The sequence below is a fragment of the Lithobates pipiens genome, unplaced genomic scaffold (assembly GCF_037356315.1).
Source record: "Lithobates pipiens isolate NorthernLeopardFrog02 unplaced genomic scaffold, aLitPip1_a1.2 Scaffold_3, whole genome shotgun sequence".
Lineage (NCBI taxonomy): Eukaryota > Metazoa > Chordata > Amphibia > Anura > Ranidae > Lithobates > Lithobates pipiens.
In genome coordinates, this window is record NW_027507790.1 from 108,567,964 (window position 1) to 108,699,951 (window position 131,988).

Sequence of the window (131,988 nt, forward strand, 5' to 3'; positions counted from 1 at the left end):
CCTGTGGCTGAAATCAGCATCTGTGTGCAGATAGCTGCGGTCACCGAGCCTGTACAGTGCCAATGTCAGGCTGTCAGCAGCCGCAGCTATCCATTGCTATTCGCACAGCCAGTGATTGCCTATGGTTATTCTGGTTGGATGCACACAAAGTGTTAAGCCCCATACACACGGGCCGAATGTCGGACGGCATCGGGTGCTTCAATAGAAACCGGCTGTCATTCAGCCGGTTCAACAGAAGCCGACCGTTTGTCCGGATCCTGTCAAAGGGCATGATAGCAAAAGGTCTGCTGACAGGCTTCCTGCCAGCACTCTCAGCCAATGGCTGAGAGCACTGACTGGAGTGTTCTGGCGAGGAAGGGAGAACAGCAAGGGAGCTCGCTGTACTAACATAATATTGTTAGTACAGCAGCTCTGACCTTGGCTGTCCGTTTTAAACTGACTGGCTAAAACTAGCAGTGTGTACCAGGCTTTAATCTCAGTATACAGAAGTCAGTAAATTCTTGCCACTGGAATTCACAGCATAGCAAAACGCCCATGATAATGTAGCCTTATTGCTCAGGGCACTGCAGTTTACAGATAATATGTCCCAACTTACCATTTTTCTAGAAGGGAGTAGTGAGCTATGTACTTTAGCTACAAAAAAACCCCACCACCCCCTAGGGCCCTTGTAAAGTACAGCCAGAACAAGGTTTTTGTATTGTATTTGTATCACACGAGAAAGAAGACATATTATCATCAATTGGAGCTTGATGCAATCTCAGTCTCTGTGGTTCCCTGATCAAAATGTTTCTCAGCAAAAGATTCCTAACAAAACTGTTAATGTCCAGAATGGTGGATAGGACATCAAATTGGCAAAGGATAAACCTTTTGACAATAAAGAAAGTTCACTGTCAGTCAGTGTAACAACAGATGACAAATTCAGCACATTTAAACTGTACCTACTTCTTAGATTTCCCCATTCTGTTGGGATACTTTCTGTTGCCAGATTTTTCTGCTTGTCCTCCCACTGCAGCCAGCCAAAGAGGGGAGAGAACGCAATTGTCTCCGCCGTAAGCGGCGGAGACCACCAGAGTGTGGCGGGAGGGGGGCTCCTCTTCCGCCCACGATAAAAGTGATCTTGCGGCAAATCCGCCGCAGAGACCACGTTTATCTGAAAGCGGACCTCCCATTGAAGGAGAGGATACCAGGGTTATGGCAGCTATCTGCTGCCATAACAACGGTAGTCCTCTTCAAACAGCTGACGTATAACAATGGTGGGCGGTCGTAAGTGGATAAATATCATCTTGCATGCTATAGTTGTTATAAGAGGGAGTTACGGTAGCTCACATAAGTGAGTACACCCCTCACATTTTTGTAAATATTTTTATTATATCTTTTCATGTGACAACACTGAAGAAATGACACTTTGTGGTATATGCTGACACTTCACTCAAATGGATTTCAATGTTTGTAAGCTTTCTTACTGTCTGTGAGGTCAGCAATATAAATGAATATTAGTTTTCACAAAAAAAATGGTGATTTCTTAACATCCTCTGTAGAGCTGAGGAAAGGTGTCCAATCCCCTGGGATACTACACTAGCGAAACTGCCATACAGTGGTTTAACAGGACAGGTTCCACTCAGAACAGACCTTGACATGGTCGACCAAAGAAGTTGAGTGCATGTGCTCAGCGTCAAATCCAGAGGTAGTGACATATGAGTGCTGCCAGCATTGCTGCAGAGGTTGAAGGGGTAGGGGGGGGTCAGCCTGTCAGTGCTCAGACCATACGCGACACACTACATCAAATTGGTCTGTTGTCCCAGAAGGAAGCCTCTTCTAAATATGATGCACAAGAAAGCCCACAAACAGTTTGCTGAAGACAAGCAGACTAAGGACATGGATTACTGGAACCATGTCCTGTGGTCTGATGAGACCAAGATAAATATTTGGTTCAGATACTGTCAAGCGTGTGTCTGCAACCAGGTGAGCAGTACAAAGACAAGTCTTGCCTACAGCATGGTGGTGGGAGGGTCATGGACTGGGGCTGCATGAGTGCTGCTGACACTGGGGAGCTACAGTTCATTGTGGAAACCATGAATGCCAACATGTACTGTGACATACTGAAGCAGAGCATAATCCCCCTCCCTTTGGAGACTGGGCCGCTGGGCAGTATTCCAACATGAAAAAGACCCAAAACACACCTCAAAGATGACCACTGCCTTGCTAAAGAAGCTAAGGGTAAAGGTGATGGACTGACCATGCATGTCTCCAGAACTAAACCCTATTGAGTATTTGTGGGGCATCCTCGAACAGTAGGTGGAGGAGCGCAAGGTCTCTAACATCCACCAGCTCTGTGATGTCATCATGGAGAAGTGGAAGAAGACTCCAGTGGCAGCCTGTGAAGCTCTGGTGAACTCCATGCTCCAGAGGGTTAAAGCAGTGCTGGAAAATAATGGAGGCTACACAAAACATTGACATTTTGACATTTTGGGGCCCAAATTGGACATTTTCACTTTTGTTGCCAGCAGATTAGATATTCCTGGCTGTGTGTTGAGTATTTTTGAGGAGACAGCAAATTTACACTGTTATACAAGCTGTACACTCACTACTTTACATTGTAGCAAAGTGTAATTTGTTCAGTATCGTCACATGAAAAGATATAATATAATATTTACAAAAATGTGAGAGATGTACTCACTTTTGTGAGATACTGTATGAATTTCTGTGCATGGCCATAGAATTCCTGTTAAAATACAACTATTTCATGTTTGACTTTAAATACTATTTACAGTGCCGTGGTGCCTTGATGGGCTCAAAATTCTCCCCTTCTCTGGCAAATTTGTATATGGATTGGTGTGAGGAGATTTTTCTCTTCTCCCAAGATAACCCATATGGAGAATTAATTGATTGGTATTGTCGCTTTATAGATGATTTGATCTTCATATGGAGGGGGCCCAGCCCATGTATTGGATTTATTTTTGCTTATCTCAATGCCAATCATTTGAATTTGGAGTTCACCCACACTTCAGATCCGGTCAGCATTGATTACTTGGATTTGACTTTGTTGGGTTGTGTGGATAGTGGAGTGGTCTCTACTAAAACCTACAGGAAAAAATGTGCAGGTAACTCACTTCTGATAGCATCGAGTTGTCACCCAGCCCATACGGTACGGGCATTGCCAACAGGTGAATTCATCAGAGCAAGGAGAAATTGTTCCTCTTATGAGGATTTTGCCAAGGAATGCAACATTGTTCCCAGTAGGTTGAGAGAACGGGGATATAGTGATAGATAGAGGCAGAAGGTTGGCAGAAAATAGAGATTGTAGTGATCTGATTGGGAACTCCTCTGCCACTAGTAAGAGGACATGGTCCTGTGGGAGGGGAGGTATTCACTTTGTGACTACTTACTCACAACAATATAACCAGATTGTTTCAACTAAACACTGCCTCCCTGTCTAATATGCGGACAAAACTCTGCATGATATTTTATGACAGGGATGCAATCTCTAGTAAGAAAGCTCCTAATCTAGGTACAATGCTTCCCCCCTCTTTGTTCTGCTCCACCCCCCCACCTTCCATTTCATGGTTAGGGACAGTGAGTTCTTATCCCTGTGGTTACAACACCTGTAGACAGTGTAAAAGACACAAAAAAAAGCAAGTCTGTTTTATTTTTCAACAGGTAGAACATATCCAGTTAAAAGTTATATATATTGTAACTCTCAGATGATTGTTTATTTAATTGATTGCAGTACTTAGAGAGTTTAAAATGTGGGATGCACTATTCCCTATCTACATATTAAAATATTACACATATAACACAATGACCCTCTCAATAGTAACGCAAAAAATATTTCAAATGTGTCTAAACACTTTAGAACAGTTCATGGTGGTGATCTGGAGTCTTTTTCTTTTTGCATGCTGGAACAGGTAATAAGATCTGTGGGGGGGGGTGGGGTACACAAACAAAGAAATACATATATATACTTTTCTATCTGTGTACTAGGGCTAGTAGCATAAATATTATAATATATATATATATATATATATATATAAAATAATTAACGTTGATTGAGAGAATTAAATTCTGCTTTAAATAGCTCTTGCGGAACTAGTCGTGCATTGTGCCCATAGGCTTAAAGCTTACCTCCAGGTTTGATTTAGCTCCAAATAGTTCATTTGGACCAAACAGTTCATACAGCACTCAATGTAGTGAAGGTCCACTTTAAGGGAAAATGTTATTCCAGGTAATCCTAGTGCAGTTCATGTGACTAAAAACCTAGGTGTTGTCATATGATTACTAGTGAAAGGGAAGATCAGTCTGTTTGAACTTTGATCCTCTACTTCACCATAGCTTATATGTCCAAATACCTAGATATGTAAATATGTAAGTGGCACAGGAGGAAACTAGAAACAACGTTTTACTCCAAGATGAGAACTTTAACCATGCCAAGCAACTATTTTGTGTTAACATTTGAATGTAGGTCTATTAAAATAAAAATGCCTCTTGAAAGGCTCTTCTATGCCCTCTCAACCACCCCACTTTTACCCTACCCTACCAATTTACTCAAAAATAAAAACAAAAAAACCCTTCCTAAGGTCCTTTGAACTTACCTCAGTCTGCCATCATGTGACTCCTTGTGGCATCCTGTTGTTGAGTGAGGATGTCCATTCACTGCTAAAGTTCAGGCCTGCCACCAATTACAACCCTACCACTAGAGTCTTTAGAACCCTGTGAAGACCCCACCAATGGGTCCACCTTACCAGGCAGTGATATTGGCACCTGAAGAAGGACCTTTTCACTCTGCAGTCCACAGGAGACAAGGCCTAAAGTGCTATTATACCCCATAACAAAAATGTAATTGCAGCTTACCTTAATGTTGTGGATGCATTTGTTTAGTTTTTTTCTTTATTTTCATCTGTTGATCTGGCCAGTATCACACTTCCTGGGTGTCCCCACTGTGGATGGAGGAGCAACAGCGACACCTTTGAGCAATATTGTCATTCTGGGCAGAGGGTAGTGTTAAATGCTCTAGCTCAGTGATATGCAATTAGCGGACCTCCAGCTGTTGCAAAACTACAAGTCCCATCATGCTCTGGCTCTGGGTGTCATGTTTGTGGCTGTCAGAGTCTTGCTATGGCTCATGGGACTTCTAGTTCTGCAACAGCTGGAGGTCCGCTAATTGAATATCCCTGCTCTAGCTGATTTAGACGGGCTTGACTAACAAAATAAAACTGAACATCAAGCTTCAACTTTTTGAGCAGTTACAGCAATAGTTTTTTTTTTCCTTTTGGGATAAAAATTTTACATAAATAAAAGCTGATCATTGTAAGTGCCCCGGTCAGTTTTGTTTCAAGCCTCTGGCCCCTTTCACACTACCACAACTTCAAAGTTTCATGATTTTTCTGCAATTTTGACATGATTATGACCCAATTTCAGGAAATGCCTGTATAAACTTGTGTCAACTCACATCAAAGTCAGACCAAAGTAGTAGACGGACTACTTTGAAGTTGCAGAGATATGAATGATACTCATTGGAAATCATGTGGTATGACTTTTCATGCGTCTTTGCCGTCCCAAGTCGCAGGACGAGTCGCACAAGTGTGAAAGGGGCCTCTAACTGCTTTTATGCTGGACAGTTTGGTCTATTAATGAACTGAGAACAGACTAATTGGCCAGAACACCAGAAGAAATAAAAGAAAATAAGGTTGAAAAAAGAAAACCAATGCAGTCATCACATTTACAAGAGTATGGGATTAGAAAAAAAACCAAACCCATATACTCACCTATATGGATGCAGCATTGATCGGATGCTGCAGCTGTTCCCTGCTACCTCCTAGGGCCATGATCTGAGAAATCAAAAACCAAAGTACATTCCATTCTCGCTCTTCAGAGAGCTGGTGACTGTCAATAACCGTCTCTCTGCTCTGCCCCTCCAGCACTCACTGGAGCACCAGGCTGTGGGGGGGGGTCAGGAGCGGCTGGCTCAGGCACCTAGCGTTACGTCAGGATCCCTGCAGAGCTGTGACGTCAGTCCACTGTCAGCTGAATCTGGGTCACAGGAGTGCCGAAATAAGTGCACTCCTGTGACCCAGAGAAGAAGTATGGCCAAAAGAGCCTTCGTCATACTTCTCCTTTAAGGATTGTTGAGGTGCAATATAATTCATTTTTAATTTCAGAGTTTAATACCTCTTTAAAGAAGAATTGAAGGTATGGAGATGTTTTTACCTATTTACATGTAGCCATGCATATACTATGTCTGTGGGATTCCAGTGGAAGCTGGAAATTGCTGTAGTAAGGCTACTCCAGCCTAGCTTCTGTGTCTTGCCTCGAGTGGTTGCCCTGCTGCATTCTGAACACAGAAGATCAGCTACTATGCAATGGAGAGAATGCTTTGCATTTTCTCAATGAATGGAAAGCATTCTTTGATTGGACAAGGAGGTGGTTGTGACATCACCACTCTGCCTCTCCACCTTGCCTACTTCCACCTTCAAAGTATATATGTAAAAAGTATCCATATCTGGAATTCTTCAGAATGTCACTTGATCAGAGATTTAGTTACATATTTGGCCATATTTGTAGAAATAAGTTCCCTTGCCAGACTTTAACCCTAAACAAGCATTTAGGAAGATTAAGCACATATTTATAAAAGTTTGTGAAATTGGTCTGATAAAGTTTGCTTACGCCCACTGGGATTTAACAAGCTTGTTTATTGGTTAATTACAAGTTCATAATGTCAGCATGCTGTATGTTCTTTAGCCCATTATTATCAATCATCTTCCATTTTGTGATGTGCATGTCGTGATTTTCCTCTGAGACCTAGCTAGCTATTGTAATGTGTTTTATGGTGGTATTGAGGCCAAAACCAAAAATTGTATTATATTGCAGCTTACCATTTGATAAATATGGTGGCTGCACTAGTTTTTCATTTTTTTGTCTTTTTTTTCATCTGTTTTCACATGGTGATCTGGCCAGTAACACATCTTAGAAGAGTATTAGAGTGCCTCAACTCTGGATGAAGTAGCACAGGGGCACATTTGGACAGCAACATTGTCAGTCAGGGGGGAGGAGGCGAGTATTAGCTGAACTATCAGATTTAAATACACTAACAAATTGAAGCCAAACTCCAACTCATAATAATGATAATAATAATAAGCAGGTACAGCAGCGTTTTTTTTGTTTTGTTTTTCCTTTTTGGATAAAGGTTTTACATAAATAAATAAAACAGACATTGTAAGTACCCCTGACAGTGTTAAATTGTTTGTTTCATCCCTGTAACTGATACATCTTCAAGAGAGCTTCTTGTTTTAAAAAGCAACAGACTTATTGGCAAGACCACCAGGTGAACATAGAAGAAAGAGCCTGAAAAAGAAAACATATGCAACTATCACATATAAGAATTGGTAAGCTGCACACAATACATACAGTATTTATCGGCGTATAACACGCACCCCCCCACCCTAAAATCAGGGGAAAATCATGTGTGCATGTTATACGCTGATATAGGGCTGCCATGGAGGGGAAGGAGGGGATGAGCGCCGCCAAAATAGACAGAGCCGGATCTCCTGTGTACTCATCTCAGCTCGCAGTCACGTCCAGTCTCTCCCCCTGGATGGCTCTCGCATTGGACAGGCGTTATGTCCATCATAGGATCCGGGCCAAGGGGCGGATTGGGCGTAACGCCAAGCCGAGAACACAGTGGATCCGACTGTCTATTCCTGCAAGGCTGCAGATGGACACTGATCAGGCTGCAGATGGGCACTGATCAGGCTGCAATTTTGGGCAAGGCTGCAAATGGGCACTGATTAGGCTGCAATGATGGGCAAGGCTGCAGATGGGCACTGATTAGGCTGCAGTGATGGGCAATGGCAAGGCTAAAGATGGGCACTGATTAGGCTGCAGTGATGGGCAATGGCAAGGCTAAAGATGGGCACTGATTAGGCCGCAGTGATGGGCAATGGTGAGGCTGCAGCTGGGCACTGATCAGGCGGCAGTGATGAGCAAGCGAGTCTGCAGATGGACAATGATGGGGAATGGTGAGGCTGCAGGTGGACACTGATCAGGCTTCATTAATGGGCAATGGCGAGGCTGCAGATGGGCACTGATAAGGCTGGATTGAATGGGCATTGACCCTTTTTTTGCTTCAAAATTCTTTATTTAAAATTTACATTTTTTTCCTGAAACTTCTATCTTAAAATTAAGGTGCGTGTTTTACGCCAATAAATACAGTATTTGCTTTTGGGTTTAATACCCCTTTAACTTGTTGGAGATGTTGGCTTTATTAAGTTCTGTACAGCAGTCGTGGGTAAACGCTTTACCAATCTACAAATGCTGACTGCCCATGAGTACTGCCAATGTAGGAGAACTACTATCACCCAACACAGCAGTTAAAAACAGAATACACACCACACCTGCACATTTACCTGCCACTTCTGGAAATAGTTTACATGTGTCCTGAATATATTTAGAACAGCAGCCAGTGTTTTCTCATACCTCATAATGGGAATATTAATCAAATTAGATATAGCTCTTTCTTCAACTGTGAAACCTACTTTGGGAGTGTTTCCAATAGAGTGAGCGATGAGCTGCATTTTGCATTTAAAGTTCATTAGTCATTGCAAATCATCAACCTTTAGCAAATAACTGAAATGGAACTCCAGAGAAAACTTGTTTATAGTTTTAAAAACGGCACGGCGGGGAAGGGTTTGAAATCCTATGAGATTTTTGTTTCTGCTTATGACCTGATTGTGCAGTTTCCCTTACTTCCTCTCCCAGACACAGAATAAAAGAGAGAGGAATATCACCAAAACAGGTGGTTCCCTTGGTGGCTAGGTTCACACTGTTGCTATCCAAATTTGATCTGATTTTCAGTTCGATTATGTAGTATACATTGGACACAACTATGATGTGGTTTGCACATTCTATGGGGCCACAATCACACTGAAATCACACCAAAGTAGTACAGAAACCTTTTCCAAAATACTGAGATGCATTGATGTGAACGGGCACTGTTGAAAACAATGTGATTTCTATTGACATGCAATTATTTGCAGCACAAGTCGCCTCTGAAATTGCATTATTGGGAACAGATTTAACTTGCCCTAATGCCGCGTACACACGATCGGAATTCTCGTCGGAAAAAGCTCTGATGGTTTTCCCGACGGAATTCCAAAGGAATTCGGCTCAAGCTGTCTTGCCTACACATGGGCACATCAAATTCCGATCATTTATAACGTGGTGACGTACAACACATATGACGTGACTAGAAAAAGGAAGTTCAATAGCCAGTAGCCAATAGCTTCTGTCTCGTAGTTGAATCTGAGCATGCGTGATTTTTGGCGTGTCGGAATTGCATACACACAATCGGAATTACCGATAGAAAGTTTTTCCGTCGGGAAAATTGAGAACATGCTATCAATTTTTGGCTTGCGGAAATTTGGACCGCTAAATTCCGATGGAGCATACACATGGTCGCATTTTCCGATGAAAAGCTCTCATTGGTCTTTTTCTGGCCGGAATTCCGATCGTGTGTACGCGGCATAAGGCAGGCTATAGATGGGGCATTTTTGATTTGATTGCCCCATCAGTATTGATTGTGAATCCCTCCCATAGACCTATAGATAGGGGAGAGTTCCCCGCCATCAAAATACAACCATCAGCATTAACGGCTATAGCCGACTGCACTGATCATGCTAAAAAAAAAACAGGCTGGATGTACAGAAGTGAATCAAGAGATCAACTTCTGTACAACCAGCCCGCCCATAGATGGATTGAAATTAAGTCAGTACCTGCTGATCCATCTATGGCCAGCTTAACTTTCCATCCTAGTAACTCTACCTATCAGGGACATAGGCTGTCCCTCAAGCTTAGAAGTTTTTTTTTTTTACTTCTTTAGAAGGTTTCTCTTGCACCAAGCCATGGCAGCATATATGTGGTGGTAGTCACACCTACTTCTGCTGCAGAACCAGTGCAAAACTATAAAGAGTTGACACCCACACAACAGCCCATTCCCTTTTTTTGTCCGTATGCATCTCACAGCCAGTATGAAGAGAAAAACCCCTTAACTGCCACTTTCGATGTTTTTCTGCGCAGGTTCAGCCTCTCCTGCAGTATCGTCCCTGAACTTGGGATGTTAAGGCTTTGGAAGGTAGGAACCCCCTCTGTAGTCCCACATGCAGCAGTGCAGCCTGGACTATGTTCCTCAAAATTGTTCGAGTTGTCTGGAGACTGCCTCCCAAGAAGTGAGTAGATCTGTAGAACTGTGACACTACATTTCTAAGACAAGTATATTTTAAAATTTTTGGGAATTTAACTGTGAATGTCCTCATAAGTTGTGCACTACACCTCCTCTTGGGTGACCCACAAGCGTACATTCTAGTGGCCATTGTGGAAGAAAAAGCTAAGTGTCTACATTCAAGCAAATGGTGCATAATGCTGATTAGGTGAAGTGGCTTGATCTCACATGGGGGCCAAATTAAGTTTGGGCAGCACTGGCTCCATGGCCATCTTGGAGTTGGACAAAACCGCCTGGAAGCCATCTCAGAAATGTGTGAAGTGATAAAATTGCCAGGAGTTTGAGGCAGGCAGAAGAGTAGATGCAAATGGTTTAACGGACCAGTGGCTTAAAGATAGGGTGTCCATGGGCTAGGATTGCATGACAGCACACCCATAGGAATTGTCACTATGTAAAGTTTGCAGCTGTTTCCAGCAGATGGATACACCCTTACTCATGTATCCATGTTGCATAATTATTATATAATTATTATACCTGACTAAATTAGGCTAAAGAGCCCAGTCTGTCCCACTAACAGGAATATCCTGTGAGAGAAGCATTAGAAATCCAGTTTAAGGTATAAAAAAATCCTCTCACAGACTGCAAATCTCAGCACTCACGCCTAAAGTGTGTGTCAGGACTACCTTAAAGTGATTGTAAACCTCAGACATGAAATATGAACAAAGCATATCCTTTTATAGTGTGTACTTGTTTTAATTAAGAACACTAAGTGTAATTTCTGTCTGCTGCTTTGTTCCTCTGCTATCAGCATGAATCATTTTTGAACAATTTTCCTGACACTGAGATAAAAAAAGATGACGGGAGGGATCTCCAGTTGATTTACGGCCTCAGCTCTCTTCCTGTGTGCTGTGGGAAGAGGGTGTGTCCCTACCTTCCAATCAGCGGTCAGAGCTCTCATCACTGAGCTCTACAGAACATAACTTCAGCTCTCCGGCCTTTTTTTTTTTTTTTTTTAATCAGACCTCAGACCAGCTTTATACATTGTGGACTTTGAACAGCTGTGGAGAAGAGAAGGTTGTAGATAAACATGTACAACTTGCAGGAGGCTGTGTTTTATCTCTGTGTATCACCTGACACCTGTCTCTTCACTGGGTGTATGGAAGGGTTTACGACTATTTTAAAAAGGCAGACAGAAGCTCTCCTGTCCACTATGTTTAGCCAAAAAGAATTGCCTAAAACCCTGAGTGAAGATGCCTATACAAGATATACAAGATAAATAGTCTGTCAAGTTTGCCTTAAAGAGGTAGACAGAAGCTCTTTTGCTCACTATTCATTGCCTTAAAGATTTGCTTTGAGCCCTGGTTGAAGTTACTATAGCCAAGTTATTGCAAATAACTCAAGCTGCATTACAATACTGTTGCTACCAACTGCATAAAGCATCCCACAGCAGAGAACAAGCCAGCTTCTGCTGGCAAGGAAGAGCAGAAAAAATACACTAGTATATTATGTTCAGCCTAAGGCTTTGCCACTGCTAGGCCATTTTTCTTTAAGTCGGGTAAGTTTATCATGAGTGGAGAAGAAACCGAGGGCTAGGTAAGAAACATGCTACAGCATTTCCTCGGTCAGGACTAGCCTGCATGGCCTTCCAGGTACAGTGTCTGTGAGATAGCCCAGGACAACAGCATTACAGATGCTGCTGAGGTTGAACACCTGACATTTCCTGCAGCTTCGAGTACAGTTTGCAAGGTCTTTTTTTACATCTAATTTTTAAGAAGTGTCTTTTCTCTACTCGTGGCCTCTGCATATTCTCTGAAAGTTACCGGGTCAGGGTGTTTTGCAACAGTTGTGGTGGCAAACAGTTCATTGTTCTAAAGCCCATGGTGTGCGTTACCTGTTCTGCATCTTGAATTTCTAAGGGATGGGGTTCAGATGCAAGTTTCCCATAGAAATATACAAAAAGTGCATTGCTTCTCATCATTTACATAGTTACATAGAGTTACATAGTAGGTGAGGTTGAAAAAAGACACTTAAGTCTAACCTATGTGTGTGATTATGTGTCAGTATTACATTGTATATCTCTGTATGTTACGGTCGTTTAGGTGCTTATTAGTGATGGACGAACTTCCGACGGGACGTTTCGCGAACGCGGCCGATAGTTCGCGAACCGGAACGTTCGCGGCGGGCCCCATTGACTTCAATGGGAGGCGAACTTCGCAAACCTACAGGTCAAATTTGCAGCCACAAAATAATTAATAGCTGTGCAAACATAGTCCCACCACATGGCCAATGACATAACACATGTATGAGGTAAATCTGGGATCGACAACTACAGGCATTCTTTTTTTATATGGGAAATTGTTGTGACAATTCAGGACTGTGGAGCACATGAAGGCAATGGAGGAGAGGGAAGGTTAGGGACCAGGGTAGGCAAAGAAGAGGGTGCAGGAGATGATCACCAGCAGCGTGACATACAGCAATGACACCTGCACCGTGATAGAGTCATCTGACAGCAGCACCGTGATAGAGAACACTGACATCAGCAGCGTGACAAACAGCAATGACACCTGCACCGTGATAGAGTGATCTGACAACAGCACCATGATAGAGAGCACTGACATCAGCAGCGTGACATAAAGCACTCACACCAGCACTGTGATATACAGCACTGACAGCAGCACCGTGATAGAGAGCACTGACATCAGCAGCGTGACATAAAGCACTCACAGCAGCACCGTGATAGAGAGCACTGACAGCAGCACCGTGATAGAGAGCACTGACATCAGCAGCGTGACATAAAGCACTCACACCAGCACCGTGATATACAGCACTGACAGCAGCACCGTGATAGAGAGCACTGACATCAGCAGCGTGACATAAAGCACTCACACCAGCACCGTGATATACAGCACTGACAGCAGCACCGTGACAGAGAGCACTGACATCAGCACTGTGATATACAGCACTGACACCTGCACCGTAAGCAGCCCCAGGAGGAAGTCAGCATAGCACAGGGATGGTGGGAGCCCCTCATAATGAGCATAGCACAGGGATGGTGGGAGCCCCTCATAATAAGCAGCCCCAGGAGGATGTCAGCATAGCACAGGGATGGTGGGAGCCCCTCATAATAAGCAGCCCCAGGAGTAAGTCAGCACAGCACAGGGATGGTGGGAGCCCCTCATAATGAGCATAGCACAGGGATGATGGGAGCACCTCAAAATATGCACAGCAGAGGTACAGCCCCAGGAGGATGTCAGCACAGCACAGGGATGGTGGGAGCCCCTCATAATAAGCAGCCCCAGTATAAATATGACACCGCTCAACCTCTTCAAAGAGGAGGGTACGGGCATATAGTACGGTGTGCTTTTTTTGGACAAGGAAGTGAGCCAAATGAAGAAAGAAGGTCTCTGTGCTCGATTAAAAAAATTGTTTATAGACATATACATGGTCTACTGGTCACATGTGTTGAATTCCTCCGAGATCCATGCCTCATTCATTTTTAGAAATGTGAGGTAGTTAACACTGTCGTGAGCTAGGCGAGTACGCTTATCGGTCACGATCCCCCCTGCTGCGCTGAACGTCCTTTCGGACAGGACACTGGATGAGGGGCAAGCCAACAGTGTAACGATATCACGTCTGAGCCAGGATATATTGTAACTAGTTGCCATTTTGTGTGGAAAGCAGCCATGACAGTTTGGCTGACCTTAGAATAAATTTACAGAATAATCTAAACTCCCCCCTCCCTTGTCTTAGGAATTCCAAAAGCTCTTAAAATCTTCAAAGGGAAGAAAGGTTATCTTAGCAGAGAAAACAAGGCTCAAGTTGCCTGGCAGATATTCCGGCCTGTCGTAAAACTGTCACTTTCTCCATGCAGACAACCAACAGATACCCGTTGTAAATACTTCCAACCAGATAGCGTGCAAACAGATTAGTAAAGTGTTGAAACGTTAACATTTTTTATAACTTTCAAAGCCATCATAGCACAGCCATAATATGGATATATTTAGTTTCCTTGGATAATTTCTAACATTTCAAGTCCAAACACCCCTATGTCAGGTCATATGGGAAGCCCCTGGGACCCCTTACTCCTCCTAGTTAACCCTGAAATGGCAAACCTGTCATGTGTGGACTCGTTTTGAAGCAAATATCATGCTGATCACTAAAATGGATATCTGCAGTCTATAAACAATAGAGAGACAGAGATATGAATATGTATTATAAAGTGTACCTGGGACAGGGTCATGAGTGTAGACACCTCCCAGCAACCAACCCCTAAACAAGATGACCAGACGATTGGTCACTGGTCGCTGTCAACACCCCCTTTGATTTGACAGAAAAGAGGAGAGGCCAAGGCAATAGGAGTTCTCCTTTTACCATCCAAGCAGGAACATCTGCCAAGTTTGAGAACCGATTACCTTTGCTCATCGATTGAACTCTGATCAACTCTTGGACATTAATTGCAAGTATACTTCCTTCCCAATTCTACCTTATTTCTTTGTGGCTGTATATTGTCTTTATTTTTTGAAACATCCTTTTTCTGTAAATGTTTTATTCGCACCAACCTTGACCTTTTCATAATAAATCCTTTATGTTGAAAAGTGTTAACCTTGTCTTTAAAGCTCTTGATGCAAACTATAAACGAACCTGTCTCTTAAAAGGGCGCTACTGTGATAGAGTAAGGCGCTGAGCAGACCTGTCTGTGGTGGCAGTGTGTGTTGCAGGCGCTTATTCTAATTGGTGTTGCTTAAATTACGAGTCCCCCCGGCTCTGTCTTTAAACGGGGGTGGTGGCAGTTAAAGGGTTAATTGTGTAATTAGCCCAGTGACAATCACTCTCAGGCTGCCCGCACCTAGATTGTGGTCCCGCAAGCTGGAAAATCTTTGTGCTGGGTGCAGCTGAGTGTGGCATTGTTACGTAAGTGACAGCGTGGTGTGAGGTTGGCCGGTCCTTTGTCGCCAGTTAGCGAGGAGGGCAGGGATCTGACACCAGCGTTCGTCACATATTGGCTGGCAGCGTAGCGGGATAGTTTCGCATTAAGAGCATTCAGTGCATTGTTAGGAATTAGCTCTGCACTGAAGGATTGTAACGTTTGTGGAAACAGTCCTTAGAGACAAGCTGGTGCACATTATTTTTTTTGTTTACTTTTTTTTTAAAAAGAGATATACAGCAACAGCTCCTTTCTACACCTTCTTCCTATCTCTGCTTTCTGTTCTATCTTTTCTGCTTGCAACATGTCTGGGGTATCAGCATATAAAAAGATGAGCAAAAATGAACTGACTGCTGAGTGCACAGAAAGAGGAATTGATGTCGGTGGCAAAAACCGTGATGGCTTGATACATGCCCTACATGAGTTTGATATCCGTGCAGACCAGAACCTGGGGGAAACTGGACCAGAAAGGGTTTCCGCTACTCCAGAGCCCAGTGGTTCAGAGGCGGCCTCACCAGATGGGCATGCAGAGACTGACACTGGACTACCACGGATTGTTACCTCCAAGTCATCGCCAGAGCAGGCCAGCATCAGATTGCCTGGAACCAGAATAGACTGTCCTCAAATGCAGGAAACACTACAACACCTCAGGGAGACGGATCCTGTGGCGTACCTGCAGTTTCTCGAGCGCCAGGCTGAGAGAGAGGAACGCAGGGCTGAGAGAGAGGCTGCGGAACGCCGGGCTGAGAGAGAGGCTGATCGTCGGCACGAACTGGAGATGGCTAGGCTCCAGCAGCAGCGACAGGTTCAGAACCTCGGATCCCTAGAGCACAGGGATGACTCTCTGCCAGTGACCCCAGCAGCCAAATTTCCAGTTATGGAAAAGGACAGTGACATTGACGTGTATCTACTGTCGTTTGAAAAAACTTGCCGTCAGTACCATCTGCCCCCAGCACAATGGGCCCGGTACCTGACGCCAGGGCTACGAGGCAAGGCCCTGGATGCTTATGTTGAACTGTCAGAAGAGCAAGGCGGTGATTATGAGGCTCTAAAGGCTGCAATCATCCAAAAGTTTCAGCTAACCCCGGAAGTGTACCGGAAGCGTTTTAGGTCCTTGCAAAAGGGGCCTGGGGACTCATACCTGGATGTGGTAAGTCGCTTACGCACCACATTCCGGCAGTGGACTAAAGGCTTGAAAGCCGATTCTTTTGAGTCCTTGGAAGATCTTATGATTGAAGATCAACTTTTGCACATCTGTCCTACAGACGTCAGACAGTTTGTGCTGGAGCGAAAGCCAACCTCTGCCAAAGCAGCAGCAGAACTGGCAGATACCTATATCCACTCTCGGGTATCTGACCATCGCAAGGCTCCTCCAAATGGCTGGAAAGGAGGGAAATCACACATGGCAACCCCTCCTCTACCTACCAACCAAGTTCCTCAGCGGCCGGAACCTGCAGCTCCTGGGGCCCAAGCCTTTGTGACTGACAACCGCAAATGCTATAACTGTGGGAAAAGCGGACATCTCCGGACACAGTGCCCTGAGCAGAAGAAGACGACAACCCCTGGCCATCCGGCCAGCAACCCTTCTGCTGTGCTGCTCGTCGGTGGAAAACCTCCAGGAACCAATGCCAACTTGCAGCCAGTCATTGTAGGCCAACGAACTGTAACAGGCTTTCGTGACACTGGAGCCGAAGTCACTTTGGTCAGACCAGAGGTGATAGAAAAAACAGACATCATCCCAGAGAAGTACCTTTCCCTGACTGGAGTTGGGGGAACCTGTTCCCATGTACCTCGTGCCTATGTTTTCCTGGATTGGGGTGCCGGAAGTGGGATGAGAGAGGTGGGTGTCTCTGAGGAGATCCCCACTGCTGTGTTGTTGGGTTCTGATTTAGGTACCCTTGTTTCTTACTATGCCCCTGCTAAGAGCACCCAGGATGCTCCCACGGAACCTTCTGGACCTACCAAGGTACTGTTTACAGATGTTGGGGTAATATCTGGGCAACCTGTGGATGGACAGAGGGAGGGGGAGGGTGGAGTTGAAGTGCAAGGTCCTCCTTCAGAGACAGGAGAGGAGATCCCCTTGCTAGTGAAGGTACCTGATGTATGTTCCAATGTTGCTGAACTGATAAAGGTTAAATGTGATGATGATGACAATGATGACGATAATGATGATGATGATGATGATGTATTGCCAGTCTTGGTGGTCACTCGCAGTGCTGCAAAGGCAGCCGAGGTGCAGGCACTGATCGCAGAACAGCAGGAGGAGGTCTCGGGGCCCTCTCCCTGTTCTGACCCAGTGGACTCCACCTCTGTTGAGCCTCAGCAGCCGTCCTCATTTGCCACAGGACTGCTGGCTGAGAGTTGTGGTCCTGCCTTTGAAACAGCACTGCAGACAGACCAAACACTAGCACAGCTCAGAAGTCTAGCTGATCGCCCCCCTGCAGAGAATGACAAACAAAAGGTCTACTGGGACAAAGGGAAACTGTATAGAGAAAGTTTGCTTGCAGAGGGGAATGAGGCTGACATAGGTGACAGACAGCTGGTGGTACCCAGTCAATTTAGGGGACAGCTGCTAAAAGTGGCCCATGAGATTCCCCTTGCAGGGCACTTGGGGATCACTAAGACCCGAGGGCGGTTGGTACATAACTTTTATTGGCCCAGGATGCTTGCTGACATAGCTGACTACTGTCGGTCCTGTGTTACCTGCCAGCGAGTTGGCAAGGTAGGGGATGTCCACAGGGCTCCACTAAAACCTTTGCCTGTGATTGACGAACCTTTTAAGAGGGTGGCAGTGGATATCGTTGGGCCTTTGGCCATCCCTAGCAGTTCAGGCAAACGTTATATCCTTATAGTTGTCAACTATGCCACGCGTTATCCAGAGGCGGTGGTTCTCTCCTGCCTCCGGACAGACAAGGTCGCTGATGCTCTGCTGGGAATCTTCACAAGAGTGGAATTCCCAGCCAAGCTCATTAGCGATCAAGGCCCTCAGTTTGTGTCTGACTTGATGCAAGCTCTCTGTCAGAAAATACAGATGACGCATATCAGGGCCAGTCCTTATCACCCACAAACCAACGGCTTGTGCGAGAGCTTCAATGGCCCTTTAAAACAAATGTTGCGCACCTTTGTGCACTCTCAGGGCAAGGACTGGAAACGATATCCGCCTCGTCTGCTGTTTGCTTACAGAGAGGTGCCTCCGGAGTCCACAGGCTTTTCGCCATTTGAACTTCTGTGCGGACGGAGGGTAAGAGGGCCCCTGAATCTAATCTGCGAGAACTGGGAGGGCAAGATTGCCGACCCAGAGGTCTCTGATGTAGATTACGTCCTAACGTTCAGGGATAAAATGGAGACGCTGCTGGAAATTGTGCGGAAAGAACACCTGGTGCACCTGTCACAGGTCCTGGACCAACTGACAGCTGCCAATCTGACCGTCAAACCCAGTAAGTGTCAGATTGCCATGACAGATGTGCAGTACTTGGGACACCGGGTAGGAAGAGGCACCCTGAAACCCGAGACAGGGAAGGTTGATGCCATCCTGGCATGGCCTACCCCCCAAACCAAAAAGCAGGTTATGTCTTTCTTGGGGACCGCTGGCTACTATAGGAAGTTTGTATGTAACTATAGTAGCCTGGCTAAACCTCTGACTGACCTAACCAAAAAGAAACTGCCCAAGGTGGTGTCTTGGACACCAGAATGTGAGCAGGCATTTCAGGCCTTGAAGGAGGCGCTGGCCCGTGCTCCTGTGCTACAGGCTCCAGACTTCACCCGCCGTTTCCTAGTGCAGACTGATGCCTCTGCCTATGGATTGGGTGCAGTCCTGAGCCAGGTGGATGATGCCGGAGAGGAGCATCCCATCCTCTACCTGAGCCAAAAGCTGCTTCCCAGGGAAGTAGCATACGCCACGATTGAACAGGAGTGTCTTGCGATCGTGTGGGCTCTCCAGAAGTTACAAACGTACCTTTATGGACGGCACTTCACTGTGATCACAGATCACAATCCCTTGAGCTGGCTAAATCGTGTGGCTGGGGAGAATGGCAAACTACTTCGGTGGAGCTTAATTCTTCAGCAATACGATTTCACCATCCAGCATAAGAAAGGCAGCACCCATGGCAATGCTGATGGGCTGTCGCGACAAGCCGAGCCTGCAAGAGTCGGTTGCGTCAGGAGGGAAATTGTAGTTCCCTCCCATGCAACCACCTAAGGAGGGAGGTGTAACGATATCACGTCTGAGCCAGGATATATTGTAACTAGTTGCCATTTTGTGTGGAAAGCAGCCATGACAGTTTGGCTGACCTTAGAATAAATTTACAGAATAATCTAAACTCCCCCCTCCCTTGTCTTAGGAATTCCAAAAGCTCTTAAAATCTTCAAAGGGAAGAAAGGTTATCTTAGCAGAGAAAACAAGGCTCAAGTTGCCTGGCAGATATTCCGGCCTGTCGTAAAACTGTCACTTTCTCCATGCAGACAACCAACAGATACCCGTCGTAAATACTTCCAACCAGATAGCGTGCAAACAGATTAGTAAAGTGTTGAAACGTTAACATTTTTTATAACTTTCAAAGCCATCATAGCACAGCCATAATATGGATATATTTAGTTTCCTTGGATAATTTCTAACATTTCAAGTCCAAACACCCCTATGTCAGGTCATATGGGAAGCCCCTGGGACCCCTTACTCCTCCTAGTTAACCCTGAAATGGCAAACCTGTCATGTGTGGACTCGTTTTGAAGCAAATATCATGCTGATCACTAAAATGGATATCTGCAGTCTATAAACAATAGAGAGGCAGAGATATGAATATGTATTATAAAGTGTACCTGGGACAGGGTCATGAGTGTAGACACCTCCCAGCAACCAACCCCTAAACAAGATGACCAGACGATTGGTCACTGGTCGCTGTCAACACCCCCTTTGATTTGACAGAAAAGAGGAGAGGCCAAGGCAATAGGAGTTCTCCTTTTACCATCCAAGCAGGAACATCTGCCAAGTTTGAGAACCGATTACCTTTGCTCATCGATTGAACTCTGATCAACTCTTGGACATTAATTGCAAGTATACTTCCTTCCCAATTCTACCTTATTTCTTTGTGGCTGTATATTGTCTTTATTTTTTGAAACATCCTTTTTCTGTAAATGTTTTATTCGCACCAACCTTGACCTTTTCATAATAAATCCTTTATGTTGAAAAGTGTTAACCTTGTCTTTAAAGCTCTTGATGCAAACTATAAACGAACCTGTCTCTTAAAAGGGCGCTACTGTGATAGAGTAAGGCGCTGAGCAGACCTGTCTGTGGTGGCAGTGTGTGTTGCAGGCGCTTATTCTAATTGGTGTTGCTTAAATTACGAGTCCCCCCGGCTCTGTCTTTAAACGGGGGTGGTGGCAGTTAAAGGGTTAATTGTGTAATTAGCCCAGTGACAATCACTCTCAGGCTGCCCGCACCTAGATTGTGGTCCCGCAAGCTGGAAAATCTTTGTGCTGGGTGCAGCTGAGTGTGGCATTGTTACGTAAGTGACAGCGTGGTGTGAGGTTGGCCGGTCCTTTGTCGCCAGTTAGCGAGGAGGGCAGGGATCTGACACCAGCGTTCGTCACAAACAGTTCGATTGCAAATTGGGCAAGCTCTGGCCAGAGGTCAAGCCTGCCCACCCAGTAGTCCAGGGGTTCATCACTCCTCAGAGCGTCCACATCGGCAGTTAACCCAATGTAGTCGGACACCTGACGGTCTAGGCGTTCCCTGATGCTGGATCCGGATGACACCTGTCGATGGGTCGGCTGAAAGAATGACCTCATATCCGAAGTCACCAACACATCTTCAAACTGGCCTCTTCTTGCAGGCGCTGTTGGATTGGTACCCGCAACTCCTTCTCTGGTAGTGGGAATTGCTCCTCTGCCAGCGCACGCAAAAGCAGAATGCAGCATTTCTCGAAGCAAGGCCTGGAAGTGCTGCATTCTGACAGCCGTCTGTGACGGCGGTAACATTTCCGCCATTTTGTGTTTGTACCGGGGGTCTAAGTACGTTGCCACCCAGTACTGGTCCTTGACCCTTATGCTTTTTATACGGGGGTCCCTATTAAAACACTGGAGCATGAAGGCCCCCATTTGCACTAAAGTGGAAGCGGTGTGGTGGCCTGGCTCCTGCTCATCATCCAGGATAATGTCATCCTCTTCATTCTCCTCTCCCCATCCACGCACAACAGGGATCCCAGAAAGGTTTAAAGCATGCTCTTCTTGCTCCTCCTCATACGCCCCGGCACCATCCTCCTCTGACTCCTCTTCAGACTCCTGTTGTTGACTTGTCTCAGATAGAGTAGCCCCCCCTGGGAATTCATCCAGCATTGCGACTTCCTCATCTTCCCGCTCCAGCTCCTCCACAGCTTGATCAATGACACGACGCAATGCACGCTCCATAAAGAAGGCATAAGGTACCATGTCACTGATGGCGCCATGGCTGCAACTGACCAGTTTGGTGATCTCCTCAAATGGGCGCAGAAGTCTGCATGCGTCGCGCATGAGCAGCCACTGGTGCGGTGAAAAAAACCCCAGCTCCCCAGAACCGGTTCTGCCGCAGCTTTCATACAGGTAGACGTTAACTGCACAGTTCTGCTGGAGCAGCCTATCAAGCATATAGAAGGTTGAGTTCCATTGCATCGGGCAATCGCAAATAAGACGTCTGACCGGCAGATTGTGTCGCCGCTGAATGTCAGCAAGGCGAGCCATGGCCGTGTAAGATCTTCTGAAATGGGCCGAGATTTTCCTTGCCTGCCGCAAGATGTCCTGGACCCCAGGGTAATTGACAAGGAATCGCTGCACGACCAAGTTTAAGACGTGTGCCATGCATGGCACGTGCGTGATTTTGCCCTGTTTCAATGCGCTAAGCAGATTGGCACCGTTGTCACACACCACTTTACCAACTGTCAAATTGAGCGGTGTTCGCCACTGATCTGCCTGTGAACGCAAAGCTGAAAGGAGTGCCGGGCCCGTGTGGCTCTTGGCTTCCAGGCACAACAGACGCAGCACGGCATGGCAACGTCTCACCTGGCATGTCGAATAGGTTCTGGGGAGCTTGGGCGGCGCAGTGGAAGAGACGCTAGCAGCGGAAAAAGAGGAGTCAGCTGAGGAGGAGAGGGAGGGGGATGGAGTAGGAGGAGGAGGAGAAGAAGAGTCAGCCCTGCATGCAATCCGTGGCGGTAAAACCAAATCTACACGGGTGCCACGGGTTACATGCTTGACGGCCGTCAGAAGGTTCACCCAGTGGGCAGTAAAAGTGATATACCTTCCCTGCCCGTGTTTGCTAGACCACGTGTCTGTGGTCAGATGTATCTTGGCACCGACACTGTGTGCCAGAGATACATTCACTTGCCGCTGAACATGGCCATATAGCTCTGGGATGCCCTTCTCTGAGAAATACTTCCTTCCTGGGACCTTCCATTGTGGTGTTCCAATGGCCACAAATTTGCGAAAGGCCTCCGAGTCCACCAGTTTATATGGCAGTAGTTGGCGGGCTATGAGTTCTGACAAGCCAGCCGTCAACCGTTGGGCAAGAGGGTTAATCCAGCGTCATCATTTTTTTACGCTCGAACATTAGGCCCACGGAAGCCTGCCTTTTTGCAGAAAAACGTGAGCTTGGCGTGATGGAATGTGGAGTGGAGGACAATTGTGAGGGGAGAGGAGAAGGAAAAGTAGAAGACGAGGCTGGACAGTGAGAGCCTGCAGTGTGGCTTTGTGTGTTCCGTTGCTCCCACTCGGCTTGGTGATGGCTGCTCATGTGCCTTCTTAAGGCGGTCGTCCCTAGGTGAGTGTTGGGCTTACCGCGACTAATGCATTGACTGCAAAGATTGCAGATGGCAATGCTATTTTCAGCAGCGGACACGTTAAAAAAAGCCCACACTGCGGAGCCATGTGCCGGTGTCCTGGGAGCGCCAGATGTGACCGTACATGGTCGATGACTCGCTCCTGATACATTTGCAGTATGCTTTGTCCCTCCTGTGCAATGTAAGTTATTCCTGCTTCTCCTCCCTATCTGCTGGTCCATATCTCCCTCTGAACTCCCCTCCTCTTCCTCTCTTGTGGGCACCCACGTGACATCACTAGACACGTCATCATCAACGTCACCTTCCCCACCGCTATAAGTAGAGATCTCGCAGTAGGCAGCAACACCGGGGACCAACCTCCTCCTTGGGCTGATCTGGGTACTGTCGTCAGACTGCTGAGTAGCGATTGTTGCTGCCTCCTCTTCCTGATCCAATACCAAGAGTGGCTGCGCATCAGAAATGTCTTGATATGTGACTCAAGCGGAAGGTATGTGGTGGTGGTGGTGGTGGTGGTGTTGTTGGTGGTAGTGTCTTTGGGGGTGCACATAGCAGAGAGTGAAGAAGAGGGTGCAGATCGAGAGGATGAGGAGGGTGCAGAAGAGTAAGGCTGAGCGAGCCACTCAACCAAGTCTGGTGCGTCCTTTAAAGTAAAAGAACGCACCTTCTGCAACTTCCCACTTTGGCTCAAGCCTGTTGCTCCTGCCCTACCCCTACCACCCCTGCGAAAGGGCCTGCCTCTTCCTCTGCCTGTCATTTTTTAAATGACCCTGTGACAAAACTATCAGTCCCTATACCGATGAAGGACTGCTGCAGTATAGGGCAGCGGTCAGCAGTAGTGCACCTCAACCCTATGTATTGTGGACCGATGCCAGTCCTTATAGAATGGCAGACTGTACCTCACTCAACCCTATGTACTGTAGTACCCTATACCTTACCAGTCCTTATAAGGACCTTTGTGGACCAAGTAGGTTGTGTGTGAGTGATTAACAGACTGTACGTCAGTCCCTATACCGATGAAGGACTGCTGCAGTATAGGGCAGCGGTCAGCAGTAGTGCACCTCAACCCTATGTATTGTGGACCTATACCAGTCCTTATAGAATGGCAGACTGTACCTCACTCAACCCTATGTACTGTAGCACCCTAGACAGACCAAGTTACCAGTCCTTATAAGGACTTTTGTGGACCAAGTAGGTTGTGTGTGAGTGATTAGCAGACTGTACGTCAGTCCCTATACCGATGAAGGACTGCTGCAGTATAGGGCAGCGGTCAGCAGTAGTGCACCTCAACCCTATGTACTGTGGACCTATACCAGTCCTTATAGAATGGCAGACTGTACCTCACTCAACCCTATGTACTGTAGCACCCTAGACAGACCAAGTTACCAGTCCTTATAAGGAGCTTTGTGGAACAAGTGGGTTGTGAATGATTAGCAGACTGCAGCAGAAGGGCAGCAGTCAAGTATAATATTCTTTCTATATTTGGAAGAAAGAATATTATATGTGTACAAGCCTATTACCATACCACTGATACCAGTCCTGAAAAGAAACTTTGTGGAACTAATAGTAACAGCTACTGATTAAACTGACCCTCACTGCCTCACACACTGCTTCCTGCCTGTCCCTATATAAACTGAAAAAACAGAGGCTACTGGAACAATAATTGAAATAGCACTTTTGTGGACCTGATAGTAACAGCTAATGACTAAACTGGCTGTCCCTGCAGCACACACCGTCCTGTCCCTTTCTCTAAACTGACAAAAGACACTCAGGCTGCTGCAACAATCAGTAGCACAGCACTGCCTATCCTGAACTACACCTAACACCTATACCAGTCCTGAAAAGAACTTTTGTGTACCAAATAGCTAGCGATTTGGGTCACTGTAATCTCTCCCTGCTCCACACAGCAACCTCTCCCTATAGTGACAGAAGAAAGAATGTAAAATGGCCGCCGGATCGGGTGTATTTATAAGTTAGGGGGAATGTCCAAGTGTCCATGTGTGTAATGTCTCAATTGGCTGTCCAAAGTTCTTTTACACAGTAAACACGGAAGTCCGCCGGGTGAACGGTGCCAATAGTCCGCCGAACGGGCGGACCGCGAACAGCCGAAATTCGCCGCGAAACGACCGCCGGGCGAACCGTTCGGCCATCACTAGTGCTTATCTAATAGTCTTTTGAAACTATCGATGCCCCCCCCCCCCCCAGCTGAAATCACCGCCTGTGGAAGGGAATTCCACATCCTTGCCGCTTTTACAGTAAAGAACCCTCTACGCAGTTTAAAGTTAAACATTTTCTTCTAATTTTAGTGAGTGGCCATGTGTCTTATTAAACTCAACCCATCCACAAAATTTTTTTATCCCTATTGTGGGGTCATCAGTATGGTATTTATAAATTTAAATCATATCCCCTCTTAATCGCCTCTTCTCCAGAGAGGATAAGTTCAGTGTTTGCAACTTTTCTTCATAATTAATATCCTCCAGACCCTTTATTAGCTTTGTTGCCCTTCTTTGTACTCGCTCCATTTCCAGTAAATCCTTTCTAAGGACTGGTGCCCAGAACTGGACAGCATACTCAAGGTGAGGATGGACCAAAGTGTTGTAGAGTGGGAGAATTATCGCTTTATCCCTGGAATTAATCCCCCTTTTAATGCATGCCAATATTCTGTTTACTTTGTTAGCAGCAGCTTGGCATTGCATGCTATTGCTGAACCTATCATCTACTAGGACCCCCAGGTCTTTTTCCTTCGTAGATTCCCCCAGAGGTTCACCACCTAGTGAGTAGATTGCATTCATATTTTTGCCACCCAAATGCATTATTTTAAATTTTTCTACATTAAACCTCATTTGCCATGTAGTTTGCTCACCCCATTAAATTGTTCAGATAATCTTGAAAGGTTTCCACATCCTGCGGAGAATTTATTGCCCTGCTTAGCTTAGTGTCGTCTGCAAATACAGAGATTAAGCTGTTTACCCCATCCTCCAGGTCGTTTATGAACAAATTAAACAGGGTTGGTCCCAACACAGATCCATGATCCCTGAGGGACTTCCCATCCCTAACCATTTTGAGTATTCCCCATTTATCACCACCTTCTGAACTTGCCCTTGTAGCCAGTTTTCAACCCATGTACTCACCCTATGGTCCATGCCAACGGACCTTACTTTGTACAGTAAATGTTTATGGGGAACTGTGTCAAATGCTTTTGCAAAATCCAGATACACCATGTCTATGGGCCTTCCTTTGCCTAGATGGCAGCTCTCCTCCTCATAAACGGTTAATAGATTGGTTTAGCAAGAAGGATTCTTCATGAATCCATGCTGATTACTGCTATGATACCGTTTTCATTACCAAAATCTTGTATATAGGCCCTTATAATCCCCTCCAAGAGCTTGCATACTATTGATGTTAGGCTAACTGGTCTGTAATTCCCAGGGATGTATTTTGGCCGTTTTTTAAATATTGGTGCTACATTGGTTTTTCTCCAATCAGCTGGTACCATTCCAGTCAGTAGACTGTCAGTAAAAATTAGGAACAATGGTCTGGCAATTACTTGACTGAGTTCCCTAAGTACTCTTGGGTGCAAGCCATCTGGTCGCAGTGATTTATTAATGTTACGTTTCCCAAATCTATTTCTAATTCTGTCCTCTGTTAGCCATGAGGGTGCTTCCTGTGATGTGTCATGAGGACAAACACTGCAGTTTTGGTTACTGAAGCCCCCCGATTCCCTTATGAAGACTGAGGAGAGGAATAAATTCAATACCTTTGCCATCTCCCCATCCTTTGTTAGCAGATGTCCTTCCTCATTCTTTATGGGGCCAATATGGTCTGTCCTCCCTTTTTTACTGTTTATATACTTAAAGAATTTTTTTTTATTTTTTTTTGCTGTCCTCTGCTATGTGTCTTTTGTGTTCTATCTTAGCCGCCCTAATTGCACCCTTACATATCTTGTTGAATTCATTGTAAAGTCTGAATGCTGGTGATGATCCCTCAACCTTGTAGTTTTTGAAGGCCTTTTCCTTTGCTTTTATATGCATTTTTACATTAGAGTTAAGCCATCCAGGACTTTTGTTCGCTCTATTATATTTATTATTCCTAATGGGATGCACTGGCTAATGCCCTTATTTATTATGCTTTTAAAGCAAACCCATCTCTCCTCCATGTTCTTTGTTTCTAAGATTATATCCCAATTTATATCTTCTAGCAAGATTAATAGTTTAGGGAAGTTGGCTCTTTTTTTAAATTCAGTGTTTTTGTGTTCCCCTTGTGTTTCCTATTTGTGTGATTTATACTGAAGCCAATTGACCTGTGATTGCTGTTTCCTAAATTGCCCCTTATTTCCACATCCGTGATCAGGTCTGTATTGTTGGTAATCAGTAGATCTAGTAATGCCTTGATTTTAGTTTTTGCATCTACCATGTGACCCATGAATTTGCCCAGCAAGACATTTAGGAAGTCGCAAGTCTTAGCCCTTGTACACACGGTCGGAGAATCTGTCGGAATGAGTCTTATCGGACCGTGTCGTCAGATTATCCGACTGTGTGTGGTATGCATCGGACTGATTCCGTCCGAATCTCCGTCCGACCCAATTTTCCAACATGTTGGAAATATTTCCCGACCAACTGGGCCAGACGGACCTAATCCGATTATGTGTAGAGCATTTTGATCGGACCAAGTGCCACGCATGCTCAGATCAAATTCCTACATCAAAGCTATTGGCTACTAGCCTGAATGTAGTCCCATTGTAACAAAATTACGTCATCACGCTCTGAAAGATCGGATTTTTCGCCAACTTGGCCCAACCGTGTGTATGTAACAGTTTCGGACACAATCCGTCGGACACAATCCGTCGGAATAAATTCGACGGGCAAAATCCGATGGATTTGGTTGGCAAAATCTCCGACCATGTGTACGTGGGCTTAGACGAATGTGTGGTTCCCTCCTCCCAGTCTATGTCTGGATAATTAAAATCCCCCATTATGATAACACTTCCCATCCTTACTGCTAATCCAAATTGTGATAGGAAGTCTGCCTCCCCCTCCTCCCTCAGGGGCCTATAGCATACTTCCAGTATTATTTTCGCCTTAGCTTCATCCCTTTGGAGTTCTACCCATAAGGATTCCACCTCCTCGTTAGCTCCCTTATTGATGTCATATCGCACATTCACGTGTACATTATTCTTGATATATAGGCATACCCCTCCCCCTTTTTTACCCTCTAGCCCTGCGATAAAGGGAATACCCTTGAATGGTTGCCAGACAATCATGAGAGCTGTTGAACCAGGTCTCTGAAATTCCCACTAAATTGAAATCCTCCTCGTTCAACTGTACCTCTAGTTCATCCATCTTGTCCGCCAGGCTCCTGGCATTGGTGAACATGCCATGTAATTTAGACTGGTCGCATAATGTCCTCTTATTGGGTGTTCCAAGATTGCAAATAGGACTTGTTACTATACTTACCTCGGATTTATGTGGTTTAGTCAACCTACCACTAATGCCCTCAATATTACCCTCTGAAATATGTTAATTGCTGACTATCTCTACTTCTGGACCCTCCCCTCGTCGCTTGGTTTAAAAACATTTGAATGACTTTCTGGCCTTTGTGAGCAACAAAGATAACTAATGTACTCTTCCTTTCAGCAATTTTTGTGCCTTGCCATAGAGCCCAAGCACTAGCAATCTGGCATCCTACCCCTCATCCTAGTGTACTAGGATGCTGGACCCAGTACTGGCCGTATTGCCTTCCTGAAATATGGCTCTCCACTTTTGAGAGGCTAGAACTGAGGGTAGCCCCGTTTGAGGCAGTTAATTTGGCTTTGTTTTACCCCAGGTCTTTAAAGGCCTTTGTTCTTTAGGAGACAGGCTGATTTGGTCTTTGGACAGGTGATTTGCCTATTGCTAAGGCTCACGAGTCTGGCTCTGGAGCGAGGGAGTCCTGCCCTCCTGTTTAAGGCATCCCCATGTTGGATACTAGACATTCAGTCTGGGAAGGAGACCTGGGCACCCTTGATTACAAAGGGCTTGGGTGGCATTGGTGTTTCAGTCCAGATTCAATCAGGCAAAGTCTTGAAGTTGGCATACATCAATTGTCAGGTGGATTCAGAATTTTGCAATTTCAAAAAGCTAGATTGGTATGCCAGGCTCCAGCCTAGTCACGCATGAGCATTCCAGGTATACGCAGGCAGACTGCATCGAACAGCAGTGCCTAAACCTGCGAGAGTGATTACTACCCCTAGAGCTATTCCTGGAGTTGTCACGGATAAGCAACTTCAGAGGTTGACTACCTGACCCCCAGGTCAAACTAAAGGCTAGGCAGTTTTTTCTCAGACAAAGTGGTCCTCTAGTCTATTCCTTCTCTCCTTTGTCTCACATGTTCAGGATGGAAGGCATTCCAGTGTTCCTCACTGTTCCAGGCTGACCCAGGCAGATGTGGTACACCCACCTAAAGGGACGCCGTACAGTTGCTAATAGGGATCTACTGAATCAGGATCATCTGTTCACAAATAATATTTTTTTGTCATCCAGCTTCAAGCTGCCTTTTAACAGATTGATGATTGAAGCTGAAGTTCTGAGAAAGAAGGCATAATGGAGTCTAGGAATCCCTCGATGCTAAGCTGAGAGGTCTTGTTAAATCTTACGCTGGAAATGCGATGCAAATGCTGACATAGCCACAGCTGCAGGAGAGGACTTGTACTACAAAGAAAGTCCTGAGGCTTACACCAAGATAAGTGTAAGCCTCAGGATGGTGGTGTCAGATGGTGTAAGCCTCAGGACTTTCTTTGTAGGACAAGTCCTCTCCTGCAGCTGTGGCTACATCAGCATTTGGCTCTATTAGGGCTCTCAGTGTTGCTGCCCTTATGACTCTGTGGGATTGGAAGTAATTCACTCGTATACTTTGCTTAGTTAGGCAAGTGTTATGACTGGTGGCCTTGTTTGGCATGGAACCCTTCACAGGTTTTGCATGAGACAAGGTTGTTGAGACCCAGTTCTTGATCTTGCTTGTGGTAGTTTCTATCTGTCTCCCCAAGCAGGACAGCCTTATCCAGTTCTTCAGTCTGCTTCTAGATTACCCAAAGGAAGTTTCCTTCTATTGGTTGGATGTGATCAGGAAAGAGAGTCTGTCTCTCAGCCTCTACCTTTCTCTTGTTTTTCAAGCCCCTGTACTTTTGCTCCAATTTCCACTACGCTTGTTGAGTTGACTCAGTAGACCATCATCCAAACCCATGGGTCTAGGGTTTAGGTTCCATCTGTTCCTGAAAGGATACACTTTACAAAATTTATGAGTGCTTCCTGAGCTTTGGCTGCAGACGACTGCTTCTCAGATCTGCAGTGTGGCCACCTAGGCTTCTATTCTCACTTTCCCTATGTTCTACCAGGGGTTTGAGGTGATTATATTCATATTAGTGCACTTGCAACAGGACTAGTTGGGTGCTATATGTGGTATCTGGGTTTTCAGGGGTGTGCCCCCTCAAAGGAAGGGGTGGGCCCTGGGGATTTTGTTTGTGAAGATGGGGAGGGTATTGCAGATGTAGGGGTGCTCAATTGTTTTTCTACCAGGTGGGCATTTGGCCTCAACTGATGCCAGCTTCTGGTATAAGAACACTTGTAAGAGGCAAATGGTATAAAGAGTGCAAGTGCTCTTAAAGCAACAGTGTAGTGCTATTCCACTTCAGTTCACTCCATGTACTCTGTGCCCTAACCCCAGACTCACCAAATGTAGTTGACCTTTTATGGCTTGTGCCAAAAGGGATGAAAAGAAAGCTTTCCACAGCTCTGCTGTGTGTGGGTAGGTGTCCTTAATGCTGTTTCTTTTTACACAGACCAGTTGGAGCTTAACATGTGTATAAAGCAGAAAGGGGTATCACTGCGCAAAAGTCTTTATTAAAAACACATCAACACATAATAAAAAACGACTCACATTGTTAAGTGCCTGCCCGGCACCCTGGGTTCATCTGCCTGTAACAATTAAAACTTCTGCTGGCCGCCACTCTAGGGGCGGAAGCCGATGCTATCAGTGTATGTATTTGGAGAGCCGAGAGAGCCGATCGCCCAAGTCCATACACGTCAATCAATTTTTTTTTCAAAGAAAACTTTGCACTTGCTTATCACAATGGACTTTCTTGTTTGAATCTTTAATAAATATTATTTTCTTTTCAAATATTTTTATTTGGTTGAACATATAACAACATTTTTTCCCTAGTGTAAACATAATAAACAATGACGAACACTTATGAGTAGAAAGCTATCATGGTTAAGCAGTTATATTTCATGGTGTATATATTATTTTATCTGTTCTAGTAATCGTTTGAGTCATGGGTTTCTTCCAGGGAAAGGAGCTGCCCCAGTTTCCCTAGCACCCGCATTGGGAACTAACTGTGCCCAGGGAAGTAGGCCAGCTCCCCTTCCTATGTCATTAAGGCTTGTACCTATGACTCTTAATAAGATTAGCAATAATACTGCTCAAATATTGTTAATTCTATGAGAGAGTTGAACAATAATGCTAGTAAACATAGCAGACATAGACAAAGAGAGAATAGAAATAAAAAGAAACCTTAATAACATGTACCATAATGTTATATGAGTGATCAGAATTTTGATAAATTTTTTCCTTCAGGGATCTTTCAATCGGCAACCGGGTAGCGTTCTACCCATGAGTTCCATGCTAGGTTAAATTTAGGTAGATTGTGTAATTTCATAGCAAAATGTTTTTGGTAGGTTTGTTTTGTTTGTAATATTTGTATCACCTCAGAAATGTTGGGGGCTTTTGTGGATTTCCATTTGGAGGTAATAATAATAAATATTATTTTCATTGAGTCACGGATTGCACTTTAATTCAGGCCCTGGCACTTTTTGGCACATTTTACTTGAATGATATGTGTATCAAACATTTTTATTATTTAATGCCTTTATTACTTATTTAGGTTCTTTTGTTTTTTTTATATATCCAGCACATTTAGATGTAAAAGAAGAGTAGCACACTTTATACCATTTGTCTCTTACAAATCGATGTGTTTTCATTGACAAAGTGCAGCTGCCCTCAGCTTTTTGCTAATTAACATTGCACAGCTGTTAATATTAGCTTGAAGAGAACTCTTGGGCAGGTTCTTTGAGACTCTGTCAGTTCATATTGTTGCTATTGCACCAGGAGCCTGTGGCCATTTTTCTGCCTATCCCACAGCTTTGACCAGCCTTGGGTTAAGTACTTCTTCAACATATTCAGATTGAAGATAGAAAACTTACAAACAACAGTTATTTAGGTAGCTTGGAAGCTGGTGATTTAAAAATTTTGTCTATGTTTTATACCTTGAGTTTGATTATTTCAACTGTGTTTATGTATAAAACTAATTTGCTAAAATGTAGGTCTACTGCACTATGTCCTGGATAGAACTTTTGAGTTTGTGGTTCCTAAGAAGAAAGGGTTAACACTGCTGGTCGGGTTTTCCCACTCTTTTCAGGAAGGGTACCACCCCTTTAGGTCATATCATATATATGGGGGGCCTTTAGTGCCCTGGGGAGGTTGCCTAGGGGAAAGACTGCAAAATGTTGCTGTTATGCTATCGGTCTGTACCACTCTTTAGAGGGAGCCCAGTTGGGGTTCTCAATGGGGTCTGGAGCCTGTGGATTCATAAGGACTTGTGGTACCTTAACTGGACCCTGCTTATGGATTATTGCTACCTCATATGGATTTATTATAGACTCTTTATGGGGGGGGACTTTTTATGGACTTGCTGACTAATTCTGGTTCACCTCATGTGGCACTATTGAGAACTTTGCATAGGAAAGTGTGTGGAAAATGTCTTTCAGAACAGTGACGATCACTGTTATAAGCGATTATTTTTATGAATGGCATCTATTCATTGTATACTACTGTGAAAGCTATGATTGGCCACAGCTATCACATGGTACAGATGCACTGTTTTTACCATGTGATCACTGTGACCAATTACAGAGATCAACACAATAGTACACAATGAAAGGCTATTAATGAAAGACATTCATTGTGTACAATTGTCATGTGATTGCTGTGATCAGATGGTACCAGGGCCGGCCCGATACAATGATCTGTCATCCGTGATATTCAATTGCTCCATCTTGTGGATGACACCAGCAGTTTGCGATCCTCCTGTTCAAAAGTCATCTGTTATAGGAGTGTGAGTGGGCTCTGTGCTGGTCTGCACCTGCCCTTCACAAATTTTTACTTACGAAAACCAGTAATAATCAAATGCAGAGACAATTATTTATTATGATAATGAGTAGATACATTTATATAGTTTTACAGATACCACCAGCCCTTTGAGGACAACCATAATGCTGATGTGGCAGATGCATTGAGCTATGCTGGGCAGCCTTGCACAACATAGTCCCAACACATAGCATCATTCCTTATAATGGCAGTTCATGGCATGCAGTGCTTTTTCTATTTTTTTTTAGGGCAGTGTAGTGTGACACAATCCACCACACCTAATAGAACTGAAATGAAATGTCACTTTGGTGTGGCTGCATTCACCACACCATGTTGCGGTCAATAGACCTGAAATTAAATGTGACTGTCACATTTCTTTGAAAATTCAGAAGAAAAAAAGTGGACGTGCGGTAGCACATTCTGCTGTTCTGAACAAGCCCTTAGAGGGTTTTTTTGCGATCTTTGCGAATGCTTACAGTACCTGCAGCTAGAGAGATCAGGGATGACTTGTTTACTGCTTGTTAAGAATACAAATGCTAGTTTTTCAGCTATCATGCTGTTTGGCTTCATAGTTCAACTGGCCCCAAAACAAGTACAGTGATAAATTGAGAGCTTTCCATTAGTTTAAAGCAACTACAATTCATCAGAAGTATGATGTTGCCATTTCTGGCCCTCTTCTAAAAATTTCTAGTTTAAGATTGCCAGATAAAAAAAAAAAAAAAAGAATAAATATATATATACACATATACACACATATACACACACACACACACACACAGTGGGGATCGAAAGTTTGGACACCCCAGGTAAAAATGTGTATTAATGTGGTTAACGAAGCCAAGGAAAGATGGAAAAATCTCCAAATGGCATCAAATTACAGATTGGACATTCTTATAATATGTCAAAAAAAGTTAGATTTTATTTCCATCATTTACACTTTCAAAATTACAGAAAACAAAAAAATGGCGTTTGCAAAAGTTTGGGCACCCTGCAGAGTTAATATCTTGTACTGCCACCTTTGGCAAGTATCACAGCTTGTAAACGCTATTTGTAGCCAGCCAAGAGTCTTTCAATTCTTATTTGAGGTATCTTTGCCCATTCTTCCTTACAAAAGTGTTCCAGTTCTTTGAGATTTCTGGGCTGTCTGTCACGCACTGCTCTTTTAAGGTCTATCCATAGATTTTCAATAATGTTGAGGTCAGGAGATTGTGAAGGCCATGGCAGAACCTTCAGTTTACGCCTCTTGATGTAATCCCCCGTGGATTTTGAGGTGTGTTTAGGATCATTATCCATTTGTAGAAGCCATCCTCTCTTTAACTTCAGCTTTTTCACAGATGGCATCAAGTTACCATCCAAAATTTGCTGAAATGTTATTGAATCCATTTTTCCTTCTACTCGTGAAATGTTCCCTGTGCCACTGGCTGCAATACAACCCCAAAGCATGATTGATCCACCCCCATGCTTAACAGTTGGACAGAGGTTCTTTTCAAAAATTCTGTGCCCTTTCTTCTCCAAACGTACCTTTGGTCATTCCAGCCAAAAAGTTCTATTTTAACCTCATCGGTCCACAGAACTTGTTTCCAAAATGCCTCAGGCTTGTCTATATGTTCATTTGCAAAGTTCAAACGCTGATTTTTGTGGTGAGGACGTAGAAGAGGTTTTCTTCTAATGACTCTTCCATGAAGACCATATTTGTACAAGTATCTCTTTATAGTGGAATAGTGTACCACAACTCCAATGTCTGCCAGATCTTTCTGGAGGGATCGTGCAGTCAAACTTGGGTTTTGAATTGCTTTTATCACAATCCTGCGAGCTGATCTGTCTGATATTTTTCTTGGTCTTCCAGATCTTGCTTTAACTTCCACTGTTCCCGATGACTGCCATTTCTTAATTACATTCCGAACAGAGGATATTGACATCTGAAAACGCTTTGATATCTTCTTATAGCCTTCTCCAGCTTTGTGAGCGTCAACTATTTTCAGTTTCAGTTTTCTAGACAACTGCTTAGAAGAACCCATGGTGCTGATTGTTGGGACAAGGTCAGATGAGTCTGGCCATTTAAAACCTTTGAAATTGACATCACCTGATCCTCCCAGATGATGATTGAGAACAATCCATGACACTGGCAGGTCTCAGCTTTGCAAAGGGGGCAGTGCATGGTATAAATTCTGCAGGGTGCCCAAACTTTTGCAGACGCCATTTTTTTGTTTTCTGTAATTTTGAAAGTGTAAATGATGGAAATAAAATCTAACTTTTTTGACATATTATAAGAATGTCTAATCTGTAATTTGATGCCATTTGGAGATTTTTTTCCATCTTTCCTTGGCTTCGTTATGCACATTAATACACATTTTTACCTGGGGGGTACCAAACTTTCGATCCCCACTGTATTATATATATATATATATTGTAACATTGGGGGATGTTTAACTCAGTGGCAGATGCCTTTTCAGTAAGTTCACAGTGAACAGGAACTTTCGTTTAAGGGCATGGTAGCCCACTTTTATTAAAAAGAAACAACATAAAGTTCATACATGCACTTAGTTGCCCACACAGGGGTTCTTCTGCCAAAAAAACAATACATGAAAAATGCCAAGCCACCTGGCTCTCTTCAGCAGCACTGCCACCTAGGCTTTACAATTCAGCCCTCTTGGCCTTATAACAGGGTTCCCACACAACTACTGTACCTCTTTTCAGCTTCCTTGCTGCTAAGGCCTTCCACTTCAGGCTCTTATTTGTCTCAGATGCGCACAGCTTTAACACACACAGTGTCTATCTAGAAAGCAGACCCTCACTGCTCTGATCCTCAGACTTGGGTCTCTGGCTTTCTCTAGTGCACACCTGCACTCTCTGGACTCCTGGAGACCTCCTGTCTCTCTGGGTGGAGCCAAGAACCCTAATCCTAACTTTGCTATAAGCCCAGGACCCACCTGCTCAATCAACCAGCCAGACTCCTGGCTGTTCCAAAAACCCGGTCCCAGGATTGGAGATTCCATCCCACCCATAACGCTATGGAATCTCCGGGCTCCAGGTCCCCAAGTGGATTTTACAAACTTCGGAGGAAACTGATAAAACAGATTCCTCCACATTAAATACCCCTGGAGCCCCTCAACCTGCCTGTTTGAGAACCCTGGGCGACAATTACTAGGACAGGGAACTGTACTGTCTATATATATATATATATTTTTTTTAAATCTGCATGCACTATACTAACCACGCCTAGTTTAAATCACACCCATAAATAATGCCCCCTTTTGTAGCCACACCTACAAAATCATGATTCTTTTTTTATAATGCCTCCAAACAATTGTCAACAGAATTTTGGAACAAGCCCCTAATAAAGTCGGAAGTGACGTAACACGTAGAGCGGAGCCTAATGATGTACACCTGAAATCTGCGTAATTGCTGATGACTCTGATGCTTTTATGTAAAGATATAAATGTGAGTCATTTTTGTAAATCTATTTTAACAAAGTAAGGTTTTATGCCATGTGCGACTGATGAATTATAGCTTAGCTGATGTGCTTATCAACCAGATAGAATCTAAACTTTTATGATCTATCTAATGGACACTTTATAAACACATTGTTTGTGTGGACAATATTTAATCACTGTTCTGTTTTGTGACACTGATGTAGAGTTGCCTTTGAAGTTATTGCATATGGACACATATATAAGTATACTGGTGTATTGGTGTTTTACCACACAATAGAAACTGATGTAATAGAGCTGCACAGGAATTAAGAAAAGTTGTTTCTTTCCTTTTTTTTCTTTAACAGGAGCAGTATAATTGCAGGGCAACCTGCATTTCCAAAAGGAGGCCAGCACTAGCAGCCCCTATAGTTCTCCTATGACAGATGTGTATATTAATACTTTGTTGCACTCTGTTACTGTCTCTTCATGTCTGTTTCAGCTGTATTGTTACTTATTTCTATATTTAACATTTCACATGTGTACTGTATGAAGTGATTCCAAGAACATTATGTGGAAACAAAGTCTTGTTATGTGTAGTTGAGGGTAATCCATCACTCCTTTTTCATGAAAACCAAGAGGAAGGTTTAATAGATATGTAGCTCTACCCCGTGAGTGCCATTTAAAGTGTTACCCGTATACTATATTTCAGATTTAATATCTCTCAGATATGATTTGGGTTAAATGAGAGTTCTTTGTTATTGTGTTAAAGCTTTCACTCATGGTCAAACATTTATTGGTATATTGTAAAGTAGGCCTAGCCTAATACACAGAAATCTATCTAATTGTACACAAAAAGGGTACAAATCATGGATTACATGAAGGAATACAGAGTATATTCCGTAAAACATCTACAAACATTAGAACAGTAGGACAGAAAATACATAAGATCAACATATTTAGATACAAGTACAAGAGAGATTTCATATAGAGGTTCCATTTGCGTGACTGCTCTGCCATAGAGTGTGTGTTTCCCTCCCATCTAGTCTGTGCATATCATTACAGGCTATTGCCTCATTTGTTGGCAGGGTGTGGTTCTGATTGGTGGGCTTCCCTATTCCTGGTTCAGGATTGGCTACATCTCCAATCCCTATACTTTGCAAAAGTCAGCCCCCTTTCATGCAAATCCTTGTAGCAGACTATTTTGAGCTGGAAACTTAACCTTGTAAATAGATAATTTTCAGGAAAATTAAATATACATGATGGACTGGCCATGGCCCCCCTCATTGCATACTCAAACATGGGATCCTTTGAAGTGAGTATGTGTAGGTTTGTGTCCCATTGTTTAATACACAAGCTTAGGTACCGAATTGTCTAACAGACACTTCTGTGAAGGTATGTTGTACGCGCCCAACATAGATACAAGCTAAATGATATATATTCATAAATACAATATTTTATACCTATTAATGGAGATTTCACATAAACTCATAAGGCAAAAGATGGCCCCTTGTGGCCAGTTGAGAATATGAGACTCTGCAACACCTAAAATAATGGTTTATGTGTAATCTCCTTTAATATTTTGAACTTTTGGCTTTGCCTTCTGAAACAAAAAAAAAAACTCTTTGAGAAAATTGTTTTTAAACTCTCCATCTCTACAGTCCACATTTCTGGATCCCAGTATCGGTAGTCATCAGTTGTTCTGGATGTCATAAGTCCATAATAAAAATAATATGAGACAAAATACACAAAAAAAACAAGAAGAAAAAAAATTAAAATTAAATCTTTGTTCTCAACAGTCCAATAATAATAGTACAAAAATCCATAATGCCAATCTGGCCATGTTGCCCTTGCTCCTGGGACAGCCTTCCATGGTGATTCCAGTTGGATACAGTAACAGCCTTTGGACCAGCTTTCCTGGCTTTCTGAGATTATACTTTATTAATGTGGACAAAGGTAGGGAAAGAAAAACACGAGTACTTCTATGACATATTCATTCAAATGAATGCTTATCTTGTAATTCTGAGTAGTAAGGACCTTTGGTTAGAATTGCCAGAGATATACTGCAACATAATAATGAGGCAGTTTCCCAGTGACACATGTAACAATTTCAATGGTTACACCCTTCAGCCAGGTTGTCTGATTTTCATCACCCATCTTTCTTCATACCTTTCTTTCAAATTGTCATATGCCAGAAAGTAACTCTTCCCCACCCTCTGTTGAATACCACTGTGTGTGTGTGTGTGTGTCTGTGTGTGTGTGTGTGTGTGTTTGTGTGTGTGTGTGTGTGTATGACCCTTCAAGTGTCCAGGGGGAGCTTGTTGCCATCGAAACTCACCAATAACTCCTTTTACCCAAATTGTGTTCAGTTATACCAACCCTCATGGGCGAAAACCTTGGCTGGTGCCACAAATTTGTGCATATAGCTCTGTCCTTGGCTACCATGTGTAGCTACTGTACGAATCCTGCCTTTAGCAGGCTATGAAAGAGGTCATAACTTTAAGAGGTCTTAGTGCAGATTAGTGTCAACTAAGCAGACAAAAATAACTTGATTTCAGAATATGGATAAGTGTGATGTGACCAAATACTTGTGGCTTCAGGAACAATCAAACTAAATTACTCTTAAGTACAATTGTACTATACTATCTGCTATTTGCCAATCACCATTAGACTCATAAGTCCCAATATATCTATATGATATTCATGATTATTCTTTGAACGTAGTTATGGCACAAAAAAAAATGACCAACAAATAAAAATTGATGACTGCCACATATTAGGACTGTCTGTCACATATACAAAGACAATAGTCACATGACTGTTGCTAAACCCCAGTGTTACTGTTACTATTGTCATAGCTGGTAATAGCTACAATTAAATAAATGTATAAAAAACAATTATCCAATTTCCCAAAAGAGAGAGAAAAAAAATAGGATTTTTAAAACAGTTTACCTGTAAAATACTTTTCTTTGATGTACATCAGGGGACACAGAGCCATAGAAATTACTATGTGGGTTATATATCGAACCGACAGGTGCTGGACACTGGCATGCCCCTAAGGCATGTACTTCCCCCATATAACCCCTCCCATTACTGGGAGTCCTCAGTTTTGTAGCCAAGCAATACAAGTGCATAATAAGAAGGGAGGGACCTCTGTGTCCCCTGAGATACATCAAAGAAAAGGATTTTACAGGTAAGCTGTTTCAAAAATCCTATTTTATTTTCTTACATCAGGGGACACAGAGCCATAGTAATTACTATGTGGGATGTCCCATAGCAAAGGCAACTGAAGGGGGGGAGACATAACAAAAAACAGGAGGCCAGAGGACTCATACTGCAGCCTGCAGTATACTGCGCCCAAAGGCAATATCCTCATGATAATATTGATTTGATAAAATCTGATAAATGTATGAACCGAAGACCAAGTCACGGTCTTACAGATCTGAGCCATAAAGGCCTGATGATGTACCTGTCATGGTTATGCAATAGAGTTCGTCTGCTTACCTGTCTCCATGTTTTCATCTCTAGAGACCAACCGACCCTCACCTGACTGCTTTTGTAATCCATCCTCTGGCATGGCTCCACCCTAGCTCCTATCAGAGAACTCTATATTAACCTGTGCACTGCAGGCCAACCCTGCTGATCAACCTTTGTGTGTTAGCTTCCTGTTACCTGCCGTGTGCTCTTCTGTTGTTCCGCTACTGACTTTGGCATGTCCTTGACTATCCCTGTTTGCCTGTGATCCTGACCTTTTGGCGTGTCCCTGACTATTCCTGTCTGCTTGTGGCCCCGACATTGGCTTTGTCCCTCACTATCCCTATCCTCCTGTTGCCTACTGTGGGTGTGAGCTGGGGGACCCTGGGGGTCGCGACCTGGAGCCAGTTGCAGCCAAGTCCATCCTCACCACTAGAGGCTCTGGTGAACACCTGCTGGCTCTTAGACTCTGCGCCCCAGGGAATATTACGCTCTAACCCCAGTGGGATCCGTCTTGGTGTTCTGGCGGCCCTGCCTTCCATATCACCTTGACCCCCCATCCGCAGCAGTCAGCCGTAGGGTCCACAACCTTGCGGTGCACTCCTGATCCCTACGCTGTGCATCTGTCACCTGGCCTCAAGGTGACCTGACAGTACCACTCAAGAGGCACTAATCGCCCTGGATGAGTGTGCTCTTAACCTGAGAAGGAAGAATTTGCTTCTTTAAGCTGAAGCTTGAACAATCACTTGACAAATCCATTTGAAAAATATGGATCTTGACACTGCCTGTCCACATCTTGGACCCTCTGGCAGTACAAACAAAACCTGTGTTTTGCGAACCTGAGCTGTCACCTTTAAATAGACTCTGATCGCTCTTACTACATCAAGAGAATGTAGTGCTTTCTCTTGCCCAGATTAAGGCTCTGGGGAAAAAGAAGGAAGAATAATATCTTGGTTTAAATGAAAACCTGTTACCACTTTTAGTAGGAATTCAGGATGAGGACATAAAACCACCTCATCCTTATGCATGATGAAATATGGCTCTTAAAAGACGTTAGTTCTGATACTCTTCTAGCAGAAGAAATGGTAAGCAGAAAAGATTATCTTTCTTGTCAAAAGAACCAAGGGAATTTCTCATAAGGTTCAAACAGCTGATTCAGCAAAGCCGATAAGATCAATCCTAAATCCCAAGGATTTAGAGGTGCCTTAATAGGGGGGATAAACGTGTTACCCCCTGAATAAGCTACGCACCAAGAGTGGGAAGCAAGATGCCGGGATCTGGCTCTTGATAGAAGTCAAGACCAGCTTCAGTTCAGATCCCATATACAGGACATAAGGAATCCTGCCTATGACACACTTCCTGGGGTGTCAACCCCTGGATCCACACCAAGAAACATATGCCTTCCAGACTCTATAGTAAGTGATTCTTGAATCCGGCTTCCTGGCATTAATCAAAGTAGATCGCCCACGATCTTTTATAGAGTGGGATTCAACAGTCAGACCTGTTACATTTTTCATCCTTAAGGTAGGTGTGCAAGAAGGTCTGGCTATAATGGCAGAGTCCGAAGGACTCCTACTGCCATCTTTATGATCTCAGTAAATCATCTGGGACCTCCTGGGGCCACCAGAATCACCTCTTTTTGTTACTGCTTAATCCTGCGAAGAAGGCGCGGAAGTAGCAGAACTGGAGGAAATGCATAGATCAGTGAAAACTGATCCCATGGGAAGACTAATGTGTCTGTTCCGCCTGCTAGTGGACCTCTTGTTCTCGACATAAAATTGTCGACTTTGTTGATCAATCTGGACGCGAATAGGTCCATGTCCACAATACCCCATCTTCTGACATATCGCAAGGAAGATGTCAGGGTGAAAAGATCATTCTCCTGGAAATAATTGTTGGCGACTCAAATAATACGCCTGAAAAATGAGAATTGCCGATAGGCAAGGAATGTTGTGTACTGCCCAAGTTAGAACATTATTCACCTCCTTTTGGGCTGCACAAACTCTCGTGCCCCCCTGGTGATGTAAGCCAGAACCGTGGCCTTGTCGGACTGAATCCTGTCAGGACAGTCCCGTAAGCCTGACCGCCAAGATTCTAGGGCCAGACGTACTGCCTGAAACTTCCAAAAAAGTTGATAGGCAAGGTCCTCTAACCTGGACCATCTCCTCTGGACAGAATCTTCTTCCAGGGCTGCTACCCAGCCTAGAAGGCTGGTATCTGTTGTTAACACCTTCCAGGATAAATATTTTCCCTTTTACTGAATAACAACCAGTAATTTAGGCTCTGACTATGTCGGGAGCCAAGCGTACTGGAAACAAACAAGGCCTGAATTTTTATTCCAGACCGACAGGATGGTGTCTTGGAGCAGTCTTTGAGTAAAACTGCGTGAAAGGGACAGCCTTGAAGGAGGCCACCATTTCCCCTAAAAATGGTTCTCCTACAATGGAACTGATTCTTGTCTGGGGTAAGAATACCTTCTTCTGTATGGTATCTATAACCTGCCCCCAAGTACCGTAATCTCCTTGATGGTTTTAAGGAGAATCTTCCTAGGTTGAGAATCCAACCTACAGATTTCAGATATTTACAGCTGAGATCAGACTCTGGTAATAGGCTAGGACCGCTATGCCTTGAGCCCCTAATCTGGCTAAAGGAGGTGCCAGAATCTTTCAGAACACTCGTGGTGCTGTGGCTAAGCTGAATGGCAGGGCCACAATCGAAAAAATTATTTTATATCTCAAACCGCAGAAATTTCTGGGAAGCGGGAAACTTTGGCACATGGAGATATGCAACTCCCAACCTTGCAGGATGGACACAGCCGATTGAATTATGAAAGGATCGGATGTTTAAGTGCCATTTCAGATCTTTGAGATCTAGAATGGGTCTTACCTCTCTGTTTGGTTCTGGAACCTTAAAACGTTTGAGCCAAAACCCCCTGTTCCACTAAGGGAATCTCTGATATCACCGACTGGGGTAACAGCTGATCCAGAGGCCAGAAAGAGAGACTTCTCTTTTCTTTGGATCCTTAGGAACATTCTCAGAGGAGACAGAAACTCTTGCATAAAGACCGCCCCATCAGCAGCCCAAGAACCCCACAGGCACCACCCAAATAGGGACCCGAACCCCGGACCCTTATATCAAAAGCCGACTGAGCCATCCGGGACTCTCGGAACTCTAGTCATAACCTAAAGAAAAAATTGCAGAAATCCCTCTGCTCTTGACATTGTTTCTGCCAGATTTTGATTATCGCAGGACCTTTCTCCTCACCCAAACGAGTGGGGGTACTCCTTCATGAAAATGCTTTAGCATTCTGCTTTGTGGGCTTTCTGCCCCCAAGATCCTGGTGCTGCCCTTGGGGATTTCCCTTGAACTTGACGATTGATACCGTCGAGACTGCTTAGAGGCAAATGCCCCAGGCATAGGAGAGGCAACACGATAAAAGGAGACATGTTTGAACCTCCTTTTACTGGTAAAGAGAGCTTTACCCTTTTGGATGTACTTATCCACTCTAAATAGTCGTACCCCTGGAAGGGAAACAAACTGGCTAACAGCTTTCACATGGTGCTTCGGCTGATTAACATTTCAGCCACAGAACTCTGCAAGAATGCACTAGTCCAAGCATAAGCCATAAGGCTTAAACAATAGTCTTTCATAGCATCTACTGTGAGTGCGTCAGATACACCAGCCCATTGCTGGACCTGCTGATCAGGCAGAATCTCAGGTATCTCCACAAACTGTTCCTTAACCCTTTGAAGTCCACATTTTTCAATGAGTTAGCGTGACTCAAAATGTGCTCCACCAAAATGGTGGAGCAGGCGTCAAAGGGTTAATGGACTGAGCTACATCAATTGCAGCAAGAAACTGCAAAAGACATCTTGTCTTTAAAAGGAAGTTCCAGCTTTAATCTGCTGGATCCTCTAACATCAGTGCATTACCCACCGGACATGTGAGACTCTGCTCACTGAGGTGATTGCAGCATCAATTGCTGGAACCCCCCATTTCTTCATAGAAATGTTCCCATTCAGAATACATAAGCTATGCATGAATAGGAAAAAACATCCCCAGGTGGGGGAGGTTCAAATGAACCTTATTAGAGGTAGATACCTCAAAAGCCTGTGCTGCAGGCAACAAAAGGGTTAAGTAAGGGAGTAGACAAGCACCTGACTTGTGAGGCTACTCCCACCCTGTTAGGATCCTCCGAAGAGGAAAAATATGTATCTTCCAATCTTAGGGAAGATCTACCTGATCTCCAGCCTCCTGCACCTCAACAAAAGGGCCCTGAGAACTAGATGGGAATCTGCTATGTTTAGTCCTACTATGGAGAGACATCATAGCATAAATCTGCTTTCAAATTTTTAAATGGTAGAAGAAAAAAAAAACGTTTGTATGATATATACAGGGACTGAAGTGTTCTACCCTTGACGGCTCAATCTGACTAGCCATATCCCTCTCAGGGGAGGATGACATTATTTTGGAAAGGGTTTTTAGTTTGTTGTATAACCATTAACCCCCTAGAACCCTTAGAGGAGTTCCTGGTCCCTTTGCCACTCATAGCTTACAGCACAAAGCAGAGGCACTACCAGCAAAAGAATGTAAACTTGCTAGGCTATAGTACAGCACAATAGCTGATATTAATCCTAGCTTCTTACAGTACAATGTGTCAAAAGGCAAATGCCTGTGTCACCAAACCTGATCCAGCCATCCTCTCTGCTCTGTCCCTCCACCACCAGGCAGCAGCTTCATTCACAGTGCTTTAAAGACTTCCTGGACATGTGGCCGGCGTCTGACGCCATTAGCCACACCCCCCGTGTGGAATACGGCACCCCTTCTCCAAGGAGGGAATTTTCGTGTGCGAGCAGCGTCTGCAGCATGGCGGGGGGTAAATCCTCTGCTTTTTTGAGTGGCCATGATCTGCCCTCTTTTAAAAATGTATTTATTTATTTTTTCAAAAAAACAAGGCAGATGCTCCTGCATGTCCCCTGAAGAGAAATAACGCCAATCCGGGAGCACAGGAAGAGAGGGTCTGTGCTGGCTGAAGGAGAGGAGAGCGAAGGCTTCTGCTGTTTCCAGCCTCAGGATGGTGAGTGCTCAATACAGCCCCCAGTAGTGACACATAGACATGACAACACTATACATAGAAGGAGAAATTCCTGAGAAAATCTCCCTTACCTTATCCTCGCAGCAGGGTTTTATCAGAGATAAAAACCCAATCTTCACCCTTCACGGTAGGCTCCGAGACCTTAAAGGAAACCTTCAGGAACTCTCAGGTTAACCCACAATCCTGGACCTGCGACAGCACCCTGCCAGTAAAACTTTATGGCCTTACTACCAAAAAGTACTGGATCCCAGGGCCCAGCTCTCAAAGAGAAGCATTTGCAAGCGAAACCTCGTTTCTTCGGTTCACTAGGCCCGGGTGCCATTCATTTAGCCCATGAAAAAGACATCAGAACGGATCTGGTCAGCATGGCTGGCTCTCATCAAGGATTACTGCCCGTGGAGCTCAGCACAGCACATCTTTACTCGTGCCCAACACCTTAGACACTGGCGAAAAAACTGAGGACTCCCAGTAATGGGAGGAGTTATATGGGGGAAGTACACACCTTAGGGGCGTGCCAGTGTCCAGCACCTGGCAGTCCGATATATAACCCACATAGTAATTACTATGGCTCTGTGTCCCCTGATGTAAGAAAAGAAAAATAACTGTTGGAACTTGGCCCAACCCCAAATGCTATAGGAAAGCTTTAATATTCTATATCAACATTTTTAACCATTTCAAATGTTCTCCATATAATGTTCCCATACTCCCCTCCTTTTTTTATTATTTTTTTTTTATTTCCCCATAGTAATACCAAACTCCAAAATCAACAAGAAGGTGATATAGGAAAGGAAGAAAATAGTTAACATTAAAAGAAAAAGATAAAGAAGAAAAAAAAATGAAACAAAAAAAAAAAGGTACAGATTTAATGCTGCCTCAACATGAGATTTGTGATACCCCTGTCTATTTAAATTGTTAACCACTTCCCGACCAGCGCACGACGATGTACGTCGACAGCATGGCACGGGCAGGCATATTGGCGTACATGTACGTCCAATATTCGTTGCCGCCGTGCCATCGGGAGCGCGCCGCCGGCGGCACGCTCCCACGCTGGTCGGGACCCCCGTGAGTCCGGTCGCGGGACCCGCGGACTCGATCGCCGCGGGCATCCCCGCGATCGTCTCACGGAGCGGCCGAATGGAGGAAATGCTGTATAAACAACATTTTCCCATTCTGCCTAGCAACTAGTGACGCTGATCTCTGCTCCATGTGATTGGAGCAGAGATCAGTGTACACTAAATGAAAGCCCAACCCCCCCACAGTTAGTAACACACCCCTAGGAACACTTAACCCCTCCTCTGCCACCCACTGGTTAACCCTTTCACTGCCAGTGTCATTTACACAGGAATCACTGCATTTATATAGCAGTGATTACTGTATAAATGACAATGGTCCCAAAAATGTGTCAAAAATGTCCGATGGGTCCCCGACAATGTCGCAGTCACAATAAAAATCGCAGATCGCCGCCATTACTAGTAAAAAAAAAATAATAAAAAATTATTAATAAAAATGCTATAAAACTATCCCTATTTTGTAAACGCTATAACTTTTGCGCAAACCAATCAATAATCGCTTATTGCGATTTTTTTTACCAAAAATATGTAGAAGAATACGTATCGGCCTAAATTGAGGGAAAAAAATTTTTTTTTATATATTTTTGGGGGATATTTATTATAACAAAAAGTAAAAAATAATGCGTTTTTTTCAAAATTGTCGCTCTATTTTTGTTTATAGCGCAAAAAATAAAAACCGCAGGGGTGATCAAATACCACCAAAAGAAAGCTCTATTTGTGGGAAAAAAAGGACGTCAATTTTGTTTGGGAGCCACGTCGCACGACCGCGCAATTGTCAGTTAAAGCGACACAGTGCCGAATCGCAAAAAGTGGTCTGGTCTTTGACCAGCAAATTGGTCCGGTCTGAAAGTGGTTAAAGAGCATTGAATTTGTTTTAAGGTAATTGCTTTCAAACATCGCAGCTATACAAAGGCAATACCCTTTCTCGTGGTGATTAACATATTAACTAATCCTCCAATTTGCAAGTCATGCAGGCAACAAAGACAACAGAAACTTTAGAATTTAGTTAGGCCTGACTGCAATTAATTCCATTCAAGGCTTCTCCTTAAAACAAACATAAAAACTATGCTTTACGGTCCTCTGTGTTTCAAAGTAATTTGCCCAGTCTGGGTCCGCTCTGGATTATCCGCCCATGTTTGTGTATTTACCCTAAAATACAAAACTCAAAAACCATTAATAACACCTCATTTTACCTCTCTGAGAGGTTTCCAATGCCTACACTAATTGTGGATGCTTGGAACCACCTTCCAGCAGAGATAATGAGTCCATCAACAGTAAGTACAGTCAAAAATGCACAGACACACCCACATATCTGTACTCTGACAAAAAGTTATAGGAAAACTTAGTGGGTCTGTAAGTACTTAAAGAGGAAGTAAACCCTGATGGGTTTACTTCCTCTTTTTTTCCCTGCAAAGGTAAAGCATAATGGACTACTATGCATCGCATAGTAGCTCATTATGTGTCACTTACCTGACACAGGAGCCAGCGAAGTCGCCGCTGTCACCTGTAGTCCGCCGCATCCATCTTGGTTGTGGCGTCTCTCGCAGCTCCGACGAATGACAGCGGAGAAGCCGCGATGACGTCACTCCCGCGCATGCGCACGGGAGTCGCGTCTCGGAGCTCCGACGCTGCCATTCGCCGGAGCCGCGATGACGTCACTCCCGCGCATGCGCACGGGAGTAGACAAATTTGGCAAATCCATTCTTGGACTTGCCGCATTTAGTGCGCCTGCGCGCCGCTGTCTACGGCGCATGCGCCGTAGACAGCGGTGCCAATTTTCGGGCAAATATCTCCTAAACCATATAGGTTTAGGAGATATTACTTGGACCTACAGGTAAGCCTTAATCTAGGCTTACCTGTAGGTCAAAGTTGTTTGGAAGGGTTTACTTCCATTTTAAAGTCTAAGAAGACAACATGTATACATAAAATCTTCACACATATTAACAGAACATGAGTCAATTTGCAAGGAAAAACAAAACACAACATATACTGAATCCATAAGTTGCAACATAATGTATTATCATTTACTTTCCCGGTGTCAGAGTGAATGAAACGTCATGCCAAGCCCCAGGAAAGGAAAAAAGAAACAAACAAAACAAAATCCCAACAGTTTCTCAGAGTTATAGGGATCGAGATCTCATATCTGTGCATAGGTTCTTTTATTTCAGAATAAACTTAAACTTGTAAAAAAAAAAAGTATAAATGTAAACTGGTACCAGTACTGAGCTCATTACAAATGGAAACAAAATACAAAGCATGCGCATTAATCTGATCACATTTCTTATTGATGGCCATCCAAAAATGGTGTGCACACTGTAGACAGTTCATACACATCCATTACATCACTCAGACACACATTCATTTAGATTTAATCCCATACATTATAGATAGAGCTTTGGTAATTGCAAATGAATTGCTAGGCTTTCTGGCCACTGGGAGAATACAAAAGAAAGAAAAACAACAATGGAATATTATACTTTACCTTCTGTTAGGCGTGCGTATTTACGCATATGTACAGCTATCTATATACTGCTGCTTTATATGTAAATATACTTTCAGGAACTTACTTAACCTGAAAAAAAGATAACTTGTAGACAACAGTTATTACTCCCCCTTTTTTTCCAACCTATTTAAAGCAAACAATACAACATTCTTGCGTGTACATTGGTAAATGGTCAGTGACATTCCCACTTTGATCTAGTGAAACTAAAATGCCATAGACCTCTAAAACATAACTTATATCTTATATTTCATCCCCGGTTTTAGTGTACTGGTTTGGTTCCAAATGGACAAGTTACTCCCTCCATTTTTCAAATTCAAGGATTCAATAACATTTCTTTTAAAGGATTGGAATTCTTTCACAAACTCATCCCGTTCCTGTTTCATTTGCCTAATCTCATATTGTAAAGCCTCATTCTCAGCCTTAATTGTTGTATGATTTCGTATTTTCATATTTATTACTGCTAGGCCCTTCACCTCAGCGTGGTGAGTACACTTCCATGTCAGTTTGTTGTATATTGATTCTGTTTTAATATCTTTCCACCAGAAGACAAACAAAACTGAGCAATGTGACCGAATAACCCACAGGTGTAGCGTTTTATCTTTTGTAAAGTATTAGAGCATCTCTTAACAATCGGTGTTGTTTTAGGCTGAGAATATTCAATGGCTAAAACCTGATTAACAACTTTTCCTGTCTTCTTACGAGATATAGGGGCACTTTCAAAAGAGCTGTCAATGAGTTGTTGAAACTAGCACATACTCCAGATGGAGATAATACCCTGTTGCATCTAGAAATACTCAAACCAGTTGCATTATAATCTATGGTATGTGGAGATTAGAGATGGACGAACTTCCGACAGGACGTTTCGTGAACGTGAACTGCGAACGCGGTCAAAAGTTCACGAACCGCAAAGTTCGCGGCGGGCCCCATTGACTTCAATGGCAGGCGAACTTTGAAAACCTACAGGTCATATTTCCAGCCACAAAATAATTACTAGCTGTACACACATAGTCCCACCACATGGCCACTGACATAACACATGTGTGAAGTGAATCTGGGATCGACAACTACAAGCATTCTTTTTTTATATGTGAAATTTTGACAATTCAGGACTCAGGAGCGCAGGAAGGCAATGGAGGAGAGGAAAGGTCAGGGTAGGCTATGAAGAGGGTGCAGAAGATGATCACCAGCACCGTGATATAGAACACTGACACCAGCACCGTGATAGAGTGCACTGACACCAGCACAGTGATATAGTGCACTGACACCAGCACTGTGATATAGAACACTGACACCAGCACTGTGATATAGAGCACTGACACCAGCACCGTGATAGAGTGCACTGACACCAGCACCGTGATATAGAGCACTGACACCAGCACCAGGATATAGAGAACTCACACCAGCTCGGTGATAGAGTGCACTGACACCAGCACCATGATAGAGTGCACTGACACCAGCACCGTGATATAGAACACTGACACCAGCACCGTGATATAGAACACTGACACCAGCACCGTGATATAGAACACTGACACCAGCACCGTGATAGAATGCACTGACACCAGCACCGTGATATACAGCACTGACACCAGCACCGTGATATAGAACACTGACACCAGCACCGTGATAGAGTGCACTGACACCAGCACTGTGATATAGAGCACTGACACCAGCACCGTGATAGAGAGCACAGAGACCAGTACTGAGATATATAGCCCTGACACCAGCACCGTGATAGAGAGCACTGACACCAGCACTGTGATATAGAACACTGACACCAGCACTGTGATATAGAACACTGACACCAGCACCATGATATAGAACACTGACACCAGCACCATGATATAGAGCACTGACACCAGCACCATGATATAGAGCACTGACACCAGCACCGTGATATAGAGCACTGACACCAGCACCATGATAGAGTGCACTGACACCAGCACCATGATAGAGTGCACTGACACCAGCACCATGATAGAGTGCACTGACACCAGCACCGTGATATAAAGCACTGACACCAGCACCGAGATAGAGAGCACTGACAGCAGCACCTCGCTGCTGGGCCCCAAAAATATGACACCACTCAACCTCTTCAAACAGGCGGGTACGAGCATATAGTAGGGTGTGCTTTTTTTGTACAAGGAAGTGAGCCAAATGTAGAAAAAAGGTCTGTGTGCTCGATTAAATAAATTGTTTATAGAGATATACATGGTCTACTAGTCACATGTGTTGAATTCCTCCGCGATCCATGCCTCATTCATTTTCAGAAATGTGAGGTAGTCAACACTGTAGTGAGCTAGGCGAGTGCGCTTATCGGTCACGATCCCCCCTGCTGCGCTGAACGTCCTTTCGGACAGGACACTGGACGAGGGGCAAGCCAACAGTTCCATTGCAAATTGGGCAAGCTCTGGCCAGAGGTCAAGCCTGCCCACCCAGTAGTCCAGGGGTTAATCACTCCTCAGAGCGTCCACATCGGCTGTTAACCCGATGTATTCGGACACCTGTCGGTCTAGGCGTTCCCTAATGCTGGATCCGGATGAGACCTGTCGATGGGTAGGCTGAAAGAATTACCTAATATCAGAAGTCACCAACGCATCTTCAAACCGCCCTCTTCTTGCAGGTGCTGTTGGATTGGTACCCGCCCACAAGAGAGGAAGAGGAGGAGAGTTCAGAGGGAGATATGGACCAGCAGATAGGGAGGAGAATCAGGAAGAACTTAGATTGCACAGGAGGGACAAAGCAGAATGCAAATGTATCAGGAGCGAGGCATCAACCATGTACGGTCACATCTGGTGCTTCCAGGAGGCCGGCACATGGCTCCGCAGCTGTCATTTGGTGAAGACGCGATGACGTCACTCCCGCGCATGCGCACAGGAGCCGCCACACACGGCATATCGCTGTTGACGGGTGCCACGCTCAGTGCGTTTGCACGCCGCTGTCTACAGCGCATATCTCCTAAACCATGTAGGTTTAGGAGATATTTATTGGACCTACAGGTAAGCCTTAATCTAGGCTTACCTGTAGGTCAAAGTGTGTTGTAAGGGTTTACAACCACTTTAAGAAGGCACATGAGCTGCCATCACTGAGCCCAGTGGGAGCAACGGAACACACACAGCCACACTCCAGGCTCTCACCGTCCAGCCTCGTCTTCTACTTCTCCTTCTCCTCTCTCCTCACAATTGTCCTCCACTCCACCTTCCATCACGCCATCCTCACGTTTTTCTGCAAAATGGCAGGCTTCCGTGGGCCAAATGTTCGAGCGTAAAAAAATGATGACGCCGGATAACCCTCTTGCCCAACGGTTGACGGCTGGCTTGTCAGAACTCATAGCCCGCCAACTACTGCCATATAAACTGGTGGACTCGGAGGCCTTTCGCAAATTTGTGGCCATTGGAACACCACAATGGAAGGTCCCAGGAAGGAAGTATTTCTCAGAGAAGGGCATCCCAGAGCTATATGGCCATGTTCAGCGGCAAGTGAATGTATCTCTGGCACACAGTGTCGGTGCCAAGATACATCTGACCACAGACACGTGGTCTAGCAAACACGGGCAGGGAAGGTATATCACTTTTACTGCCCACTGGGTGAACCTTCTGACGGCCGTCAAGCATGTAACCCGTGGCACCCGTGTAGATTTGGTTTTACCGCCACGGATTGCATGCAGGGCTGACTCTTCTTCTCCTCCTCCTCCTACTCCATCCCCCTCCCTCTCCTCCTCAGCTGACTCCTCTTTTTCCGCTGCTAGCGTCTCTTCCACTGTGCCACCCAAGCTCCCCAGAACCTATTCGACATGCCAGGTGAGACGTTGCCATGCTGTGCTGCGTCTGTTGTGCCTGGAAGCCAAGAGCCACACTGGCCTGGCACTCCTTTCAGCTTTGCATTCACAGGCAGATCAGTGGCTAGCACCGCTCGATTTGACAGTTGGTAAAGTGGTGTGTGACAACGGTGCCAATCTGCTTAGCGCATTGAAACAGGGCAAAATTACGCACGTGCCATGCATGGCACACGTCTTAAACTTGGTCGTGCAGTGATTCGTTGTCAAATACCCTGGAGTCCAGGACATCTTGCGGCAGGCAAGGAAAATCTTGGGCCATTTCACAAGATCTTACACGGCCATGGCTCCCCTTGCTGACATTCAGCGGAGACACAATCTGCCGGTCAGATGTCTTATTTGCAATTGCCCGACTCGATGGGACTCAACCTTCTATATGCTTGATAGGCTGCTTCAGCAGAAATGTGCAGTTAACGTCTACCTGTATGAACTCTGTGGCAGAACAGGTTCTGGGGAGCTGGGGTTTTTTTCACAGCACCAGTGGCTGCTCATGCGCGACGCATGCAGATTTCTGCGGCCATTTGATGAGATTACCAAACTGGTCAGTCGCAGCCATGGCGCCATCAGTGACATGGTACCTTATGCCTTCTTTATGGAGCGTGCATTGCGTCCTGTCATTGATCAAGCCGTGGAGGAGCAGGAGTGGGAAGATGAGGAAGTCGCAATGCTGGATGAATTTCCAGGGGGGGCTACTCTATCTGAGACAAGTCAACAACAGGAGTCTGAAGAGGAGTCAGAGAAGGATGGTGTCGGAGCGGATGAGGAGGAGCAAGAAGAGCATGCTTTAAACCTTTCTGTGATCCCTGTTGTTGTGCGTGGATGGGGAGAGGAGAACGAGGAGGACGACATTATCCTGGATGATGAGCAGGAGCCTGGCCACCACACCGCTTCCAGTTTAGTGCAAATGGGGGTCTTCATGCTCCAGTGTTTTAACAGGGACCCCCGTATAAAAAGCATAAGGGTCAAGGACCAGTACTGGGTGGCAACGTACTTAGACCCCTGGTACAAACACAAAATGACGGAAATGTTACCACCGTCACAGAAGGCTGTCAGAACGGAGCACTTCCAGGCCTTGCTTTGAGAAATGCTGCATTCTGCTTTTGCGTGTGCTGTCAGAGGAGCAATTCCCACTCCCTGGGCTCGGTGATGGCAGCTCATGTGCCTTCTTAAAGTGGTTGTAAACCCTTACAACACACTTTGACCTACAGGTAAGCCTAGATTAAGGCTTACCTGTAGGTCCAATAAATATCTCCTAAACCTACACGGTTTAGGAGATATGCGCCGTAGACAGCGGCGCGCAGACGCACGGACCATGGCACCCGTCAACGGCGATATGCCATGTGTGGCGGCTCCTGTGCGCATGCGCAGAAGTGACATCATCGTGGCTTCACCAAATGACAGTGGCGGAGCAGCGAGACCCACCGAGAAGATGGATGCGCCGGACTACAGGGGACAGCTGTGACATCGCTGGCTCCTGTGTCAGGTAAGTGACACATAATGGACTACTTTGCGATGCATAATAGTCCATTATGCTTTACCTTTGCAGGGAATGAAAGAGGAAGTAAACTCATCAGGGTTTTCTTCCTCTTTAAGGCGGTCGTCCCTAGGTGAGTGTTGGGCTTACCGCGACTTATGCGTTGATTGCAAAGATTGCAGATGGCAACACTATTGTCATTAGCGGACACGTTAAAAAAAGCCCACACTGCGGAGCCATGTGCCGGCCTCCTGGGAGCGCCAGATGTGACCGTACATGGTTGATGCCTCGCTCCTGATACATTTGCATTCTGCTTTGTCCCTCCTGTGCAATCTAAGTTCTTCCTGATTCTCCTCCCTATCTGCTGGTCCATATCTCCCTCTGAACTCTCCTCCTCTTCCTCTCTTGTGGGCACCCACGTGACAACACTAGACACGTCATCATCGACGTCACCTTCCCCACCGCTATAATTAGAGATCTCGGAGTAGGCAGCAACAGCGGGGACAAACCTCCTCCTTGGGCTGATCTAGGTACTATCATCAGACTGCTGAGCGGCGGTTGTTGCTATCTCCTCTTCCTGATCCAATGCCAAGAGTGGCTGCGCATCGGAAATGTCTTGATATGGATCAGAAAATATATAAGGTATATGGTGGTGTTGGTGGTAGTGTCTTTGGGGGTGCACATAGCAGAGAGTGAAGAAGAGGGTGCAGATCGAGAGGATGAGGAGGGTGCAGAAGAGTAAGACTGAGTGAGCCACTCTGGTGCGTCCTTTGACGTAATCGCACGCACCTTCTGCAATTTGCTACTTTGGCTCAAGTCTGTTGCTCCTGCCCTACCCCTACCACCCCTGCGGAAGGGCCTGCCTCTTCCTCTGCCTGTCATTTTTTAAATGACCTTGTGACAAAAGTCTCTAGAGAAGTGCAGTATTTATGTGGAAGAAGGTATATAACACCCTGATTCAATCTGTTGTTTTTGGGGGCCACTGGTCTATCACACCAGTTATAATACTTTTTTTTTTATTGCGTTTGTCGCTCTCTGTAGTATCGCTGCAGAACCGCTCAGCAGTCACAATGCTGCACAGTGGAAATGCACTATACTACGCTTTCTATATGTGCAAGTATTTTATACGTGTATTACACACCTATATACTGCACACCAAATAGTACACCTATACCAGTCCTTACAAGGACCTTTGTGGAGTGAGTAACTAGTGATGTGCAGACTGTACCTCAGTCCCTACACTGATAAAGGACTGCTGCAGAATAGGGCAGCAATCTGCAGCAGTGCACCACAATCCTATATATTGTACAGCTATACCAGTCCTTACAAGGACCTTTTTGAACCGAGTAGCTAGTGATGTGCAGACTATACCTCAGTATAAGTATAATATTCTTTCTATATTTGGAAGAAAGTTTATTATACATGTACAACCCTATATACTGTACTACACCTATACCATACCAGTCCTTAAAAGGACCTTTGTGGACCTAATAGTAACAGCTAGTGATTAAACTGACTGTCTCTCTCTGCACTGACAAGACAGGCTGCTGCAACAATCACTAGCACAGCAGTGCACTCAACCCTATATCCTGTACTACACCTATACCATACCAGTCCTTAAAAGGACTTTTGTGGACCTAATAGCTAGCGATTTGTGTCACTGCAGTCTCTCCCTGCTCCACACAGCAACCTCTCCCTATAATGACACAAGAAAGAATGTAAAATGGCCGCCAGATCAGGTCTATTTATAAGTTAGGGGGGATGTCCAAATGCCCATGTGCTGAAATGTCTCCATTGGTTGTCCTGTACCCCATGATGGATGTGTCATCATTCAAAGTTCTTTCACGCTGTAAACACATATGTCCGCCGGGCGAACAGCGGCAATAGTCCGCCGATTGGGCGAATCGCGAACACGCAAAATTTGCCACGAAACGACCGCCGGGCGAACAGTTCGGCCATCCCTAGTGGAGATTGCACAAGCGGCCCCGAGCTCGAAGATGTAGACAATTGTTTACATTTACTCTCTACAGCCTTCAGCCCATGTGCCAGCTGATCAACCTTTCCCTGCTTGTGTCGGTTGTCTATTGTTGCTGGTGGCTAGCATTCAAATTTGCCATATAAACTCTTAGAGTACTGATATTACTGTAACACTGACTCCCAAAGAAGCGGCTGGTTTTCTTGGACTTACCATTTACCTTCTACGCCTTGTAACTCGTCATTCCTGTCAAGGGGTTCCCGAGGTTGATAGCCCAATAATGTCAATGACAATAATGTCCATTATCTCCTTGGGCACATACGGAAACTCAAGTCCATACTCTGTTGCCACCCATTTGTTCAAGAGTCTCTGAGACCAGTCAAGTCTCAGCAGGTTTCAGGCAGTTCCATCCCCAGGGGGTATGCCTGAGTTTGGGGATTTGTGCACCAAAGCAGTAGCGTCTCTTTTAAGCATTGGCAAGTTCACGGGTTTTGGCAAAATCAAACTAGTAGCGGCTGGGGTTTCCAACCATGGCGTTTCGCTCCCTGAAGTAAGGGCTAGCCAGCCCGAAATGTCAGCACAGGTAGCGGCTACATCATCCCCACAGCCCCATAACAGTTCTTGGGACATTGTATCCAACAGTTCATCAGCATCCCCAATGTCAGAAAAGGAAAAGTCTAAATCTGAGTTCCGTGCCTCCTCTGCTAACACATAACTTTTTACAGTCCCCTTCTCCACAGTTTCCCCAGATTTCTCACCCATGGACTGTAGGCTTTTCCAGGGTGATCACCTTCTTCCGATGAAATGCAACCAGACTGGGGGTTGGTCCTTTTCTGCGGTCACGGGAAGTTTTTGCATACTCCAATCTCTCCAAAGCAGGCATGGTAATAGCAACAGTAGAAGACAAAGCCATATCCATGACTTCAGGAGTTCTCTGACCCGAAAAGAAGCAATGTCCTTTTCCAAGGTGTTGGCAGCGGTAGGCGATGCTGAGACTGTAGGCCTCACAGCTGGAGCATAAATTATATACTCCTCGGTGGCTACACCCGTAGCCCAATCCATATGGTAGGCCAGAGGTGATTTGGTAGACTGCTCCACCTTGAAGATGCACTCCCTGAATCTCCGACACCGGGCAAATGGCCGAGGGCTTGCGATCAAACTCTCACATCCTCCACATAGCAAGCTGAGGGCCTCAACGTCCCCAGCAGTGTAGAGAACAAACTGCCCCTGTGGCAGCAGGCGGATTCCCCATCGGTCAACACAGTACCAGGTATCTGCATACTCATGGGACCTCTGACCGGTGGCATCGTGGGTCCCGGAACAGATGATGCACCCGGAACACTGAACATTTTCCTTCCAGAAATTTTTTCTCTTCAGCACAGTGAAACACAGCTAGCTTCACTCGTCTCCTATGACACACTCACACGGTGCCTCATGCAGGAAGACGAAACAGGCGTAGACTCCTCCCACTGGTTCCATCTAGTTGCGCAATTTCGCTGGATTTTCTGCAGGGCTCCTCCCACACTTACGCACCAACAGTGAAAGTCTTTTGCCTTACTCAAAATGGCACAGTCCAACAAAAAAAACTTCCACCCTCTATTCCATACACTCACATGTACAGTTCTTCTCCGAAGCGAGAGGTAACGATAAATCCCGGACGAGCCCCCACGTGTAGCACTGACCCCCGAAGGAGCAGCTGGTTTTCTTGGGCTTACCGTTTACCTTCTCTACCTTGTAACTTGTCGTTCTTGTCTAGGGGTTCCCGAGGTTGATAGCCCAATAACTGCAGAGACTGACACTTGAATTCCTTTAGGAATTTTTATTTGCTTAAAACGTTGAACATAAACAATCTCTCAGCTGGGAATAGAGGGTATAGGTTTGGAAGCTCAAACACTTTGGAAACTGCTGACACCTAATAAATGTTTCTCTCTAGTTAATCTAGGGAATAGCGACTCCACTTTAGATGAACACAGAAAGTCTCTCACAGGAACTTAGTTGTAACAGAACGATGAAAACAGGAACTTTCTTACAGTACCAGTATCTTGCAGCCGACCCAGCGATACCATAAGAAATGTGGATTCAAATAGTGTCCATACAGCTCAGCATCCAGGCTCTTACCGAGCAGCCAGCCTCGTGCGTGGCCTTCTTCCGAAGAGTCCTCCCCTGGTTGCATGACGAATTGCTGGACCTCTCCAAAACCGAGATGGCACCGGACCACTTTTGAATCCTCCTTCCAGTTACTGTGCCTCAGACTAGCCAGTTCAGAGACTCGGAAATGGATGGATCCGCACCCCAGGCCATGAGGACCCTGGTCAGGAGGATGAGGACCATGGAGTCAGAACATACTTCTGGACCGGAACCTAGAACCACACGACTTGAGCACCTTAAGTACCCTCTCCCAGAATAGACATCGAGACAACGCACCCACTGATTGGCTCAGAGAGAGAGATTGGTACCCAATGCATCCAACCAGACTGCGTTCCAATGCCTGTCAAAAGTGCTACCTACACCTATGACCAGGCAGAACATTAGTACAGCCCAGCCAAACTGATGCCAAAACCTCAATTTAGCGCAATTAACCCCAAGACTCAACTATAGTCTTGTGAAAAAACTAAATTTACAGACATAGCGCGTACTCTTCAGGAGTACCGGCGCTACATTACTTTTGGCTATTTCTAGATCCAGCTTGAGAGATATGTTTTGCAACAATAACTGTAATTGTTAGCCAACCAGCAAGCTGCAGAAATTAGTGCAGTCTTACCCTTATGTTTGCTGTATTTTGTTTCTGTAAGCTTTATATTTACATACTATTGTGCCTGGTGCCATGAGCTTTTAGATTCCTCCATTCCTCTTATTATTTCAGAGCTATTTTTAACTTTAGCAGTCCTGGCCATCAATTTCTCCATGATGTACAAGTTCAGTGACAATACAACAATACACCACAGAACAGACTTCTACCACAAACTCAGCTTATCAAATTATTGGTAGGATTTATCCTTAAAAAAAAAAAATATATATATCAAGGTATAATACAGTTTGTTAAATTTAACTTATTTTACACTCTATAATTGCTATCAGATATTAGATTCAGTAACCAGACTTCCACAGTTTTGGTACTTTAACTGATAACAATGAGAATATTACTGCTTGTAAATTCCCACAGAAAAAAAAACAAAAAAAACAATTAAAACAAACCACTAACTCAGTTTCAATGTCCTACACAAATACAATCTAATTAAAATCGAACTAAAAACCAAAAACCTGTTGAACCTTTTTTTGGCAGACCACCAAAGACCACACTCTTTCAGTGTCTTTCCAATAAAACATATATGTAGTCACCATACAGCAAACTTGCACAATGATTACAAAGAAACCATGCTTGGTAAGCACAAACAAATGAAAAAAAATTTTCCCGCTCAATAATATATCTTGTCCATTAAAGTGACCGGTTTAATGGTTCATCCAATATATTTTTTCACTATAATTATAGGATATTAAACAAAACAAAACATATGGTGTATCCTCCCTCCTTTTTTTAGAGTTAATCTAATACCCACTAATAAAACAAAAACCTTTACTTATATTTTTCTCTATATACACATGCTGTAACCTCCAAACTACCACAACAAATTTTTAAAATCAAGCCCAACAACCTAAATCTGCATTACACAACTCTCGAAATGATATTAAATACTTTCAGTCCTGGTCCTCAACTTTGCACGTCACCAATTATGTTACTCTTATACTATATTTGAGATATAATATCTCTCAGATATGATTTGGGTTAAATGAGAGTTCTTTGACCATGAGTGAAAGCTTTAACACAATAACAAATATTTATTGGCTTATAGTAAAGTAGGCCTAGACTAATACACAGCAATCTATCTAATTGTACAGGAAAAGGGTACAAATCATGGATTACATGAAGAAATACTAAGTATATTCCTTAAAACTTTCATCTAAAAACAGTAAGACAGAAAATACATAAGACCAGCATATTTAGATACAAGTACAAGGAGGATTTCCCATATTTACCATTCCCATAGAGGTTCCATTTACGTGACTGCTCTGCCATAGAGTGTGTGTTTCCCTACCATCTAATCTGTGTATATCATTACAGGCTGATGCCTCATTGGTTGGCATGGCGTGGCTCTGATTGGTGGGGTTCCCTATTCCTGGTTCAGATTGGCTGAATCTCCAATCCCTATACTTTGCATAAGTCAGCCCCCTTTAATGCAAATCCTTGTCCCAGACTAGTTTGTGCAGGAAACTTAACCTTGTAAGTAGATTAAATTTTCAGGGAAATTAAGTATACATGATGGACTGGCCATGGACCCTCGTTGCATATTCCCTAGGATCCTCGTTGCATATTCCCTAGGATCCCTATTGCATGGGATCCTTTGAAGCGAGTATGTGTAGAACAATGAGGTTTGGGTCCTATTGTTTGATACACAAGCTTAGGCACCAAATTGTTTGTCTAAAGCCGCGTACACACGACCAGACTTTCTGTCCGAAAAGGTCAGATGGTCTTCCCGACGATCTTTCAACGGACTTCCGAACAAATGGACTTGCCCACACACGAACGGACTAAAGTCTGTTTGAAAGTCTGTTCACTGTGAATGTGATGAGGTAAGACGGGACTAGAAAAGGAAGTTCAATAGCCAGTAGCTTCCCTTGCGTCATATTTGGTCCGTCGGACCAGCATACGGAGGAACGGTTTTCCTGATAGGAATTGAGTCAGTCGGACAGATTTGAAACATGTTCTATTTGTCGGTCCATCCAAATTTTTTTAAGAAAAAGGATCGGATTATCCCACACACGATCGGAATGTCTGATGGACTGATTCTGTCTGACCTATTCTGCCAGAAAGTCTGGCCGTGTGTACGTGGCATAACAGACACTTCTGTGAAGCTGTTGTACACTCTACATATATATATTAATAATTACAATATTTTATAGCTATTAATGGAGATTTCACATAAACTCATCAAGTAACAAAAGAATCCGTACCGCACTGGTTGCCCTTACCTTGCAAATCCTTTGACACCTCTGACACTCTGGGTTCCGACATTCTGGTTGTGATAAGGATACCCAAAAATACACACAGTCAAATAGATCAGCTGAATCTTATTTACTGTAAGATTAATAGCAAGGAGATTCAGCAATTTAAACTTGTTACTTGCAGGGAAATTACTAAGGCAAATAACCCTGAAAGCAGAGACAATCAAAAATAGTAACCAACTGAAATAGTATAAAAATACGTATGCATACGCAACAGATTCTGCCCTGATTAATATCTATGGATACAGGCTGAAGAAGAGCAGAGGAATGACTGAGCTGGTGTCAGACCACTCCGTTCTGTACCCTGACACCACAGTTTCAACAGTGCAAGAGCTCTAGATTCAAACCAAATGATAAAACAATTCAGTCCTTAGCCCTGCTCTTTAGTAAGTAGTCCTAGGTTGAAATGTGGGTCCTTATGGCACTTGTAAGTCTGGTCCCTTGTGGGGGGGACATGCTGTAGTCCTTTGCAAGAAAAGTCTTGTGTGTTCAGCTAGCCCTTTAAAGTATGCTTGAATTGTCCTTCACAGCAAGGTGATCTTAAATGTGCTTGAGGTGTTCTGACATGCAGAGTGAACACTGTTGCCATCCAGCAAAAGAGCAAGTGTGGTAATCGTTCTTGTATAAGCTGAACAAGACAACAGTGTCTGCATGCAGTGTCCTTTTTATAGGAAGATGGGCAAGTGCCTGCTCATCAACCCTGGTGGTCTTCGGTTTCCCAAAGTTGGTGTGGGGACACCATGGCAGGCCCTCCAGAGTATAGCTCAAGGGACAGTTCTTGACCTCGTCCTGCACCATGCTACAGTTCAGCTGGTTCTGGAGTGATTCGATGGAAGTGGCCTCCAGGATGCCACAAGCTGGCCTGTAGCTGGCGGTGGATATGTCTGTACCCGCTGATGTCGACTTACTCTCTTTGTGCACAGGCCTAAACGCGGTAACAGCACCGCTCGCCTTCTGAGTCACAGCTTGCAGGCCCACGCAAGGGGTCCCAAGAGACCGGCTCCTCCTCCTTCCAGGTTATTTATCCTCTCACCCAGCATTTTGCCTCCCCTCTCCAGCCGGCTGGAATTTTTAGTCCACAATGGCTCCCATACAAACTTGTCTTACCAGACTACAAAGCCGAAGATCTTTTGCTCTTCACCTGCAGGTCTTTACCCGCTCTGCATTCAGGAAACCTCACCAGAGTTTGTGCTGGCACTAAGGGGGAAACAATCTCCCTGTGGCATTGCTACTTAGTGCTTCGTGCCACTGCAGGTAATTTACCAAGCTCCTGGCTACAGATATGACTTAAGAATAGCATATGGTGCGGCCGCTGAGACTACAATTTTTCCCAGCTGTGATATTAACAGTTGCTTGGTTCAATTTGCAGGATAAGTCGATATCAAAGAAAACTACAACTGCCAATTATTCAGCTTTTAACAGGCTTGTGAGAAGTTTACCTGGTGTGTTCTAATGTGGTCAAATAAGGATAGGATTAAGCAGATCTATAGTTTATGGTTGGAATTAACAGTTTCCTGTGAGATTATAGTGGTGCAGGAGACGGACACAAGTGACTTGCTCCACATTAACAAAGCAGATAGACCTGTTTCAGGTCTATCTGCACCACATGTGCCAGTTTAAAACTGGAACAGGTTCTATGCCTAATGACAAAGGGATAATGCCAGTGTTCGGTATACAAAACTGTTGATACCCCACCATATTAGAACTGGTGTACAGGATTTGAACTATTTCCCATAACATGGCAGATAACTCACATGCCTCCCTCTGCCCATGCAGTTAACACATTATACTAGGCAGTGGCATACCAATAGTCATTGCAGCCTATGCATCTGCTATGGGGCCTAGGTTAGAAGGGCCCTATTAAGGGGGCTGTTTGGGAAATCTGAACTGTGACGCTTCCAGTGTAGAAGGGCTAAAGTCAGACCTCATGATCATTGCTTGTGAGAGATCCCAGTGGCGGTCGGTGTTATATATTTTTTGGGGTTGTGTGTCAAACAATCCACCCTTCGCCACACCCCCCCCCCGTCAGTGTGGTCACAGGCACCACCCCCCTCTGGTCAGTCAGAGACCAGCCATGCACTTACCCCATCTCGGTCGCGGGCAGCACTTTCTCTGGGTGGCGGCTCCACCCTGCGTCTCCTCAGCTTCGGCAGGTTCCCCTGTGTCTCCTCCCTCCTCCTCGGTGGCCAATAGAATCGCTTCTTCTCTCGGCTAATTGGGTGAAGGGTCTCAGTAGCCACTTCCAGATTGGCTGGGAGGAGAACCAGGAAGACAATAGTGAATATTAACTTGCTATTGTGGCACAACTGGGTGGGCTCGAGGTGCAGTGCTCTGCCAATTAGAGCCTCAGGCTCTAATCGCATGCTTCTAAAAAAAAATAAGAAAAAGCCCCATTGAAATCCATGCATCCGGCACCCTGCATGTAAATTAGAGGCCGAGAGCATGGATCAGGGTGGCGGCTTCCCTGTGCCCCATATGGACAGGCCTCTGAACTTCTGCTACAGACTGAAATAACTCTGTATGCCTAATTCAGGTAAGATTCCAGAATTCCTCCTCTGCTAAAATAGGACTGCTAATTTCATTATAGTTATTATTGCTGCTTGTTTCATAAGTTCGAAAAATTTCCGATCTGCCAGGAATCTTGTACATGGATATTTTCCTGTGGTGTTATAGAGATGGGGTGATGAGTAGAGATCCGCATTCTTCGTAATTCATCAGATGTGAATTAGGTCGGGCTGCTACCACATGTTTTGGCATTCCGAGCCAAAAATAGACCTTGTTGTTATGTAAAAGGTCAGTGTAGGAGTATAATATTTCTGGCACGCCAACATTTCATTTTCTGTACTTGCAACGTGTTTAAAGGGATAAAACATTGGGCTGTATGAAATGTGTTTATTTGCAGTGATATCTACTTTAAGATGGTCAATATATATATTTTTTTACCTGTTTCGTCATCGTTCTGTAGTGTGTTTCCCTACCCTTGACTATGCTCAACAAGCAGAATCCTATTGAATGTAATTGTGCCTGTTCACTTTTCAATGCTCAGTCTCTCGGTGCCCAACACTCAAACAAGTACACAAGCTATTTATGAGCGTAATCAGGCATTTTTTGGCCCAATAGACTGTAAAAGGAGGGACTGTATTCTACAACTGTTCTCCCCCACTTATCCAGCCCAGGGGAACTAACATCTAAAGCTTGAGGGGAAATAAAAAACTAAATCTAAACAGTGTCGCTGTGATAACTCTGAACGTTCACTCAAATGACCTTAATTTTTGTTTTCTTAATTGTGGTCGGAGTCCAGAGAGCACCTAATAGTGTCACTGTGATAGTCCCGAGGAAGTGCTGTGTACAGTGCCTTGAAAAAGTATTCATACCCCTTGAAATTTTCCATATTTTGTCATGTTACAGCCAAAAATGTAAATGTATTTTATTGGGATTTTATGTTATAGACCAGTGATGGCAAACCTTGCCACCCCAGATGTTGTGGAACTACATTTCCCATGATGCTCCTGCACTCTGCAGTGTAGGTGAGCAACATGGGAAATGTAGTTCCAAAATATTTGGGATGCCAAGGTTCGCGATCACTGTTATAGACCAACACAAAGTGGCACATAATTGTGGCCTGGAAGGAAAAAAATAATAAATGGTTTTCAAATAAATATGTGAAAAGTGTGGCTTGCATTTGTATTCAGTCCCCTTTACTCTGATACCCCTAACAAAAATCTAGTGGGACCAATTGCCTTCAGAGGTTTGTTAGAGAACCTTAGTGAACAAACGGCATCATGAAGGCCGAGGAACATACCAGACAGATCGGGGATAAAGTTGTGGAGAATGTGTCCTGTATCACCCAATCACATTTATATTGTTTTAGGTGTGACAATTTTTTACATAGTTTCATTGGTCAAGCCTGGAGGTGAGGATGCAAAGTGTTCCCTGAATGGCACCCATGCCCAGTTGGCAACCTTCTGTGTTCACAAGTAAAAAAGGATCCTGGGACTTTGATGTGGGTTTATGCAAAGTACTGAGAAGAGAAAAACATACAAAGAGCTCACTGGTTCAGGTTAGGCTGCTCACAACAGATAAGGCTACCCTCCAATGGGTACTTTAGCAGATTTAACCACTGGCACTTCTCTCCTACATGTAAAAATCATAATTTTTTTGCTAGAAAATTACTCAGAACCCCTAAACATTATATATGTTTTTTTTTAGAAGACACCCTAGGGAATAAAATGGCGGTCATTGCACCTTTTTATCTTGTATGGTATTTGCGCACTAATTTTTCAAACGTCTTTCTTTTCGGGAAAAAAAAACGGTTTCATGCATTAAAAAATAACAAAACAGTAAAGTTAGCCCAATTTTTTTGTATAATGTGAAAGATGATGTTGTGCCAAGTAAATAGATACCTAACATGTCACGCTTTAAAATTGTGCACACTCATGGACTGGCGCCAAACTTCGGTACTTAAAAATCTCCATAGGCGAAGCTTTGAAAATTTTTACAGGTTACCAGTTCAGAGTTACAGATGAGGTCTATGGTTAGAATTATTGCTCTCGCTCTAATGCACGTGGTGATACCTCACTTGTGGTTTGAACTGAGTTTACATATGTGGGCAGGGATTACATGTGATTTCGCTTCTGAGCGTGAGCTACCGGGGGCAGGGGCGTTTTAAGAAAAACATTTTTTATTTATTTTTACACTTTTTCTTAAATTTTTTTTTTGATTACTTTTATTCCTATTACAAAGAATGTAAACATCCCTTGTAATGAAATCTATCGTGACAGGTCCTCTTTATGGAAAGATGCGGGCTCAATAAGACCCCACATCTCTCCTCCAGGCTGTAAAGCATAAGATCAGAAAAAAATTTCTCCGATCTCATGCTGACAGCCGCAATCACGGTCATAGAGGCCCTATGCTCGTGATCCGGCGGTGGGCGATTCCTTCTCCAGGCCCCTGATGGCACGGGAGAGCCCGGAGAAGCACCAGATGGCGGCGGGAGGGGGGTGTCCCCTCCCATCGCCTATAAGAATGATCAAGTGGTGGAACTGCCACTATGATCATTTTTATCGTGTACAGAATCACCGGCCGGAAAGAATGATATCTGAATTATGCCTGTAGCTACAGGCATAATTCAGATATCCCCCTGCAAAGTAGAGGACATCATTTTACTATGGCCCGGTAGGGAATTAAATAGGTAAATAAATAAAAATACCACGGTAGAAAATTAAATAAGCAAAAAGCTGCAACAAAAGCCATCAAATTTCCCTACAATGTAAATGAAATAATAAAATAATAAAATAAAAAAAATTATAAAAAATAATAAAAAATATGTTGCGCTAGCGCAACATATTTTTTATTACTTTAGCAGATTTATTAGTTTGTACTAAAAAATAAATAAATAAATAAAAAAGACACCAATGTGTTTCAGGGCTCAGAAAAATATCCTCTTCATCAAGGCTTCAGTTAAAATAAGAACCACGATGGGCTCCAAACAGCTTCCTTTATTAATCTATTAGTATCCTGGTACACACTATTGCCAGGTACAGATGATCGAACATTCCCACAACAAAACGTGGATTTTTTTCCTTCGGATGTTGGCTCAAACTTGTCTTGCATACACACCATCACACAAATGTTGTCGGAAATTCTGAACGTCAAGAACGTGGTGACGTACAACACTTATGACTAAAATGAAGTTTAATAGCCAGTGTGGCTCTTCTGCTTGATTCCAAGCATGTGTGGACTTTCGTGCATCGGAATTGTGTACACATGATAGTAATTTCCAACAACGAGTCTTCTTGTTGGAAAATTTGAGAACCTGCTCTTAAACAGTTGTTGCTGGAAATTCCGACAGCAAATGTCGATGGAGCATACACACGGTTGGAATTTCCGAGAACAAGCTCACAACGAATAATTGTTGTCGTAAATTCCGATCGTCTGTACACGGCATAAGAGTTTTTTTTTCTGTTCAGCCCAGTGGGTTGAACGAAAAAAAAAAAAATGTGGGTTGAATAAAAAAAAACTCGCTTTTATCACTGACAACATTGTCATATTTGGTGTCTAATTATTGGCATGTGTTATTTAATCATTTTATTGCTTAATGTTTCAGTAAAGTAATTTTGTATTCAAACTACCTGGATCTACAGAGTTACCTCTTTTTCTCAGGTTTCTTTCCTTTATTTATACATAGTATCTGTGTGAGCAATCAAGATCCCAGATTTAAGGGGGAGTTTTTTCTGACCCCTAAACGTATTGGCAGTTTTTTAGTACAAACAAATACATTTATTTGGATCACCTGTTCACAAAGCAGCAGGGAAGCTGCTCAATGCTGTACCTGGAAGCTCCAATGTAAAAATGCATATAAAAGCATAGGAGAAGGCCTTCAAAAAAATACATGACTGAGGGATCATCATTAGCATTTCAACTGTACAAAGAATGCAACAAGAAATGGAAGGGTGCAATCAGGGCGGCTAATGCCCCGTACACACGACCGGACTTTTCAACATCAAAAGTCTGACGGAATGATTCCGGCAGACTATTCGATCGTGTGTGGGCTGCAACGGACTTTTGATTCGCAAAAGTCTGACAGACTTTAGAAATGGAACATGCTTCAAATTTTTCCGCAAGAACTCTGCCGGACCCAGTTCCTACCGAGAAATACGCTCGTGTGTATGCTAGTCCGACGGACAAAAACCGACGCTAGGGCAGCTATTGGCTACTGGCTATGAACTTCCTTATTCAAGTCCAGTCGTACGTCATCACGTTCAAATCCGTCGGAGTTTGGTGTGATTGTGTGTGGCCAAGTCCGCTCATTCGGAAAGTCCGTCAGAACTCTGTCAGAACTCCAGCAGAACTCCTTCGAAAGTCTGTCGGACATAAGTCTGGTCGTGTGTACGCGGCATAAGAAAAATCCAAAGAAATTCTTTAATTACATAAATAGTAAGGGAGGTCAGGTCATATTGGTCCCATAAAGAATGATAAAGAATGATGGTTACTAAGGATGGAGAGATGGCGAGAGTATTGCATTTATTCTTCTCCTCAGTCTTCACGAAGGAATCAGGGGACTTCAGTAACCAAAACTGCAATGTTTATCCGTCACAGGAAGCACTCTCTTGGCTAACATAGGACAGAATTAGAAATAGACTTGAAAAACCTAACATTAATAAGTCACCGGGACCAGATGGCTTGCACCCAAGGGACTCAGTAAACTAATTGCTAGACCATTGTTCCTTATTTTTATGAACATTCTACTGACTGGAATGGTACCAGCTGATTGGAGAAAAGCCAATGTAGCACCAACATTTAAAAAAGGGCCAAGATACCTTATTACAGATCACTTAGCCTAACATCAATTGTATGCAAGCTCTTGGAGGGGATCATAAGGGACTATATATACAAGATTTTAGTAATGAAAATGGTATCAGCAGTAATCAGCATGGATTCATGAAGAATCATTCTTGCCAAACCAATCTATTAACTTTCTATGAGGAGGTGAACTGCCATCTAGATAAAGGAAGGCCCATAGCCGTGGTGTATCTGGATTTTGCAAAAGCATTTGATACAATTCCCCATAAACCTTTACAGTACAAAGTAAGGTCAACTGGCATGGATCATAAGGTGAGTACATGGATTGAAAACTGGCTACAGGGGTGAGTTCAGAGGGTAGTGATAAATGGGGAGTACTCGGAATGGGCAGGGGTGAAAAGTGGGGTCTCCCAGGGTTCTCTCCTGGGACCAATCCTATTTAATTTATTCATAAATGACCTAAACAGCTCAATCTCTGTATTTGTAGACAATACTAAGGTAAGCAGGGCAATAACCTCCACGGGTTGTGGAAACCTTGCAAGAAGATCTGAACAAATAAATGAGGTGGGCAACTACATGGCAAATGAAGTGTAATGTGTAAAAATGTAAAATAATGTATTCGGGTGGTAAAAATATGAATGCAATCTACTCACTGAGGGGAGAACCTATGGGGAATCAAGGATGGAAAAGGATCTGTGCGTCCTAGTAGATGACAGGTTCAGCAAAAGCATGCAATGCCAAGCTGCTGCAAGCAAAGCAAACTGAATATTGGCATGCATTAACCTCCTCGCGCCCGCCCTATAGCCGAATGACGGCCATAGAGCAGGCGCGTTCGTCCGGGCGGTCGTCTCTGGACGGCCTGATGTTTACTTCCGCAATGCGCGCCGCCGCGGGCGCGCATCGCGGAAGTTCTGTGTTCGCCGTGTCCCCCGGGGACAGGCAAACACAGATCGCTGTAAACGGCCAATCACAGCGGCCGTTTACAGCGTGATCGGCGTGTCCAATGGGAGATGATCTCATATGTAAACATATGAGATCATCTCTCAGCGCCGCTCTCCTTCCTCGCACAGACAGTGCGAGAGGGGAGAGATGAACGGCTGCAGCGGCAGCCGTTCTGCCTGTGAAAAAAAAAAAAAGTAAAAAAATAAAATAAAGTGCCATCCTCCCCTAGCAGTACCATCCGCCCCCAGCAGTGCCATCTGCCCCAGTGCCATCCGCCCCAGTGCCATCCACCCCAGTGCTACCTGCCCCAGTGCCATCCACCCCAGTGCTACCTGCCCCCAGTGCCATCCACCCCAGTGCTACCTGCCCCCAGTGCCATCCATCCCAGTGCTACCTGCCCCCAGTGCCACGTGTCGTCAGTGCCACGTGTCGTCAGTGCCACATAGTGCCATCTGTCATCAGTGCCACGTATCAGTGCCATTTGTCATCAGTGCCACCTGTCAGTGTCACGTGCCATCTGTTGTCAGTGTCGCGTGTCATCAATGCCACTTATCAGTGCCATCTGTCATCAGTGTCACGCGTCATCGGTGTCATGTATTAGTGCCATCTGTCATCGGTGGCACATATTAGTGCCACGTATTAGTGCCATCTGTCATCGGTGGCACATATTAGTGCCACGTGTCATCAGTCCCACGTATAAGTGCCACGCGTCATCAGTGCCACATATTAGTGCCATCTGTCATCAGTGCCACATATTAGTGCCATCTGTCATCGGTGGCACATATTAGTGCCACGTGTCTTCAGTGCCACGTATTAGTGCCACGTGTCATCAGTGCCACGTATAAGTGCCACGCGTCATCAGTGCCACATATTAGTGCCATCTGTCATCAGTGCCACATATTAGTGCCATCTGTCGTCAGTGCCACCTGTCATCAGTGCCACGTATAAGTGTCATCATTGCCACGTATCAGTGCCATCTGTCATCAGTGTCACGTGTCATTGTCCTGGTGCTTCAAAAGTGTAATAAATAGTCAACAAGTTAGATGTGTAATTTATGTTCCTAGAACACATGATGGCGCTACCTGCATGTTGGGCCTCTCTATGTGGCCAGGCTGTGAAAAAGTCACACACATGTGGTATTGTAATACTCAGGAGGAGTAGCAGAATTTTTTGGGGGGTGTCATTTGTGGTATACACATGCCACGTGAGAGAAATAACCTATTACAATGACAATTTTGTGGAGAAAAAAAAAATGAAAAATCTTAATTTTTCAAAGAATTGTGGGAAAAAAATGACAACATCAAAAAGCTCACTACGCCTCTTACTAAATACCTGGGAATGTCTACTTTCCAAAAAGGGGTCATTTGGGGGGTATTTGTACTTTCCTGACTTGTTCGGGTCACAAGAAGCGAGATAGGCCACCAGTACATCAGGTGTGATCAATTTTGTGCGATTCGCACCACAGCTTGTAGACGCTCTAACTTTCACAAAGACCAAATAATATCCACTAATTTGGGTTATTTTTACCAAAGACATGTAGCAGTATAAATTGTGACCAAAATTTATGAAGAAAAATTAATAATTTGCATAATTCTGTCACAGAAACAAAGAAATATGCGTTTTTTTCAAAATTTTCGGTCTTTTTTCATTTATAGCGCAAAAAATAAAAACCCCAGAGGTGATCAAATACCACCAAAAGAAAGCTCTATTTGTGGGAAAAAAAGGACAAAAAATTCATTTGGGTACAGTGTTGCATGACTGAGTAATTGTCATTCAAACTGTGAGAGCACCGAAAGCTGAAAATTGGTCTGGGCAGAATGGTGTTTAAGTGCCCAGTAAGCAAGTGGTTAAAAAGGGGATTAACTCCATAGATAAAACGATAATTCTCGCACTTTACAAGACTCTGGTCTGGCCGCACCTGGAGTATGTTGTCCAGTCATGGGCAACAGTCCTATGGAAGTATGTGGTGGAACTGGAGAGAGTCCAGAGAAGGGCAACAAAACGAATAAAAGGAGTGGATGACATTAGTTATGAGGAAAGGTTAAAAGCACTGAACTTGTTCTCTCTGGAGAAGAGACGCTTGAGAGGAGATATGATTTCAATCTACAAATACCGTACTAGTGACCCCACAATAAGGATAAAACTTTTCCGTGTTAGGGAATGTAATAAGATGCGTGACCATTCACTAAAATAAGTAGAAAAGCGGTTTAACCTTAAACTGCGTAGCAGGTTCTTTACTGTAAAAGCGGTTAGGATGTGGAATTCCCTTCCACGGTACTGGTTTCAGCGGGGAGCATCGACAATTTCAAAAAACTATTAGATAAGCACCTGGACGACCACAAAATAGGGATATACAATGTAATAATAACATAAAATCACACACATAGGTTGGACTTGATGGACTTGTGTATTTTTTTCAACCTCGCCTACTATGTAACTATGTAACTATATGGAAGCTAGCATTGATCACTGCAATAGTGTTGTCTTCTGTAGGGATTTAAAATTTCCACAGATATGGCACATACATGCTGACTAGGGATGTGCGAAAGGTTCGGCCCGAGTATAAGTTCGGGACGAACTTTCGTTGTTTGGACGTTCAACGAACATCCGAACAAACGGGTCTTTCGACCGTTTGTTCGACCCCCGAACCGACTACAATGCATTGGCGCTGAACAGTGCATTGTAAGCCCTGATTGGCTGAAGCAGTGAAAGCTTTAGCCAATCAGGGCACAGAGCAGTGTCAGAGTCATGATTGGACACTGTCATCATGACTTTATCCAATCATGGTTCATTCCCGCCCCACAGTATAAAAGTATTCTTTCAACGGCAGCCATTTTCAATGTGATTTTGGTGTGGAGAGAGATAGAACAGGGCGCTGTTCAGTGCTATTAGTTAGTGTGCTATACTGTGCTATTTTGTCAGTCTAGGGATAGTCAGTCTAGGGATAGTGTGAGTGTAGTGAGGAGGACCATCATTCAGCTTTTCATAGTATGCAGCTAGAGTAGGGACAGCTCAGATAGTTTCAGTGTAGTGTAGTGAGACCGTGTCAGTAATCTTGACATTAGTATATAGCTAGAGTAGGGACAGTTCACATTTTTGTGTGCATTACTGCCTGTTTAACTAGTGTTTAAATGAATAGATGTGTGCATCTATCACAGGGTGGTGTCTGTGGATACACTAAGAAAATTAAACAGATGCCACGTCCTGGTTATCACTTTACAAAAATAAACACTTTCAGGAAATGGGGAATTGGGGATTAAAAAATAAAAAATGTAGATAAGAGAACCTTCACATAAAAGACCTCAAAAGAAAAATGTGGGTTCAATTGGACTTTTTAGGCATAAAAGGAGTTGTAGAAACAACCGATATGTTCAAGAGAAATTATCTCTATTTATTATCAAAACAGATTATGTATAAAATATAAACAATCAAAATTTAAAATACAAACACAAAAAAAGTTTTTTCCCTCCTTATAAATACACATTTAAGACCTAATTGATATCCTATCAAAGGTAGTATAATCCACTCAGAATTTCCAAAAAGGAAAAAAAATAAAAAATAAATACACATTTATATAAATATAAAATAGAGGATATCAAATATACAGTCGAAACTTGAATATGTTCTGGTGCTCTACATGTTTCGCGTTTATTGGATAACGCTTCTTCAGGAGCTGATAACAGTGTTCTATATTGTAAGGAGCAAACAAAAGGAAAACATATATATATATATATATATATATACAGTACTAAAGGACAAAACATGAATTATATATATCTAAATAAACATTGCATATTTCATTATGCCACCTGTCAAAAAGCTAAGGTGTTTCATGGGGTTGGAGGGGAAGGGAAGGGAGGAAGGGGGGGGGGGAGAAAAAAAAAAAGAAAAAAAAGATACATATACGACTCAGAAGTCATCAGAAACAGACAGGAACGTGAACTTTCTGAAAGCATTAAACATTATTCAATGGCTGAATTCATAGCCCTCCGGGATTTAATTTTACTATTGGAGGAAAATTAAGTAAGGGAAAATAGCGCTGAAGTCACACAAGAATTGCTTGAAAAACAACTTTGCTCAATACCAGATAAAGGAAGGGGCGCCCTCAGGCCTAAATCTCAAAACGTTCCTGATCTAACTAGGAATGCATTCATTTGGACTTTCCTAATTAGTGTAGTAAGTGACATCAAACAAATGCAGATCTCACCATATGAGTCAAATATAAGTAACTCCCAAAAACGAGCTATAAAGAATCTGAAAAAACATCCTGATTTAGTTATCAAAGCATCAGACAAAGGAGGAAATATCGTCCTATTGACGAAATCACAATATGAAAAAATGTGTTATGACATATTGACCAACGAGAACTGGTATAAAAAGATCTCATCCCTGAATATAACCCGTTACAAAACTCAATTTCTCAATATCCTAAACAAAGGATATGAACAAGGCTTGATAGACCAGGATACATACAAATACCTAAATAATGTACATCCACGAAAAGCAACTTTCTATGCCCTCCCGAAAGTACACAAAGGGGTTACACCCCCCCCCCCCCCCCCGGACGCCCTATCATTTCAGGGATTGGTTCTCTAACTGAGAATACCAGTAGACTCATAGATGCTACACTGATGCCACATGTCATAAGCCTGTTTTTAAGATTGTTGGGATTTCGCTGCAGGTGTGACTCACCATATCATCGGTGTACCTTTACTCGCACCTACCCCCCGGATTTTTCTTTTCTGGGGGGCAAGGTAATAGTGTGACCTCCCGCGAGTCACGCCAGTGGGTCTGTGACGCTGCCTCCTCTTCCCCCTGGCATCTTGGCAACACAGATGGACCAGGTACCACTCCAGATGCGTAAAGGAAATTGAGACATTGCTCTATGGGGGAATTCTATCCGAAGCACTATAATCCACCTTACCTACCTGGAAGTACATCATCGGGTAAACCATTTTAAATTAATATTGGGCATTCCCAACATGTATAACACCGGATTCATTTATTCAGTGTAACCTTGTTTTTCTTTTAAATAGACCACCATCTCTGAAGAAGACCCCCTTTGGGGTTGAAACGCGTCAGTTTTATGCTTTCACTGTTATCTACTCATACAGTGTAACATAGCCGTGTCTGTTATTATACTTCCATGTGACATTATATGTACTTTATATACATGATTTTGTCTGTCATATATGTGTTTAGGTGAAGCTCATGTTTGTTTTTACCAATTTATATTAAAATACCTTTTATACTACTCTATTGGCTTCTATCACTGTCTCTTGCTGCCTAAAAACCCCGGTTGTGGGGGAACTGGTTTTATTTGTATCTATTTGGGGTGAGCAGCACCCTCCTAGCTCTTTGCAGCACTGTGTTCTTCCTCGATTGCCATGTCATAAGCCTTTCCTCATACACTAGGGACACTCTTGACCTTCTGAAAAAATTGGAGGGCCTGGTGGTCCCTCCCGACGCCCTTCTCGTGACTCTTGATGTGGAAGCTTTATATTCCAGCATCCCTCACGAGAAGGGCGTCGGGATGGTACGCACCTTCCTCTATGAGGAACCACAGACCAGTTGGAAATACAATGAATTCATTCTAACTCTTCTCGATTTTGTCCTGACACATAACTGGTTTAGTTTCAATGGATCCCACTACCTCCAGGTGCAGGGTGTCGCCATGGGCACGTGCTGTGCACCGGCCTATGCGAACCTGTACCTGGGGGGGTGGGAGCGTGAAATATTTTCAAATGAATCGTTGTCAGCATTTACCGACTGTGTGATGTCGCGGATGCGTTATATCGACGATATTTTTATAATATGGACAGGAACAATCAAGAGTTTGACCGACTTCATTGAATCCCTGAACATCAATACATACAATTTAAAGTTCACTTTGAATATGGATCTCCAAAAAATAACGTTCCTAGACTTAACAATTTTCAAAGATAACAACAACTGCCTGGCCACTAAATTATATCGTAAGGAAACTGCAGGAAATACCCTACTCCACGCAGCAAGTGCTCATCCTAGCTCATTGGTAAAAAACATTCCCTATGCACAGTACGTTAGATTACGTAGAAACTGCACTCATGACAATGACTTTTACAGAGAGGCGGGCCTCCTCCGTACACGTTTGTTAGCCAGAGGGTATAGCAAATCCCAACTACGGAGGGCGTACAACCGAGCATGCAGGAAACCAAGAAACACCCTATTATACTCAAAGAAAAAATGTAACTCTGAAACAGAAACCAGCATAAGATTGGTAACACGCTTCTCATCCCAACATGAAGAGGTCCGCAGTATTCTTACAAATCACTGGCACATCCTACACCAAGATTCAATAATCAAGAAACACATAGGAAAAGACCTCAGCTAACATTTAGACGCACTACCTCACTGAGAGACCATCTAGTATCAAGTTTCTATTTACCCAAAGGACAAGAGACCAAAAACTGTAGTGGTCTATACAAATGTGGAAATTGCGACTTCTGCCCCTGGGTCAAACAGGGTGCAGAAGTCGCACTTCCAAATGGTGAGTTTTTCTACCTAAAGTCTAGAGCAGACTGTAAAACACAAGGCGTTATCTACTTAATAACATGCCTATGCGGAGCTTTCTATGTCGGAAAGACTATGAGATGTCTTTGGCAACACATTAAGGATCATGTATATGTATCCTCCAATGGAAAAATGTTAACAACAGTGAGTAGACACATCGATTTATGCCATGCATTCGATGCAACCTGTGTCCTTTTTAGCATTTTGGAGATCATACCAAAGGACCCACGTGGGGGAAACTGGGATAAACGTATCCTACAACGTGAGATGATTTGGATTGAGAAACTCAATGCTACCCAAGCTCCGGGCCTAAATGAGACTCAATCATACAAATCGTTCCTGTAGATTTTACCCTTTCCCCTTTTTTTTTTTTTGTTTCTCTCTCTCGCTTATTAAATATCCTGATGTGAAATTTAGATACTTTTAACATGTTTATTTTGTTTTATTTTGAATTTTATTATAATTTATATTCCATCAGGACTCAACTAGTAACTATTATAACCGACCAATGGTTTGTTCAATTTGAATAGGGTTCTTCTTTGTAATAAATCAAATTTTATTTGTAATAATTAATATACGTTTATTGTAATTGCAATTTTCCAATTGGGACGTGTGGTTTCGGCGCTCAATCACGGAGGCCGTTTGGTCACTCACAGCCCCCTGTGTTATGTCCCCTTTCTATGCATCCAGGTCAGGGCCCCCTTTCATTTCCGCAGATCGGGGAGGAACATCAGAGATGCTCCCCCCTGATCCGGTACATGCTGCCTGGGACTGTGGCGGAATGTTTGTTTGGTCCACGTTCTGACACATGCGCCAAATGCGAGGACACCGCACTTCTGGTTTGCGGCGTCTTGGCCGGCCGGATGTATCGGTGGAGACGCTGGTCGGGTAGATGAACGTCACTTCCGCCCACCATGGAGTGACGTCACTACCGGGACGGATTTACATAAAAGGACACGCAGGGCTGGTGTCCGCAGACAGCGGCCATAACAATTGCAAACAACAAGCACTATAGGGGTGAACAGGCTGAACAGGCTGCCTTTTAGGTTCCCCCTTGCTTTCCTTTTTACTCAGCGGGAATTTGGTTCGCTACAATTATTGGAAGGGATCACTACACTCAAAGGTAATAAATTTGTATAATTATGCACCTCTCCCACTCTTTTCACTCCAATCGAATATTTTATAACTTCCTTTGAATCACCACTACAATTTTCTCCAAAGCACTGGTATTTCTTATCTTTTACTTTTATATACTTTTTACCAAGCTCTCCCCTTCCTCCCTTTTGGTTATGTTTAAATAATTAATGTTTCACTTGACCAACAAGTCTAACTCTGTTTCACTCTATATACAGTGGCGTGAAAAAGTGTTTGCCCCCTTCCTCATTTCCTGTTCCTTTGCATGTTTGTCACACTTAAGTGTTTCGGAACATCAAACCAATTTAAACAATAGTCAAGGACAACACAAGTAAACACAAAATGCAATTTGTAAATGAAGGTGTTTATTATTAAAGGTGAAAAAAAATCCAAACCATCATGGCCCTGTGTGAAAAAGTGATTGCCCCCCTTGTTAAAACATACTATAACTGTGGTTGTCCACACCTGAGTTCAATTTCTCTAGCCACACCCAGGCCTGATTATTGCCACACCTGTTCACAATCAAGGCATCACTTAAATAGGAGCTGCTTGACACAGTAAGGTCCACCAGAAGATCCTTAAAAGCTACACATCATGCCGAGACCCAAAGAAATTCAGGAACAATTGAGAAAGAAAGTAATTGAGATCTATCAGTCTGGAAAGGGTTATAAAGCCATTTCCAAAGCTTTGGGAATCCAGCGAACCACAGTGAGAGCCATTATCCACAAATGGCGAAGACATGGAACAGTGGTGAACCTTCCCAGGAGTGGCCGGCAGCCCAAAATTACCCCAAGAGCGCAGCGACGACTCATCCAAGAGGTCACAAAAAACCCCACAACAACGTCCAAGAAACTACAGGCCTCACTTGCCTCAGTTAAGGTCAGCGTTCATGCCTCCACCATCAGGAAAAGACTGGGCAAAAATGGCCTGCATGGCAGAGTTCCAAGGAGAAAACCCCTGCTGAGCAAAAAGAACATCAAAGCTCCTCTCAATTTCTCCACAACACATCTTGATGATCCCCAAGACTTTTGGGACAACATTCTGTGGACCGATGAGACAAAAGTGGAACTCTTTGGAAGGTGTATGTCCAAGTATATCTGGCATAGAAGGAACACTGCGTTTCATAAAAAGAACATTATACCAACAGTAAAATATGGTGGTGGTAGTGTGATGGTCTGGGGCTGTTTTGCTGCTTCAGGACCTGGAAGACTTGCCGTGATAAAAGGAACTATGAATTCTGCTGTCTACCAAGAGATCCTGAAGGAGAATGTCTGACCATCTGTTCTTGTACTCAAGCTGAAACGAACTTGGGTTCTGCAGCAGGACAATGATCCTAAACACACCAGCAAGTCCACCACCGAATGGGTGAAGAAAAACAAAATGAAGACTTTGGAGTGGCCTAGCCAAAGTCCTGACCTGAATCCTATTGAGATGTTGTGGTATGACCTTAAAAAGGCCGTTCATGCTCGAAAACCCTCTAATGTAACTGAATTAGGACAATTCTGCAAAGATGAGTGGGCCAAAATTCCTCCAGGACACTGTAAAAGCCTCATTGCACGTTATCGCAAACGCTTGGTTGCAGTTGTTGTTGCTAAGGGTGGCCCAACCAGTTATTAGGTTTAGGGGGCAATCACTTTTTCACACAGGGCCATGATGGTTTGGATTTTTTTTCACCTTTAATAATAAACACCTTCATTTACAAATTGCATTTTGTGTTTACTTGTGTTGTCCTTGACTATTGTTTAAATTGGTTTGATGTTCTGAAACACTTAAGTGTGACAAACATGCAAAGGAACAGGAAATGAGGAAGGGGGCAAACACTTTTTCACACCACTGTACAATCCTTCACTTGTATTTTCTAATATTAAATTCTAAAACATTTTTTCTTATTATGCTTTTCCATACAGTTCAGGGGATACCCAGAGTATCTACCACCATACGCCTCTTGGCCACCCACATATCACAAATACCTACCAAATACCGTATGCTTGAAGCCCTAGGGCTCAGCACAATGTGAAGTGATCCCATCGATTTTAAACCTATATTTTCATTTATTTTTTAAATTTTTTAATTTTTACCCCTTTTTTGGAAAAATTGCTTTTTGAAACTCCGTCAACCTTCCTGCCTCTTTCTGTGGCTTGGTTTCCCTGTCTGGGACACACCCACAAAGGAATGTAAGTAATTACATACGAACATTAGAAGATACAAAATAAGAATGTTAAATCCGTTCCCACACTGTGTTCCTCCCATTACGTGTGGGTTTTTTTTTTTTTTTCTTCCCCCTTCCTCCCTTCCCTTCCCCTCCAACCCCATGAAACACCTTAGCTTTTTGACAGGTGGCATAATGAAATATGCAATGTTTATTTAGATATATATAATTCATGTTTTGTCCTTTAGTACTGTATATGTATGTATATATATATATATATATATATATATATATATATATATATATATATATGTTTTCCTTTTGTTTTCTCCTTACAATATAGAACACTGTTATCAGCTCCTGAAGAAGCGTTAATAAACGCGAAACATGTAGAGCACCAGAACATATTTAAGTTTTGACTGTATATTTGATATCCTCTATTTTATATTTATATAAATGTGTATTTCTTTTTTTTTCCTTTTTGGAAATTCTGAGTGGATTATACTACCTTTGATAGGATATCAATTAGGTCTTAAATGTGTATTTATAAGGAGGGAAAAAACTTTTTTGTGTTTGTATTTTAAATTTTGATTGTTTATATTTTATACATAATCTGTTTTGATAATAAATAGAGATAATTTCTCTTGAACATATTGGTTGTTTCTACAACTCCTTTTATGCCTAAAAAGTCCAATTGAACCCACATTTTTCTTTTGAGGTCTTTTATGTGAAGGTTCTCTTATCTACATTTTTTATTTTTTAATCCCCAATTCCCCATTTCCTGAAAGTGTTTATTTTTGTAAACTGCCTGTTTAACGCCATATAGTTTTGAGTGCGTCACTGACAGTTTAACGCCATATAGTTTTGTGCATTACTGCCAGTTTAACGCCATTTACTTCTGTGTGCATTACTGCCAATTTAATGCCATATAGTTCTGTGCGTCACTGTACGTTTGGAGCATTATATTGCAGTATATTATATTGTATCCATGGAGGGTGTCTGTGTAGTGTGAGTACTCAAATTAAAGAGTACCAAACACCTCTTTACATTGATTAAAGTGCATCTATGTACAGATTTCAACTTCTTATTTACATTTGCTTATAAGCACCGCCCCTCCCTCCCAATAATGTCTGGGAGAACAACAAGGAGAAGGAGAGGCAGACATTCCCTTGGCACTGTAAGGGGGCCAGCAACAAATGTGTCCACAGGCAAAGGTGGACGTGGGGGTCAGTCCTCAGGCAGGGCATAATTTCCTATGTTTAGTGAGTTTGCCCGTGCTATCCAGCCACAGCATGCAGAGGAGGTGGTGGACTGGCTTACTAAACCTTCCTTATCCTCTGTCACACAAGCAGAGACAAGTGTGCAGTCCCCTGCAGTTGCCAGAGCGGATAAACCTGCCTCCTTGTCCACATCTATTCCTGCCATAGCCCTAACATCAGCCATCGAGGAATCAGCTGAGTTATTTGACCACAGTGTCAGCCACTTGCTTCTTGATGATGCCCAGCCATTACTGGATTCAGATACTGGTTCTGAGGTTAAGGATGACAGGAACATGAGCCTAGAGAGAGGGAGGAACACTGGTAAACAAATTAGCATTCGTGTTCCCCAAGCCGCAGCGTATTGCCAAGTTGTCTCCAGTGGTAATGATGAAGATGGAGGAGATGGAGATGATGATGATGATGATGATGATGATAAGGGCACTGATGCGACTTGGGTGCCAGATAGAGGAGGAAACTGAAGGTGTGGCGGCACAACTCCAAGGAGGTCGGCATCAAGAAATGGTAGAAAGCAGCCACCCTATTCCATCACATTCTGCAGCTGTTATCTCCCGGCCCACTCCCCACAGCTCAGCTGTCTGGGCCTTTTTCAGCACATCTGCAGCAGATCGCACTGTTGCTATCTGCAAACTGTCTCACAGGCACATCAACTGTGGAAAAAACACCGACCATTTGGCTACCACATGCCTAACAAGGCATTTAACGTCAAACCACTCAGCCCATTGGCAAGAGCACCTAAAAGCCACTCAAAAGTCCCTCCTCCTCCTTACCCACTTCAGTCTGCCCCTGCAATACCGAGTCATTACCTTTCAGCAGCCTCCACTGACAGGGATGATGGTATAGCACAGGGTGTCCAAGGTCCTAGCAGCTCATCTACCAGCAGCACACCACCAGCTGTAGGCTGTAGCTGGCAAATTTCTCTGCCCCATATTCTGCAGCGGAAAAAAAAATACAGTCCCTGCCACCCACATACCCAGTGCCTGAATGCAAGCTTGTCAAAGCTGTTGGCTCTCCAACTTCTGCCTTTCAGCCTGGTGGATTCTGCCCCCTTCCATAAATTTGCACAATGTGCTGTACCACAATGGCAGGTTCCCAGTAGATACTACTTTTCATATAAGGCCGTTCCATCTCTCTACCATCACGTGGAAGGGAATGTTCTGGCATCATTGGGCAAGGCAGTCAGCCGTAAAATCCACCTTACTGCTGACACGTGATTGTCAGAAACCATGAATCAGACTGAGACAGAAGTACAATTAAATCACACTTGTTTATTAAGAAAAATAAAAAGGTAAATAGAAAAAGCGTAGTCAAGCATAGCCAGAGTCCAGTAACCAGATTGGGTAGTCAGCCAGGCCAGAAGTCAGGGATCCAAGTAGAGCAACAGCAATCAGGATAAGGAGCCAGAAGGGATGTCAACAAGCCAGTCTTTAAACAAACCGCAGGAGATGGTTTCCAGTGATGTGACCAAGGCGAAAGCAGTGGTGAAGTGAGCTGGAAGGCTTTAAGTAGGCAGGTCAGATGAGCATCATCAGGAACAGCTGGTAACTGTGGAGAGAGAAGAAAGCTGGCAATTAGCACACATTCTACACTATCATGGTCACCTGGTCTTTACACAGCTGCTATCCTCGTTTTGGGTGCGATTCCTCACCTCAGCCCCGGGGGAGATCGATATCCCTGTCCTCTGTATCTCCTGGACAGATGCTTGGTGTCACCTATGGGCCGGACAGTAAGGTATAGCCCCCCCTTTTCTAGAGAGATTGTTCTCCGTTTAAAGGTTATCCCATATTTATAGACATTTTTGATCTAATTTCAGAGCATCTGTACTCCTGATGATTGGCAAAAGCCATGAAACGTGCGTCGAGTATATATCCAACTGATGCCCAGATTATTTCGACTTATTATAAGCAATGGCTAATGTTTATTGGTTTTATGAATGGATGAGTATATCTACACATCTGCATTGCTACTGATGTTGTATTGTACCTTGCAAAATGACTGTATATCTAAACAAATGTATTCAAAGAAATGTACTATAATTAACTGTGTCCTATATGAGTTCGACACTTTTTGTGATATGGTTTTATACCCAACAAATAAATATATTTTTTACTCAGCAACACGCCTCATTTAAAGTCCCATTTGCCCTTTTTTGAATGTTGAACACATATCCGGGATGGAGGCTTGCTTGCTGCTACTAATAGGTTGTGTCAGGTCGCACCATTTTTTAAAGCTGGCAATTAGCTGACAGCTGAGCGGCCATCCCAGAGAAGGAAGGGCTAAGCCCGCCCTGACAGTGATCCAGCAAGCATGGGCAGGGGCAATATATTTAGTTCACAGCACACTGGGTAACACCGCTTGCAACTCGAAAGGATGCAGGAAAGGGCTCCGTGCTGCAGCTTGTTGTGCCCCCACGTCTCCATACAGCTGGTGGCCATGATGCCAGACCTGTGAGCTCTACCCCCTCCTCCTCCACCACCTCCATGCCCTCCTCTGTAGAATTCTCCTTTGCACATCAGGTACCCCCTAAGTGTTCAAAGGGCTTTTCCCAGAGTCAGGCTAAAAGGTGCCATGTAGTGCTTCAGCTGGTGTGTTTAGGGGACAGGAACCACACCGAAGCAGAGATTCTTGCAGCTCTGCAAGGACAGGCTCCACGCCAGCTGGAGCCAGGAATGGTGGTGTCCAATAATGGCTCAAACCTCCTGTCCGCCCTTAGACAGGGAAAGTTGACACATGTGCCATGCCTGGCACATGTCCCCAATTTGGTGGTGCAGCGTTTCCTAAGTACCCAGGGTTGCAAGATGTACTAAAGCAGAAGAGTCTGTAGCCATTTCAGGCGGTCATACACAGCCAGTGCCCGGTTGGCTGAAATTCAGTGGGAATTCAACCTGCCCGTAAACTGCCTGATTTGTGACATGCCCACCAGGTGGAACTTTGGGAATGCTGCAGGAGCTATACATGCAGCAGAGGGCCGTCAGCGAGTACTTGTGTCAGTACGGCACGACGACAGGCTCAGGCCACCTCTGCTTTTTTTCCCCCCACGCCAATGGCTGATCATTAAGGATGCATGTACTGTATTGTCACCATTTGAGGAGTCCACAAGGATGGTGAGCAGTGACAATGCATGCATCAGTGACACAATCTCTGTTGTGTTCCTACTGGAGCAGACTCTGCGTGTCATTATGGACAGGGCACTGGAGGCAGAGCAGCAGGAGGAAGAGGGGGACTTCCTTTCCTCTCAAGGCCCACTTTATGAAGACACCATCATTCCTATGTCACAGAACACACAGGAGGAGAGAGGGGAGGCAGATGAGGAGGATTCTGGCACTTTCATAGGCTTTGAAAAAGAGGAAGACATGCGTCAATCTGTAAGATTTCCAACCCCAAAACCCTTGGAAGTAGTACGTGGCTGGGAGGAGGAAGTTCCAGGTGCTGTCTAAGGGGACCCCCTGGCACTATATTGGAAGGAATTTTTCATTTTTAAGGCTTTCACTTTAAAAATCAAAAAATCACTGCTCATTTAAAAATGAAGTTTTTCACAAACTTTTTTTTTATTGATCCATATCCCCCAGGGCAGGACCCGGACCCCAATAACCATTGTATGCCTAATTACTTGCATTTAAGCCTTTAAAATTGGCACTTTTAATATTTTAAATTTGGGTCCCATTGACTTTGACAGGGTTCATTGTTCGGGTTCGAACGTTCGCGGTGGTTGGAAGTTCTGGTCTAAACCGAACAGGGGTCCGTTCGGCCCATCCCTAATGCTGACATTGGTTCAAGCTCGACCAATGTAATTATGTAAACATTGCTATACCTCAACTTCCATTTTAAATCTATTTGGGCCTGTGAGAAACTCTTTACCACTGTTTTTCTATATGTGATAGAGAGCTACAATGGTGGGATTTCCTCACCAGCTACAAGGTCTGGTACACAACGTCTGGATGAAAAGCAGAAATACTGTGGGACTACACATCTCAAAGTTTACTCTTTAGTTTGTACCTTTAAAGGAGGTAATGGTTCATTTTTATATATTGTAGCCTTTTAGATTTATGTGTGGGTGTTTGCAAGAATGCAGGAACTATCTCAGTTTATAAAAGTCTCTTTATGTGATTTTTGAACTATGGTATGGTGACACAAGATTTCTCTGTGCAGTTTGCATTCCCTTTCTTGCATTCCATGTCTTGTTTTCTACATGGTGAGCACATCATGACAACAAATAAGCTAATTTATGACATCTACCCAGTCTCAGTAAGGAAAGAATAAACCTAATGCCGCGTACACACGACCGGACTTAGGTCCGACAGTCTTTCGACGGAGTTCTGACGGAGTTCTGACAGAGTTCTGACAGAGTTCTGACAGAGTTCTGACAGAGTTCTGACAGAGTTCTGACAGAGTTCTGACAGAGTTCTGACAGAGTTCTGACAGAGTTCTGACAGAGTTCTGACAGAGTTCTGACAGAGTTCTGACAGAGTTCTGACAGAGTTCTGACAGAGTTCTGACAGAGTTCTGACAGAGTTCTGACAGAGTTCTGACGGACTTTCCGAATGAACGGACTTGGCCACACACAATCACACCAAAGTCCGACGGATTCGAATGTGATGACGTACGACCGGACTAGAATAAGGAAGTTCATAGCCAGTAGCCAATAGCTGCCCTCGCATCGGTTTTTGTCCGTCGGACTAGCACACACACGAGCGGATTTCTCGGTAGGAACTGGGTCCGGCGGAGTTCTTTCGGAAAAATCTGAAACATGTTCCATTTCTAAAGTCTGTCAGACTTTTGCAAATCAAAAGTCCGCTGCAGCCCACACACAATCGAATAGTCTGCCGGAATCATTCCGTCAGACTTTTGATGTTGAAAAGTCTGGTCATGTGTACGCGGCATTACATATGCAAACTATCTGAATACCAACAGCACCAAAACAAGGCTAGATGAGTTTGCTGTACAGTGAGCATTTGAGACAGTGGGGTTGATTTACTAAAGGCAAATCTATTCTGTACTACAAGTGCACTCACTGTAAATCTCAGGGGAAGATCTGAAATGAGGGGAAGCTCTGCTGATTTTATCTTTCAATCATGTACAAGCAAAGATGCTGTTTTTTTATTTTCCTTGCATGCCTCCTCCCCCCCCGATCTACAGCGACTGCACTTCCAGGTATACTTGCAGAGCAAAGTGGATTTGTCTTTAGTATATAACCCCCAGTAAACACACATTGTTTTTTCCATTGAAACAGGTTATAAGCTGTAAAGCGTGTTCTCTGCACAGAAAAGTGTGATGTACAGTCAGGTCCATCAATATTGGGGCATCAACACAATTCTAATCTTTTTGTCTTGATACACCACCACAATTGATTTGAAATTAAATGAACAAAATTTAACTACAGACTTTCAGCTTTAATTTGAGGGTATTTACATCCAAATCAGGTGAACGGTGTAGGAATTGCAACAGTTTGTATATGTGCCTCCCACTTTTTAAGGGACCAGAAGCAGTGGGACATTTGGCTGCTCAGCTGTTCCATGGCCAGGTGTGTGTTATTCCCTCATTATCCCATTTAGAAGGAGCAGATAAAAAGGTCCAGAGTTCATTTCAAGTGTGCTATTTGCATTTGGAATCTGTTGCTGTCAACCTTCAATATGAGAGCCAAAGAGCTGTCACTAACAGTGAAGCAAGCCATCATTAGGCTGAAAAATCAAAACAAACCCATCAGAGAGATAGCAAAAACATTAGGTGTGGCCAAATCAACTATTGGGAACATCCTTAAAAAGAAAGAAAGCACCGGTGAGCTCAGCAACAACAAAAGACCTGGAAGCCCACAGAAAACAACTGTGATGGATGACCTAATGCCGCGTACACACGATCAAACAATCGGGTGGAAAAGTCCGGCAAACTCAAGTCCGCCGGACAATCCCCCCATGTGTAGCCTCCGGCAGACTTTTTTTTACCCGAAAGTACGGCAGACTTAGAAAGTAGTTTTGCACTCCAATCTTCCCGCCGGACTTGCATTTTGGTGGACAATCCATGCGTATGCCAGTCCGCCGTACTTTTGAAATGAACAAACTTCCCGCCCGGAGAAAAGTCCGCTCATTTTGAGCGGGTCTCCAGGTAGGCGGGGCCCGCGAAGGGGACATCGCTGGCCCCGCCACCTGGTATGGACTTAAAGGGGAACCCCAACACCGAAAAAAATCGGCGTGGGGGTCCCCCCAGGTCCACATCAGACCCTTGTCCGAGCACACTACCCGGCCAGCCAGGAAAGGGGGAGACGAGTGAGCGGCCCCCCCTCCTGAGCCGTACCCTCAACATGGGGGGTGCCCTCAACATGGGGGATGCCTTGGGGAAGGGGAGCCGCGCGGCCCCCCCACCCCAAAGCACCTTGTCCCCATGTTGATGAGGACAAGGGCCTCTTCCCGACAACCCTGGCCATTGGTTGTCGGGGTCTGCAGGCGGGGGGGCTTATCGGAATCCGGGAGCCCCCTTTAATAAGGGGGCCCCCGGATACCGGCCCCCCACCCTATGTGAATGAGTATGGGGTACAATGTACCCCTACCCATTCACCTGTGAAAAAAAGTACAAAAAAAACACACAACACAGGATAAAAATAGTTTATTGCACAGCTCCGGGGGTCTTCCGTCTTCGGGGGACAAGACCCCCGAAGTCGGAAGAAGAGGGTGGCGGCGAGGAAGAAAGCCGGGCTCCTCCGCTAGTAAAAGAGCTAGCAGAAGATAGCGGAGGAGTCCCCCGAAGACGGAAGACCCCGGAGCTGTGCAATAAACTATTTTTACCCTATGTTGTGTGTTTTTTTTTCACAGGTGAATGGGTAGGGGTACATTGTACCCCATACTCATTCACATAGGGTGGGGGGCCGGTATCCGGGGGCCCCCTTATTAAAGGGGGCTCCCGGATTCCGATAAGCCCCCCGCCCGCAGACCCCGACAACCAACGGCCAGGGTTGTCGGGAAGAGGCCCTTGTCCTCATCAACATGGGGACAAGGTGCTTTGGGGTGGGGGGGCCGTGTGGCCCCCCTTCCCCAAGGCACCCCCCATGTTGAGGGCACGTGGCCTGGTACGGCTCAGAAGGGGGGGGCGCTCGCTCGTCCCCCCCTTTTCTGGCGGGCCGGGTAGCGTGCTCGGACAAGGGTCTGATGTGGACCTGGGATGACCCCCACGCCGATTTTTTTCGGTGTTGGAGTTCCCCTTTAAGTCCATACCAGGTGGCGGGGCCATCGACGTCTCCTTCGCGGGCCCCGCCTACCTGGAGACGTGCTCAAAATGAGCGGACTTTCCTCCACGTGTGTGGGCGAGTCCGTTCATTTCAAAAGTACGGCGGACTTAGTACGCCGTATTAGTCCGCTGAAAAAGTGCCGTGTGTGGGCAAGTAGCCCGTTCGGAAAGTCGGACGGACAGTCCGACGGGAAGTCCGCCAGACTAAGTCCGCCGGATAGTCGGCTACGTGTGTACGCAGCATAAGAATTATTTCCCTGTTGAAGAAAACACCCTTCACAATAGTTGACCAGATGAAGAACACTCTCCAAAAAGGTAGGTGTATGTGTGTCAAGTCAACAATCAAGAGAAAACTTCACCAGAGTGAATACAAAGGGTTCACCACAAGATGTAAACCATTGGTGAGCCTCAACAACAGGAAGGCCAGATTAGAGTTTGCCAAACAACATCTAAAAATGTCTTCACAGTTGTGGAACAGCATCCTAAGGACAGAAGAGACCAAGATCAACTTGTACCAGAGTGATGAGAAGAGTATGGAGAAGGAAAGGAACAGCTCATGATCCAAAGCATACCACCTCATCAGTGAAGCATGGTGGTGGTAGTGTCATGGCGCGGGCATGTATGGCTGCCAATGGAACTGGTTCTCTTGTATTTACTGATGATGTGACTGCTGACAAAAGCAGCAGGATGAATTCTGAATTGTTTCGGGCAATATTATCTGTTCATATTCAGCAAAATGCTTCAGAACTCATTGGACAGCACTTCACAGTGCAGATGGACAATGACCCGAAGCATAATGCAAAAGCAACCAGAGTTTTTTAAGGGAAAGAAGTGGAATGTTATGCAATGGCCAAGTCAATCATCTGACCTGAATCCGACTGAGCATGCATTTCACTTGCTGAACACAAAACTGATAGGAAAATGCCCCAAGAACAAGAAGGAACTGAAGACAGATGCAGTAGAGGCCTGGCAGAGCATCACCAGAGATGAAACCCAGTGTCTGGTGATGTCTATGCGTTCCAGACTTCAGGCTGTAATTGACTGCAAAGCATTTGCAACCAAGTATTAAAAAGTGAAAAAACAATATATCATTTGTGAAGGGTGCTCTTGTTCAACTTAGACCATGTCCAAAAAAACTGCAAGATACCTGCAGCAGCCGCTAAGACCCTGATTTTATGACCAAACGCATGACGCGCTGAAAGAAAAAGCTCTAAACACCTCCATGAGATTGATCCCATATCCTGACCTCTACACATTCCTCTTGGATGGGCTTCCTCATGTGTCAATAGGAATATGCAAGAAGGCAGAATAAAGTGGGCAAGTTTTGGCACTATTAAAATTGCTGAAGCTTTACCTGTCAGAATGGCCCTGTATTTTGCCATAAATTAGAGGCTGCTGCAGGTATGCGAACCTCTAGATAGATTCTCTTTAGGCTATACTCACAGTTGTGTCAGAGCATGCACACATTTTTGTACAATACTTCACGTTGCATTTAGAGCAGACTATTAATTTCAAAGGGCTTCACTATGCATGAGAAACACACAAAAGAAGTACTTGACCCTCTTTAAATATTGCACCACACCACATTCTGGCGAATGTGTGCACATTATAAACATGCTTGACCATGCCATTAAAAATGAATGGCTCTATTGCAGGTCTGTGAAAAGGGCTGCGTGTTTTTGTGTGATTTTGCACGTGTTCCCACAATGCAATACTTAGATCACAAAGTCAGCATTAACAGACAATTGTGTGCAATCTGGGCTGTGGACCAGTGCTGGTTGTTTGCACAGATTCACACGTTTTATACACTCTTTATTTATGGTAGCGCTGTAACTTTTTTTTGAGAATTCATTAGGAGTAAGGCCCCTTGCACACAGGACCATCTAGCTGCAGCACACCCAGGTGGAACAGATGCAGCTTCCAGTCCAGCTGCCTGCAGCCTGTCAAAGTCTATGGTAGGCTGCGGTTGAATACTGTATTGAGTGGTAGCTGCATTTAGGGACAAATGGCCAGAATGCAGAGGACTTGCATCCTGGACATTCCTCCCTGGAATTATAGGACCCTAAACGTGGGTACCACTCAGTACAGCATTTAGCACTGTCCAGCCGTAGACTGACTGGAAGCAGGACTGGATACTGCACCTGTCCTTTTGGAACACCCTAAAATGCTGGGAGGGATACACTGCAGCTAGATTGCCCTCTATGAGAGGAGTCTTAACATTTGTGGATGGACCACGCTATATAAGCAAAATGTACTTTTTAACACAGCACAAATCCTAACCATGTTTGGTTTATCATGGAATTAAAGGTCGCAACTCTAGACTCTAAGCTGGTGTAACCGCATTGTGTATAATTTATAGCTTTTGTATGAAGTAGGGTTTCTAGGGACAACTCCTTTCATATTACAGGCCCAAAATCTTTATGCAGTATTATGTATCCATAAATAAGCAGACTTGAATAAACATGATAATTCATATTAGAGTTCTTGTTTAGGTTGCAGATATACACCACGCTTGCAAAAATTTAAAGTTGTCACCCTTGATTATGCAGTTTCAAAAACTGCAACAATTCACTAATACAGTCATAAGATTTATTTAATTGCCTGGGATGCTGACTAACTGCATGTTGAAGATAATAATCAATGCCAGGGGTGTCAAACCTTTGCCCCAAGATGGTTATGAATGTAACCCAACACAAACTCGTAAACTTACATAAAAATTTTGATTTTTTCATGTAATTTTTTGTAAAAATGTTTTACACTTAGCGAACATATGCGGGTGAAGAAAAATTTGACAGTGTCTCTTTACTGGACTTTTCTAAGTTTTATCTTCCCAAAGAAAATATCCCACGCTTCACAATGATGCCCTAATAATGTCATCAGTTTTCGGCAGCACCTATATTTGTGAGTAACTATTTTCAAGGCTGAAGCGCACAAGGGCAAAATAAGAACCAACATATCTGATGAGCACATTGAGAATTGCCATTACATCCATTGAACCAGATATTGATGCATTCATTTATTAAAAACAGTGTCAAATATCACACTAGTTTTATGTTACTCTCTTTTACTTCTTCAATAAAGAATATAAAAAAAAAAAAAAAGACTTTTTATTACTCAGATAAGTACAGTGGTGTGAAAAAGTGTTTGCCCCCTTCCTCATTTCCTGTTCCTTTGCATGTTTGTCACACTTAAGTGTTTCGGAACATCAAACCAATTTAAACAATAGTCAAGGACAACACAAGTAAACACAAAATGCAATTTGTAAATGAAGGTGTTTATTATTAAAGGTGAAAAAAAATCCAAACCATCATGGCCCTGTGTGAAAAAGTGATTGCCCCCCTTGTTAAAACATACTATAACTGTGGTTGTCCACACCTGAGTTCAATTTCTCTAGCCACACCCAGGCCTGATTATTGCCACACCTGTTCACAATCAAGGCATCCCTTAAATAGGAGCTGCTTGACACAGTAAGGTCCACCAGAAGATCCTTAAAAGCTACACATCATGCAGAGACCCAAAGAAATTCAGGAACAATTGAGAAAGAAAGTAATTGAGATCTATCAGTCTGGAAAGGGTTATAAAGCCATTTCCAAAGCTTTGGGAATCCAGCGAACCACAGTGAGAGCCATTATCCACAAATGGCGAAGACATGGAACAGTGGTGAACCTTCCCAGGAGTGGCCGGCCGCCCAAAATTACCCCAAGAGCGCAGCGACGACTCATCCAAGAGGTCACAAAAGACCCCACAACAACGTCCAAGGAACTGCAGGCCTCACTTGCCTCAGTTAAGGTCAGCGTTCATGCCTCCACCATCAGGAAAAGACTGGGCAAAAATGGCCTGCATGGCAGAGTTCCAAGGAGAAAACCATTGCTGAGCAAAAAGAACATCAAAGCTCGTCTCAATTTCTCCACAACACATCTTGATGATCCCCAAGACTTTTGGGACAACATTCTGTGGACCGATGAGACAAAAGTGGAACTCTTTGGAAGGTGTGTGTCCAAGTATATCTGGCGTAGAAGGAACACTGCATTTCATAAAAAGAACATTATACCAACAGTAAAATATGGTGGTGGTAGTGTGATGGTCTGGGGCTGTTTTGCTGCTTCAGGACCTGGAAGACTTGCCGTGATAAAAGGAACTATGAATTCTGCTGTCTACCAAGAGATCCTGAAGGAGAATGTCCGACTATCTGTTCGTGTACTCAAGCTGAAACGAACTTGGGTTCTGCAGCAGGACAATGATCCTAAACACACCAGCAAGTCCACCACCGAATGGCTGAAGAAAAACAAAATGAAGACTTTGGAGTGGCCTAGCCAAAGTCCTGACCTGAATCCTATTGAGATGTTGTGGTATGACCTTAAAAAGGCCGTTCATGCTCGAAAACCCTCTAATGTAACTGAATTAGGACAATTCTGCAAAGATGAGTGGGCCAAAATTCCTCCAGGACGCTGTAAAAGCCTCATTGCACGTTATCGCAAACGCTTGGTTGCAGTTGTTGCTGCTAAGGGTGGCCCAACCAGTTATTAGGTTTAGGGGGCAATCACTTTTTCACACAGGGCCATGATGGTTTGGATTTTTTTTCACCTTTAATAATAAACACCTTCATTTACAAATTGCATTTTGTGTTTACTTGTGTTGTCCTTGACTATTGTTTAAATTGGTTTGATGTTCCGAAACACTTAAGTGTGACAAACATGCAAAGGAACAGGAAATGAGGAAGGGGGCAAACACTTTTTCACACCACTGTACATGATCTATAACAGTGATCATCAACTTGTGATCTACCTGACTGTTCTGCTCTTCGGTTATCCTTATTGTTGATATATTTTATATGCAAACCAAGACAAGTTCCTCTTCATTCAAAGTGACCAAAGAAGGTCAAAAGGTTGGACACCCTTGATCTATGCCATTACTTTGCTGCTATAATGGTGACCCTCTATATTCAATAAATTGAATCACATTCTTTAACATATACTAGTAAGTTCTTCGATCTACATAATATTGAAGCCAATGGATCAGCACAACTGATAAATATCTGTCCCCATATTTCTGCAGGGCAATCTAAAAGATAAAGACACATAACCTGCACATGACTGGGTGCATTAAGCAAACAGTTTATAGAGATAACATGAGCAGATTGGAACAATCTGAAAATAGGTTAGTCCGCATAGGTGTTAGGGGTAAGGGGACGGGGGGGCAGTTTTTAAGGCTAGCGCAAGGTGGAATTCTACTTTCAATCTACCCTCCCTATTGGTGGCTTGTGGCAAGGTTAAAGCAGAGCTCCACCCAAAAGGGGAAGCTCCACTTGTTTGCACCCTTCCCCCTTTCACTGCCACATTTGGCACTTTTTGGGGGAGTGAGTGTACCAGGTTTTGCCATGGCGATCTGGGCCACATGCAAAATATGCTGCGAGCGACCACAGCAAGTGAAGGTATAAATAAACATACAATTAGGCAATCAATCAATTACAAAAAAACTACACCTGCATGGTGCAGCATTGGCTTAAGACAGTGGAGATTTCAAAATCTGTATGGACACAATAGCATCTTTATGTTGTTGTGCCCATATAGTGACTTTAGTGGCCATATAGATGCTGGTGTGTATCTATATGGGTGCAACAGCATCTATATAGGCACAATAGCAGTTATATCGGCACAATAGCATAAAGATGATATTCTGTTCATACTGCATAACTCCTATTGTGGCCATACAAATGCTACTGTCTCCTATTGTGCTCAGTGACACTGACCTTGCAGCCCTCCCAGTGCCGGGAAAAGTTTATCTGGTGACCAGGGCGAAGATGCCAAACTGCACTTATTTTGTTGCAAAATCACTTTGGAAAAACAACCACTAGCATTTCTGACTGGGGCCATCATGAGTAAGGGCACATAATTCACATAGCATTTACTTCCTGGAATGCATCTGACCTTAGCTCGGGCATGCAAGCAGGAGAGCAAGAGAGAGAGAGAGAAGGACGAGCCAAACTAAGTGCAGTATCCCAAAGATTTAATGCATTAAAAACACTTACTGAATTAAAGATAAATTCGGGCTCATCTGTATGTAGCTCTCCGGGTTGCCATCATGGGAATGTCGTGGGTGTGTGGAGTGGTTTCCAGCCACTCAGTTGGAGAGAGAGGCAGTTCCTGGAGCCTCAAGGAGTCAGAAAGCCAGTAGAATAAGCTGAATGCTTAGAGAGCATGAAGCCTTGCACTTGTCAGTGATCTCCTGTCTCCGTTTGATGACGTCATACCAGTGGGACACTCCATACTGACAGAATGTGATGGCTTCTCTCTCTCACCCCTAGAATGTAGAACATTTGCCTAGGCATGGAAACCAGGTAGTAACTTATGAAAAGTAAAAACAAGTTTAAAACAAGCAAATATGATATACTTTCCTGTCTATGTACTAATGGTACATAAGCATAAGGATTAAAAATAGTCAATGTTGATTGAGAGAGTGAAGATCCACTTTGCCCAGCATTTGTTGGCACTGGGACTGTGCATTTATACCCAGATTAAACTCCATGAAAGTTCCACATCTCTGCTCTTACAACAACCTGTGTAACTTATTCACTGCCTTAAAACTCAACTCAAGGCAAATCAGGTAGCAGCAGTGTGAACCGAGGCTTAGGAGAATTGCCTAGTGCGAATTGGATGCAGGTTTCCCCGCATCTAATTCGCATGTCAGGAGATTGTGACAGGCACTCTATGAAGCCGGTTCACACATTTCCGGAGCAGCTCCTGTGCGAATTGCACAGAAGTCCTGTGAGTCTTCTGGTTTGTTTTCAGGTCTGAATTCAGCCAAAAATTCAGCCTGAAATCGGACCTAAACCGGTAAACATGGACGCACCAAACCCCTGCTCCGTGGTGCAGTGTGAACCCAGCCTTACTGCTCAGTGACAGTAAATAAACCACAGTGTGTTTGGCCATTTGCCTGGAGTTCAGCTTTAAATTGATATTAACCTCTTGCTTACTGGGCACTTAAACAGCCCTCCTGCCCAGACCAATTTTCAGCGCTGTCACAATTTGAATGACAATTGCGCTGTCATGCTACACTGTATTCAAAAGAAATTTTTATCATTTTTATTCACACAAATGGAGCTTTCTTTTGGTGGTATTTAATCACCATTTGGGTTTTTATTTTTTGCTAAACAAACAAAAAAAGACTGACATTTTTGAAAAATAAAAGAACGTTTCATAGTTTGTTATAAAATTTTGCAGACGGGCATTTTTCTCCTTCATTGATATTCGCTGATGAGACTACACTGATGGGCTGCACTGATGGGCACAGATAAGGCGACACTGATGGGCACTGTTACGACGGCATTAATAGATGACACTGATGGGCACTGGTAGGTGGCACTGATGGGCACTGGTAGGTGGTATTGATAGGCAGCACTGATAATGATGCACTGATTAATTTATAGGCGGCACTGTGGGCACTGATGCATGATACTGTGGGCACTGGTAGGTGGTGCTGGTGGGCACTGGTAGGTAGCGCTGGTGAGTACCTCCACAATCGGGACCGATGTCCCTCTCGCAGCTGCCGGTGATCGGCCTTTTTTTTCTCAGGACACAGAGTCATAGTAGTTACTATGTGGGATGTTCCATAGCAATGGCAACTAAGGGGAGGGAGACACAACAGACAAAGTAGGGCAAAAGAGGCTAGAGGACTCATACTGCAGCCTGCAGTACACTATGCCCAAAGGCAATATCCCCATGACCTTTAACATCGATTTGATAAAATCTGGTAAATATATGAACTGAAGACCAAGTTGCGGCCTTACAGATCTGAGCCATAGAGACCTGATAATGCACCGCCCAAGAGGCACTAACCGCCCTGGTAGAGTGTGCTTGAAAAGGAGGAATTTTCCTTAAGCCATAAGCTTGAACAATCACTCGACGGATCCATTTGGAAATAGTGGACTTTGATGCTGCCTGTCCCCTTATTGGACCTTCTGGCAGTACAAACAAAACAACTGTTTTGCGAACCTGAGAGGTCACCTTTAAATAGACTCTGATCACTTGTACTACATCAAGGGAATGTAGTGCCTTCTCTTCCCTAGATTGAGACTCTGGGAAAGAAGAAGGTAGAATAATATCCTGGTTTAAATGAAAACCTGTCACCACTTTTGGTAGGAATTCAGGATAAGGATGCAAAACCACCTTATCCTTATGCATGATCAAGCTAAAACACGATTCACCTCTTTTTGGGCTGCACGACTTCTCGTGCCCCCCTGGTGATTGATGTAAGCCACAGCCGTGGCATTGTCGGATTGAATCCTGACAGGACAATCCCGTAGCCTGAGCGTCCAGGAGTCTAGGGCCAGACGTACTGCCCGAATCTCCAAAATGTTGATGGGCAAGGCCCTTTCTGATTTGGACCATCTCCCCTGGACAGAATCTTCTTCCAGGACTGCTCCCCAGCCTAGAAGGCTGGCATCCGTTGTCGCCTCTTTCCAGGATACTAGCAGAAAGGATTTCCCTTTTTGGAGGTTGCTGGATATCAACCACCAATTTAGGCTCTGACAAACGTCGGGGGATAAGCGTATTGGAAAATCCAAAGCCTGAACCTTCTTCTTCCAGACCGACAGGATGGTGTTTTGTAGCAGTAAAGTGAGTGAAACTGCGCCTAAGGGATGGTCTCGATGGAGGCCACCATTTACCCTAACAATCTCATGCACAGCAGAATGGAAGAATTTTTCTTTGCTTTGACAAGTTGAATCAGTCCTATAACTCTTGTCTGGGGTGAGAATACCTTTTTCTGTATGGTATCTATGACCAGACCCAAGTACTGTAATCTCCTTGATGGTTTTAAGGAGGATTTCCAGGTAGGTTACAGCTGTGATCAAACTTTGGTTTAGACCAGAGACTGAATGATCTATTAAAAGTAGATCGTCTAAATAGGCTTGGACCGTTATGCCATGAGCCCTTAATCTGGCTAAAGGAGGTGCCAGAATCTTTGAGAACACCCGCGGTGCGGTGGCTAGACCGCATGGCAGGGCCACAAATTGAAAATTATGATTTTCTATCTCGAAGTGTAGACATTTCTGGTGAGCGGGAAATATTGGAATGTGGAGATATGCATCCTTGATATCGATCGATGCCAAAAACTACCCTCCTTGCAAGATGGAAACCACTGATTGGATTGATTCCATGCGAAAGGACTGGATATTTAAGTGCCGGTTCAGATCTTTGAGATCTAGAATGGGTCTTACCTCTCCGTTTAGCTTTGGAACCGTGAATAGGTTTGAATAAAAACCTGTGCCTTGTTCCTCTAAGAGAACCTCTGATATCACCAGCTGGGATAAGAGATGATCCAGAGCTAGAGAGACTTTTTATCTGGATCCCTGGGAACATTTGATCTTAGAAAATGAGGTGACGGAAACTCTCAGAACTTGTTTGTAACCTTGAGAAACTGAGGAAGCCACCCATCTGTCTTGACACTGTTCCTGCCAGAACTTTGAAAATTGCAGGAGCCTTCCCCCCCACCCAAGCGAGCTGGAGCGCCCCTTCATAAGGAGGCTTTAGCATTCTGTTTCTTTCGAGACTGCCTAGAGGTTGATGCCCCTGGCACAGGTGAGGAAGCACGCTTAAAGAAGAAATGTTTAAACTTCTTCTTTACTGGTAAAAGAGAACTTTTCCCATTAGAGATCCTTTGTATGTATTTATCCAGATCGTTCCCAAATAGCCATTCACCATGAAAGGGGAAACTGGCCAAGAGTTTCTTACAAGGTACTTCGGCTGACCAATTTTTCAGCCACAGAACTCTGCGAGAATGCACTAGTCCTAGCATAATCCATGAGCCTTGGACGATAGAATCTTTTATAGCATCTACTGTGAAACATAGTGCGTCTGATACACCAGCCCATTGCTGGGCCTGCTGATTAGGCAGAATCTTAAGTATCTCCACAAACTGTTCCTTAATGGACTGGGATACACCAATTGCCGCAATAACCAGCTGCGCTACTGAAATTGCTAAAGACATTGCTTTTAGAAAGAATTTCCAATTTTTTATTTGTTGGATCTTTTAACATCAGCACATTATCCACTGGACACGTGAGACTCTTGTTCACTGAGGCGACTGCAGCATCAATTGCTGGAACCCCCCATTTCTTATATAAATCCTCCTCCATAGGATATAGAGTAGACAATTTCTGGGAGGAGAATATTGTTTATCCGGATATTCCCATTCAAAATTTATAAGTTTTTTTAACCATTAATGAATAGGAAAATCATCCCCAGATGGGGGGAGGATTTAGTGATCCCAAACCAGAGGTGGGTTCATCAAGAGCCTGCGCTGCAGGCAGCAAAAAGTTTGAACGAACAAATTTAGTAAGAGAGTGTACAAGCAAACTGTGATACTACTCCCTCCATATTATTATCCTCGGAAGAGGATATATTAGTATCTTCCAAATCTCTTGAAACATCTTCCTGATCCCCTGCCCTTTGCACCTTAATATGAGGGTCCTGAGCACTGTATGGGATTCTGCTACATTTAGACCCACTATGGAGAGTGATCATAGCATCAATCTTCTTTTTCAAATTAGAAATGGTAGAAGAAAAAACCTCCTGTGTGGTATATATATATATAGGGGCTGAAGTGTCCAGCGCTGCTGCAACATCGGTCTCCCCTGACGGCTCAATCTAACCAGCTGCATCACTCTCAGAAGAGGATGACATTCTTTTGGAGATGGAGTTAGGTTGCTGTGAAACCATCGAGCCCTTAGAACCCTTTGAGGAGTTCCTGGTCCCTCTTCCACTCATAGCCTGTGAATGCAGTGCGATTCCTGTCCAAATCACATGTGACTTCCTCGACTGCATGTGTGTAGAAAGGAAAAAGCACCATCTAGTGGGCAGTTTATTTAAAACGGTAGAACTCACAGTACATATCTGGCCAAATGCAAAATCTGCATAGGTGTAGCGGTCCCACCAATGATGGCAAATCACGACCACTAAAGGTGTTCACAGGGCTGGAGGCGAAGTTCCAGTACCCTGTGGGTATAGGGTGGAAATGTCAGCTTGGGGACGGAAAGTCTCTACATTTCCTCCAGTGGCTGTGACTTGCCATCATTGGCGGGACCGGGACACCTATGCAGATTTTGCATTAGCATATGTGCTTTGAGTTCTAACACTTTTTATAAACTGCCCACTAGATGGTGCTTTTCAATTTCTATACATACACACACACATAGGAGCAGTGGGAGGGCAATCGCACTGCAAAGAATCGCATGCAATTATTTGCAGTGCAATTTGTGCCCATTCATTTTATAATGATGCAAATTGCACTGCAAGTATAGAGAGCAATTCCTTGGCATCAGTGCATCCCTAGTAACGTGTAGCACAATTAAAGTTTTTGTGCATAGGTGGTTCCAATGCATGCATTTACGTTCGCACGTGCATGGAGAAAGTGATATTAGGAACATTTTATATGTCACTTTTGATCAGTACAAGAATGGGAGAGCAGGGATCAGACATTTGCCAATCTCCTTCCTCTTACAGAGCAGCACCCACCATTACCTGTCCTGGCTCCACCAATAGGTGCACAGAGCCTAAGATACATGGCAGGGGCACAGTAATGGTGGTGGTGGTTTGGGGGCGTAAGCGATTCGTTGACTGCACAGTAGAGCTGCATGATTCTGGCCAAGATGAGAATCACAATTTTTTTGCTTAGAATAAAAAGATCACGATTCTCTTACGATTCTCGCAACGTAATTTTTTTTAAGGAGAGAGATTGTATTTTGGAGCTACTATCAGGACCTGATGGAAGGTGTAATGGAGTGAGCTCCATAGAGCTGTCACTGGCCATGTGGGGGTATGGAGCTGTCAGTGACAGAGGCTCTGTACACACACCATAGCAGAGCAAGGTTGTGTATAACATGTGCACAGAGAAGGCCCAGCTCCCAGCATTGACACACAGGCCTTGCCGCCAGCACACAGGAAAGGCAGAGGCTTCCCTCTAGGCCTGCTCCTCCCCCTGTGCTCCACGGGCACTCGGTTCTCTCACTCACCTCCCATAGATGCCATCTGTAATTTGGTTCTGTTTTAATGGGCGCCGGAGTTTACTGCAGTGCACATTCTGCCGCTTCATTCTCCCGACGTCCTCCTCCCGCCGCCGCCACCCGAGGCCTTCCCCGTCCACTGAGACACCGCTCACACCTGCTCCAGGGATCACCAGGGGCGGTCCGCCCGGAAAGCGTTTCTGCCCACAATTGTGACCGACGGTCTGGGGGCCAATCCGGGGTGGGCTCACATTGTGTGACAAAGAGGTTAGCCAACACACTTCAAGGGCAAGCTGCCAATAATCACGCAGGAAGCTCTCCCTGAGCTTTAGTGGCCTTAGAAAGAAAAGCTGAGTGATGTCAGAGGTTTCACGCTGGCTCCGACGGCTTCCCCTCCCCTCTGCAACAGGGAAACAGGAAACATCCGGGGACACCAGCGATCGGTGCGCGGCGCACACTTTTAACATAAGCACATTACAGCAAATTGCTTGATGAGTCAGAATCTGCAAAATCCAGAGTTGCGATCGTGGCGGGCAGAGAATTGCAATAGCGATTCTCCATGATTAATCGTGCAGCTCTACTGCACAGCCACCAGATCACTTCCATCTGACAGCCCATGTGTCAGAATTACAGTGTAAAACTCCTCAAAGCTCCCCAATAAGCCATTGCATAAGTTGGTGGCAGTAAAAAGATATAGCTACACTCCAGGCAGATCTTACAAAAAAAAAAAAAAAAAAATACCCACAACATTAATGCAGTTTTATAATTAGTACACACTTACTTAAATTAAGTAGTATAACTGCCTCAATTTGACCTGGTATCATACTCATCCCATCCTGAGGAAGAGAAGCAGCACATGTTCAGCAGTTTCTTTTTCCTAGCACGGACCCGGTTTCCTTTTTACCATTCTGTAGTAGCCACACATTTTTTTACATGGCTGCACAACATATCAAGTAAACAAGAGCATTCAGAACAGGTTTGTTCTCCGATGATGCAATACAGTGGTGGAAATATCTAGTTTAAAACATGTTAAGTACACAATGCACGAAAGGTTGCTTGGCTTGTGTTACAGATTACTGAAACACTGATTAGTGCATTTAAAAATCAGTAAAAGCCACTTCTACCAAACATCCGTGACGTGTCATTTTAAGAATGGGTGTAGACGCTAAAAGAATGTCCGGTTGGAAGTAGTTTGCTTTGTTTAAGAACCAGTTGTGTTTCATTTCTTGATGCTATTGCTTTGCCAAAAGGTGTGGCATGTGTAATATTTTTGCTGTAATGTTGCTAGATTTCAGGTCTGCCAAATAGCAAGTTACACAATGGCTATAACGTGCAGGCGCCATATAATCTATAAACTAACTTTATACTGACTGAACCAGTAAAATAACAGCTTCAGCATGGCTTTATGTTTAATGCAAATCAAATATCACTGCTCAGTGCATAAAAAGGTGAAGTATCCTGCTGAGCATACATCCTGAAGGCACAGAGTCTAAGCTATCCTTAAAGCGAAGTTGCAGGCTTTTTTTTTAATTAAAAGTCAGCAGCTACAAAAAGTTTAGCTGCTGACTTTTAATAAACAGACACTTACCTGTTCCACTTTCTAGAGATGCGGTTGCACGGAGCCCCGCTCCTCTCCTCGGCACTTCCATTGGAACTGTGGGCACCCGGCCACGACAGCTTGCGGCTTCGCGGCCGGGTGCACACTGCATATGCACGAGTTGCACTGAACTCTTCCAGTGGACAGGCAATCTTCTGGGAACTGTCACATATCCCAGAAGATTGCTTAAAGCGGAATTCCACTTTTGGGTGGAACCTCTGGGGGAATCTAGGATGGACAAAGGACCTGGGGGTCCTAGTAGATAACAGCAGATTGGCATTGCATGCCATTGCTGAGCCTAACAAAGCAAACAGAATATTGACATACATTAAAAAGGCGATTAACTCCAGGTATAAAGTGATAATTCTCCCACTCTACAAGACTTTGGTCCGGCCTCACCTTAAGTATGCTGTCCAGTTCTGGGCACCAGTCCTCAGGAAGGATGTACTGGAAATGCAGCGAGTACAAAGAAGGGCAACAAAGCTAATAAAGGGTCTGGAGGATATTAGTTATGAAGAAAGGTTGGGAACACTGAACTTATTCTCTATGAAGAAGAGGCGCTTGGTTTACAAATACCATACTGGTGACCCCACAATAGGGACAAAACTTTTTTGTGGAAAGGAGTTTAATAAGATACATGGCCACTCACTAAAATGAGAAAAGAGGTTTAATCTTAAACTGCGTAGAGGGTTCTTTACTGTAAGAGCGGCAAGGATGTGGAATTTCCTTCCACAGGCGAGGGGGCATTAATAGTTTAAAAAAAACTATTAGATAAGCACCTGAACGACTGCAACATACAGGGATATACCATGTAATACTGACATAGAATCACACACATAGGTTGTACTTGAGTCTTTTTTTTAACCTCATATACTATGTAACCTACTATAAAGGTATTTAGTAAAAGGCATGGCAAGTTTTTTGAAGTTGTAACCTTAGCACAATTTTTTGGAAAATTAATTTACAGTTTTTTTGTTTGTTTTTTTACCATACTGTCCCCAGTGCATTACAGCATCATGGCTGGTGTGGCAGTGATCAGGGATACTGACTGGTGACAGTATGTAAACAAAAAAAAAAACATTTTTCTCTTTTGCATACATTTAACATTTTTATCTCTTTAACATACTTTCAACAGAGTAGTTCAGTGTAAACATAGTGCCACTGTACTACTGAGGGAGGGTGATCAGGGTTTTACAGTTATTGCTTATAACAGTGAACACTGTTATAAGCAATAGTCAACTGTCATGAATGGCTTTCCATTCTCGACAGCTTGCTTACTGTTGACAAGCTGTGGTTAGCTACAGCTAAACACATAGTACAGGGTGTTGTGATTGGCCCAGGTACCATATAATAGCTGTGGGTGAATCGCAGCATCACAATAGTAAGCAAAACCAACATAAATGGAAGCCATTGATGAATGTTTTGTTGACATTATAATCATGTGGAAAAAAGGGTAGAAGTACCACAGCGCTGACAGCCTGAATAAATACAATAACGTGCAACTGTAGTGCATACAAAATTAAGTGCAAAAACAATCTATAAAAATATATCAAGCATGTAGCCAGTGAAAGCTTAAAAAACATGTGCAAATATGTAGAAAATTCTAGTTGGAAGGTGCCTTCAACAGGTGCTGCTGTGCTAGAAATAGTGCAAATCAATATTAAGCAAGTGACCAGTGAAAGTCCAAAAAAGACGTGCGTATAAACATATAGCAGTTCTCAGTTGATAAGTTCCTTTGCCAAGTTCCTTTCAAAAGTGCTTCTGTGCTAAAAAAACATATGATGCATGGGAGTGGATGGCCAAATGTAGACGGGTATGAAAAGTTTTATTCATGCTGGGCCACCTGGATACATTACTATGGGGCAAGATCACACTAGGGACACGGGACCCCTACTGACTGCAGACCCCCCTGAATGATGGGGTTGAGCTGCGGGGGTTCAGGGGTCACACTGGAATAAATTGACAAAGTGAGTGAAATAATTAACAAGCCTGTTTCAACTCAATTTATTCTACCATGTTTGTAGGTATTTCTCTCTTTTTACTTTTCATTTTGTTTTTTTACTCTGTTTTGTATTATCTCCCACACTGCTTCACCTCTATGGGCACTTCCAGTACTCTGCCCTTATTTGAAGGTCCACACCACCATCAATGGTATATTTGGGAGGTTTTGACAAGGGTACTTCATTGATGTTAGCGTTTTATTTTTATTTTTTTACCTGACTGTCCTAAATGACCTAAACGGACTAATATGTAGAGCTCAGATGAGGACTCTGAGTATTTTCCTATTACCATTTGTATGTTCTGTTTTGTTTTACATTCCTTTCTATGTTATCTTATGCAACATTTTCAAAATAAAGATTACAGAAAACAAAAAAAAATAAAAAAAATAAATGATGCTATCTACAGGTGTATCCCGCATCCACCCCCCCCCCCCCCCACGGTTGAACTCACCAGATCCAATGGACCCCCAAGAAGTACTGCGTTGCGGGGCAGGTCAGTTAGATACCCAAATAAAGAAACTAAAGACATTTAATAGAGACACCAATGACTACAAACAAGGGAAAGTCTACAAATGGCAGGACGTAACTGAGGTTGCAGTCAATCCAGGGCCTCCACAGAGGGGAAAAAACTAGTTCAGAACAGAGGAGCTGTCATTGAAGACCCCCCAGGAACCCTCAACCTATTAGACATGAGGAGAGATGTTGGAGATTCACCTCGGCTCCATTATGAGGACATTTACGCAGGCACCCTTCAATACCAGGTACATGTTCACAACAGGTTTGAACCTCTGAGAGACGGTTGCCATGCCAGGAATAGAGGAGGAGGAAGGGGCGAGGGAGACCACCCTGGAACCATAACCATCACTCTGGACAATCCAACAACCCCAGAGGGGGTTTTCCAAGGAGAGGTTATGGAGGTCCCCCGTGGAGAAGGAGGGGGAAACCCCACTACAGGGGGAGAGGGGTAGAATATGTTTCACCGGCAAGAATGGAGGAAGAATGGACCCCATGGTATTACAATGGTATCACAATACACCACCCCAAAACAATCGCAGAGAAGAAAGAAACTGAGGACCAGAGGATGCAGAGGATGTAGAGGAGGGCAGAGTAAAAAGAAAAAGACGTAGGACAAGGTATTTTTAACTTGAGCAACGCCGTTTTCTTAAACGAGCTGTGCGTTTTAGAGTTAGGTCTCAAATTCTCCCCCTCATAAATTTGATGCTTTTATTGAGCTACACAAAATCTCGAGGAAGATGAATATCAGGAAACATTATGCCAATACTCAAACACAGAGCGATCAGGAGGAAAACGAATTTCAACACATGCAGCTTAGGAATAGGTCGGTGTTTAACCCCAAAGTACAAAACAACCACTTTAGTAAGGTTTTCAGGACCCTGGTCAAACACGATCTTGATAAACTCAACATTGTATCAGGAAGGTTCAAAAAAGATACAGAACAAGGGCTCAGACTGTTATAAAAAAAAATTAAAGAGGCTGTGATACAACCAGCTGATAAAGGAGGAGAACTGGTGATTTTAAATAAAGAAGATTATATGGCAGAACTCTACAGAAATGGGAACCCTACAAACAAATATAAGGCCAAATTGAAAAGATTAATCAAGAAAGGAATAATTTTGATGGTTCAACCTCAAGCAACACCTAACAAAGATGGCACCTCATCCCTGAAAGTTTGAAACATGAATCAAAGGACAGGAAGGGAAATTAGGGATTTTTGCGGTGCTAATTAACAAAATACAATTAATTAAAGTACAAAGTTAGTAGTACAAAAATTTATTAAGTTTGAGCTTAAAATCAGTAGCAATATATGCTTAAAAGATTCAGAATAATGCAATACAGTGGTTGTTCTCGTCAAGCACACATAGTCCCGACATGTTTCGCATTAGATTGCTTCTTCAGGGGATGTGTGAAAGTTTGAACAAGATCTAGACCGAAAATACAAAGTACAAAATAATAATAAAGTATGTCACAACATTCGTAAGTGCAGAAATAGAGGGGAAGGGGAAAGGGGGAGGGGAAACAACAGACACACACACATCAAACCCACCTTCAACCACTACGTTGGTGGTAAAGTAGTGGGATTGTCCACCTCGGGGGTTAGCCGCAGCAGTGCTGAATCGCAGGGGGCTAAAAAGCCAACCCAAGAAAACTGATAAAAAAAAGGAATATATAGTAAAAAAAAAAAAAAAAAAAAAAAATTTGAAATTTTGGGATGATTTAAAGTTCTTTGAATACCTAACTTAATTTCAAGGTTGCTAAAATAAAACAACCTTTTGGGGGTGAAGGACCCTCTAAAGTATAAAAATTGAGAAAAAATAGTACAAGGATATATTTTAGTTTCAAATGTATTACTTACGTAGGTTGGATAATTGTAAGCAGTGGGGACGCTCGCATTTTGAAAAAAAATCTTTTTGAGCACTCAGGGAGACACACCTGCATAGAAATACCAGCTGGGTGGCCAATCAAAGAGAAAACAAAACGAAGATTAGAAAAGTTAAAGTAAAATAAAAAAGTGTATCTCAAAAGGGTGGTGTGTACATCATAAACTGAGTGTTATAAAGACACAAACCCTCAGGCATATAGATATACCCAAAGAGTTAAACATTCGCATCCCAAGGCATAGAATTCAAAGCCAGGGAGTTAATGCAGGCATATAGAAAGGGACATAGACAGTAGCCTAGGTCCAAAGGGTTGAAACACCGGCAGAGAGATACGTGAACGTTTGCAAATGAAAAAAAGACCGATCGAATAAATGTTGAAGAATATAACAGTAAGCTTACCGAAAAGTACAGAGTCTGAACGATCAAGCGTCACCCTTGGCTGCAACCCGCAACGGAATGACGATATTACGAAGGCTTTTTATATGCCCCGCCATCAAGCCGGCGTCTGACGTAGTCGGCCTGATGCGGACAAAAGGAGCGCTGTTGCGCATGCTCACCAATGGGACGAGACTGAATAAGCCTACAAATCCCATAATGCCTCAGGCATGTGGGCGGAGGAAAGAGGGGAACGATCGATGCCTTCGTAGAAGGCGAAGGCATAAACGAACGCGGCCATCAATCTGACCGCCCGGTCAGGCGTAGAGGCAAAAAACGATGGAAAAGAGGGTCGGAACAGAATGGCAGAAGAAATAGCCAATCCTTCCGACCAATGTAGGGGGAGCGTCGCAGCGCTGAAAAGGGGCAATGGCACACAAGGCGCCTGTGCCCCCGGGTGTCCGTGCGAACAGCACTGATGGGGAAGCCGTAGAGGTGGACCATTCGGGTGGGAAATCGTAAAAGGGAAGGACAAAAAATATTTCTCTAAAAGCTGCACATAACAGAACATAGTAATATTGTAAACATATAAACATATACATGATGTATTTTTATACTCAAAACAAATCAATACAGACAAATTTCAAATAATACAATAAAACAATGAAAAAATAAAAAGAAAAAAATAAAAAAAAAAAAAGGGGGGAAAAGGGGCGGGGGAGGGGGGGAAAGGGGAAGGAGGGGAAGGGGAAATGGGAACCCAACCAGGTTCCCTCTCAGAGGAGCGGTCAGCAAGATTGAAAGGCCAGAAAAGGTTTCTATATCATAAAAAAGGTTTGAAGCTTAAGTTTTCATTGAAGCCAGGTGGAATTGTAGCCCTTAGGTTGAAAATCCATTCAGCTTCATGTTGAAGTAAGATATTATCCACACTGCCCCCTCTCACATCAAGGGGGATATGTTCAAGTGCGGAAAAGGTGATAAATTTGGGATTGAAGGCATGGAAGAGGCCAACATGTCGACTGATGGCCGTCTCCATTTTCTTCTTGATAATGGGTTTGATATGGTCCTTGATTCGAATACAAAATTGTCGATTTGTTTTACCTACATAAAACCCGCCACAAAGGCAACGGGCAAGATATATAACGCCCTGTGTTTGGCATGTGACTCGATGTTTAATGGAGTGCCATTTGCCATTTGGCAGTTTAAGTTTGGTATGTGAATTGACATAACAACAAACGTCACAATGGCCACAAGGAAAAGTGCCATTGGTTACTTTTCTAGTGTCCAACTTTGGTTGTTCAAAGTGACTATGCACTAATTTATCTTTGAGAGAGGGAACTCTTTTAAAGGTAACTTCGGGAAAGTTTTTAATATATTTCTTGGTAGTAGGGTCAGCTAGAAGGAGTGGCCAAAACTTGTGTAAAATTTCCTTGAACTTACGATGCTGATTGGAATAGCGAGTAATAATTCTAACTGAATCATTTGTATTGGGACGTCGGGTTGAGAAAATAAGTGAAGTTCTAGTTTTGGGTTTTACACGGTTATAGGCTTGTTTCAAGCATTTATGACTGTATCCTCTTTTTCTCAATCTTTGGTAAAGGTCATCAGCTGCTATATTAAAATCTGAATTTTTGCTACAATTTCGCTTTAAACGCAAATATTGGCTATAGGGAATACTGTTAATCAAAGAAATTGGGTGAAAGCTAGTAGCGTGTAAAACCGTGTTACCAGCAGATGGTTTCCTAAATAAGAGAGAGTTGAGTCTACCTTCACTGTCCAACGAGATAGTTATGTCTAAAAAGTTAACTATTGACTGACTATGTTGCATAGTAAATTTCAAATTGAAATTGTTAATGGAAATCAATTGAAAGAAAGTTTTTAATTCTGTTTCCGTACCTGCCCAAAAAAAAAGAACATCGTCGATATAACGAAACCATGAAATAATTTTATCCAAAAACGGTGACAAATCTTCTCTAGAGAAAGTTTCCTTTTCCCACCCCCCCAGGTACAGGTTTGCATACGATGGGGCACATTTAGTCCCCATCGCAACTCCCTGTACCTGGAGGTAGTGGGTGGAGTCAAAAACAAAGACATTATGCTTAAGAATATATTCAAGGAGGTCCACAACAAAAGAACTATATTGTGAGAAAGAGGAACCTCTTTTCAGAAAGAAACCTGCATACAACTTCAACTCCCTTGTCATGGGGAATTGTGTTGTAGAGGCTTTCGATATCCAGGGCAACCAGCCATGAGTTGGGAGGGAGAGACAGTCCCTCAATCATTCTTAACAAATCGATGGTGTCTTTAACATATGAAGATAGAGAGATGAGTTCCCTCTCTCAAAGATAAATTAGTGCATAGTCACTTTGAACAACCAAAGTTGGACACTAGAAAAGTAACCAATGGCACTTTTCCTTGTGGCCATTGTGACGTTTGTTGTTATGTCTATTCACATACCAAACTTAAACTGCCAAATGGCAAATGGCACTCCATTAAACATCGAGTCACATGCCAAACACAGGGCGTTATATATCTTGCCCGTTGCCTTTGTGGCGGGTTTTATGTAGGTAAAACAAAGCGACAATTTTGTATTCGAATCAAGGACCATATCAAACCCATTATCAAGAAGAAAATGGAGACGGCCATCAGTCGGCATGTTGGCCTCTTCCATGCCTTCAATCCCAAATTTATCACCTTTTCCGCACTTGAACATATCCCCCTTGATGTGAGAGGGGGCAGTGTGGATAATATCTTATTTCAACATGAAGCTGAATGGATTTTCAACCTAAGGGCTACAATTCCACCTGGCTTCAATGAAAACTTAAGCTTCAAACCTTTTTTATGATATAGAAACCTTTTCTGGCCTTTCAATCTTGCTGACCGCTCCTCTGAGAGGGAACCTGGTTGGGTTCCCATTTCCCCTTCCCCTCCTTCCCCTTTCCCCCCCTCCCCTCCCCCTCCCTCCCCCCATTTTTCCCCCTTTTTTTTTTTTTTTTTCTTTTTTTCTTTTAATTTTTTCATTGTTTTATTGTATTATTTGAAATTTTTCTGTATTGATTTGTTTTGAGTATAAAAATACATCATGTATATGTTTATATGTTTACGATATTACTATGTTCTGTTATGTGCAGCTTTTAGAGAAATATTTTTTGTCCTTCCCTTTTACGATTTCCCACCCGAATGGTCCACCTCTACGGCTTCCCCATCAGTGCTGTTCGCACGGACACCCGGGGGCACAGGCGCCTTGTGTGCCATTGCCCCTTTTCAGCGCTGCGACGCTCCCCCTACATTGGTCGGAAGGATTGGCTATTTCTTCTGCCATTCTGTTCCGACCCTCTTTTCCATAGTTTTTTGCCTCTACGCCTGACCGGGCGGTCAGATTGATGGCCGCGTTCGTTTATGCCTTCGCCTTCTACGAAGGCATCGATCGTTCCCCTCTTTCCTCCGCCCACATGCCTGAGGCATTATGGGATTTGTAGGCTTATTCAGTCTCGTCCCATTGGTGAGCATGCGCAACAGCGCTCCTTTTGTCCGCATCAGGCCGACTACGTCAGACGCCGGCTTGATGGCGGGGCATATAAAAAGCCTTCGTAATATCGTCATTCCGTTGCGGGTTGCAGCCAAGGGTGACGCTTGATCGTTCAGACTCTGTACTTTTCGGTAAGCTTACTGTTATATTCTTCAACATTTATTCGATCGGTCTTTTTTTCATTTGCAAACGTTCACGTATCTCTCTGCCGGTGTTTCAACCCTTTGGACCTAGGCTATTGTCTATGTCCCTTTCTATATGCCTGCATTAACTCCCTGGCTTTGAATTCTATGCCTTGGGATGCGAATGTTTAACTCTTTGGGTATATCTATATGCCTGAGGGTTTGTGTCTTTATAACACTCAGTTTATGATGTACACACCACCCTTTTGAGATACACTTTTTTATTTTACTTTAACTTTTCTAATCTTCGTTTTGTTTTCTCTTTGATTGGCCACCCAGCTGGTATTTCTATGCAGGTGTGTCTCCCTGAGTGCTCAAAAAGATTTTTTTTCAAAATGCGAGCGTCCCCACTGCTTACAATTATCCAACCTACGTAAGTAATACATTTGAAACTAAAATATATCCTTGTACTATTTTTTCTCAATTTTTATACTTTAGAGGGTCCTTCACCCCCAAAAGGTTGTTTTATTTTAGCAACCTTGAAATTAAGTTAGGTATTCAAAGAACTTTAAATCATCCCAAAATTTCAAATTTGTTTTTTTTTGTTTTTTTACTATATATTCCTTTTTTTTATCAGTTTTCTTGGGTTGGCTTTTTAGCCCCCTGCGATTCAGCACTGCTGCGGCTAACCCCCGAGGTGGACAATCCCACTACTTTACCACCAACGTAGTGGTTGAAGGTGGGTTTGATGTGTGTGTGTCTGTTGTTTCCCCTCCCCCTTTCCCCTTCCCCTCTATTTCTGCACTTACGAATGTTGTGACATACTTTATTATTATTTTGTACTTTGTATTTTCGGTCTAGATCTTGTTCAAACTTTCACACATCCCCTGAAGAAGCAATCTAATGCGAAACATGTCGGGACTATGTGTGCTTGACGAGAACAACCACTGTATTGCATTATTCTGAATCTTTTAAGCATATATTGCTACTGATTTTAAGCTCAAACTTAATAAATTTTTGTACTACTAACTTTGTACTTTAATTAATTGTATTTTGTTAATTAGCACCGCAAAAATCCCTAATTTCCCTTCCTGTCCTTTGATTCATGTTTCAAACTTTCAGGGATGAGGTGCCATCTTTGTTAGGTGTTGCTTGAGGTTGAACCATCAAAATTATTCCAATTTTGTCCCCTGGTGTTTCAATACACTATTTTCTCCTTGGTTCTTCATCAACAACACAACATATGTTTCTACTCTGCTATTTCAGTAAATACTAACGTGTTTTGCATTGTGTGTTTTTTTTTTTTTTTCTTCTCCTCTCTTCCCCTCCCACACGTTCCCTTATCTCGGTATGGCGGCCTTTAGTGGCGAGGCCTGGGATGCTCTAATGGACAAAGTCCAACTTACACAAAAAACAGGCGACATTTCAGATAAAGATCTCGATTTTGCTTTCCTCAGACTACAACGCCTCCTCGAACGAAAGGTTCGAGTTTTTTGGCACAAAAAATATTTTCACAAATACATAGAAAATCTTATTGTACCTTTTGGACTGCGAATCCAGATCTTTCCTAATATTAAAAAAGTTGATGATATCATTAAATCGAAATGGGAAGAAAATCTACAAACATGCTCCTTTGGCATGATGTCTTTGTTATGTATTCAGTATGATCATGAACTTTCTATACTGGACAGTCTAATTTCCCATTGGTATGAAGATCATGAATCTAGAATTTCCACCACGAGATTTCAGAAAAAGGAACAGGACCTTCAAGTCCTTATTGAAAAATATACTTTAGAAATTATTCAAATCAAAGAAAATAAATTTACCAGGGATAGCCTGGCCCACACAAATGGTTATGCTTACAAATGGACTCGAGATTCCAAACCTAAATTCACTAAACCTTTCAATTCACGTACAAATAGAAATAATGATAACACTCCCAATGTCTCTCCACCCTCCTCTTTTTCTTCTACACAGTCCACCATGTACCGTGACCTGTCTGAGGACAGAGTACCGAAAAAAAGAAAAGGAAACTCTGAACACGCCTCCACTGAGTCCCTTCGGAATCAATTGGGCACTCCGCTCTCTCGTCGGGCACCACCATTTTCATCGAAACCAACACCTGCTGGCACACTTGCGATGTTTCACCCCTCTCACTCTCTTTCTTTAGGCTCTCGTGGCACACAACCAATGTCAAATCAATGCACAGCCCCTTCGGCCCAGGCAACCTCCTCCATAACTTCTTTGCAATCTGCGAATCCATCGGTAAGCACTACCAATGTCATTATCTCGCCTCTAGGTACTCCTTTACCTGCAGATTTGAAATTGGCACCTATTTTTTTAGGCAAGGACCAGATTCCACCGATGATTTGAATGACATTTATGTACAAGGTAACCTTGATTCATCTACAAATGAGTTGTCAATAATACATTTATCATCACAGAGATTATCCGAAACTGAATTGGAAGTCTTGAAATTAGGACTAACCTTTTGTCCTGATTCAAATACAACCAAATTTCAACTTATTAAGGATTTACATCTTTTTGCCCGTAGACTGTTATATCGAGTTATCTTTGATAAGCCTGTTACTCCAGACTTTGATAGTAATGACGATGTCCGGTCTTATGAAAATATGACCGAACATTATGCCATCAAAAATTTGATGGAATTATGGGAGGAGGGAAACACTGATGACGACGACTCGGAAGTAATTTCCACTCCTAGTCTGTCAGTCCCAGGTGTTTCCTTCCCCCCCCCTCCATCCTTTAAATGCAAATCTAGAGCATTTCCTCTACTCAATGCAAACCCAAACATTTGGGCGTTTATACAGCAAACAACTATAGAGATTGAGAAATTGTCGTTTCATTCACCTTTATCTAACAATCTTTCGTTACAACACAGAGCAGCTATTAAATCCTTACAAAAAAATACAAATTTAATTATTAAGCCCGCAGACAAGGGCGGAAATTTGGTGATCATGGAAGTTGCACAATACACCTCCATGTGTCGAAATATACTGTCCAATAGAAATTGGTATCGTCCTATTTCTAAAACTGTCATTCTAAATTATCGAAATATCTATTTGAATCTCATTTTTAAGGCATATCAACAAGGGGTCATTGACCTCAACACATGGAAATTCCTAAACATCAAGGATCCAAAGATTCCAACTTTTTACGCACTACCGAAAATTCATAAGTCTCAAACAAATCCTCCAGGACGTCCTATCATTTCAGGATGTTCCTGTTTAACTGAAAATGCGAGCGCATTAGTTGACAGCTATCTAAGTCCACACGTCATCTCTCTATCTTCATATGTTAAAGACACCATTGATTTGTTAAGAATGATTGAGGGACTGTCTCTCCCTCCCAACTCATGGCTGGTTGCCCTGGATATCGAAAGCCTCTAGAACACAATTCCCCATGACAAGGGAGTTGAAGTTGTATGCAGGTTTCTTTCTGAAAGAGGTTCCTCTTTCTCACAATATAGTTCTTTTGTTGTGGACCTCCTTGAATATATTCTTAAGCATAATGTCTTTGTTTTTGACTCCACCCACTACCTCCAGGTACAGGGAGTTGCGATGGGGACTAAATGTGCCCCATCGTATGCAAACCTGTACCTGGGGGGGTGGGAAAAGGAAACTTTCTCTAGAGAAGATTTGTCACCGTTTTTGGATAAAATTATTTCATGGTTTCGTTATATCGACGATGTTCTTTTTTTTTGGGCAGGTACGGAAACAGAATTAAAAACTTTCTTTCAATTGATTTCCATTAACAATTTCAATTTGAAATTTACTATGCAACATAGTCAGTCAATAGTTAACTTTTTAGACATAACTATCTCGTTGGACAGTGAAGGTAGACTCAACTCTCTCTTATTTAGGAAACCATCTGCTGGTAACACGGTTTTACACGCTACTAGCTTTCACCCAATTTCTTTGATTAACAGTATTCCCTATAGCCAATATTTGCGTTTAAAGCGAAATTGTAGCAAAAATTCAGATTTTAATATAGCAGCTGATGACCTTTACCAAAGATTGAGAAAAAGAGGATACAGTCATAAATGCTTGAAACGAGCCTATAACCGTGTAAAACCCAAAACTAGAACTTCACTTATTTTCTCAACCCGACGTCCCAATACAAATGATTCAGTTAGAATTATTACTCGCTATTCCAATCAGCATCGTAAGTTCAAGGAAATTTTACACAAGTTTTGGCCACTCCTTCTAGCTGACCCTACTACCAAGAAATATATTAAAAACTTTCCCGAAGTTACCTTTAAAAGAGTTCCCTCTCTCAAAGATAAATTAGTGCATAGTCACTTTGAACAACCAAAGTTGGACACTAGAAAAGTAACCAATGGCACTTTTCCTTGTGGCCATTGTGACGTTTGTTGTTATGTCAATTCACATACCAAACTTAAACTGCCAAATGGCAAATGGCACTCCATTAAACATCGAGTCACATGCCAAACACAGGGCGTTATATATCTTGCCCGTTGCCTTTGTGGCGGGTTTTATGTAGGTAAAACAAAGCGACAATTTTGTATTCGAATCAAGGACCATATCAAACCCATTATCAAGAAGAAAATGGAGACGGCCATCAGTCGACATGTTGGCCTCTTCCATGCCTTCAATCCCAAATTTATCACCTTTTCCGCACTTGAACATATCCCCCTTGATGTGAGAGGGGGCAGTGTGGATAATATCTTACTTCAACATGAAGCTGAATGGATTTTCAACCTAAGGGCTACAATTCCACCTGGCTTCAATGAAAACTTAAGCTTCAAACCTTTTTTATGATATAGAAACCTTTTCTGGCCTTTCAATCTTGCTGACCGCTCCTCTGAGAGGGAACCTGGTTGGGTTCCCATTTCCCCTTCCCCTCCTTCCCCCCCTCCCCTCCCCCTCCCCCCCCCCCCCCTTTTTCCCCCTTTTTTTTTTTTTTTTTTCTTTTTTTCTTTTTTTTTTTTCATTGTTTTATTGTATTATTTGAAATTTGTCTGTATTGATTTGTTTTGAGTATAAAAATACATCATGTATATGTTTACGATATTACTATGTTCTGTTATGTGCAGCTTTTAGAGAAATATTTTTTGTCCTTCCCTTTTACGATTTCCCACCCGAATGGTCCACCTCTACGGCTTCCCCATCAGTGCTGTTCGCACGGACACCCGGGGGCACAGGCGCCTTGTGTGCCATTGCCCCTTTTCAGCGCTGCGACGCTCCCCCTACATTGGTCGGAAGGATTGGCTATTTCTTCTGCCATTCTGTTCCGACCCTCTTTTCCATAGTTTTTTGCCTCTACGCCTGACCGGGCGGTCAGATTGATGGCCGCGTTCGTTTATGCCTTCGCCTTCTACGAAGGCATCGATCGTTCCCCTCTTTCCTCCGCCCACATGCCTGAGGCATTATGGGATTTGTAGGCTTATTCAGTCTCGTCCCATTGGTGAGCATGCGCAACAGCGCTCCTTTTGTCCGCATCAGGCCGACTACGTCAGACGCCGGCTTGATGGCGGGGCATATAAAAAGCCTTCGTAATATCGTCATTCCGTTGCGGGTTGCAGCCAAGGGTGACGCTTGATCGTTCAGACTCTGTACTTTTCGGTAAGCTTACTGTTATATTCTTCAACATTTATTCGATCGGTCTTTTTTTCATTTGCAAACGTTCACGTATCTCTCTGCCGGTGTTTCAACCCTTTGGACCTAGGCTACTGTCTATGTCCCTTTCTATATGCCTGCATTAACTCCCTGGCTTTGAATTCTATGCCTTGGGATGCGAATGTTTAACTCTTTGGGTATATCTATATGCCTGAGGGTTTGTGTCTTTATAACACTCAGTTTATGATGTACACACCACCCTTTTGAGATACACTTTTTTATTTTACTTTAACTTTTCTAATCTTCGTTTTGTTTTCTCTTTGATTGGCCACCCAGCTGGTATTTCTATGCAGGTGTGTCTCCCTGAGTGCTCAAAAAGATTTTTTTTCAAAATGCGAGCGTCCCCACTGCTTACAATTATCCAACCTACGTAAGTAATACATTTGAAACTAAAATATATCCTTGTACTATTTTTTCTCAATTTTTATACTTTAGAGGGTCCTTCACCCCCAAAAGGTTGTTTTATTTTAGCAACCTTGAAATTAAGTTAGGTATTCAAAGAACTTTAAATCATCCCAAAATTTCAAATTTGTTTTTTTTTTTTTTTTTACTATATATTCCTTTTTTTTATCAGTTTTCTTGGGTTGGCTTTTTAGCCCCCTGCGATTCAGCACTGCTGCGGCTAACCCCCGAGGTGGACAATCCCACTACTTTACCACCAACGTAGTGGTTGAAGGTGGGTTTGATGTGTGTGTGTCTGTTGTTTCCCCTCCCCCTTTCCCCTTCCCCTCTATTTCTGCACTTACGAATGTTGTGACATACTTTATTATTATTTTGTACTTTGTATTTTCGGTCTAGATCTTGTTCAAACTTTCACACATCCCCTGAAGAAGCAATCTAATGCGAAACATGTCGGGACTATGTGTGCTTGACGAGAACAACCACTGTATTGCATTATTCTGAATCTTTTAAGCATATATTGCTACTGATTTTAAGCTCAAACTTAATAAATTTTTGTACTACTAACTTTGTACTTTAATTAATTGTATTTTGTTAATTAGCACCGCAAAAATCCCTAATTTCCCTTCCTGTCCTTTGATTCATTAATCAAGAAAGCCTATAAAGAAGATCTCATCAATAAAAGAGAAGCTAAATATCTTATACCTGATGCCAACCGTACGCCGATTGTCTATCAAATACTGAAAATTCACAAATGCATGGGCAAACCCCGGGGAGACCAATAATAAGTGGCATCGACTCTCTCTTCAGTAGGCTGGGGGATTACTTGGAATGCTTCTTGCAACCCTTGGCCCAGAAGTCTCCAGCCTACTTAAGAGACAGTAAGGAACTGATTAACCTGCTTAACCGCTTGCGGCTCGCTGTCCGTCATATGACGGGCAGGCGGCATGACTCTCTTTCTGGGAGGGTGTCATGTGATGTCCTTCCATTTAAACAGGGAATGCACGTGATCTTGCGCACGCATCCCTGTTCCTTCAGTGGCGGCGTGTCACGGAGACACCGCTCGCCACGAGGGGGGTGAACATGTGATTTCATCATGGCCGATCACAGATGGGTCCCCCCCACTGTGCACGGTGCATACGCACGATCGCGCTGCGCATGCACGTTGGTAGCGGCATGTTCCTGGGAACACTGCTCATCACCGACACTGGTAAACATACCCGACACAGTCCATCTGAGTACCTGAGTACCTGTCACAGTCCATCAGAGTACCTGTCATGGTCCATCAGAGTACCTGTCACGGTCCATCAGAGTACCTGTCACGGTCCATCAGAGTACCTATCAGAGTCCATCTGAGTACCCGTCACAGTCCATCTGTGTACCCGTGTACCTGTCACAGTCCATCTGAGTACCTGTCACAGTCCATCTGAGTACCTGAGTACCTGTCACAGTCCATCTGAGTACCCAAGTACCTGCCACAGTCCATCAGAGTACCCGTCACAGTCCATCAGAGTACTCGTCACAGTCCATCAGAGTACACGACGCAGTCCATCTGAGTATGTCACAGTCCATCAGAGTACCGAGTACCTGTCACCACTCCCTTCAGAGTACCCAAATACCAGTCCCCAGGCCATCAGAGTACCCGAGTACCTGTCACCAGGCTATCAGAGTACCTGTCACAGTCCATCAGAGTACCTGTCACAGTCCATCAGAGTACCCGTCACAGTCCATCTGAGTACCTATCACAGTCCATCAGAGTACCTGAGTACTTTTCACCAGGCATCAGAGTACCCAAGTACCTGTCACCAGGCCATTAGAGTACCCGAGTACCTGTCACCAGGCCATCAGAGTACCCGAGTACTTGTCACCAGCCCATCAGAGTACCCGAGTACCAGTCTGCAGCTCATCAAGTTACCTGAGTACCTGTCACCAGGCCATCAGAGTACCCGAGTACCTGTCACCAGGCCATCAGAGTACCTGAGTACCTGTCACCAGGCCATCAGAGTACCCGAGTACCTGTCACCAGGCCATCACAGTACCCGAGTACCTGTCACCAGGCCATCAGAGTACCCGAGTGCCAGTCTGCAGCTCATCAAGTTACCCGAGTACCTGTCTAAAGCTCATCAGAGTACCCGTCACAGTCCATCAGAGTACCCGTCACAGTCCATCTAAGTGCCCGAGTACTTGTCCATCAGTCCATCAGAGTACCCAAGTACCTGACACCAGGCCATCAGAGTACCCGAGTACATGTCACCAGCCCATCAGAGTGCCTGAGTACCTGTCACCAGCCCATCAGAGTACCCGAGTACCAGGCTGCAGCTCATCAAGTTACCTGAGTACCTGTCACCAGGCCATCAGAGTACCCGAGTACCAGGCTGCAGCTCATCAAGTTACCTGAGTACCTGTCACCAGGCCATCAGAGTACCTGAGTACCTGTCACCAGGCCATCAGAGTACCTGTCACAGTCCAGCTGAGTAGTGATAGACGAACTTCCGACAGGACGTTTCGCGAACGCGGCCAAAAGTTCGCAAACCGCAAGGTTCGCGTGGACCCCATTCACTTTAATGGCAGGCGAACCTTAAAAACCTCCAGGTCATATTTTCAGCCACAAAATACTTACTAGCTGTGCCCACAACATGGACACTGACATAACAAAAGTATTAAGTGAATCTGGGATTGACAACGACAAGCATTTATTTTTATCTGTGAAATTTTGACAATTCAGGAGCGCATGAAGGCCATGGAGTAGAGCCAAGATCAGGGCAGGCTATGAAGGGGGTGCAGGAGATGATCAGTGCCACAGTCAGGGTAGCGCAGTCCTGTGCCAGTGTCCCAACCTGTGCTTGAGCCCCTCCCTCTGCCCAGCCCTTACCCCCACCTATGCAGGGCTCCACTGCGGTGGTCCGGAGGTGCCAGTGCAGTGCTGATCCTCAGCCATGGTGCTGGCACTGCCTGCTGATTGGCTTCTCCGCTGCTATCTCCCTCACTGTCTGAAACCAGCACTGCGAAAGAGACTGAGCACTGGCACCAGCACCGAGATAGAGAGCACTGGCACCAGCACCGAGATAGAGAGCACTGACACCAGCACCGAGATAGAGAGCACTGACACCAGCACCGTGATAGAGAGCACTGACACCCCACAAGCACCGAGATAGAGAGCACTGACACCAGCACTGATACCAGCAACTCACTGCGGGACTCAAAAATATGACACCGCTCAACCTCTTCAAACAGGAGGGTACGGGCATATAGTACGGTGTGCTTTTTTTGTACAAGGAAGTGAGCCAAAAGGTAGAAAAAAGGTCCATGTGCTAGATTAAATAAATCGTTTATAGAGTTATGCATATACATAGTCTACTGGTCACATGTGTTGAATTCCTCCGAGATCCATGCCTCATTCATTTTTATAAATGTGAGGTAATCAACACTGTCGTGAGCTAGGCGAGTGCGCTTATCGGTCATGATCCCTCCTGCTGCGCTTAACGTCCTTTCGGACAGGACACTGGATGAGGGGCAAGCCAACAGTTCCATTGCAAATTGGGCAAGCTCTGGCCAGAGGTCAAGCCTTCCCACCCAGTAGTCCAGGGGTTCATCACTTCTCAGAGCGTCCACATCGGCCGTTAACCCGATGTAGTCGGACACCTGTCGGTCTAGGAGTTCCCTGATGCTGGATCCAGATGACATCTGTCAATGGGTCGGCTGAAAGAATGACCTCATATCAGAAGTCACCAACACATCTTCAAACCAGCCTCTTCTTGCAGGTGCTGTTGGATTGGTCCCCGCAACTCTCTCTGGGAGTGGGAATTCCTCCTCTGGCAGCGCACGCAAAAGCAGAATGCAGCATTTCTCGAAGCAAGGCCTGTAAGTGCTCCATTCTGACAGCCCTCTGTGATGGTGGTAACATTTCCGCCATTTTGTGTTTGTACTGGGGGTCTAAATACGTTGCCACCCAGTACTGGTCCTTGACCTTTATGCTTTTTATACGGGGGTCCCTGTTAAACTAAACTGGAAGCGGTGTGGTGGTCTGGCTCCTGCTCATCATCCAGGATAATGTCGTCCTCCTCGTTCTCCTCTCCCCATCCACGCACAACAACAGGGATCCCAGAAAGGTTTAAAGCATGCTCTTCTTGCTCCTCTGCCCTGGCACCATCCTCCTCTGACTCCTCTTCAGACTCCTGTTGTTGACTAGTCTCAGATAGAGTAGCCCCCCCCGGGAATTCAGCCAGCATTGTGACTTCCTCATCTTCCTGCTCCTCCATGGCTTGATCAATGACACGACTCAATGCATGCTCCATAAAGAAGGTGTAAGGTACGATGTCACTGATGGCGCCATGGCTGAGACTGACCAGTTTGGTGATCTCATCAAATGGCCGCAGAAGTCTGCATGCATCACGCATGAGCAGCCACTGGCGCAGTGAAAAAAAAACAAGCTCCCCAGAACCTGTTCTGCCGCAGAGTTCTTACAGATAGTCGTTAACTGCACATTTCTGCTGGAGCAGCCTATCAAGCATATAGAAGGATGACTTCTATCGAGCCGGGCAATCGGAAATAAGACGTTTGACCGCCAGATTGTGTCGCCGCTGAATGTCAGCAAGGCGAGCCATGGCCATGTAAGATCTTCTGAAATGGGCCGAGATTTTCCTTGCCTGCCGCAAGATGTCCTGGACCCCAGGGTATTTGACAACGAATCGCTGCACGACCAAGTTTAAGGCGTGTGCCATGTATGGCACGTGTGTCATTTTGCCCTGTTTCAATGCGCTAAGCAGATTGGCACCGTTGTCACACACCACTTTACCAACTGTCAAGCCACTGATCTGCCTGTGAACGCAAAGCTGAAAGGAGTGCAGGGTCAGTGTGGCTCTTGGCTTCCAGGCACAACAGACACAGCACAGCATGGCAACGTCTCACCTGGCATGTCGAATAGGTTCTGGGGATCTTGGGCGGCACAGCGGAAGAGACGCTAGCAGCGGAAAAGGAGGTGTCAGCCGAGGAGGAGGATGGAGTAGGAGGAGGAGAAGAGCCAGGCCTGCATGCAATCCGTGGCGGTAAAACCAAATCTACACGGGTGCCACGGGTTACATGCTTGACGGCCGTCAGAAGGTTCACCCAGTGGGCAGTAAAAGTTATATACCTTCCCTGCCGTGTTTATTAGACCATGTGCCTGTGGTCAGATGTATCTTGGCACTGACACTGTGTGCTAGAGATACATTCAGTTGCCGCTGAACATGGCCATATAGCTCTGGGATGCCCTTCTGTGAGAAATACTTCCTTCCTGGGACCTACCATTGTGGTGTTCCAATTGCCACAAATTTCCGAAAGGCCTCCGAGTCCACCATTTTATATGGCAGTAGTTGGAGGGCTATCAGTTCTGACAAGCCAGTCGTCAACCGTTGGGCAAGAGGGTTATCCGGCGTCATAATTTTTTTACGCTCGAACATTTGGCCCACGGAAGCCTGGCTTTTTCCAGAAAAAAGTGAGGACGGCATGATGGAAGGTGGAGTGGAGGACAATTGTGAGGAGAGAGGAGAAAGAGAAGTAGAAGAGGAGGCTGGACAGTGAGAGCCTGGAGTGTGGCTTTGTGGGTTCCGTTGCTCCCACTGGGCTCGTGATGGCAGCTCATGTGCCTTCTTAAGGCGGTCGTCCCTAGGTGAGTGTTGGGCTTACCGCGACTTATGCGTTGACTACAAAGATTGCAGATGGCAATACTATTGTCATTAGCGGACACGTTAAAAAAAAGCCCACACTGCGGAGCCATGTGCCGGCCTCCTGGGAGCACCAGATGTGACCGTACATGGTTGATGCAATGTAAGTTCTGCCTGCTTCTTCTCCCTATCTTCTGGTCCCTATCTTCTGGTCCATATCTCCCTCTGAACTCCCCTCTTCCTCTCTTGAGGGCACCCACATGACATCACTAGACACGTCATCATTGATGTAACCTTCCACACCGCTATAATTAGAGATCTTGGAGTAGGCAGCAACACCGGGGACCAACCTCCTCCTTGGACTGATCTGTGTACTGTCGTCAGACTGCTGAGTGGCGGTTGTTGCTACCTCCTCTTCCTGATCCAATGCCAAGAGTTGCTGTGCATCGGCAATGTCTTGTGATGGATCGGAAAATAATTCCTGTGACTCAAGCCGAGGGTATATGGTGGTGGTAGTGTCTTTGGGGGTGCACACAGCAGAGAGTGAAGAAGAGCGCGCAGATCGAGAGGATGAGGAGGGTGAGGAAGAGTAAGGCTGTGTGAGCCACTCAACCAAGTCTGGTGCGTCCTTTGACGTAATCGAATGCACCTTCTGCAATTTGCCACTTTGGTTCAAGCCTGTTGCTCCTGCCCTACCCCTACCACCCCTGCCTCTTCCTCTGCCTGTGATTTTTTAAATGACCCTGTGACAAAAGTCTCTAGAGAAGTGCAGTATGTATGTGGAAGAAGGTATATAACACCCCAATTCAATCTGTCGTTTTGGGGGGCCACTGGTCTATCACACCAGTTATAATACTTTTTTTTTAAATTGCGTTGTCACTCTTTGTAGTATCGCTGCAGAACCGCTCAGCAGTCACAATGCTGCTCAGTTGAAATGCATTATACTAGGCTTTCTATATTTGCAAGTATTTTATACATGTATTACACCCCTATATACTGCACACCAAACAGTACACTTATACCAGACCTTAAAAGGACCTTTGTGGACCTAATAGTAGCTAGCTAGTAGCTAGTGAATTGCAGACTGTCCCTGCTCCAAACACCAAACTGTCCCTCCCTACACTGAGAAATGACAGCTGCAGAATAGGTCAGCAGCACAGCAGTGCAGTACAGTGCACTATATTATGCTTTTCTATATTTGAAAGAAAGTATATTATACGTTTACAACCCTATATACTGTACACCTATACCAGTCCTTAACCACTTAAGCCCCGGACCAATTGTCAGCCTAAGGACCAGAGGTCTTTTTACAATTTCGCACTGCACTGCTTTAACTGGTAATTGCGCGGTCATGGAATGTTGTACCCAAACGAAATTTGTGTCCTTTTCTTCCCACAAATAGAGCTTTCTTTTGATGGTATTTGATTGCCTCTGCGATTTTTATTTTTTACGATATAAAAGGAAAAAGACAGAAAATTTTGAAAAAAAAAAGATATTTTCTACATTTTGTTATAAGAAAAATCGAATAAACTCAATTTTAGTCATACATTTAGGCCAAAATGTATTCAGCCACATGTCTTTAGTAAAAAAAAATGTCAATAAGCGTATATTTATTGGTTTGCGCAAAAGTTATAGTGTCTACAAACTAGAGTACATTTTCTGGAATTTACACAGCTTTTAATTTATGACTGCCTTTCGCATTTCTTGCTAAAATGGCAGGGCAGTACAAAACCCCCCCAAATTACCCCATTTTGGAAAGTAGACACCCCAAGGAAATGGCTGAGGGGCATGTTGAACCCATTGAATATTTTTAATTTTTTTGTCCCAAGTGATTGAATAATGACAAAAAAAAAAAAAAAAAAGTTTACAGAAAGTTGTCACTAAATGATATATTGCTCACACATGCCATAGTTATATGTGGAATTGCACCCCAAAATATATTCTGCTGCTTCTCCTTAGTATGGGGATACCACATGTGTGGGACTTTTTGGGAGTCTAGCCGCGTACGGCACCCCGAAAACCAATCACTGCCTTCAGGATTTCTAAAGCCGCGTACACACGACCAGACTTATGTCCGACAGACTTTCGAAGGAGTTCTGACGGAGTTCCGGCAGAGTTCTGACGGACTTTCCGAATGAGCGGACTTGGCCACACACAATCACACCAAACTCCGACGGATTCGAACGTGATGACGTACGACTCGACTCGAATAAGGAAGTTCATAGCCAGTAGCCAATAGCTGCACTAGCGTCGGTTTTAGTCCGTCGGAATAGCATACACACGAGCGAATTTCTCGGTAGGAACTGGGTCCGGCAGAGTTCTGTCGGAAGAATTTGAAGCATGTTCCATTTCTAAAGTCTGTCAGACTTTTGCGAATCAAAAGTCCGTTGCAGCCCACACACGATCGAATAGTCTGCCGGAATCATTCCGTCAGACTTTGGATGTTGAAAAGTCCGGTCGTGTGTACGGGGCATAAGGGTGCAAATTTTTGATTTCACTCCTCACTACCTATCACAGTTTTGAAGGCCATAAAATGCCAAAATAGCACAAAACCCTCCCAAATGACCCCATTTTGGAAAGAAGACACCCCAAGCTATTTACTGAGAGGCATGTTGAGTCCATGGAATATTTTATATTTTGCCACATGTTGTGGGAATATTACAAACTTTTTTTTTTTTTTTGCACAAAGTTGTCACTAAATGATATATTGCTCACACATGCTATGGTCACTAAATGATATATTGCTCACACATGCTATGGGCATAAGTGAAATTACACCCCAAAATAAATTCTGCTACTTCTCTTGAGTACGGGGATACCACATGTGGGGTACTTTTTGGGAGCCTAGCTGCGTACGGGACCCGAAAACCAAGCACTGCCTTCAGGATTTAAATATAAAACACTACCAAAAAAAAAAAAGATTGGCGATCGCAGGGATCAGGCCTGACTGCGAACGCTGCAGTTATGTGTTTAGTGTTTTGTAAGTGAGAGTGATCGATTGATACTGCACTTGGGTGGGCTGGGCGGAGGGGCAAAACGCAGGTGCTAGCAGGTATCTGGGCTGATCCCACTAACAATGCGTTTTTTTGGAACCCTAAACTGCTGGGGACGCTAGTATAGATCTGATCAGATCAGATATTGATCTGTTCAGATACTATACCACTACGGGAGGTGTATGCTTTGTGCGTGGGTGTTAGCGGTACTGGCACTAACCTAGCGCTGCCTGAGGAGATGCAGACCCTATTTGACCCTAAAACCCAATTGATATCACCCGCCGGGTGATCAGGGGGTTAAACCTTTTTTGAGTAATAAATGGTGGGTCCCCTGATGCTGTAAAAAGCAAACTAACCAAAGTGACCCGTAACACTTATACGGTGATCGCTGGTGAAAGGGTTAACTAGGGGTAATCAGGGGGTTAAAATCTTTATTAGGTAGTATATGGGGGTACCTAACACTATAAAAACCTGGCGTTGAACCTAAAAAATAACTAGCTACCTAGCGGCACCAGTGACACTAATGCAGCGATTTAAAAAAAAAAACGATCGCTTAGTGACACTGGCAAAAGGGGTGAAAGGGTTACCTGGGGGCAATCAGGCGGTTAAACCTTTATTAGGGGGGGTAGGGGGCTACCCTGGACCTAACACTAACTGCCCTGACAGTTTTTACAGCTACAACTGACACTAAATGCAGTGATCAGTAAATAAATGATCACTGCAAACAGTGACACTGCGACTGGGGGGGGGGGGGTGATCAGGGGGGTGACAGTGTGCCTATGTGTTCCTACTTGTCAGTGTAGTGTTGGTGAACACTTACTATGTCTTCTCTCCTCGCCGTCCATTCAAAAAGTCCGCCCTGAGGAGAGTGACATCACTTCCTCTTGCCTGTGTTTACACTACACAGGCAGGGGAAGCTTCTCATTCGCCAGGAGCGATCGAGAGGGGATGGTCAGAAACCAATGGCCATCCCCTCATCCTGCATCGCTCCTGAAGCAAAACGGACCTCCGCAGCCAGCGGGAAGGGGTCCGATTGGACCCCCCACCCGCTGGAAGGCGTCGGTTTTAGTCCGTCGGAATAGCATACACACGAGCGAATTTCTCGGTAGGAACTGGGTCCGGCAGAGTTCTGTCGGAAGAATTTGAAGCATGTTCCATTTCTAAAGTCTGTCAGACTTTTGCGAATCAAAAGTCTGTTGCAGCCCACACACGATCGAATAGTCTGCCGGAATCATTCCGTCAGACTTTGGATGTTGAAAAGTCCGGTCGTGTGTACGGGGCATAAGGGTGCAAATTTTTGATTTCACTCCTCACTACCTATCACAGTTTTGAAGGCCATAAAATGCCAAAATAGCACAAAACCCTCCCAAATGACCCCATTTTGGAAAGTAGACACCCCAAGCTATTTACTGAGAGGCATGTTGAGTCCATGGAATATTTTATATTTTGTCACATGTTGCGGGAATATTACAAACTTTTTTTTTTGCACAAAGTTGTCACTAAATGATATATTGCTCACACATGCTATGGTCACTAAATGATATATTGCCCACACATGCTATGGGCATAAGTGAAATTACACCCCAAAATAAATTCTGCTGCTTCTCCTGAGTACGGGGATACCACATGTGGGGTACTTTTTGGGAGCCTAGCTGCGTACGGGACCCGAAAACCAAGCACTGCCTTCAGGATTTAAATATAAAACACTACCAAAAAAAAAAGGTTGGCGATCGCAGGGATCAGGCCTGACTCTGCGAACGCTGCAGTTATGTGTTTAGTGTTTTGTAAGTGAGAGTGATCGATTGATACTGCACTTGGATGGGCTGGGCGGAGGGGCAAAACGCAGGTGCTAGCAGGTATCTGGGCTGATCCCACTAACAATGCGTTTTTTTGGAACCCTAAACTGCTGGGGACGCTAGTATAGATCTGATCAGATCAGATATTGATCTGTTCAGATACTATACCACTACGGGAGGTGTATGCTTTGCGCGTGGGTGTTAGCCGTACTGGCACTAACCTAGCGCTGCCTGAGGAGATGCAGACCCTATTTGACCCTAAAACCCAATTGATATCACCCGCCTGGTGATCAGGGGGTTAAACCTTTTTTGGGTAATAAATGGTGGGTCCCCTGATGCTGTAAAAAGCAAACTAACCAGAGTGACCCGTAACACTTATACGGTGATCGCTGGTGAAAGGGTTAACTAGGGGTAATCAGGGGGTTAAAATCTTTATTAGGTAGTATATGGGGGTACCTAACAATATAAAAACCTGGCATTGAACCTAAAAAATAACTAGCTACCTAGCGACACCAGTGACACTAATGCAGCGATTTAAAAAAAACGATTGCTTAGTGACACTGGCAAAAGGGGTGAAAGGGTTACCTGGGGGCAATCAGGCAGTTAAACCTTTATTAGGGGGGGTAGGGGGCTACCCTGGACCTAACACTAACTGCCCTGACAGTTTTTACAGCTACAACTGACACTAAATGCAGTGATCAGTAAATAAATGATCACTGCAAACAGTGACACTGCGACTGGGGGGGGGGGGGGTGATCGGGGGGGTGACAGTGTGCCTATGTGTTCCTACATGTCAGTGTAGTGTTGGTGGACACTTACTATGTCTTCTCTCCTCGCCGTCCATTCAAAAAGTCTGCCCCGAGGAGAGTGACATCACTTCCTCTTGCCTGTGTTTACACTACACAGGCAGGGGAAGCTTCTCATTCGCCAGGAGCGATCGAGAGGGGATGGTCAGAAACCAACGGCCATCCCCTCATCCCGCATCGCTCCTGAAGCAAAACGGACCTCCGCAGCCAGCGGGAAGGGGTCCGATCGGATCCCCCACCCGCTGGAAGGCAGACCCGTACGGGTACATGCTTGTGCCCGTCCATGCCATTCTGCAGACATATAATTACATGTGGCGGTCCTTAAGTGGATAAAAGGACCTTTGTGGACCTAGTAGCTAGTGATTTGCAGACTGTCCCTGCTCCAAAACACCAAACTGTCCCTCCCTACACTGAGAAACGACAGCTGCAGAGTCGGTCAGCACTCAGCAGCACAGCAGTCAGCAGTGCACCATAATATACTTTGTATATTTGAAAGAAAGTATATTATACGTGTACAATCCTATATACTGTACACCTATACCAGTCCTTAAAAGGAACTTTGTGGACCTAGTAGCTAGTGATTTGCAGACTGTCCCTCAGTCCCTACACTGATAAAAGACAGTTGCAGAATCGGTCAGCACTCAGCTCAGCAGTCAAGTATAATAGGCTTTCTATATTTGAAAGAAAGTATATTGTACGTGTACAACCCTATATACTGTACACCTATACCAGTCCTTAAAAGGACTTTTATGGACCTAATAGTAATAGCTAGTGATTAAACTGACTGTCCCTGCCCCACTCAGTGTCCTTTCCCTACACTGACAAAAGACAGCTGCAGAATTGGTCAGCAGCACAGCAGTGCATCATAATATACTTTGTATATTTGAAAGAAAGTATATTCTAAGGGTATTACAACCTTATATACTGTACACCTATACCAGTCCTTAAAAGGACTTTTGTGGACCTAATAGTAATAGCTAGTGATTAAACTGACTGTCCCTGCTCCACACAGTGTCCTTTCCCTACACTGACAAAAGACAGAATGTAAAATGGCCGCCAGATCAGGTCTATTTATAAGGTAGGGGGTATGTCCATGTGCTGAAATATCTCAATTGGCTGTCCTGTACCCCCATGATGGATGTGTCATGGGTCAAAGTTCTTCACAATGTAAACGCATATGTCCGCCACGCGAACAGCGCCAGAAGTCCGCCGTTTTGGCAAATCGCGAACGACCAAAATTCGCTGCAAACCGACCGTCGGGCGAACCGCAAGGCCATCCCTACAGCTGAGTACCCGTGTACCTGTCATGTCCATCAGAGTACCCAGCACAGTCCATCTGAGTACCCAAGTACCTGTCACAGTCCATCTGAGTACCCAAGTAACTGTCACAGTCCATCTGAGTAACTCTGAGTCTCTAGCTGCCTTTCAATGCGAATATCTCATGGAACTCTTACAGTTCGCTACGGAACACAACTATTTCTGGTTTAATGGGCTTTTCTATATACAACAACGTGGGGTAGCCATGGGGGCCAAGTTTGCCCCCAGCCTTGCAAATCTTTTTATGGCCAAATGGGAGGAGGATGTCGTCTACGCCCAGCGGAACCCATCATTGGTGTTCTGGGCACGTTATATAGACGACATCCTCCTCCTATGGAGTGGGTCCCCAGAATCTTTACGGGAATTTTTCAACCTCTTGAACACCAATGATAGGGGTATAGTATTAACTTATGAACTAGTAAAATAATTTTTCTTGATTTGGAAATTGAGCTAATTAATAACAAGTTTGAATTCCAGACGCATGGATGAATCCACTGTAACGGATGAATCCACTGTTGCATGGATGAATCCACTGTAACGGTTTCATCCCTGTGGATAGCTGCCACAACAAGTCGTGGCTGGGTTCAGTTCCTCACAGCCAATTTCTTAGGCTCCGTAGAAACTGCACCCAGACTGACAGTTTCATGACACAAGCAGAAATCCTAAAACAACGGTTTAGGGATAAAGGGTATGACAATGCGGTCTTGGAATTGGAGTTACAGAAGGCCTTATCAGTAAGTAGGTATTCACTTTTAGCCGTTAAGCCCTCACAGGAACCTAATGAGAGCTATAAATGGGCCATGTTGACTTCTTTTTCGACGCAACATGGGCAAATTAGAGCCATAATAAATTAACATTTGGGATATCCTCAGAAATGATTCAGTATTGGGCTCTAGGCTGCCAGATAGAGCAAGGGTCCTCTTCAAGGGGGCTCCTGCTCTACAGGGTAGCATTGCACCCAACATCATTAATCCGCCCACACGGCCCTCCTTTTTCCACAACCTTATCGGTTTCTTTCCGTGCAAAAAGTGTGTAGTGTGTACACATAATACAGTGGGCAGACACAAGACCACACAATTTAGATCAACCGTCACGAATAAGAACTATAAGATTAAAACATTCTGTACCTGTGGTACCCGCTATGTGGTCTACTTAATCACTTGTCCCTGTGGGAAGCAATATGTGGGACGAACCACTAGGACATTTTCCATAAGAGTGGGCAAGCATATTGCTTTAATTAAAGCAAGGGACACCAAACACACTGTCCCTAGACACTACAAAGAATGTCATGGCAGCAATCCACAAGGTACGCAATTTGTGGCCATAGACAAGTTCGTGCCTCCATGGAGGGGGGGGGTGCCATGACAAAAGGCGTGTCTCGTTTGGAGACATATTGGATATATGAGCTCCGTTCCCACTCTCCGTATGGTTTAAACGTAGAGTGGGACATAAACGCTTTAATAAATGAAGCCTGAGTAGAAAAGGAATTGATAGTCCAGTGTACATCTGGTTTGGAATATACTGTATGTTCTGATCAGGCTTTGGTCTGATGTTAGTCCAAAGGTTTATCGTGTATTGGCCCTGATGCATGCTGTAAGTATGTCTCTGTCTCATATTAATCCGGATGTCTATCACATATTGAATCAAGTCACAATGCATGCTTCAAATATTTTTTTGTTTCATATAGGTCCACTGTTGCCTTTTAATTAGTGCAAGTACAATAATAATTTTTATTATTTTCATTCTTTATTATATATTTTTTCATTATATTTTTTTATCATATATTCTTTATTCATTTTAAAGTTCCCATTTTTGTTTTTTTATTAAATTATGTATTAATGTTCGACTAAATTGTGCATCAATTTTTATGTGATGTGTACAAGTGGGCCCGGGTTGCTCTATCTGTGTAGTGATCTGCCATACTCATATATAGTGGGTTGCGTGAGTAATTTAGATTGGGCCCCAATCAAAACTGTAACACTAGTATGCCCTTAAAGGTCGGAGGTGTACAAACTTTCCCCGTCCTGGCTCCGCCGTCCGCGCGACTTCCGCTATGCGGGTTGTGTGTTTGCGGTCCAAGGGAATGGTAAAATGGCGGCGACGTCACTTCCGGTGAACGTGATTGCGTTCCAGCTCGGAGTATCCCGGAAGTGACGCAGATAGGTGACTATGGTCACTTCCGGGTCACGGGGAATAGGGCAACTGTGTGGCTTGTCGGCCTCGGCGTTTTGTTCAGCGCATTAACATTGGCTGCACATGCCGAGCCGCATCCAAAGCCTGTCATCTTATGGGATAATGCGAGCGCCAAATAAAACTGCAAACCGCATTTACATGGTGTGTCCAAAGCGAGGCTTGGAACGCACGCTTAGCGGCCATTTCGCCCGGAAACCGGAAGTGACTCGTGGGGACACACAGATGAGGAATTTCCGGCCCATTGGACACTTAAGCATATAAAAGTGAGTACCACAGCAGTGGGGGGACACCCCAGACGATGCCCAAGGAGACGAAACGCGTCGGAAGAACCTCACTGCTGCGATTATTTTGAGATAGCGCTATGTCATCTACGGAAATGTAAGTTTGATACTGTTTTAATAAATTTACAAGTTTTTATGGAATTACGCTGTCGGTTCCATTCTTCTATCCTGTATGATCGTTTTGGTGGAGTGTGATCTGCTTTTCTGATTGGAGGACATTTGGCATCGGTTTGATCTTGGAGGAGTTTTCACACGAACCAGTTCCATACTTCACGGTTCCCTGGAGACCATCCAATCAATTTCATATTAAAGCTGTTCTGATCCTTCGGGCATACGTCCGCTTGGGTCATAGGCATCCGGTAAGCCTCAAATTTGTCCCAGGTGGTGGCGTTCACACAAGGGTGTATTGTGCACTTTTTTGGACTTCCTGGAAGACTTTTGTCATTTGCTCTTTACACAGAGGGGGACTGTTGTTTGTTCCTCATGTAGACATTGCTCCAATCTTCACTGGAGGACTTTGTTAATTAATCTTTCTTGTATTTTTTTTATTTTTTTTCACGTGTAACCTACATACACATATTTAATTTGTATAGGGGGTCACCCGACAACTAAGCATAAGTTTGCATTTTTTTGTATAGAGGTCTATGTTTGCACATTTATTATATTTATTTCATTTAGCGTGGCACTTTTCTTTACATCTGAGTACCTGTCACAGTCCATTAGAGTACCTGTCACAGTCCCTCAGGCCGCGTACACACGCGCGGACTGTTCGCCCAACTTTGTCCGTCCAACAGTTTCGGCAAACAGTCCGCTCAAACTTAGCATGGACGGACATGGCCACACACGACGGACGAACAGTTTGCTGAAACCGTGCGCGATGACGTTTCGGCACGCACAACGGATCGAAAATTTCGACGTCCAATACACTGCAATGCAACCTTCCGACGTGGAAATCCTTTCTGAGCATGCGCGAGACTTAGTTGGCCGAACAAGCCTACACACGAGCGAACAGTCCGCTGAAACCTTGTTTCAGCGGACAGTTTTTCGGAATTTCCGTAAGACCTTGTTCGTCCAACTGTCCCCTGAAACTGTCCGCTGAAGCCCCACACACGAGCGGACTGTCCGCCCAAACACTGTTCTGCGGACAAGGTTGGGCGAACAGTCCGCCCGTGTGTACGCGGCCTCAGAGTACCAAGTACCTGAGTACCTGTCACCGCCCTTCAGAGTACCTGAATACCAGTCACCATCAGAGTACCAAGTCCCTGTCACCGCCCTTCAGAGTACCCGAGTACCTGTCA

At 44.0% G+C, this 131,988-nt stretch overlaps 2 protein-coding genes across 2 annotated transcripts; one reads left to right on the plus strand and one right to left on the minus strand.

Moving 5' to 3' along the window:
* The first annotated feature begins 14,985 nt into the window (after positions 1-14,985).
* On the plus strand, positions 14,986-92,662 carry LOC143941239 (uncharacterized). The gene is made up of 2 exons (XM_077463286.1): positions 14,986-19,020; positions 92,636-92,662. Exons 1-2 carry the CDS (start codon positions 15,439-15,441, stop codon positions 92,660-92,662), a joined length of 3,609 nt encoding a protein of 1,202 aa, XP_077319412.1. The 5' UTR covers positions 14,986-15,438.
* On the minus strand, positions 81,614-103,984 carry LOC143941240 (uncharacterized). The gene is made up of 3 exons (XM_077463287.1): positions 103,919-103,984; positions 93,609-96,692; positions 81,614-81,910 (listed from the first exon to the last, which is right to left on the minus strand). Exons 1-2 carry the CDS (start codon positions 103,982-103,984, stop codon positions 95,763-95,765), a joined length of 996 nt encoding a protein of 331 aa, XP_077319413.1. The 3' UTR covers positions 81,614-81,910; positions 93,609-95,762.
* Positions 103,985-131,988: the final 28,004 nt, after the last annotated feature.

Excerpts from the sequence above, each read along its gene's own strand:
- LOC143941239 (XM_077463286.1), top strand. The coding sequence starts at position 15,439 with ATGTCTGGGGTATCAGCATATAAAAAGATGAGCAAAAATGAACTGACT. Across the intron at positions 19,021-92,635 it reads AAAAGCTGCTTCCCAGGGAA|GGCAATCTAAAAGATAAAGA; the intron begins GTAGCATACGCC and ends ATATTTCTGCAG.
- LOC143941240 (XM_077463287.1), bottom strand. The coding sequence starts at position 103,984 with ATGGCAACCGTCTCTCAGAGGTTCAAACCTGTTGTGAACATGTACCTG. Across the intron at positions 96,693-103,918 it reads TGGTATTGAAGGGTGCCTGC|TTTTTGGCATCGATCGATAT; the intron begins GTAAATGTCCTC and ends CAAGGAGGGTAG.